The sequence below is a fragment of the Sciurus vulgaris genome (genome assembly GCF_902686455.1).
Source record: "Sciurus vulgaris genome assembly, chromosome: 12".
In the NCBI taxonomy this organism is placed as follows: Eukaryota; Metazoa; Chordata; class Mammalia; order Rodentia; family Sciuridae; genus Sciurus; species Sciurus vulgaris.
In genome coordinates, this window is record NC_136473.1 from 23,383,808 (window position 1) to 23,523,257 (window position 139,450).

A 139,450-nucleotide genomic window follows, 5' to 3' on the forward strand; every position below is an offset into this window, starting at 1 on the left:
AACAGAGTGCCTTAAATGGAGCCGAAGGTACATGGTTTTGATATGTCCCTACCTCGATTTAGACAGGCGTGAGGAATAATTGATGTGGTTGACTTTAGAGGCCCCCAAGCCCTGGACACTTTCCCTCTTCAGCCTGACAGGTTTGAGCAGAGAAGAGAAGGGGCAGAGGGCTCACAGTGTGCATCCGGGGCTTTACGAAGTTACTAATAGTGACTAGAAGTTGGCCTGGAAAGTTTCCAGCAGAGCTGGTGGGGGAGCCGGTGGGCACTGGCACCCCAGTCCTTCTTCCAGATGGACGAGAGTTCATCCTTCTCTAGACTCTTGGAGGGGAGATGGGGCCCTGTGTCTGGCTCCATGTGGCCTCTGGAAGGAAACATGAGCTGGTACATAGCGTGTCTCTTGCTTCTCCTATAATGGCCGTCCAAACAGCTTCAAACAGAGTACCTGTCGCCGGAGGACCTCGAGGGACTGTGTGATCAGGGTCCCTCTGCAAACTGTCACAGAACAAGCAGAGACTGGAGACAAACTGGTTGTGCGAAGCCACCAAGCTTTGGGGGTTGCTGCGGTGGCATCACCTGACCCGTCTGATGCACCTGTGCTGTGGCACCTGGGGTCACCGAGCAGCCACACGGTACGTTGTGCACTGGGTTAACAGCTTGAACTAATTCAGACATCAAATGGGGCCTGTGGCATGGGGTACACAGACCTCCTAGGATCCGAGGACAGAAATATATTAAGGCTTTGAGAAGGCGGCAGTACCACGGGCTGCAGAAGCTGAAAATTCTCTATATCCGTTCTCTTCTTCATTTAGTAACAGACGTTTAGAATTTTAGTCGGGCACAGGGTCACCACAAATAAAAACATTTCCTAACTCACCCTTGCATCTCTGTGTGGCTGTGAAACTAACTTCTAACTAGTGGGTTGTGGACAGAAGTAAGGTTCATCGTTGGTACTCTGTTTTTGAAAGAGAATACATGCCCTGTGTTGTCACTTTTCCTCTTTTCCCTTGTTGGAAGGCTGAGGCGACAGGAGTTGGAGCAGCCATTTTGAATCATGAGTTGATAAGCTATATGTTGAGGACAGATGAGTAATTACAGAGAAGGAACCTGAGATCTGACATCATTTAGACCCCATGCCAAGCCTCAAACACCTAGTCAGTTTTGTTTTGTCTATAATCCTATTATATATATAATATATATATATATTATAATATTATATATATATATATTACTTTTCTTATGCAGAAGTCAAACCTGTATCGTAGTTAACAAACCATGACCTGGAATTGTGTCTAGATATTCTCTTCATGTTTTCTGTTGCCTTGAACATCTTCATTCTTTTTATTTTCTATGGACAATTTTCTCTTCTTTCCAGTATTTGTATAGAAAATAGAAGTACTATGTTCTCTTGTGCAGCATACATTTATTGAGTGTCTATTTTATGCTGGGAACTATGATACTCACTAGTGGCATATCAATGAATGAAACAGATTATTTTTTTTCATGGAGCTTACAGACTAGTGAGAATACAGAGCAAAGAGAGAGATAAACTTGAAATGGAATTGTTGTGGCATTTGAAGAAATAAAGGAATTTATTGAGGATAAAGTAAAGAGAAGGAAAGATAGTGGACTGAGACAAACATCATTACCCTGTGTGCATGTATGATTGCATGAATGGTGTGAATCTACATTGTGTACAACCATAGAAATGGGAATGTTGTACCCCATTTGTGTAAAATGAATCAAAATGCAGTCTGCAAAAATAAAAATAAAAAAGGATAAAGTAAAGAGATGGGATGAGGATACAAGTGAATATCCTCCACTTAGAACAAGGAAAGCCCTATATGTTTTGTTATGGAGTTTGGCATTATATAGACAAGTCGTTTCCAGAGTGGATAAGCTCTACTGGGATATGGGAAGAAAATATTAGGACTATCATTTATATTTTTATCTCATTTTCTTAAATGTGTATTTTATGCATTCTTCATAATGCACACTATTGAGTAGTACAGTAGCACATGTTTGTAAGTTATAAATAATCAGGGAATGAAAAACCACAAAAGAATTTTAAATGGGGGAATAACATGGTAAATCTTACCATTTAGAAAGGATATTTAGGCTGCACTGTGGGGGATGGATGGGCACAGAGCAAGCCTGCAGTGAGGAAGACCAATCAGGAGGCTGCAGAGGGCTGAGAGGGTGATGGCCTGATTGGAGCCATCCTGATTGGAGGTGGCGGGCAGATTGGAGCAATACTGTGGAAGGAGAATTGTGACTACTGACTGTGGGGCTTGGAAAAATACAAGAAGCAAAGAATGAGACCTAGGATTCTGCTTTTGGCATGGAGACAAATGTTTGACCTGTTGCTGAAATTATAGGCAAGAAAAAGTTTGTAAATTGTCCTTAAATTGGGGGACATGGAAATGACTGGCAAGAATAACTAAAAACTTTCAGTGTATGAGCCTGAATGCAGAGTGTTGAGGACTGAATCAAGATGAGGAAATAGAGACAGCTATTTGAGGGAACTTACTCAAGACATGGTTGAGGATGTAGTAAGAGGCAAGTGGTGATTTCTCTTTATTTTTTACAAGGGAAAAGACTGTCATTCACCTTGTAAGGAATCTAGTCTCTTCCCTTTCTTCTCCTCTTAAACTATCTTTTTCAGACACACGATCATCTTTATTTTTTTTTTTTTCACCATCCCTGGCCTAACTTTTCTCTTTAAGATGACTCAATTTTACTCAGTCAAAAGCTAATGATTTTTTTTTTTAACAAATAAAAGTAATGATGGAGCTGGGCATGGAGGTGCACACCTGTAATCCCAGTGACTTGGGAGGCTGAGGGAGGAGGATTGCAGGTTCAAGCTCAGCCTCGGCAATTTAAAGGCCCTAAGCAACTCAGTAAGACCCTGTCTCAATCAATCAATAAGTAAAAATTTAAAAAGGAAGGAAGAAAGAAAATTAGTATGTAATGGGGCATGTGTGTAATCCCAAATACACAGGAGGCTGAGGCAGGAGGATCAATGATGAGTTGGAGGCCAAATGGGTAATTTAGTGAGACCCTGCCTCAAAATAAAAAACAATATAAAGGGCTGGGTACAGAGCTCAAGTGGTAGAGCACCACCCCTGGGTGCAATTCCCAATACTGGAAAAAAGAAACAGAGCAAAGAAAATTACCAGCTAAAATTAGTCCCAGTAAGGAAACATCTAGGACCTTTGGAAGTTCCTTTGGACACTCACAACTTCTGTTTGCTTCATCCTTTCTCAAGTTAGAACTGAAAATCATCGAACACTTCTTAAGTGCCTTAATATCATAGCGGTATTTTGTGTACTATTTTCCTTAATATTTGAACCAGGAAAGCCTTTGGGAACCGACTTGGAAAGCAGATTTCATTCACAATCTCTTTCCTAACAGGAAAAGCATTTATAGGTTTTGCATTAGAAGACAATTTGAGGGGCTTGAGTTTTTGGCTTGCCTGGATTTTCTGGGCACACAGAAGCACAGGAGTGACCCATTGAGGGCACAGCAGTTCCTGGAGATGGAAGGAACTCATACACCTTCCTTGGTTTCTTCTGGGCAGAGAGTGACTGGAATTGGAGAGAGAAGCACTGCTTTAAACAAGAGCAGCTGCTAAACAGGATCAGGTCCATCTTTGCACAGGAAGACAGACAAGGAGAGGGTGGGTCTACGTGAGAAGTTGAAGCCTCTCTTTATTCTCTTTATTCTCTATTCTCCCCTTTATTCTTTATTCTCTCAAACAATCCTTTTCAGACACACAGTTATTTTTATTTATTTATTCATTTCTTTTTTACCATCCCTGGTCCAACTTTTCTCTTTAAGAAAAGCACAGTTTCACTCAGTCAGAAGGTAATGACAGTGGCTGGGGCTGGGGCTCAGTGGTAGTGTGCCCACCTGGCACACGTGAGGCCCTGGGTTCCATCCTCAGCACCACATAAAAATAAAATAAAGGTATTGTGTCCACCTACAACTAAAAAAAAATATTTTTAAAAAAAGATAATGATTGATGGCGCAAATAAAAGTAATGATGGCCTTTGCGCCACCACTGATGACCTTGCACGGGAAGTCAGACAAGGAGAGGGTGGGTCTATGTGGGAAGTTTATGTCAAGTCCAGGCAGGCCTTTGGGGGACCAAACAACCCACCATGTGGGCAAAAATGCCCCTTCCCTGACAGCGCTGGTCTGGGATCTTTGCTTTAGAATTAGGTCTCGGCTGGGGAGAAGCCCCAAACCTCTCCAGACTGCCTTCTCCATCGAGCGAAGCCGGCAGATAAGGTCCAGGAGGCCCCCACATCTCGCTGCTTTCTCTATCAGCCCCTAGGACCTCCTTCTGCAGGCTAGGCTGGCTGCTATGGCCGCAAAGGAGCCAGAGGCCACCGCGGGAGTGGCGGTTTAGCCGGAGACCCCTCCCCGCCCGCTCCCTGCAGGCCCTCCCTCCCCCTCCCGGGGCGATTGTATAGCAGACACCTGCAGCACGGGCGGCCGCTGGGGCTTCCCGACACAAGGCGCTGGTACCTGAGCCCTTGACTGGTAATGCACCATAAACGTCTCCTTTCAGGCCCTTTCAGAGCTGGAGCGCGGAGGTCACCGTGTCTACAAACCCCTCTGTGTCCTCCAAGTCTCCCGGGCCCTGGCGCCCCGGCCTCCAGCCGCAGAGCACGCCGGTCCGTGGGAATCCCAACACTTGTGCTCGGGCGAAGCCGGCGGGGCGGGGGCGGGGGAGCGGGACCACCCGGCCCTCCCCCGGCCCAGCCTCCTGCCCGCCCAGCCGCCGGTTCATACAGCTCAGCCAGTGGAACGAATGGGGTGACGCGGTCCCAGACGCTCGCGGAAATCAAATCATAAGGCTGGACCCGACCCCTTCCTCCCCGGTCCCGCGGTCATCGCCCACTCCGTCCCAAAGATACAACGTGGGCTCCTGGCCTGCCATCATTGCGCCCCAGCTTCCTCTTCTTCTTGGGCGTGCACACCCCAAAGGTGGCTTTATTCCGTTTGGGCCCCAGCGCAGCTAAAATCAAGGCTCCCTGGGACTTGACCCTGGCCTTGGGGTGGGCCCTGCTTGGCGCACTTAGTCACCCGAGGGTTGTACCTATAGTGCAAGTGCCTTTGACCACGCCTAGTGCTGTCAGCAGATATGCGTGTTCTGGGCCCGCTCCGGCGCCAGAGTCGCTGTTGCAAAGAGAACGTCGCTGGCTGACGGCGGTGGCAAGCGGCCATTAGCCATCTCCCAGACCCAGCAGTAGAGTGCTGAGACGCAGAGGCGGGTTATGGGGAAGGTGTGCCAATATTTCCCCCAAATTGGGATTAGGGAGATGCCAAGTGTCTTAGAAAACGCCAAGTGTCCAACTCCCGGGCTGGCCTGGCTTTGGCGCAGCTTCCGAAAACTGGTTGCGCCGGGGAACCATGCGAAGGGCTGGCAGAGTCCACTCAAACCTGGCGGGCGAGCCGTGGGTCATCGATAGAATTGGCGGGAGGGCGGGGGCTTGGCTGCGGCGCGAGAGGAAGCTCGCGGCCCAATACCGGCGCTTTAGCTCCGCGCGCCCCCTGGGTACGGGGTTACCTGGGGAGCCGGGCTTTGTCCGCCACGCTGGCTCTCCGCGGCCCCAGAACTAATTAAACGCCTCTTTTGGCCGAGGGAAGCCTCGAGTCGGACGGGGGTGGGGCCGTGTGGGGGCGGCATGTGGGCACGGGAATAATCAGCCCCATTCTTGCGCTTCTACAAAACCCGCAGCGCAGCGAGAAGTGAACAGCGGCCGCCTGAATGGAGGTTTCAAAAGGCGACACCTGCAAGCGCGGCCGGTAGTGAATTGAATGGAGTCAAATGCGGCGCCCGCTCGTACCTGAGCCGCGAGCTATTAGCGTCCGGCGCGCCCGTCGCCCGGGCGGGGAAGCGCTCGTCCCTGCCGCCCGCGCTGAATGCAGCAAGCTGCGGCGCGGCGGCTCCATGGGAATGTCGCCACTTGTGCTGCTCGCGGTCGGGAGGGGGTGCGCTGCCCTTTCAGAGACAGACACAATTAGGCAAAATGCTCAATGAACATTATAAATGATGTGCGATCGCTCTGCAGATTGCCTGGCAAATCAAATTATATGGTCGCTCGCGGGCGATTTCCATGTGCTTTAAAAACTTAAACAGGTATTCGCCCATTAAAAAAAAAAAAAAAAGCCAACTCAGGGATTCCGGAAAATAACAACTGAAAGACTCGGTGTTGAATATTCACACGTCCCTTTTGTTAGCGATTGACTTCACAATGGGCTCGAGGAGGGGGTGAGTTTGGACGAGACACATTTTTTACTGTCTTACATACTGCAGAGGAAGGCACCAGAAGTTTGCATTTATTACAACTCACAATTACAGTGAGACTCCCTTTTTTTTTTTCTTTTAAGACTAAAATTCTTCTCATAATGAATGACTTGAAAGCTACTGTCATTCTAATCAGATGGAAGAAACATTCTAATCAGATGGAAGCGCGCCCGGGCACACTTGGGGAGGGGGTAGGGAGAGCCCCGCTCTTCTCCCTGGCACTGACTGTTAACCCGAGAGGGAGCTGGGGAAGCCGTGGCTCCGTGCAGTCAAGATTCTGGGACTCCGGAGCGGCCCTGCGGTTCCTTGGCTGCCCACGGGTCTCCCCGCAATCTGCAGAGGTCTGGGAGGAGCAGCAGCGCTCGCAGAGCGAGGGGAAGCAGCTCTTGGTGCAGTGTACCCAGGGAGGCTTTGGCACCGACACCAGGGCCACCCTTGCTAGGCTCCAACTTGGCTCTGCGCTCTGCGTCTGGCGACCCTCAGAGAAGAAGGGGCAGCTGGAAGCTCCTGAAATGTACGGATCCCCGCGGACGCAGGAGTTGCGCCGCGGGCTAGGGACTGTCACAGAGCAAGGGCACTGACAAGTCTGGCTTCTGAAAGAGAAAGCAAGGAATGGCAGCAATCCATGGCCTCACGTCCCTGCTGACTTCCATCTCACTTTCGATTTTCTACTCTTTCGGTTTTTAGATAATTGAGCTGGAGGGAGAGGTGCAGAATTGTGGACCCTGGAGACAGCCATTAAATATAGTCGTAGATAAACGAGGAACGAGCAGAAAAGAAGACTGGAAACTCGGCTTTTTTGGTATATCTGTTCAATGATTCATTGTGTTATTTGGGGTAAGTATGAACTTCTTGGGCTCAGTTTCCTCATCCACGAAATGGGAATCAGTGTCTGATCTGATTTCCTCACAGGAATTTTCATTACTTTAGTGGGGGAAGGCAATCTTTTTGGTAGATTGTTATTGTTTATTAGCTTTAAGTCGGGAGATTCACACAAAACCCAGGGATGAAAAGCTGTTTGGAAGACCCAATCTCAGAAAGCCAGAGTCCTGAGCTTTGTGCTCCTCCCTTCCAGTTTCTCCGTCCTTGCACAGAAACTTGTCCGGGAGAGGACAAGAAGCAAGAAATGCTCTTCCTAACCGCTTCCTGGTGCAAGAGTGGCTGAGCTCCTGAGGAGTGACAAGAGCAGAATTCAATCAACATACAGCCTATTTGGTGTTGTGTGTTTGTGTGTGTGCATGCGCGTGTGTAAGGGAGCATCTCCAATAAATTGAACATTTTCATCTCTCCTTCTGGAACACTGCCTGCTGATACCAATGGCCACTTTGTGAAGATCAATAAATGAAGTGCAATTTGTGAGGGAGAAAAGCGCGTTTCTAATTTGTGAGGGAGAAAAGCGCGTTTCTTTAAGAATATTTGTTACAATTCTGGGTCTGAGAGTTCCCGGATAGGGGAAGGTTGTGGGAGCCCAGGCGAGCCAGGTGCGCTGGCCTTGGTGCTGAAGGTAAGGCGGTGCCTGTGGAGGCAACCTCCTTCAAGCTGTTAGCCACTGGCTGAAAGAAATTGGGTCACACCTTCTTAACGCATCTTGCCCCGAGTGTGTGCTTATTACCTCCGTGTGTATGCGCGCGCGTGTGTAAAATGCTTACAAAAGCACACGGCATGGAATATGAATAAGTCCCCAATACAATTTAGTTAATTGAATGGATATTTAGATATTTTCCTTTCAGTCATCTTCATAACTTACTTATTAAATTCATTGTGGGAAAAATTTATCAAACAATAGTCTTAAGAATGTCTGAATTCTTTCTAGTTTTCTTTTCACCATTTTATTTAAACATTATTATAGAAAAGTTTGGACAACAATTTATCAAAGCCAAGAGCTGTTCCCTGAACACTACCCCCTGGTGGTGTTTCAGGTTTTTGCTGCCTTTGGGCCCAGAAATGAGGCCTTTCCATCTCAGTAAGAGAAGACTAGAACAGGGTAATCTTGGAAAGATGCAGTTGGATGGATTTTCATTCATTTTTAAAAATTAATTAATTAATTTATTTTTGGGCACTAAGGATTGAACTCAGGGGCACTCAACAACTCAGTCACATCCCCAACCCTATTTTGCATTTAATTTAGAGACAGGGTTTCAGTGTGTTGCTTAGTGCCTCCCTGTTGCTGAGGCTGGCTTTGAACTCTTCATCTTCCTGTCTCAGCTTCCTGAGCTGCTGGGGTTACAGGTGTGTGCCACTGCCAGGCTGATTTTTTAAAAATTTATTTTATTTTATTTTTTCTCCCAGTGCTGAGGAGTGAATGGAGGGGTGCTGTACCACTGAGCTACATACCCAGCCCTTTTAATTTTTTTTTTTTTTTACTTTGAGACAGGGTCTCACTAAGCCACAGAGGCAGGCCTTGAACTTGTGGTCCTCCTGCCTCAGTCCCCACCCAAGTACTTGAGATTACACAGGCATACTACTGGATCTAGCAACATGTGGTTTTAATTATTGAATTTATTCTAAAATCTCTGAGAAAACTCAGTACTGGGTTAAACCCAATGATGAAGCCTTTCATGTATGTCATTTGTGGGGTACATTTCCCTTGGGATAAAATTTAGTCAAAACTCTAAGGACCAATATTCTGTTTATTTTGTCATAATATAATATTTAATAATTAAAATCCATAAACTTTTCATTCCAAATAGATAGTAAGTGGCATGTGCAGTTATACTTCACCAGAATAAGAAAATAATTAAATGAGAATGTTTGGTTTAAATATAGGAAAAATGAGATGTAATAGGAATTGAGTTCTGTGTACTTGCCAGATATTGTCTACGTTTTTTGGCTCCAAACTTCCCAGCAGCCAACACATAGAAGAAACACAATAAATGTCCTGATTCATGGTGTCTAAAGTAAAAGTAAACTGGTTTCTCACACAACAATTGTTGGTGGAACTGACACTTGATAGAAATTCTTCCATTTGTCCCCAGAAAATAATGTCCCTCATAGTGACATCAACAGTGTCCCTAAAACAAATAGATTTGAGTTTATGGTCTAGCTCCTCTTTGTGTCACTCAGTATAGCCCTACAAAATCCTCTGTGTCTGAATAAGAATAAAATTGGTGAGAAAAAGAACTGGAAAATACCAGGTTTAGTCACACCCTCGTGGGATGTTGAGTGTCGGAGGCAACCTGGGAGTCCTTACTCTACAATTATTACAACTTCTGAAAGACTTGCAAAACTAATCTGAAAACCCACTCTGATATTTAAAGTAAGGTCAATGATAATGAAAATCCTTGGAAAAGAAGAAGTGTTAGTTATACTTAGTGCTGGAACCATAAAAGCCATCTCTGGCTTTTAGTATTCATGAAAATCATCTGGTTCAACTTTTTATTTCCAGGCCCCAAAGATTCTGATTAAGTCTAAGTAGCATCAGGGAAAAATATATACATATATATGATTTTGGAAGAGATTTATCATTTTCATATACATTTATATTATAATGAGGTCACTAAACTTTTTCCTTTTCCTCTTAAATAGAGCTAAACTAAGGTTTCCAGCCTCCCCTTCAGCTGTGTGGGACAGTAATTGAGTCTTGATGAATAAATACAGGCAAAAGTGATTTTACATTATTTCTAGCATTAGTCTTTAAAATGTTAATGTGGTCTTTTCTCCTCTTGTCATTTGCTGGTGGGTATAGAGGATCCCATAAAGGACTCTGAAATCTTGAGTGATGGAATAGACATTCCCTTCATGGATGAGGAAGGGAACTTGGATCCTTAAGATTGCATCATTCAGTCCACTCTTACAACCTGCCAATGCACATTCAACTGTGTAATCAGCAGTAAATAAATATTCTTTTATTTTTTAGTAACTAAATCTTTATATTACTAAGCTACTGAGATTTGGGGACTGTTTGTTATAGCATATAGCTTTACCTCACCTAATATATCAGATGATTCTAAAATGGTCCAATAAGGATCTTTGGGAAAATACTTGACAAAACTGTGGAGAGGCACATGATTCAGTCTTTTGGCAACAATGTTTTAACTTCTAAGAATGACTCAAATGGTAAGAATTCCAAGTAAGGTGGTAATCCAAGGGAAGGCAAAATTCAGAGTTATGTGCCTCTTTAATTATACCCACATATAAATACTGCCTTCTAGTAAAATATACTGGGAAGTTATGCTTTCTTTTTTCTTTCTCCTTCCTTCCTTCCTCCCTCCTTCTTTTCCTTTTTCTCTCTCCCCTCCCTCCCTCCCTCCTTCCTTCCTTCTTTTCTTCCTTCCTTCCTTCTTCCTTGATTGAACCTAGGGTCTTGCACATCAAGGCAAGCACTCTACCACTGAGATACCTCCTCAACTCTTTTTATTTTATTTTTGAGACAGGATCTTACTAAGTTGCCCGGGCTGACCTTGAACTTATGATCCTTCTGCCTCTGCCTTCCAAGTAACTGGGATTATAGGCATGTGCCACTGCACCTGGCTGGAAGTCATGATTTCTATTTGATTTTCTGAATATTCCCTTTTTCTTTCTCTCTCCTCTCTGATCCTCTTACCTCTGTGGGAGAAAGGCAGCTCTGAAGAGAAAAGGAAGGAAGTGCTTCCTTCCTGTACATAGTTTTCTTTGTGTACTGTTATCATATGACAGATCTAAACTGAAGGCTTTTCATATATTACTTCATGTAAGCTCAAATATATTTCTTCAAAACAGGCATTAACATTCCCATTTTACTATGAAGACTCTGAAACTTTGTTAGAATTGGTGTTCTAGGCATTTAGGCACTCACCGATGAACTGAAAGTTCTTCAATTCTTTAGAGAATCTCATGGGATGACCTAAATATACCTGAATTAGGGTTTTCCAGAAAAAAACAATAGAAGATAGATGATAGATAAGTGATAGATGGATAGATAGATGGATAGATAGATAGGTAGATAGGTAGATAGATAGATAGATAGATAGATAGATAGATAGATAGATAGATGGATAGATAGATAGATATAAGAGGATTTATTAGGGGAGTTGGATCACATGATTATAAAGGCTGAGAAGCCCCATGATAGGCTATTTGCAGGCTGGAGACCCTGGTGCGTCAGGAGCATGGCTCACTTAAAGTGTGAAGGTCTCAGAACAAGGAAAACTGATGGCATAACTGTCAGTCCAAGGATGAAGTCCCAAGAACCTAAAAGTCTCAGATGTGAACCCTGGAGTTTAAAAGCCAGGAAGCCTGGCATTCTGATGTTCAAGGGCAAGTGGAAGAAAAGTGTACCTAAGACCACCATGAGACAGACATATTTGCCTTTTCTCTGTTTTCTTGGCCCCTGACTAATTGGCTGGTGTCCACTCACCTAAGGACAGATCTTGCTCACTTAGTCCACTGACTGAGTATGCTAATATATACTAATTTCCTCTAGAATCACCCTCATGGAAATACCTCCCCCCAAATAATACCATATCAGGTTTCTGTGTATTCCTTAATTTGTCAAGTTGACACCTAAAGTTAACTATCACAACACCCAAGTTATGCATCTCAGTGGAAAGATACACAAGGGATGTAAGCTCATTTTTATTGGTATCAGTAGACCAAGCAACAGTTTTGGAAGAACTGTGCTCCATGCAACAGACCAACTGGCCCACCTCTCAACAGACCTAGGATTGACCTGTTTGAGGTCATTACACTCCTGAACTCTGGTCCTGAAGGAAGGACATGCCTTGTTTAGAGCCTATAAGTGCTATATTTTCTAAGGTAATACGTAGAAATATGAAAAATACTGTACACAAAAGCTTTGTCACAACACTATGAATAGAAAAAAGAGAAAATAACTATACAATACTAAATGTTATGTAATATTGCATTGTGTGAATAGACCGATATTTTCATTGTTCCATAGATGTTTCCAATATGGACTGTTGTGAACAATACTGCTATAAAATTCTTGTACATGTCTCTTAGTGCAAATGTAGAAATTTTGAGTATGAACATAGGAATGGAAGTTTTGGGTCATAGAATGCACATATCCTTAACTTCAGTAGATTTAATGCTGAACTCTTTTGCACAGTGGTTCTAGCACTTTGCACTCCCATGATCAGGAAGTATGTGCTTTAATTCTATTTGGCCCATAAAAGGAGATTCCAGAGGATTTGCTTTTAACCTTTTCTTTCCCAGGTACAGACTGGGGAAAGGCTCTGTATCAGATCATAGGATTCTCCAAGGCTTACAGTGGATGTTGATATTGCTGGGCATTTACCAGGCCAGAATCTAAGCTGATCTTGAAATGAATCTCCCAATACAATGGGCTGGAAGGCTCAGAAATAACCCTTGGATAAAGGTTATATATTGAGGGGATAACATTCTAGACACAAATGAATCACACAAATGAAATGTCTTTCCAAAGCTCACAAAATCTAGAGCCTTCAGGAATCCATAGACATTGTAGTGGGGCTCTACCAAGTACAGGTTGAGCATTCCTAATCTGAAAACTCAAAATCCATAAAGCTCCCAAGTCTGAAAAGTTCTGTGGACCCATTTTGAGAGTCCTGGCTATTTCATGCCAATCACAGGCTTTGGTTGATAGTCCTATATATTCTGATTAATAAAGCTGAGGAAATTAGTTAAAATTAATATATGAATACTCTCTTAGGCCTTGGTGTCTGTAGGGTTCCTGGCTATGAAGGACTGGAAGCATTAAAGGTTTATCAGGGAGAACATGAATGGTCTTGGCAACCCATGAACATGTCCACAATCACTTGCACCTGGTTCTCAGTCATTCTGTGTCTCCTAGGGTAGAATCCCATGTAGGATTTCACCCCTGTATTTGTCAGGCACAGGTGCCTTAGCAGCATTTGACCAGTCTGTTACACCAGAATTAAAAATAAATTATATAGGGCTGGGGATATAGCTCAGTTGGTAGAGTGCTCGCCTTGAAAGCACAAGGCCCCTGGGTTCAATCCCTAGAACCACCAAAACAAAAAAAAAAAAAAAAAAAAAAAAAAGAAAGAAAGAAAGAAAGAAAAAAATTATATAGAGATGGTAAGTGCCCCTTTCTAAGAAATATAGTTTGGGAGGCAGAATGGATATTGCCAGATGATCAGGGGAAGACACTAAAATTTCTGTGGTGCCATAGCAAGTTATCACAAACTGGTGACTTAATGCCACATATCTATTATCTTTCAATTCTGTAGATCTGATGTCTGACCTGGGTCTTGATGGAGTAAAGCTGATGTGTCAGCAGGGCTGCATTCCTCTCTGGAAGCAATAGGGGATAATCAACTTCCTTTCCTCTTCGGCTTGTGGTTCTTCTGTGGCCTGAATGTTGGTGTCTCTCCAAAATTCATATGTGAAACTTAATCCCCACCAAGATTGGGATGGTATTGGGATGTTCAGGGAAGTTGTTAAGTCATGAGGGCCCCTATAATAGAGATGGAAAGGAGTGCATTTGCCACTTTCATCACGTGAGGACAAAACATTGCCTTTTCCTTTTTATCATGTGAAAATGCAGCAAGAAGACACCATCTTGGGAAAAGAGAGTGAGCCTCACTAAGTCTGCTGGTGCCTTAAGCTTGGACTTTTCCATCCTCCAGAACTGTGAGAAATAAATTTATTTTACTTTTAAATTACTTAGTCTAAGATATTTTGTCATAGCAGCAGGAACAGATCAAGACACACTCTCTTCCTCCATCTGCAAAGTTTCTAACAGCATGTCTACCTGAGCTTTTTTTCTAATCCCATCTCCTTCTACCTCCCTCCTGCACTTTCAAGAACTCTAATTGCTTAGGGTCACTAGGATCATCCCAGAGAATCTCCCTATCTTACCATCCACTGATTAGCAGCCTTAATTCCACCTTCATCCTTATTTCCCTTTTGCCATGTAACCTAACACATTCACATGCTCCAGGGATTAGGGCATGGACCATTATTCTCCCTAACATAGGCCCTTAGTTACAAAATGGTTGATTCTTGAACCAGGTGGCTGCAGAAATAGGAAGAGGCCCTTGGTGCAAGTAGGGAAATATAGGAAGCTGAATTTCTGGGGTATAAGAGCAATTTTCTGCCCCCACCTCCACAACCTCCTATTGAGGCAGAATGTGAGTGATTTCAATTCTGGAAGCAATGCCCTTGGGTTTTCTGAGCTCCATGAACTTCCAAAGAGTTCAGAAAACAGCTTGACTTCTTGTTGAGACACTGGTTTGCTGAGGACTTCTTCATGGTGTTATATTTGAACCCTCCTCCCCTTGCATCTCAGGAAAGATATATCAGTCAACTTTGTGTCACTTTGACAAAATATCTGAGATAAATAACTTAAAAGGAAAAAAGGTTTATTCTGATTCATGATTTCAGAGGTTTGGGGCCATGGTCACTTGGGCCTGTGGCAGCATAGTACATCATGGCGGGAGCACATGGTGAAGGAGGCCTAGTCACATTTTGGTGGCTGGGAATCAAAAAGAGAGGAGATGGGACTGATGTATCTATAATATTTCCTTCAAGGGCATGTCCCCAATAACCTAACCTCCTCCCACTAGGCCCTATCTCTTAACAGTTTCACCATCTTGTGATAGCCCCACCTTGGGGACCAAACCTTTAATATGTGGACCTTTGGGGGACATTCAAGATCCAAACTATATCAGGAAATGTTGTCTAAGTGTTGCCCTAAAGGGTGGAGGGATTGAAATACCAGAACTCAACAGAATCATAGCAGTGCACATTGGTGCTTCCATATGGCAGCTATGGGGCTTCGTCACTTGACCTGCTTTGTCTCAACCTCTGCATAAGTAGATACTATCATTATGCCAGTGTAGAAGTGAGGAAAAGAGACACATGGCCTCTACGTTGATCACCACAATCCCGCAGTCACACCCCATGAGCAGGAAGAAGAGCTGGGCCTGCCCACGCTTTTCCTTAGCCCATGCATATCACCGGAGGTTGCTTTCAGTTGTGCTTCTTCAGCTTGTGCTGAGCAGTCCCAAGCACATGTGGCTGTCTGCACTTCCCCCTGCCAGCCTGGCCAATGGAAGCAAGCAGTTGTTACATTCCTAATTGAGCAGATTAAAAATGCCAGTTCCCAGGAACCGATGGCAGCATTGCCCTCAGTGCCACCTGGTCCCTTTGAGGCCCCAGCCATGCAGAGAGGGGTGGGGAGTCGGGAATGGCCAAGGGATTTAGCTCTCCTTTGTCCCCAACCTCTCTTGTTTGGGTGGGGCTGCATCTGTTGTGGGGGCTGGCTGTCCTGCAATGAGGCCAGTGTGGTGGTCGTTTCTGCCTCCTGGTCTTGTTGGCACAGGACCAGCCTTGCCTGGATGGGCATGAGCCTCGTGCCCCTCGGTGGAGCAGGCTGGTCAGAATTCTCAACACAGTGTCTCTAGACCATACTTGTGACCCTTCTTGATTTCCAACTGTGGTTCTCAGGATCTCTACTTCTAGAACTTCTATGCAACGAAGGTGCAGTGTCTGGTTGCTGCCCAGGTCAGTATTTGAGTTTGTTTTGTTTCAAGTTACATCATGTGTTACCTCCTAAGTTTCTGGAAAGTGAACATCATCCTCAAACTCTAACATCCCAGTAGAGATGCTCATCACCGCAGCCCAGTATTGAGCCCAAAAGGAACATAGTGAATTGCTGATTTATTATGCTTTGGGGGCTGAATTATCACCAAAATTAAGTAGTTTAAGTTGACTTCTAACATATACGGGGCTTTGGTAGAAATAACCAAAAGGTTAGAAACTTCTGAGCAACATGTATAAATATAAAACTAAAAGTTTTGCTTGGTTGAAAAAATGATTTCCCATTTCTCGATTTTTTGTCTTCTGAAACAAAAATTCACAGCAGCAGATTCTTTAGATATTTTGTCGGTAAATCTTTCATTCCTTGAGAATTTGATATGCTTTCTTCCTTCTGAAAATGAGAACTATTCAAATAGCTTCATTTAAATTAAATAAATAATCATTAAATCACGGCTTAAACAATTCTGATTTCTTTTTCTGACCAGAAGCATAAAGGAAAAGTCAAAATTGAGTTGTAGTAAGAATAGTTCTTCCTGTGGTTCACATTTTCCATTCTGTCCTCAGGTTACTTTTGGTAAGGGAGGGAATGCAAATGAGGAAAGGGAAAGTTGATGTTTTAGGGGCTAAAAGGCTTCAGAGGTTGGTTTATGATAAGGAAGCATAACTGGAAGGTTTTTAGAAATAGCATACCTGTCACTATTTTGACTTTCTTCTTTCAAACCCATTTGATTCCTGGCTCACCCAGCCCCATTGCCTCTGTGGTTGCTGCGCCCACAGGAAGCCTGGCAATATGGCTGTTAAGGCAGATTCCCCGCTTTCCAACCAGTGGCTCCCAACTGCAGGGACCTCCCTACTTGGCTCCAGTGAGAGGAGTCACAACAGGCCTGACCCCAGAGGCCTGCTCAGATGACCAGAGGCCAGTAGGCTCTCCTGATGGGTTTGTCTTGATAATAACAGCCCTTAAGAGGTCAATTTTTCATGTACATTTTTCCTACCAGTGTATTTCCCGTTTCCTGTCTGTTTTTAGAATTCCCAGTACCCAAAAGCTCCTACCAGCTACCAGAAGTAAAATTGGAAAAGGACAACCTTCCATCCAGCATCTGGACTCTCCTGGCAGCAATGTCCCATCACCATCAGTATCACGACGCTGAGTCCTCCTGTCAGCCCCCTGGACATTGGAGAGCCCTGACTCTCCCAGTCTGCCCTCATGAGAAGGGCTTGCAGGGCACTGGAGCTGGGGCCTATGTGGAGCTGTGAGCATTCATCATATTGGTTTGCTCCCATGGTCCCAACTGATTATCATTTTTAAATAGCTGTGTTGAAATACAATTATCATGCTATACTACTTACCCATCTGAAGTGTACAAGTCAATGACTTTGAGTGTATTTAATATCTTCACTAGATACTATGGCTATAATCCCAATTTTAGAACATTTTTATGACCCTCCCAAAGAAATCCCACAGTCCTTAGCTGCAGCCCCTTCCAGCTGCAGGCAACGACTAACCTGTTTCTATATATTTGTCTATTCTGGTCATTTCATATCATTGGAATCATAAAACAATACGTGGTCCCATATGACTGGCTTCTTTCACTTGACATGTCCAGCCATACGCAGATGTGTCAGTGTTATTTTTTTAATTTTCCAGATAGTATTCCATTATACAAATATGTCACTTCAGTTGATGGACATTTGGGTTGTTTCCACATTTTGGCAATTACAAATTATACTATTATGAGTATTTGTGTACAAGTTTTCATGTGAATGTGTTTTTATTTTGGAGGGGAGCTTATACCAAGGAGTAGAACACAGTAACTTTATTTAACCAATTGAAGAGCTGCCAGACTGTTCTCCAAAGCTCTGAACCACTTTGCATCCTCACAATTGGAACCAAGTATGTGGGTTCCAATTTCTCCACACCTTCGCTGATACTTGAAGTCATCCACATGAGTGTGCAGTGTGGAGATATAATGGTTTGGGTTTGCATTTTCCCGATGATCAATGATCATGCGCTCATTGGCCATTCATGTATCATCTTTAGAGGAATATCTATTCAGTTTGCTCATTTGAAAATTGGGTTATTTTCTAGATGCAGTGATACATACCTATGATCCCAGCAGCTTGGGAGGCTGAGGCAGGAGGATAGCAAACTCAAAGCCAGCCCTAGCAACTTAGTGAAGCCCTAAGCAATTAAGTGAGACCCTGTCTCTAAATAAAAAATAAAAAGGGCTGGGAATGTGACTCAGTGGTTAAGAACTGCTGGGTTCCATCCTCAATACCAAAAAAAAAAAAAAAAAAAAAAAAAAGGGTTCTTTTTCCAATGGAGTCACATGTTTCTTTATAAATTTTAGAAAGGATTTTCACCATTCTGTGGGTTGTCTTTTCACTTTCTTGACGCCTTTGAAACATAGAAGTTTGTAATTTGGCTGAAGTCTGGTTTACTTTTTCTTTTGTTGATGGTGCTTTTGGTGTTCCATCTAAGAAATCATTGCCCCAACTTGGGAACTTTTTATATGATCACCCAAGATGCTTCCCTCCTCTCCAGACTGTTGTCATCCTCTAATTTAAAGAGCAGATAACATCTATCCTCTGGGAGTGCTGAATAAAATGTTGGTTAGTGGGCTGGGGTTGTGGCTTAGTGGTAGAGCACTTGCCTAGCATGTGTGAGGCACTGGGTTCGATCCTCAGCACCACATAAAAAAATAAATAAAATTTATTTTAAAAAAAGTTGGCTAGCACAGGCTCAAGGTCCAAGTGTGGCAGAAACAGCAAACGTCCCACAAGATCCCTGTTCGTTCTCCCCTCCCGTAAAATGGACTCATGGCTGTGTGCTTGGCTGCCCAGCAAGACCTCATTTTCCCAGCAGTTAAATGTGGCTATGTCACCATGCTCTCCCCAGAGTTGGGGCATTTACAGTGACGAGTGCACCTCGCTGTGCTCTCTTCCCCCTTCCTGTCAGGTGCAACCTGGACCCAGTGTGATCAGACTCAGTCACACAAAGCACAAGGCCCTGGGGGTGGCAGGGCTCCTGGATGGAGGAGTTGGGGTCTTCAGATGACCACATGCAGGACAGCCACCTTGTGACCCAGAACACTCACCCTGCACATAAGTGAGCAGTAAATGTTTTTGATCTGTAAGCCACTGTATTTGGAGGAGGGAAAGTTTCTTATTTCAGAAGCTTAGTCTTCTGTCCTACTCCAGACGCTGATGTAAGTAACATGTCACTCCATTGAAGCTTTCATCAACTGTGAAATAACCACCCGGGTTGAATGTGCAGCTCTGCCATCAGCCTCTAGGTTCAAACCCAGTCTCAGCTCATACTGCTTGAGACTGTGGGTGCATTACTTAATCTTTCTTACCCATCTCCTTGGTGTTCTTGATTTTATGCAGCTAATAGGAGGACCTTTTACCTGACTCAAAGGGCATTTCTGTGGATTGAATGAGTCCACACATAGCTAGTACTCAGAGTGAAACTAACACATAGGAAATATGCATTAAATAGCTTTTACTTCTAATTATTACATACCTTGGTCCTGATAATATTAATTTCACAAACATTGTTTGGTTGTTCTATTTGCCCTGCCACCCTGTTGGATTCTGGGACTAAGACAAATTTCTTTCCTCAAGGAGTTGACAGTTTAATAAGGAAGTCAGAATTAAAATAATTGTATCAGGAATTGGAGCAGTACTTAGAGAAGGATCTATTGCCAGCAAGATGTGGATAGCAAGGCAAGGGTGGGTATCAGGAAAGAGGGAGAATATTTTGAAAAGTTGGCTGAAATTCAGATGTCATTTTTTTTTGGCAGAGTAAACACCAATGGACATGGACAGATTTCCTCATCTGTCTGAAGTGGGACAGAGTGGGGAAGATGGGTTTGCCTATACAGTTCCTAAGACAAAGCTAGCCAGCATCCAAATGTAGAAAGAAAAATCCACTGTCAACTTCTCTTTAAAGTAAAACAAATGCTTAAACCAAATGGTGTCATTCACCTATGATCCCAGAGACTCTGGAGACTGAAGCAGGAGGATAGCAAGTTCAAGGCCAGCTTGGGCAACCCTGTCTTAAAATAAAAAATAAAAAGTGCTGGGGATGTTGCTCTGTGGCTAAGCACCCCTGGGTTCAAGCCTCAGAACAAATAAAAAACCCAGATACTTAAAATGTTAGTCAGCTCAGTCTGGTCAGGTGGTTTATGATCATAAGTGATGCGCTTTGCATCACCCATCGCCTGGCTGGCCGGTGGACTGTGCTGGATTTACTCCTCACTGTGCATCCACGATTTCCCTTTTCCCCTTAGGTTCCATCTCTAATTGTTCTATTTCCTAATATTTTGACAATAGTCACACTTTATCACAACAGTATTGTTTGTTTAATGTCTGTAGTCTGTAAAGTAAGAAAACAAGGAATGCTCATTTCTAAAGCTATGGTTACTTCTGATTTTTTAAACGTCTTGGGCCACCAGAGGAGGGAGAAAAGAGCTCAACGGATTTTATTAAGCAGCGACCACAGGAGGAAAAAACCAAACCGACGGTGAAAGCGCTAAGGCAGTCATTTGGCTCCCTCTGGTGGGCTTTTGCAGAATTACTCATTCCCCCTGGACAGCCATGTCGCACGTAAACTCACTTGTTTGGAAAATAAAAGAAATGCAACTACACAGTCTGTCAGCCCAAAACCTTGATCTATGCCAAGGGTGGGGAATTGGCTAAAGACTTTAGGTCAATCTAGACGGATTCTAATTTAAAGGATAAAATGAATTTGCAAAAAGATAAGGCATTTCCATAATACTTGTATGCTAATTTTGGTAGCTACCTCCAATTCACTCTCCTCCCAGTAACGCCTTAGTATAAAACAAAAAGCCCATTCGACTCTGGCGTGACACTCTCCTATCCCTCAGCCCGCAGACGAAGCGCTCAAGACTTCTAAGGGTGAAGGACGCCCTCTATTGGATCGGATGGGTCCCACGTGTGAGGTTCTGTGTCCCTCCCCTCCCCACCTTGAAAATCAAAGGAAATGGAAACCCGAGTTAGAGCTATGGTTCTCAGTATTTTAGGATTCGAGGGCCCTCCCCCATTACATGTTATTAGTTGTACATTTATACCTGGTTAATGCAACGTGTTTATTACTATAAACGATATTGAGTTAATGCATAATTTTGCGTTGTTAACCGTATGTGTGTGTGCACGCGCGCGTGCGCACACAATTTCTAAACTACAGCAGGTCAGTGGGGTTCGGATCACTGAGGTTTTCCTGCCCTTGACGTGGAAGGAGAGACGTGGCTTTGTGGCGCAGCTCGGCTCTGCCCTTACACAGCAATGCCGTGATTCTGGGGCCCGGGGAGCCCGCCCCCTGGAGGACAAAAGCCGGTACAGCAGGATTCCGCACATCCTGGGGTTTCCTTTTCCCGGTGGAACAGCTCCACTTCTGCGTGCCCCCTTGACCAAAGGGCGTTTCTCTCCTGCCTTTTAATGACGCTGCATTAATCCGTGTGACCATCACGTGCCTCGAGCTCACTGCTCATCGTGATGACAGAGTCACGGGACGTTGTTTTTCGGATGCAGCTGGTTGCCCACAGACTTTGAGTTCAGTCTGTCCTGCACTGAGGGGCATCAGAGGCGACTTTCTCCTAATACTTTATCTCATCAGGTTCAAAGTGCCTTCTCTCACCTGACTGTGGATGGGTGGGTGGTTTTTAGCAACTCGTGGTCATTTCACCAGTGACGTCTTAACCCAACTCTCTGAGAGTCTCTCTGGCTTGATCCTGCTATTTAGTTTTTGTTTTATTTCCTTCTTTCTTTTACTACTACAAATTTTTGTTGTAATGGACAAAAAAGGCTGTTTGCGTATGTCTGGAGCCTTCCATCTCTTCCCCTGCACCAGGTACACGGCCGACGTGCTGTCACTGCTGCTCGCTAATGGGCCTCAATCTTCCCAGGGTGAAACCTGAGGCAATGGGCGGCCGGCCTCAGCTCGCTGCGCAGGCTCGCTTACGAGACCACGCCCTCCTTCCGCTCCTCCCTCCAGCCCCCCGCCCACCTCTGCCTTCTGCTGCTGGGTCCTCGCCAGACTTTCCCCTACAGCATGCCCGCTTTCCTCCATCTGTTTCCCCAACTCTACAGCTTCTCAGGTACAACTCTTAATTGGACTGTTTTAAAAATCTTTAGCCAATCCCAAAAAAACCAAAGGCCGAATGATAAGCGGGTGATGATACATAATGGGGGTGGGGTGGGGGGAGGCAAGAATGGAGGAAGGATGGATTGTTTAGGGAAAAAGAGGGGTGGAGAGGAGGTGGGGGGAAGGAAAAATAACAGAATGAGACAAACATCATTACCCTGTGTACCTGTATGATTACACAAATGGTGCGACTCTACGTGGTGTACAACCAGAGAAACAACAGTTGTACCCCATTGTGTACAATGAATCAAAAGAAATAAACTTTAAAAATTCTTAAAAACTGAAAGCAGACACATTAAGCATTTTGCCTTTTTAATATATTTTTAGGGATCCACTCTGAGTTGTGAATTGATCTCAAATCCAACAGAGAGGGAGAAAGGAAGGGGATGAAAAATATTTTAAAGTAAATACACTTTATTTATATGCATGCCTAGATATCCCACCATAAGGATATAGAATGGAGAAGACACTCCAGAAATCTCAATCATGTTGACCATATTCCTCTATTTGGATAATCTTTTGGGAACAAAAGTGATTTGCTCTCAAAACTGTATTCATTGGTTTTTGAGAAGTGACCCCGTTGTTCATCTCAGTGATAAAAATCCAGGACTTACTCCAAAATGGAAAAGAATGAATCATGGTGGTGCGAGGAGGTTCCCTCTGGACATGCAGACCTCCAGCTGGGGTGCTCACCACCAGGGCTGCAGGCAGTGCCCTGCTATGGGGACCCCATCTGGCTGGCTGTACCTGCTGTTGAACCTGGCCAAGGCCTGGAGCACGGAGTGCAGGTGTGTCCCCACTTGCTCTGGGTGAGAGCATAAATCATAGGAACAGCAATGAGTGTAAGAGCCAGAGCATCTAGAGGCCACCTGGCAACGTGCATATTTTAGCCATGCCCGCCCTCACCACCCCCTGAGGATTCTCTGACAATTAGAGTCATCAATTGATTAGTGGCCACAGTCATGCATCAGGTCCCTGTAAGGAAATGAAGACAGACTGTCCTGGTAGGCAGGCTCCTGTTTAATAGCAGAGAGCAGAATACACAGGCCTGCCCACCTAAAGGCCCTGGCATTCAAGTGTGGCGGCAGAGTCCTGCAAACTCAGGTTAGCACCTACCTTATTGTGCCCTGGAACAAATCTGCATTCAGCAGAGACTGGTAAGCCAGCAAATGCTACTACAGCAGCCACTTACAGTATGCAGGGAGCCTGGAACAGAGCGTGCTGAAGGGACAGGACTTGTGTGTATACATCTTGCATTTCATCTTCCATCCATCCCAGTAGGGCTCAAGCACAGAGAAGGCATCTGTTGGCTGTCCTCGTATTATTTCCATCCCTTCAACTGACAACGAACAGCTGTGGGACCTCAGGCCAGCCAATCCCTAATTTCTCTGGGCTTTATTTTCTCCATCTGAGAAAATGAAGTTAATTACAATGATCCTGTTCAGTACTGTATTTTATTTCAACATTTAGACATGAATAGTGTGCATATAATGAATCCTAGGTGTCATTAAATGCCAGGCACCGTGCTAAAGCCATCCATTATGTTGTGTGCTCTTTCCAACAACCCTCTGAGATAGTTCATCATGTTATCATCAATCCTGATTTTAATACAAGGAACCGGGGCACAGAGAAGTTATGGAACATTCCTAAGGTCACATAGCTAGTCAGTATCAGAATCATGACTCACACAGCAGCTGGTTCTGAAACCAGAGGCTGAACTTTCAACCACCATGAGATAGGAAGGAACAAAGGGAATCCCGTTTCTCTCTGAAAGACCAACCTAGGGCTGCAAAGCTGGAAAGAGGTAGGTCCCTGATTGAAAATCAGGGTTTGTCTGAATATCAAATCCCCCTCCCTCACTGCCCTGCAGTAATATTGCCCCTGTGCTGACTATAATAGCAAACTCTGGGAAGCATAAATGGAAATGTCCGATAATGGGGCATCTGTTAAATAAGCAGCCATATAGTCATACAAAATAATATGCCTTAAAGTGATATGGAAAGATGTTTATATGGGAAGGTGTTCAAGACGTGAGTATAAAAAGCAGTTACAAACAGTGTGCAGCACATATGTATGCGGATGAGGCCATCAGAGAGAAAAGTGAAATACAATTCTATTAGATCAGCGGAAATGTGAATGTTCTGACAATACCCGGGCTGATGGAGATATGTGGAAATGAGAACCTTTATCTCTGAGGGAGGGAGTGTATGTTGGCAAAATCACCTTGGAAATGAACTTGGCGATCTTAAAGAGTGTGTGCCTTCCAACCCAGTAATTTCACTTCCAAACACACATCTTTATTTAAGAGGTGTTCAAGACAGGGCTGAGGGCGCACCTCTGTGGTAGAGCATGCACAGTCCTGGGTTCAAACCCCGGCACCAAAAAGCCAAAAAAGATCCAGAGCTTATCACACTGCAACAGTGGTTATCACACTGGAAACAACTTAAATTTTGACAATTGACAATTAACTAAAATGTGATATATTAATACAACAAAATACCACTGTGATGGGCTGACAGATCTGGTTCCATGAGAATGTTATAGGCCAGACTATAAAGGAAATAACTAAGCAGACTCCATTTTGCTCTGAGACTCCATGTTATGTAGGAAATAAGCTTCTCCCATGGGAACACCCCGCCTATGTCCCCATCATCAGTTACTTAGTGTGATATGTTTAATGATATACAATGGCAACTCCTATGTAGTAAAGAATTGCTCTCTTTTGATCCCTATTGCTCCTAAACAATGTACCATGTGAACAGTGACTGGGTGGATGTTAGTAACCATTCTTTAGTTTGTACCTAGGTAAGGGTCATTTTGACCCACTTCCCCTCTGTCGATGATCTCATGATGTTAGTTTGTAATTTTGAATCACAGCAACACACACTTATGATTGATGTGATTTTTGTTATAAAAACCCCTGCAACCCGGTGGTCAGGGCTGTTCTCCGAATAGCCATTTTTGGGGCATTTTGTGAGACAGTCAGCCGGCCAGCTTAATAAAGACTCTTAAATTTGGACTTCTCAGTGGAGATCGGTCTGTTCTTAAGTTGAGCCCCATAAAATTTAGAGGCCCCAGCGAGATCCTCCCTGCCTGGTGGGCAACCATCGCTCACCACTGACCTGGGAACTCCTGAGGAGGGGAGAGGCCACAGCGTTGCTCCTAGGGGAAGACCTCTGAGAGACGTTCCTCAGCCCCAGGCTGCATGGTGTGTGGAGCCCGCCCCAGGACTGGACTAAATTCTCTGAGACAGTCACCTGTTTCTGCACCCCTGGGGGACCAGTAAGTCTGTTTCTGGCGGATCCGCATCTGGGGACTCTGAGGAAGGCTGGATGCAGCATTACTTCCCGAGTCCGGGACTGGCAAGACATTGCTCAGTCCCTCTGGTCTGGAATCTGGAGTGGCCACTTGTCCGTGTCTTTGGTGTTTTATCTGTTTTGTGTGTGTTTGTCCTTTTCTATTTTTTGTTGTCTTTAAGCGTAAGCATGGGTCAGTCTACCTCACGTCAGTCATGTGCTCCCCTCCAGAGCATGTTAACTAATTTCCAGGAATTCCAGAAGAGAGCCAGTGACTATAGAACCCCCTGCAATGTCTTTTCTCTCTAAATTCTGTGAGAATGACCAACTTTCAAGGTCAGATGGCCCCTCAGGGAACCAATAAATTGTCTTTGGGCAGCCTGAACATCCTGATCAAATGTTTTATAGTCAAATTTGAAAAAAAAAAAAAAAAAAAAAAAAAAAAAAGGTTAAAAAGGTTTTTAACCATGTTACTAAAGCTTTCATTAAAATATAAACTTCTGCCAGTTGGAACTTCCAACTATTGGAGTTGGTCCACCAAAATGCCAGGCTAAAATTTTGATGGCTGCTATCTAAGAGACCAGAAAAACTGGTTTAGAACAAGACCTCAACCTGAGGGGGCTCTCCCAAGAGACCAGTGGAAGCAGGTTCCCTTGCTGTCTCTTCGGGAAACCCCTTCAGGGAGGAATAGGGCATAACCTTTGTCTATATTCTCTTAAGTCCTTTTCTTTTCTGAGAGGGACCACATCTGGATGGAGGCCAAAAAGACTTTTAAAATTCCGAGTTCATGATTTTGATCTGGTGCACCTAGGTTAATTTTTGATCAGACCTATTTTATCCAACTATGAGGTTTTCTTAATGCTGTTTTATTCAGAGGCCAACTCACAGGGGTTAGCTCTCAATCTAATGGGTTTAAAAAAATAAGCTATAAGGCCTTTGTCCATCTATTTATTTTATGTATATGTACACTAATTTATTGTCATGTCTACATGTATTTGGTATCAAAATTGACATGAGAGCTCATAAATTAAAATTTTAAAAATGGTTCCAAATGCCTTTGCTTACATGATTTAAGAGCTTTTAATTTGGGTAAACAAAAAAATGGCTTTCAAGTTACTAATACAGTTTTGTTTCTAGGTGGTCCAAAATAATAAAATGTTAATTTTATAAAATGTCTAATATCCATTGTTTCTAGATTTTTCTTCAACAGGAAAGAAATGATTGATATGGCCCAATACACTTCTCTGATATCTTGGTTTTTAAAAAATAACTAAATTAGATTTAACATATATGGGATTGATCATGGTTGTGTTTGTTAGAGACATCTGATTGGTTTAAAAAGTTAAAATGCTAACTGTTAAATATAACATTCAAAACTCTAACTCCTTAAATTCCATAGGGTAACATACTTAAAACATTTTTGGTGTTTTCATAAATTGGTAAATAAAAAGAGGATTTAAACTTACTTGATTTTATCACCGAACACATGGTTACTAAAAGTCTTAACAGGTATTATTCTATATAAAGTGTCCAAAAGTTTCAACTGTATTTAAATAGAATTCTATAAGTAACAAACTATTTCATCAGATTAAAATGGAGTAATTTATCTAAATTCAGAAATTTATAAGGGTTGATTCAGAATATAAATTTTAAAAGGGATCAACAAATTAAATATTACAAGGTTTTAGATATAAAAATATATTCAGTAAAAAATGTTTCTAGGTAAAAATGTCTTTATGTGATAAAATAAAGCTGTAATACAGCTACATAAACAAGAGGGTCTAATTAAGAGATTTAAAAAAGTGTAAATTAAGGATAAATTTTAAGAGGTTTATATGTATGTATAAGTAACACAACAGTTAAAACTATTCAAGGTTTTTTCTTAAGGTCAAACATTAATGTACTAATATAAACAAAACTTCAATCTATATGCTAAAATGGCCAATAATTCTTAAAACATTAATTTACTCTTAACATTGTATGTGTTACATTTTATTCTCTAGAGCAACCAGTCTTAACAATTAGGGGTTTGTATAATTCTGGTTAAACAGCAACTGTTATTTTAGAGTATTGTTCTACATTACAAAGTCCAAATTTTCTTTAAAAGTTAAACATGGTTAATTAAAAAACACCAATGCAATTATGATTCTATTACTCTTCTTTATATATTAAATGTGTTCATATCTTCCAGGCATATAAGTCTTTAAAAGGTTTAAAAGAACATTTTATCAAGCTGGTGTTCTCCAACCTAAAGTTGTAATGGTAATTTTAAACTTAACAGAATAAGAAATTTTATTGGGTATTTATTTATATCATTTAGTGTTCTGTAACTGGACCGGAACCTTATGTTACTTCTACTCTGGGATAAAAATATAAATGTATTTCTAAAAGGTAATTAGAGTCTGATCTGTTTAAAGGTTAATATCGTGAAACAGGAAAACATTTTGCCACTTTACTACACAAAAGGAAAGTTAAAAACTCTCTCAACTTTCTTTGATTCATGTTTTAGGTTTAATATCATATTATGTCAACTAAAATTGATATAGACTAAAAAAACAATATATGTAAACTTTCTTAAATGATATTTAATAAAGATAAATATCAGCTTCAGAACTAGACCACTTTACCTAAGATTTATGAAGAGTCCTGCCTTACCTGAGATAAGGCTCTGCCTCCCACCTTGCTACATGTTACAGTGGCTCCAAAAGTAAGCCAGGCTTCAGCTCACTTATACTCGGAAGACTGAATTTTTTGTTGTAAAATTACTGTGATCTCAAACAGGGGACATAATATATAGCTCAGCCAAAATTTAAGACAGCTATTACACAACTAAATATGTTTTTACTGTTTTTAATAACATTTTGTATTTTTCTTGTAAAGTCTATAACTGTTGCCTAATTAATGTTTTGCAGAGGTACTACTTCAAGATCTAAATAAATTTGAGGTAATATGCCATCAAATAGGACAGATAATATAGACCCCTATTAAACAAGAGTAGGTAAATAACTATACGTTCACAGACATTAAACTTAAAACCCAGTTCTCTTACTGTATGACTGGTGAAACTGACTTGCAGGATGTTTAAGATCAAGACTTAAAGATTGAGATTAAAATAAAGGGGCCAAGAGAATCAATATTTGGCTCTTGCCCTCAGAGTCAGCCTGAACCCAGGGAACAAGAGAACTTCTCTAAGGAGTTTTACAACTCTGGGCCACACAACCTTCCAATCAGGGAGATTGATGAACCACTAGAGGATTAAAAAGTCAGTCAGTGAAACTGCTGCAGAGAAGGATCCTTGGTAAAGGGAGACATCCCTAATGCTTCCAAAGGAAGCTACCTCATTAAGGAACCCTACCAGGTGAATGGCACTAAAGGAACTAAGAAGCTGCTTTCAAGTTCCCCAAGAGTGACCTCTGTGGGAACTCAGCTGACTGTTAACGGCAGATAGGAACAAGGTCAATTTGACAAGTTTGCTCTTAAACACCTAGCAAAACAGTTAAAACTAAAACACAGTCATTCCTGGACATTTTAAAAACAAAACAATAGTTATTTTAATGTAACTTAAGATGTACACTTGTGTTAGCCCCCAAAATAAGTAAAACTGGAGGTAACAAAAAATATTCTTAGACAAAAATGCCTGATAACTATCAAGAGAAACACCAAAGTTATAAGTTTTAAGTCAGTTTAAGGCCTACAGATCTTTCTAACCTCTGATACAGGTAGACTTAATCAATGTTTGCTAGTATGATTCTCTAACCCTAAGTAACAACAATAAAGTGATCTCTACTAAACAAAGAGATCATATCAATAAAAAGATATTTTACAAAAATCAGATGACAGTAAGTAACTTAACTAAATGTTGTGTTTACATTCCTGATAACTCCGACAGTGTTAAGATTTACAATTAAGGCCTTATCCTCTCCAGCCTTGTTAGACTTTGTTAGGCCTTCTTATGTAAACAATGTCTCAGTTCTTCCACCTCCTGGTAAGAGATTATGAATTTCTATCAGCTTCATGATATTCATTGACATGTTCCAGATGCTATTTATTTTGTACTCATGGTTTTTTGTTTCTTTCATAAAACAAGACTTTTACCCCTAGAAAGATCCAATTTCTAAAAAAGGAACTTTTTACTGCTTGCCCCACCCCACATTGCCCCCTGTCAGCTCAAAGCAGCAAGAGTGATCATCGCCCTTTTTCCTTACAGCAGTAAAAAGTCCCTAAAATTAGAGGGGTAACAATAAAAATTTTAAAAGACAGTCAATACAGATAGGTAAATTGGGTTAAATCACAAAAATAAGAGCCAGTTTGGGTGCAGAAAGTTGGAGACAAATGACTTCTGAGGGTTTAAAATGTTAATGTTTCCAGAGCCCTTCCTCCACCCTTACCAAGAACCTGCTCCTGTTCTGACCTGTTGTTAAGTCTCTCCAACAGGTTCAACTTATGAGAAAACCAGCCCCAAGAGACCACTGATTTCCAACTCCCATTTCAGTCAGAAGACTATGTCTATGTCTAACAGTTCCAAAAAGGACTAACCCCCTGCTGAAATGGAAGGAATCTTACAACATGGACTCCTCACATCTGAGTCAAGACAACAGAAAAGTAGACAGCCCTCAGAGACTCCAACCACCATCTAAAGATAAGACTGAAAAAATGTTAATCATGTTTTTTCTCTTGTTTGTACTATTGTCAGGAATAACTCCATGCTTAGCCCTGCTACTTTTTGAGATTACCAAATGGGATGAGTTCTGTGTTCACATCTTTCCCCAGGTGTACAATTATGATGGGGAGGGGAAAAGGGAACATATGGAACTCATGCATTGATCTAAATGAGTGGCCCCTCTCTTAGTTCCCCTCCTAGTGGAAAAAATTGTAGCAGGCTCCACAGCTCTAAGACCACTACACTCATTACAGGAAACCAAATTTCAAAACCTTAAGTAGACAAATAGATCTGAACGAAAGTAAATTAAAAAAAAAAAAAAAAAAAAAAAAAAAAAAAAACCCTGTAAGCCACTTAAAAATTCCCTTGATTCACCTGCAGAGGTAGTTTCACAAAACAAAAGAGGGTTAAATTTGATGTTTTTAAAATAAAAAATTATGTATGGCCTTAGGGGAAATCTGTTGTTTCTATACTAACCACTCAGGTGTCATCAAAATTTATCTTTGATTTTAAAAAAAGGCTCAAAAAAGTGAAAAAAAAAAAAAGCTAAAAACCTGAGAAAAATTGGTATCAAAATCTGTTCTCCTGGTCACCCTGGTTAACTATTTTAATAACCACAATGATGAGACCTCTCATCCTAGTTATTTTGGGACTTTTAATAAGGCCATGCACTATAAACTGTTCAACTAAATATGTTAGAGACAGAATTCAGTTTGTTAAGCTAATGGTGTTGCACACTCACTACAATCACCTATGCACTACTAATAAATCAATGATTTGATTATGTACCAAAAAAACCAGTGGGGAATGTGATGGGCTGACAGATCTGACTCCATGAGAATGTTATGGGCCAGACTCTAAGACTCTGACTAAACAGACTCTACTTTGCTCTGAGGCTCCATGTTATGTAGGAAATTAGCTTCTCCCATGGGAACACCCTGCCTCTGTACTCCTCATCAGTTACTTAGTGGGACAAGTTTAGCAATACAGAATAATAATTCCTATGTAAATAAAAATTGCTCTCTTTTGATCTCTACTGCTCTTAACCAATGTACTATGTGAACAGTAATTGTGTAGATGTTAGTAACCATTCTTTAGTTTGTACCTAGGTAAGGATCATTTTGACCCTCTTCCCACTCTGTTCATGATCTCATGATGTTAGTTTGTAATTTCAATTTTTTTTTTTTTTTTTTTTTTTGTGGTGCTAGGGATTTGAACCCAGGGCCTTGTACTTGTGAGGCAAGCACTCTACCAACTGAACTATATCCCCAGCCCAGTTTATAATTCCCCAGCCCATTTCATAATTTCGAATCATAGCAAGAGACACTTACGATTGATGTGATTTTTAGTATAAGAACCCCTACAACCCGGTGGTCGGGGCTGTTCTCCCAATAGCCATTTTTGGGGGCATTGTGTGAGACAGTCAGCTGGCCGACTTAATAAAGACTCTCAAATTTGGACTTCTCAGTGCTGATGGGTCTGTTCTTAAGTTGCGACCCATAACACTGCAATGTGTGATCTTGGATTTTTAAGTTTCTTTTTTCTCTTACTTATGGATTCATGTGCATGGATATTATACCTGGTTCTGCCGAACTGTACTTAATTCCCTCTCACCTTGGTTTTCTTTATCAGTCCATACCTCAAAACTTATGGAAATGCTTTGACTTTTTTTTTTTCCAAGATTCATTTTTTAAAACACTTTAAAAATTAAAACATTGTATATATAGCTAAAATCTCCCTGAAAGCAAAACAAAGACTAGGTCACTCCCCATATCAGTGAACCACAGTGGAATACAAATCTTAATTTTATGAAAATGGGCACAAAATAAACAAGATATAAGGGAAAATGGGGATAGGGTGAGCTTAAATTGTGGTTTCCAATTCCTAAAAATTTTCTGAGAACTGAAAATTTTTCATTTTTGAAATCTGTTAAATGACATGTTCAGTCATGTTTTCTTATTTATTCTTAATTATGCTCTAGTTATTCTTTATATAATGGAAAAACTCATTTTATTAGTATCACCAATGCTAAAAAGACTTTAAAACAATTAAAATATTTCATAAAGCATAAAGATATTTTCACATTTGCGACAATCATAGTAAATATATTTCTTGGCATAAAGGCACAGTGTTTGGAGTTTAAACTATCCCCAGCTGCAAGATTATGTATATAAAACTCCCATTGTTAAGTCATAGTGGATTAATCAAATTAAAAGTTATACTACAAAATGGAAATAATTTACTCCTAAGATTCATATTTAAATCATCTTTATTTATATAATGTTATCCTAAGAATTTTAATTTAATTAAGCTTCAGTTGGAGCAAAAATACAATAACTAAAAGCAGTTAAACTAAAAATAAGAGATGTCATATTTTGAAGAGATCAAATATATTGTCAGGATTCATGTTGTGGTTCTGGATGTTCAACAGCAGGCTCATTTGAAGGTGGAATCAACCCTGAAGGGAACTCGCTTCTCCTCTCAGAATGTGGGGGTAGGGGGGAAAAATCCAGCTCTTGGTGGAGGATAATGAGCAAAACGCCTCAGTGAACAGACATTTTTGTGTTGGACTGGAGGTGGTTCTCCTGGTTCCGATGGTCTTCCATAATAAGAATCATATCCATGTTGCTGTTGTAGAAGAGAAGGTGGATCAGAACATGGTCGGCCTGGTGGAGGGATCATCATCTTACGTTCCAGTTCCCATGGCGATGACAGGGGCCCAGTGCCAACAGGTGCTCTGTGAGGATCGCTTACTATACCAGAGCTTGATTCTCTTCTTTTATTGTTAATCTGAAGGTCCAGAGGATCCTCTGGGCCTCCTGAGCCTCTTCCTCCTTCCCCTGGATGTAAACGTGACAATCTGAGTGGACCCTTCTTCTCCGAAGGAAAAACTCTCATTTCAGATGAAGGTCTACTCAGTGGTGAGGGACCATATGGGGACTGCCCTCTAGCAAATGCTGTATTCAATAGATCAGGTGCATATGGACCTTCTAAAAGTTTAAATTGAAGCTCCATTTCCGTTAACTTTTGTCTCTTGTGAGCGTTTACTGTCTTGAAATACTTCAGGTTTTTTTCAGCTCTCCAAGCTGCCAACGTATTATCACGTGCTTTTTTCTCATAGGCTATACTCCGCCTCTCATAATAATGAATGATGGTATCCAACTCTTCCTCAAGATCTTTGGCTCCATTTCTGTAGGTCTCCAGCTCTTTAGCTGCACGGTTGATCTTTCTCTCAACTTCGGAAATCCTCTCCTCTTCCTCTAACTGGCGCTTTTCCCCTACTATTAATTTCCTGTGGAGTTTCACTGTATTCTCTTGATGTTGTTCCATCGTTACTTTAAATTTCTCCTGAAGCTTCTGATTCTCGTTTTCAAGCTGCATGTTTTCTGACTGTAAAGATTCTTTTTCCATCTGAAGATTTTTAACACATTCTATCAGATCTTCTTTTGTTTTATCTACTTCCAATAATAAAGTGTAAATTTGATGTCTTTCTCCTTCTAAGGTTTCTAAGGAGGCATTTAACTCAGCTGCATAAACCAGCTCCTTCAAGGCTTCTTTAGACTGATTATCAATTTGGTGAGCACAAATTTCTGATTCACTCTTCCTCTCCAGCTCCAAGTTACCATCACCTGTTAGGTCTTCTCCAGGCACAGGGGACTGATCTTTGATCTTCAGCAAGCATTCAGTCAGACTTAATGTGATTTTCTTTATCACTTAGAACCTGTTCTGCCTGTCCTTTAGAGTCTTCGATTGTTATTTTCTGTTTTTTAAGGTCACTCACTTTTTCCTTCCATACTTCAGCTTCTTGTAAAAGGTGTTTCTGGCTTTCCTGCAGTTGGTGATTTTCATTCAGAGCCTCTTTTATTGCTACCTTAAGGTCTTCTTCATTCACTTGGAATAGTCTTAAGGTTGTTTTAGCTTCAGCTACTTGTGATATGAGGGATTTTGATTCCTCTTCTAGGGACTTTATCCTTTTTGATACATCTCCCATCAATTCATCCTGCTCAGAACGTTTAGATTTCTCTTCTTTTAGCTTTTTTTCTAGAAAGAGTGTTTTATCCTCAAGTTTAGATTTGGACCTATTCAGCATTTCATGTATCATCTCCAAATGTTGCACTTCTCTTGATGCCTTCTCGGGATTGGCATCCTTGAAAGACAACTGTAAGCCTTCATGCTCTTTTTGAAGAAGGCTAACTTTATCAAGTAATTTACATTTTTCCTCAATTAGTTCAGAAAGTTTTAGAGCAAGCTTTTTTTCTCTCCTCACATAAAGCCTGCTTCTAACAGACTGAACACTTCTCCACAAAAACAAGAGAACAGTAAAAAATCCAATAGCTGCACATATTACCAGCTCCAGACGAAAGGCATCAGGATTAGGGCCTGGTCTTCCATCTTCAGGCAATGCTGGCGCAACCCTGAATATTTTTTCCAGACCCAGGTCCCAGTAAGACTGAGGGGCGGCCTTTGGCCCCTCCATCGCGCCAAAACTACCTTAGCAACTACATCCTGCCCAACCACGAAAATAGGCTGCGGACACTAGACTTTGGGTGGGAGCCCAAACCTGCACCTGCGACCAAGCCGATCACTAGGAACAGAATGCCTGAGGCAGGTGGGGAGCCAGGCAAACCGGCCCCAATGGGCTTTGTGACCTCACTGCCCTGTGACCTCACTGCCCTGCCCTCCCCCTCCTCTTCCACTATGCCCCGCCCACACCCCAAGCAGCACAAGGTTCAAGCAGGTCCCACTGGAGCCCCCTTGCCGCCCACCCCTCTGGTTTTGGCCAGGCCACCATGGCCCTTATTAAGCGCTACTTATTCTGTGCAGTCAAAATATCATCCAGTTGATATAACTAAAATTCTAAAGCTTAGTAAACTTTTTTGTAAGAGCTTAATGCCATATATTTATAGTCGTACCACATGCCCTTTTGTCTTAATGACTCATTCCTTTCTGTCCCCTCCCCTTTCCTTCCTTTTTTCTTTCCCTTCCCTCCCTTTCGCTTCCATCCCTGTCCTTTTCTTGCAGTGTTGGGGGTTAAACTCCAAGGCCATGTGCATGCTAGGCAAGCTCTCTACCACTGAGCCTCATCCCCAGCCCTGTTGACACTTTCTATGGGAGTAATTTGGATTACTTCTGTAGAAAAACTCTCCTGTGAGACTATTTGAAAAGTAACTTTAGAAGAGTTTCTAACATGGGCACAAATTAGTTATGACAAGTTATTTTTTTTTAAAGTACAACATATCTAATGTTTTTAAAAAGGAGCTTAAAATGAGTTTTCATGTCAGTTTTTTCTAGACTACTATTTAAGAGTCTTCAAAATCTTTTTTCAGATGTTCTTTTCTTTTGACTTCTCATAGGACTTAGAAACATCTAAATGACTTGCTGATTATGAATATATAGCAAAGAGAAGTTAAGGTATGACACTTTAATGGTTTTAGCTCCTGAGGGTGAATTATGTTGTTCAGGTAAGTAGTTCATTGCTTCATGTAAATAAAAGATATCCAAATAATATTTTTTATTCCTAGTTATGCTGGTACTGTTGATGAGCCACATCTAATATTTGAAGGAAAACATTCACTAGTAGTTATTGGTTTTCTAAATATCTCTAAATACATGACAACTTCAAAGGCATTATGCCACCAGGTATGATGACACCAATTATTATTTATACTACTATGGCCAAAGTTCAATCAGTGTAAACTAAAACACTTATCTTGTATACCTTATGACATGAAAGTTTAGGAACTTTTTAACAAATGTAATTACATTTGTGAGGTAATGGATATGTTAATTAGTTTGATTGTGGTGGATATTTCACAATGTATATACATGTATCAGAATCAAATTATCAGCTGGGCATAGTATCACACATCTGTTATCCAAGCCACTGAGGAGTCTGAGGCAGGAGGTTCACAAGTTCAAAGTCAACCTCAACAAAATTAGTGAGGCCCTAAGGAACTTAGTGAGACCCTGTCTCAAAATAAAAAATAAAAAAAGGGGCTGGGAATGTGGCCTAATGGTTAAGTGTCCCTGGGTTCAATCTGTGCTACGAAAAAAAAAAAATATATATATATATACATATATATGTACATAAGTTATGTATGTAAATTAACCTTGTCCAATGCATGTACCTTCCATATAGAGATAAAATACAACTTTGGGTATTATAATTCAGTATCCATTACATCCTAAACACAAAGAGGCTTAGAGATGTTATTTTTACGGCTTACAAAAGTATTTTCACATACATTATCTCGTTCATTCTTACAACAATTCTGTGGGCTAGGGATGCACAAGAGAAGAGAGTTAATATTGTGAAAACAAAAGAAGAAAAAGAATAAGATGTCCAACAGTTACTTTTCTACTCTCTACAAATGTGACAGGCTGACAGATCTGGCTCCATTAGAATGTTCTAGGCCAGACTATGAGGGAAATGACTAAACAGACTCCATTTTGCTCTGAGACTCCATGTTATGTATGAAATAAGCTTCTCCCATGGGAACACCCTGCCTCTGTACCCCTCATCAGTTACTTAGTGTGACATGTTTAACAATACAGAATAATAATTCCTATGTAAAGAAAAATTGCTCTCTTTTGATTCCTATTGCTCCTAAACAATGTACCATGTGAACAGTGATTGTGTGTATGTTAGTGACCATTCTTTAGTTTGTACCTAGGTAAGAGTCATTTTGACCCACTTCCCCCTCTGTTGATTACCTCATGATGTTAGTTTGTAATTTTGAATCATAGCAACAGACACGATTGATGTGATTTTTGGTATAAGAACCCCTACAACCCGGTGGTCGGGGCTGTTCTCCCAATAGCCATTTTTGGGGGCATTGTGTGAGACAGTCAGCTGGCCGACTTAATAAAGACTCTCAAATTTGGACTTCTCAGTGCTGATGGGTCTGTTCTTTTTTTTTTTTTTTTTCTCTTTTTTTTTTTTTTATTGTAAACAAATGGGATACATGTTGCCTCTCTGTTTGTACATGGCACAAAGGCATACCATTTGTGTAATCATAAATCCACATACAGTAATGTTGTTTGATTCATTCTGTTATTTTTTTCCCTTCCCCCCACCCCTCCCACCCCTCTTTACCCTCTATACAGTCCTTCCTTCCTCCATACTTGCCCCCCTTCCTAACCCTAACTCTAACCCTAACATTAACCCTTCCCTCCCCCCCTTTATGTGTCATCCTCCACTTATTAGGGATATCATTCGTCCCTTGGCTTTTTGAGATTGGCTTATCTCACTTAGCATGATATTCTCCAATTTCATCCATTTGCCTGCAAATGCCATAATTTTGTCATTCTTTATGGCTGAGTAATATTCCATTGTATATATATATACCACAGTTTCTTTATCCACTCATCAATTGAAGGGCATCTAGTTTGGTTCCATAGTCTGGCTATTGTGAATTGAGCAGCTATGAACATTGATGTGGCTGTATATCTGTAGTATGCTGATTTTAAGTCCTTTGGGTATAGGCCAAGGAGTGGGATAGCTGGGTCAAATGGAGGGTCCATTCCAAGTTTTCTAAGGAATCTCCACACTGCTTTCCAGAGTGGCTGCACTAATTTGCAGCCCCACCAGCAATGTATGAGTGTACCTTTCTCCCCACATCCTCGCCAACACCTGTTGCTTGTATTTTTGATAATCGCCATTCTAATTGGGGTGAGATGGAATCTTAGGGTGGTTTTGATTTGCATTTCTCTTATTACTAGAGATGTTGAACATTTTTTCATATGTTTATTGATTGCTTGTACATCTTCTTCTGTGAAGTGTCTGTTCATTTCCTTAGCCCATTTGTCGATTGGATTATTTGTATTGTTGGTGTAGAGTTTTTTGAGTTCTTTATAGATTCTGGAGATTAGTGCTCTATCTGAAGTATGATTGGCAAAGATATTCTCCCACTCTGTAGGCTCTTTCTTCACATTACTGATAGTTTCCTTTGCTGAGAGAAAGCTTTTTAGTTTGAATCTATCCCAGTTATTGATTCTTGCTTTTATTTCTTGTGCTATGGGAGTCCTGTTGAGGAAGTCTGGTCCTAGGCCGACATGTTGAAGATCGGGACCTACTTTTTCTTCTATAATCTGCAGAGTCTCTGGTCTGATTCCAAGGTCCTTAATCCATTTTGAGTTGAGTTTTGTGCAGGGGAGAGATATGGGTTTAGTTTCATTCTGTTGCATATGGATTTCCAATTCTCCCAGCACCATTTGTTGAAGAGGCTATCTTTTCTCCATTGCATATTTTTGGCGCCTTTGTCTAGTATTAGAAAGTTGTATTTATTTGGGTTTGTGTCTGTGTCCTCTATTCTGTACCATTGATCTACCTGTCTATTTTGGTACCAGTACCATGCCGTCTTTGTTACTATTGCTTTGTAATAAAGTTGAAGTTCGGGTATTGCGATACCCCCTGCTTCATTTTTCCTGCGAAGGATTGCTTTAGCTATTCTGGGTTTCTTATTCTTCCAGATGAATTTCATGATTGCTTGCTCTATTTCTGTAAGGTATGTCATTGGGATTTTAATTGGGATTGCATTGAATCTGTATAGCACTTTTGGTAGTATGGCCATTTTGACAATATTAATTCGGCCTATCCAAGAACATGGGAGATCTTTCCATCTTCTAAGGTTTTCTTCGATTTCTTTCTTTAGTGTTCTGTAGTTCTCATTGTAGAGGTCTTTTACCTCTTTTGTGAGATTGATTCCCAAGTATTTTATTTTTTTCGATGCTATGGTGAATGGGGTAGTTTTCATAATTTCTCTTTCTGAGGATTCCTCACTTATGTATAAAAATGCATTGGATTTATGAGCATTGATCTTGTAACCTGCCACTTTACTGAATACACTTATGAGTTCTAACAGTTTTCTGGTGGAATTTCCTGGTTCCTCTAAGTATATAATCATATCATCCGCAAATAGGGATAGTTTGAGTTCTTCTTTTCCTATTCGTATTCCTTTAATTTCCTTGGTCTGTCTAATTGCTCTGGCTAGAGTCTCAAGAACGATATTGAATAGGAGTGGTGAAAGAGGGCATCCCTGTCTTGTTCCAGTTTTTAGGGGGAATGCTTTCAATTTTTCACCGTTTAGAATGATATTAGCCATGGGCTTAGCATAGATGGCCTTCACAATGTTAAGGAATGTTCCCACTATCCCTATTTTTTCTAGTGTTTTGAGCATGAAGGGGTGTTGTATTTTATCAAATGCTTTTTCTGCATCTATTGAAATAATCATGTGGTTCTTGACTTTAAGTCTATTGATATGGTGAATTACATTTATTGATTTCCGGATGTTGAACCAACCTTGCATCCCTGGGATAAAACCCACTTGATCGTGGTGCACTATCTTTTTAATATATTTTTGTATGCGATTTGCTAAAATTTTATTGAGAATTTTTGCGTCAATGTTCATTAATGATATCGGTCTGAAATTTTCTTTCCTCGATTTATCTCTGTCTGGCTTGGGTATCAGGGTAATATTGGTTTCATAGAATGAGTTTGGGAGGGTACCCTCCTCTTCTATTTCATGGAATACTTTGAGAAGTATTGGAATGAGCTCTTCTTTAAAGATTTTGTAGAACTCGGCTGAGAACCCGTCTGGTCCTGGACTTTTCTTTGTTGGTAGGCTTTTGATGACCTCTTCTACTTCATTACTTGAAATTGTTCTATTTAAATTGTGTATGTCCTCCTCGTTCAATTTAGGCAATTCATATGTCTCTAGAAACCTGTTGATGTCTTCGAAATTTTCTATTTGGTTAGAATATAGATTTTCAAAATAGCTTCTAATTATGTTTTGTATTTCAATCATGTCTGTTGTGATATTTCCTTGTTCATTCCGAAATTTGGTGATTTGGGTTTTCTCTCGTCTTCTCTTTGTTAGAGTGGCTAAGGGTTTATCAATTTTGTTTATTTTTTCAAAGAACCAACTATTTATTTTGTCAATTTTTTGTATTGTTTCTTTTGTTTCAATTTTGTTGATTTCAGCTCTGAGTTTCACTATTTCCTGTCTTCTACTACTTTTGGTGTTGGTCTGTTCTTCTTTTTCTAGGGCTTTGAGCTGAAGTGTTAGGTTGTTTATTTGTTGATTTTTACTTCTTTTATTGAATGCGCTCCATGAAATAAATTTCCCTCTAAGTACTGCTTTCATAGTGTCCCAAAGATTTTGATATGATGTTTCTTTGTTCTCATTTACCTCTAAGAATTTTTTAATTTCCTTCCTAATATCTTCTGTTATCCATTCATCATGTAATAGCATATTGTTTAATCTCCAGGTGTTGGAGTAGCTTCTGTTTTTTACTCTTTCATTTATTTCTAACTTCAATCCATTATGATCTGATAGAATACAAGGTAGTGTCTCTATCTTCTTGTATTTGCTTACATTAGCTTTGTGGCATAATATATGGTCTATTTTAGAGAAGGATCCATGTGCTGCTGAGAAGAAAGTGTATTCGCTCTTGGTTGGATGGTATATTCTATAAATGTCCGTTAAGTCTAAATTATTGATTGTATTATTGAGATCTATGGTTTCTTTGTTCAATTTTTGTCTGGAAGATCTGTCCAGTGGTGAGAGAGGCGTGTTAAAATCACCTAGTATTACTGTGTTATGGTCTATTTGGTTTCTGAAATTGAGAAGGATTTGTTTGACATACATGGATGAGCCACTGTTTGGGGCATAGATGTTTATGATTGTTATGTCTTGCTGATTTATGGTTCCCTTAAGCAGTATGTAATGTCCTTCCTTATCCCTTCTGACTAGTTTTGACTTGAAGTCCACATTATCTGAAATGAGGATGGATACCCCAGCTTTTTTGCTGAGTCCATGTGCATGATATGTTTTCCCCCATCCTTTCACCTTTAGTCTATGTGTATCTCTTTCTACGAGGTGAGTCTCTTGCAGGCAACATATTGTTGGATCTTTCTTTTTGATCCAATCTGCCAGTCTATGTCTTTTGATTGATGAGTTCAGGCCATTAATATTCAGGGTTATTATTGAGATATGATTAGTTTTCCCGGTCATTTGGTTCATTTTATTTATTTATTTATTTATTTATTTATTTATTTATTTATTTATTTATTTATTTTGAGACGACTTGGTTCTTCCTTTATTTGACAATTCCTTTAGGATAGTTCCTCCCATTGCTGAGTTGTTTCTTTGTTTTTCATCTCTTCCTCGTGGAATATTTTGCTGAGAATGTTCTGTAATGCTGGCTTTCTTTTTGTAAATTCTTTTTAGCTTTTGTTTATCATGGAAGGATTTTATTTCATCATCAAATTTGAAGGTAAGTTTTGCTGGGTATAAGATTCTTGGTTGGCATCCATTTTCTTTCAGGGCTTGAAAAATGTTGTTCCAGGCCCTTCTAGCTTTTAGGGTCTGGATTGAAAAATCTGCTGATATCTGTATTGGTTTCCCCCTGAATGTAATTTGATTCCTCTCTCTTGCGGCCTTTAAAATTCTGTCTTTATTTTGTATGTTGGGCATTTTCATTATAATGTGCCTTGGTGTGGGTCTGTTGTAATTTTGTATATTTGGAGTCCTATAAGCCTCTTGTACTTGATCTTCCATTTCATTCTTCAGATTTGGGAAATTTTCTGATAGTATTTCATTGAATAGATTGTTCATTCCTTTGGTCTGTTTCTCTAAGCCTTCCTCAATTCCAATAATTCTCAAATTTGGCCTCTTCATGATATCCCATAGTTCTTGGAGATTCTGTTCATGATTTCTTACCATCTTCTCTGTTTGTTCAACTTTGTTTTCAAGGTTAAATATTTTATCTTCAATGTCTGATGTTCTGTCTTCCAGGTGTTCTATTCTATTGGTTATGCTTTCTATGGAGTTCTTAATTTGGTTTATTGTTTCCTTCATTTCAAGGATTTCTGTTTGTTTTTTTTTCAATATCTCTAACTCTTTATTGAAGTGATCTTTTGCTTCCTGTATTTGCTCTTTTAACTGTCGATTGGTGCGATCATTCAGTGCCTGCATTTGCTCTTGCATCTCGTCATTTGCTTCCCTGAGCATTTTAATTATGTACATTCTGAACTCCCTTTCTGTCATTTCTTCTGCCATGCTGTCGTTGGGTTTCATTGATGTAACATCTAGATTTTGCAGCATTTGCAGCATTTTCTTTCCTTGTTTTCTCATATTGTTCAGGTATCAGTTGACCGCTGTGATATTGCAGATTTCCTCTATTGTCTTATAATATCCCTGAAGATTTCTATTATATCCCCTCTTAGTCTTCAGTAGCCTGAAATCTTGGAGGAAGTTGATAATGCAGTGCTCCACAAGGGAGCTGACTCCCTAGGGGTGGTGGCCTTCCGGTGGGGTATATTCCCTGCTAGTGGGCAGAGGTACCTTCACTTGCTGATGAATGGTCATCCAGCAGGTAAGTAGGATGTGGGCTGATGCAAGACCAGTTTGGGCCTGTGTCTCTGATTTTACAGTCCTTTTGGGAGAACCTCACCCAACAGGGAGGAGTCACCCGGTGGGGAGGTCTCGCTGGTCGGTTTTCCTCCCAGAGGTTCCGTTCAATTCACAACTACCGCCTGGGCTGGGCAGCCTTCTTCTGCAATGTTCCCAGGGACCCGGACCTACCTCCTGGACCTGGAAGCCTCACCCTTCGCAAACGAATCTCCTTCGGCTGCCTCTCCTCAGAGAAGCTGCCTGCAGTCCTGGAGCCTTCGCTCTGCCCCTCAGTTTGTCTGTGGGGCCCTTCCACCAAGAAGCCGTCTAGGACCCTGCTCTGCACTTTTCGCCTGGCTATGCGGCCCCTCCTCTGAGTAGCCACCTGGAGCCCCTTACAATCGCTCCGAGTCCCAGTGACCGGCCACATGCCTTTTCCTCCGGCAGCCACCTATTGTTCCGTGCGGTCGCTCTAAGACCAAGTGACCCACCACGCACCTCTTTCTCCACCAGGCAGTCACCCAGAGATCTGGTGCGTCACAAGTCCCAAGAACTCACTGTGCACCTTCTTGTCCTGACTGCCTCCCGTAGCCCTGGTGCAGTCACTTCGAGCCCAAGCACCCCGCCGCGCTCCTCCTCCTTCTCCAGACAACCCCCCTATGTTCAGGAGCGGATGCTCTGGGACCAAACCACTCACCACGCTGTTCCACCGGATAGCCGCCCGGAGCCCTGGCGCAGCTGCTCCAATTCCAAGTGACGTGCCGAGCCCGTATTTCTCCTTCTCCTCTGGGCAGCCCCCTGTGTTCAGGGGTGGTCGCTTTCAGTCCAAACAGCTCACCAAGCACCTTCTCCTTTGGGCAGCCTCCCAGAGCCCGGGTGGGTTGCGCCGAGTCCAAGCACTGTGGTGAACAGCCACCTCTCCAATGCTCCCAGCTGTCTGCGATCACTGCTCCGGCGGGGGGAGGGGCGTCTCGCTGGCAGTTCTACTTTGCAAAGATCCCTGCTTTCGGGGCTACCGCCCCGTCCGGGATGCCTGCCCCGTCCGGGACGCCTGCCCAGTGGGAGACTCTCGCCCGGCTGCTTTGAGTTGGTCCCAAGGCTCTCTATATCTCCTCTTCTTGAGTCCTGAGTCCTGGAGCAACACGAAACGCAGCCACCCTCTAGTCCGCCATCTTGAATCCCCGGGTCTGTTCTTAAGTTGCGACCCATAACACTGCAATGTGTGATCTTGGATTTTTAAGTTTCTTTTTTCTCTTACTTATGGATTCATGTGCATGGATATTATACCTGGTTCTGCCGAACTGTACTTCATTCCCTCTCACCTCGGTTTTCTTTATCAGTTCATACCTCAAAACTTATGGAAACGCTTTGACTTTTTTTTTTCAAGTAGCATTTTAAAAACGCTTTAAAAATTAAAACATTGTATATATAGCCCCATAACACCACATAGCTATTTAAAAAGTCAGTCAATGTCACATGTAATTACATGGAGAGATCTGAAAAATGTAGAGTGGAAGTAACAGATTACAGATCAATATGCACAATAATTACCTTCTGTGTAAATAATGCAAACATGCACACCAGATACACACACACACACACAACAGCGATACACACACACGATTGCATTCCCATTTATTCCTTCTGCTGGTAAGTTAAATACCCTGCACTTTCTATTTTAAACTTTTCAACACCTCCCCCCAAGTATGCTTTCATTTTTACAATATCAAAAGTATGTATTTTTGTGGGGAAAATGATCTCCCAATATTCATAGCCGCTAACTTTTGGGGATGGGATTACAGAAATTTAGATTTACTTCTCTTTGAATTTCTAAAATTTTCAAATTGAACATCTATTACTTTGATAAGTAAAACAAGGGGATTTACATGCAAATTTTGTTGAATGCAGCATCAATGTGAGAAAGGAGTTTAGAGTCCCCAGGTGAGGTATCTTCACCATTTTCCCTCTGGATGGTCGATGTTTCTGTTCAAGAACTCAGTGTTAGCTGTTGGATGCTTGATCCCCAATGCAGCAATGTTCAGACGTGGAACTCAAGAAATGATTGATCTTGAGGGCTTTAACTCTATCAAGGGATTAATCCATTTGATGGGTTAATAATTACTTCTTTCAGGGTTGGGGAGATAGCTCAGTTGGTAGAGTGCTTGCCTCCCAAGCACCAGGCCCTGGGTTCAATACCCAGCACTGCAAAAAAAACAATTATCATTATTATTATTTTTTTCTTTTTTCTAGTACTGGGTATTGACACCAGGGGTGCTTTACTACTGAGCCACATCCCCAGCCCTTTTTATTTTGAGTCAGGGCCTCACTAAGTTGCTGAATCTGGCCTCGAACTTGTGATCCTCCTGCCTCAGCCTCCTGAGTTGTTGGCTTTATAGGGCTTGTTCCACCATGCCCAGCTGGATTAATAATTTGAATGGCCTATTGGGAGGTGATAGACACTGTAGGAGGAGGGAGGTAGTTGGAAGAAGTAGGTCATTGGAGGCATGCCCTGGAAGGGTGTTTCCTATGCTCAGCCCTTCTCCTGATCTCTTTCTTTCCCTTTCTCTCCCCAGTCCCCTTCCTCTCTGTGCTTCCTGGCTGCCATGAGCTGAGATGCTCTCTACCATGATGTTCTGTCTCACCTCAGGCCCAAAGCAATGGAGCCAGTAGGTCATGGACTGAAACATTTGAAACCATGAGCCATAATAAATCTTTCCTCCTGCTGTAGTCAGCTCTTTCACTGCTGTGACTGAAGGACCCAACCAGCACAACTGCAGTGGAGGAAAAGTGTATTTGAGGGCTCACAACTTCAGAGGTCTTAGTCCATAAACAGCTGACTCCATTCCTTGGGGCTTGAAGTGAGGCAGAACATTATGGCAGAAGAGTGTGGCAGAGGGAAGCAGCTCACATGGTGATCAGAAAGCAGAGAATGAGAGAGACTCCACTCCCCAGATACAAATATATACCCCAAAGCCATGCCCCAATTCCCGCCTCCTCCAGCCATACCCTGCCACTTCAGTTACCATCAAGTTAATCCCTATCAGGGGATTAATTAATTGATTGAGTTAAGACTCTTACACCCCACTCATTTCTCTCTGCCTTCTTGCGTTGTCTCACATGTGAGTTTTGGGGAACAACTCACACCCAAATCATAAAACCTCCTTTTTTTTTTTTTTTTTTTTTTTTTTTTTTTTAGGTATTTGTGAGTGATGAAAAGCAGCATCTAAATAAATTGTCATCTGTGAACTAGAATATTCTTGAGTGAGAAAGGACAGTTGCTGAAGACCAGGACCATCCCAGACATGGGACACGAGGTCATCCTATGACTATTGGAAGCATTTTACGCAGTACACAACCCAGGTTGCCATCTCTCCAATGTTCAGCCATCCAGTGAGTATTTAGGAGCACCTACTGTGAACCAGGCACTGTGCCTGTCCTGGAAAAAAGCAGTGACCACAACATATTTGGGTGGCCCCATTGAGTCCATCACCTCCACCAAAATGATCAGTGCTGTTTGTGGAGACTTCACAACTGCTCAGAGAAAAGCCACATCAAACTCTGGCTCTTCAAGTCACCAGTGAGACAAGCTACTCTTGCTGGCCTTTGACTCTGCCATGGGTGGTAAGGGAAGGGGAGGACTTTGCTAAGGAGGAGCTGGAAAACCATACTGGGTTGCTCACAGCCCATCAAGAGGGAAGACTGCTGATAAATAAGTGGTTACATTTTATGAATGGCAAGCGTAGCGAACGATTGGAGGGAGAGTCCGGGGCATATAACAGGAGGATCTGACCTGGTTCGGAAGCTCATAGGTTCTCCCAAGGAAATGAGTTGAACTGAGACCTGAGGAAAAAGAGGATTTAGCCTGAAGAGGTTCCAGGCAGAGGCCCCGCATGAGCAAAAGGCAGCAGCATAGCACATCCATGGATGTGAAAGAGCCCAATGTGGGTAGAGAATGAGACATGCAGTGCTTGGCTTATTTCTTATTTCTTTTTCATATCCTGTTCTTGAAGACCACACTATGAGCCTTCTATATAGCACCAAAGGCTTTCTGAAGGTTTGGGGCAAGGCAACCTACAAGCACACTTTGATTCCTTGGAATTGCACAGGAAGTGGTGTCCTGGCCAGGCAGCAGTCTGAACAGAAGCCCTTCTTGGTGCTGGTGACGGAGGAGAGAACCAGCCCTGTGAGACCCAGCTCTGCGTGAACCATGCTGTTGCTGGGTTCAGCTGCCTCAGTCCTGGGCTGGCAGCTGGATTCTGTCAGGGCCCTCTACACATTTTTATGAGCTTCCTGGTTTTGATATCTCAAACTCCCTTTTGCTGTTTCCTGGATTAGGGTTTTGTATGTCAAGTGGCCTGAAAATCCCGTGTCTGGGTGCAGCAGGGCAAGAGGTCTCAGTCCACAGGGGCAGCCAGAGAGGGGGGCAGCTAGTGCTGATAGAAACAGGCTTCTCACCTCTGCATGACTGGCCTTGCCATTTTCCCTGGGGGGTGGGTAGTTCCCTCTGGGTTTGGCCTTGACTGTGTGTGCCCTAACTCAGGAGGTTTGATCTGCAATGTTTGATTCATGACACTTACTGGATGGGGACTGAGGCCCATCGGAGTGGTGAGCGGAGCTCTGAGGAGCATCCCAGGGTCCACATACTGACCCCTACACTCTGGGTGCCATTGGTGGGCAGCTCTACCACCATCGTTCCCACCTAGCACGAGGACAGGTCACAGGGGTGGGCTCTGGAGAAGTGCTTGTTAATGTGTGTTGCTTATTTATGATTTCCCCCCTCTTTTTACTAAATTATAAGAGCCCATTACATATAATATACTGTCCCCATTTTGTCTTTTTCCTTTTCATGTTGTTGGATACGAACCTGTTGCCCAATCCAATAGGCATTTCCAGTCTACATCTTGACCTCCAGGGAGAATTTCACAGATGGACCACATAGGGCCTCTCTGGCTACTCCTTTGCCCTGGGCTTTCATGACCTCACACTCTTCTGCTTTTTCTTCTCCTTCTTTTGCTAGTTCTATGTGCTATCTTGTGGGATGCCTCCTTCTGCCCTTCACTTAACTGTTCATGACCCCCAGTTTTTGGCCATGATTTTTCTCTGTTGCACTCCCCACAGGGGATCCCCCCATCCCATTACCCAGTTACCATTTTGTGCTGATGACTCCATGTCTATGGTGTCACCTTAGATCTTCCTCCTGAGCTTCAGACCCATATGTCCAAGTGTCCACTGAACACCTTTCCCTGGGTGTCTTCCAGGAACTCCAGACTTGATGGGAATCACCATCTTTCCTCCTTGTAACAATTCTCCTTCTCCTCCCTTCCTTATAGTTTTAAATGGACCCACCAATCATCCAGTGGCCCAGTTTGTAAGCGTGACTCCTCCCGTGACACCTTCCACACGTTGAGACGATCAGCGAGAACGGAACATCCAGTCTCCTAAACCTCTCCAGGTCCATGTTCTCCATCCCATGCCTGCAAACCCAGCCCAGATCATGCTCATCTTCCTCTGGATCATACCAACAATCTCCTAAAACATCTTCCCATGCTCCCTTCCAGTTCATCCTCCCTGTTACCAACAGTTATTTTCCAAAATAGGCAAATCTGATCAAGCAAGTCCCCTGTTAAAATCCTTTAGTGGCTTTGGATTACACTCAGGACAAAATCCAGATGCCTAACACAGTCTGCCTGATCTGCTCACCTGCTCACCTTTTCAGTCCTTTCCCTTCTTGCTTCTTACTTGGTGCTTTCCTCTTAAATCTGACAGGACCACCGTATTTCATTAAACCTGAAACATCATCAACTATAAGACGCAAAATTATTTTATGTGACATTAAGGAAAAAATTGTATTGTAAGGCATACCAAATTTTAGAGATAACTGAAATGAGAAAAATATGGGTTTGGTATTGATGAAACACTTCTTCCAATAGCCCCATAAAACCAGCTTCAATCCTACCTGGACCCTTCCATGTGCAATTTCCTCCTCCTTCTCCCCCAGGCTCATGTCTCCTCTCCTCACACGAACACTCTTTCCTGTCTTCAGGAAATTGGTTTACTGCACCCATCTTTTTATGGGGGGGGTGGGTACTGGGGATTGAACCCAGGGGCACTCAACCACTGAGCCACAGCCCCACCCCTTTTTCGATTTTATTTAGAGATGGTTTCGCTGATTTGCTTAGCATCTTGCTAAGTTGCTGGGAGTGGCTTTGAACTTGTGATCCTCCTGCCTCAGCCTCCTAAGCTGCTGGGATTATAGGCATGTGCCACTGCACCTGGCCCCATCTTTCTGTTGTCTTCTTTTTTACTAAAATCCCAGGTCCTTACCCTTCCCAGCAGAAGTTTGCAAGGGATCTTGTTGGAGGTTTGATTTGGGGTTTTGACAGGGAGCATCCTTATTCCTAAGGCAAGATCTTTCTGGAATCTCAGCTGGATGCCACAGGTATTAGCAAGAGGTCAGGAAATCTCTTTCTCCTCTCTGCTAGGTCTGGATCCAGCATCTCCCAGCTCCCTTCACCGTCTGTTTCGCCCTCAGTGCTACAGAGCAGCTCTCTGGTTACAAAGCCAGTACCGTCCATGAAGGGGTAGCAGTACTTTGTGCACATACCACCTGGTCCCCAACACACTTTCAGTGGCACTTTCTGCACGTATCCCTTCCTTCTGTTGCTCTTCTCTGCAGATTCCAAACATTTCAGACCACCCAAATTTTGATTTATGATCTCTGCCTCCTCAGCTCAGCAAAATCACCATGCTGTGCTTGGGCTCTGGCTCTCTGCTTCAAGTGTAGATACTTCCTACACCTGATAAATAATGTGTAGATTTACCTAGAAGGCAATCAGATTGATGCTGGGGTTTTTTGATGAGACTCCTTCAGATGTCTGCTTGTTTTTTTGTCCTTACCTAAAGCCTGTATTTCATTAGGGATTACAAAACAGTAATAGAGAACACTGTATCATTCCACTTATCTAGATTAATTCAATAAAAAGAAACATCCAAACTCAATGGTTCAACTATCCTCAAATTCATCTCCATAGGAAAGGGAGGAATGATGCTTGAGGGTTTTTTTCTTAATTTACCAACTTTCAAAATAATGATTTGGTTACCTAATATCCTCAACAAGGAAGCAATGAACATTTTATTTCCATCATTAGTAATTCATGGACTTAAACATATTTGAATTGTTTCATGCTATGTTAGATACTATTCATATTAATTCTCAAACTGTCCCCTCTCTAGTCAACGTGAGCCCTTTCCTCTCAGATTCTTTAGATGGGATTCTAGTGAAGTACTTGATAGCTCCCTCACTTCCTGGTAATGATACTTTGCCCCAGGTTCGTTTTGTGTATTTCCTGTCCCAAATCTGGAATCACCCATCACTCCACTTAAGGAGTCCTGGGTCCTTTCAGTGGGAAATATTTAGAGACCACTAACTGCTCCCAATGAATTGCTCCTTGTTTTCAGTATTTTTTAGGGAGCATGTTGGGGAAAATTTTTTTTTAAAGAAAAGCATATATCAAGTTCTATATCAGCTATTTCCAACTCACATTTAAAAAACAAAAACTATAGGGTTTTTATTTACCTTTATCAATCTTCCATCAGGCTTTTCTTCCTTTTATTTTGATCATTCCAGTTCCCAAAGACACCAAAATATCACTTTTATGCCAAAAGTACAATACTGAAAACAGTCTTACTTTTTCCTTTGGTAGTTCTTCTGTCCTATGTAAATAACCCCTTCTGGATATACAGTCAAATAACCATGTTTTAAATGACTCCTTCCTGTGTGGTTATGCCACTGTATAATATAGAATTAGGTCCACTAATTCTGTCACTTTGTCCTTGATTGCTTGGGGATTGCTTTTTAAAATTTAATTTAGTTGTATAATGATATAAAATATTTCCATAACTTCAAAAGGCAAATCTACAAAAGAAGGTTTATTTGAAGAAATTTTCCTCCTTATTAGACATACATGTTACACACACTTATCTCCATTTTGCTTTTTCCCCCACTTAACAATATATCTCAGAGTTCTCTCCACACAGGTATCATTCATTTCTTCTTTTCATTAGGTAGTGCTCCATTGTGGGGCCAACCCTACTGATAAACACTTGAATAGTTCCTTGTCTTTTTCACTTACAAGCAGTATTGCAGTGAATATCCCCTTGCACATTCTTTTAAAAATATTTTTCCAATATCTCTTCAGCAGCTATTCCAAGAAGTGGAATTGCCCTCTATAGGGGTTGTGCCATTTTGTATTCTGACTGGTGATTCATGAAGGTTATCTGTTTTTCTATGGTGTTACCAACTAAGTATGTTAGCAGACTTTCAGACTTGTGCCAACCTCACAGGTGACAAATAATAGTTCAGTGAAGTTTCAATTTGCTAAATGTAATTTGTACCATTGAAATTAGAATAAAGGTAAGAAATGTTTTGTGTGGTTTATTTTCTCCTGAGCGAAGCATTATACCCTTCATAGATATACAGGCTACACCCAGGTTTCTCTAGCCTGTGGTTACAACACCAAAGTCCATTTACTCTTCCTGGATATGTGTGTGTGTGTGTGTGTGTTGGGGGTGGGGGGTCAGGGATTGAAGCCAGAGCACACACATACTAGGCAAGTGCCGTTCCATTGAGCTACTTTGCCAGCCCCCCACTGTTAATGCCCAAGTTACAACAAACATACCTTGGAAGGAACACAATCATCGAATGACTCCCAGGCATTTGTTGGGGTCTCCAATGGGGCTGTAAAGGCAGCCACCTCCAGCCCATAGCTGCTGTCACTACTTGGCTGCCCATTTTTTCTTCCCTGCGATATAGCGCCCCCTGGCCTCTGTCTCTGACAATGCATCAGTGGGGCTTGCTTCTGCCTCCGCATAGAGGCTTCTGTGAGACCATGGATGCTGATCAACCTAGCCAGCATCCTTGGAGACAATGGGACACTGCAAGGCTGCCTGCAGGGACTGGGAGAATGGTTGCCCCCCGATGCTCTGCTGTCCTCCAGTCCATTCCCCTAATTCTCCAGTCCATTGCCTCCCCGTGAGGTCGGACTGTCTGCTTCTGGTGTCTGATCCTTATCCAGTATTCCACAGAGATTTTCATGAGAAATCTTCCCTCTGTAGATGGCTCAGATCCCATTCAAGGGGCCAGAGGAGAACTGAGACCATCCTGAACTCCATTTAGCACAAGTCCTAACGGGCGGAGCGTCCATGGAGCAACAGACCCGGGCCACAGTGCGTCCTGAGAGAGGGTCTTGACTGCACCAGCAGCTTCAGGTTAGCCAGGGTCTTGTCGCTTGGGCTTTCCTGCTCCTCTCACTAGCACATGGGCCTGAATGTACAACGAGTAGATGGCAAGTGGTGGTGGTGGAGCCGGAAGTAATAGAAACTGAACTTCAGCCAGTTTAAAAGGAAAAACAGCGAGCGTAGATAAAATTACCCGAAACTACATTTAAATGCAAAACCATCTTTGAGTGCAGATGTTCACAATACAAATACTAGGATTTGAAAGGTGAGTTTTTGATGAAGATTCTTTCAGAAATGTACTTAGAAACAAAAGGAAAATGAAGAATTCATGAAAAACATTGCTCAGCAAGGAGAGTCACATAGTGATTTAAACAAATTTGAAAAAACAAATATGCCCTCATCTGGAAAAAAAAAGTTTTAAAGAAATCTGCAAAATTTAGAAATAAGCCCTAGGATGCAAATATTGCCATCCCTCCATATTTAAGAAAAAAAATCTATGGTAAGGTTTTAAAATGTTCAGACACACAAAGGCTGCTAGAAACTTTCTTTTTTACTATTGACTCCGTCACTTGGTTATTCTGTGTCACAACCTATCAACCTATTTGTTTTTTAATGAGTCAGAGCCACTTTTGGTAAGTGCTAACTCCTTATGGAGGATTCCTGGCCTCCTGGCAGCTTATTGTCCATGGCAAAATCATGTGACATGTACCTCAGGCATTCTGTGTGGTTAAGCTTAGTTTCAGTCTGAATTTAATCAGCCTATTGAAGACATGTTTGGGGGGGGTGTTGTTTGTTAACCAGATGCCCAACGTGACCTGGTAGTAAGTGACCCTCAGAGTGTTCTCTGTCCCACTCTGTTTATGGATTGCCCAAGGTACCCTGCCTGACCCGGGGGCGGGGGGAAGATGTCAGGGAGAGACTCTGTCCACTGTCCTCATCCCGGGATAATCATTTAGTACAGGATCCAGGGTAAACGTCTTTAGGTACAGGTGGAAATTGTCACTGCAGACCTTCTAGAAGGTGATCCTCCCTCATATTCATAACACAAACCCAGGGTCCAGCAGCAGTGGGCTGAGAGTCTGCAGGGATGTTTTTTGTCCTTTGAACTATAACTTGGTGACTCTCCTCGGTACCATCCCCTGCCTTGCCCCTCGATGTTTTAATTCTCCCATTCCTATGCCCTTTGGGTACACGTGCAGGGACAATGGTGAGGCAAGAGGTGTGTAGGATACCAGATTTAAGACACTCTCAGGGTCTGAGAGTGAGGTGTCTCTCCTGCCCTGTCCTAGACATGGTTCTGCTGCAGGGTCCCAGCCCTGACGCACAATGTCCCAGCTCCTGGAAGGCAGGTGGGGAATGAGGTGGTGCAGGACAGTGGCTCACCCACAGGGAACATCACCTCGTTTTCTGAAGCTGTCAGAGAATCTTGGCAGTGAGAAGTCATCAAGACCATTCTTCTGCCCCAAATCAGGGTCATACCTGAGCCATTCTGCAGATATAAACATCGTGCTTTTCCAAAAGAGAAGTTACCTAACTCAATTTCTACCCATAAAATGCCAGCATGAGGTCTCAGGAACCTGGGGTGTGTGACAGTCACCGGCCAGTGAAAGTTCTCTGGGATTTAGCTCCTGTCTGCAAACTCCACAGAAGTTGGGCTCAGTGACTTTCCATTCTTTTCTATCTGTGTGGCTTCGTGGCTCTGAGTCTTGGCTCCAGGAACAGCCCTGATGGGACCCTACCTTCAGGCAGCGTGAGTCCTGGGCTGTGGCTGGGGATCAGAGGGAAAGCAGCCACACCAGATCTTTTGCTGGCATTGCCCTGGCCAGCTTCTTTCTTACGAAGAAACCAATCCTGAGTCATGGAGATGAGAGGGCCGTACTGGGGAGCCTCGGTAGCGCTCTCTCTGGGGAAGCACGGAGTCCCAATCCGAAGTTAACGATGCACTAACGAGTGCTGAGAGCTGCCTTGCCTGACACTTCAGATGCCTCCGAAGTCTCAGGGCTGCAAACTAGCGAGTATGCAGAGCAAAGCAGCGCCCGGGACTGTGAAATGAATCAAGCAGCCGTGTTTATACAGCAAAACGTAGAAAATAGATTATTTTAATTGCTAATTGTTCTTGAGACCCCTACCAAGATTTTTTTTTTTTTAACATGGCCTACATGTTCTCCTCGGCAGGCACAGTGAAGGAATTACCGTTTATTCAGAGGCTGACACGCTGCTGATTGAAGTACAAAGAGGAGTAATCAAGGTGGTTGTTTTTTTTCATATGGCTTTTAACAGTGACAAAGAAAATGATTTCAAGGGGTACCCGCTAGAGAGAAACAAGTCTGTAAACAGTTTCCAATCAGCAAATACTCCGATCACAAGGAATATTCCCTCCACCCCGTCCCTTACCAGCCCCCATGCCCTGTAATCAGCATCTAAACGCGACGTGAATTATTCTTTTGTTCATAACTCCAGGGAAGGGGACGAAGGGTCAGACTTAAGGGCATTCTGTGCTCTGAGACGCCAGGACCTCATCTTGGATAACTTCACGAGGCAAGTCACCAAACACGGCCTTTTGCTGTAGTCCTGAAACCCCAGTGGTGTCTCATAGGGCACCTTGCCACGTGGCTCTGGGATAGAAGTAAGAACCTCGGTCACTGCTGTGTAATGGGTTAAAATCACTCTTGCCTCATGGGGAATGGACGACGTTGCTGAGGTTCTGTTCCGAGGCAGAGTGGAGACGTGAGGACCTCTGAGGCCCACCCTTAGGACATTTTTAAAGTTAGCTGCCTTAAAAATCCCTCAGAGGGAGGGTTCCAAAATGCCTGAACCTACAAACCTACGGGACAAACACCTTCGGGGGCCACTGACCAGCCTGCAGACTGAGGTCTCCACCTTCTTAAGGTTACAAGTGCCTGTTGGACCTGTTTGGACAAGAGAAGCAGTTGTGCATCCTGAGCGCCACGATTTTATCTTTAAAATTCAAATTCACTGTTTCCTAATTAACTCGCACCTGCCATTCCCCTGGGATGCTGCACTCCTTCTGGGTTAACTCTCTTGGCCCAGGAGAAACCAGATTTGGGGACTTCCTGGTAAACCTTCTTGTCACAATGGTCCTTACTCCACAAGTCAGGGAAATCATGTAAGGTCTCACCAGTGGGGAAGAATGTCCACCCTGATTATGGTCTCGGGGACTAGCAAGATGACCCCAGGATGGGTCCATGGACTCGATGGCTCTCCTGCGAGATGGATTTGGGCCAGGCCCATTTGCCTCTGTGCACTACATCCCCGCTGGAACAGTGGAACCACAATGCCTTACAGATTCCTTGGAATCAGCGACAATATGATCCAACAGAACTTAAAACTTCTAGACTTTTCTCCTCTCCTCAGTGTAGTTACTCTAGTATTTGGATGATGCTCCCTTTGGAAAAGTGATTGAAGGAATTACTACCACCCTCAAACACTTAAAGGATATGGGGGTGTGTCCCCAACTATCTCTTCAGCTCACCATATTGAAAGAGCGGGTAGGTCACTATATATTCTGTCCTAATATTATTCCTTCCCTCAGAGGTTCCTCTTCAGCCATGCTGCTCCCCTCATTGTTCCTAAAGCATTGCATGCACACTTCACCCACAAGACTCTGTGTGTGGCTCCCTCTACTGCTATGTCCTTCCCTTGTCTATTTGCACGGCTAGCTCCAGCATCTCCAAGCCTTTCCATGGTAACTCCTCAGGGAGATGTCCCCTGATAACCTTATCTAAAATGGAAATCCAATCAACATGCCCTTCCCTTCTGTGCTTAATTTTTCTCCATAGTATTTAAAAGTATCTCGAATTTTATTATATTTACTAACTTATTGATTCCCTGTCTCCCCTACTAGAAAGTAAGTTTCCTGTAACAGCAGAATCTCAAAAGAGATTTTCATGTGTTTTTCAATACTACATTTCCATCACCTAGGAAAGTCCCCAGTATATGGCAGGTGCTCCATCAATATTTGTTGAATAAGTGATGCTGTCTTCATCTCTCTAGCATCTCAGAATGCTTCATATTACCACTGTCAGCCCCAATCTACCTGGAAGATCTCACTTATTTCCTGTAGGTCCAGCAATGCAATTAGAAAAGACAATTTGCTTTAGACAGGTTCTATTTTTGTTCTATTTCAAACTGGAGTGTCCTTCAGAGAATCTAATTCATTGTACTGATCAAAGTGAAAGCTAAGCTAGATGCAGTGACTCATAACTGTAATCCTGGTGACTTGGAGGCTGAGGCAGGAGGCTCACAAGTTCAACAAGTGGAGGCTAGCCTCAGTAACTTAGTAAGACCATGAGTCAAAAAAAAAAAAACAAAAAAAAACCCTAATTAATCAATTAATTAAAACAAAAAGGACTGAGGATGTAGCTCAGTGGTAGAGCACCCCTGGTTCAATCCCCAGTAACACACACACACACACACACACAGAAAGCCAAATTATTCTTTTAACATAGTGCTAATTTTGTGCTAACATTTTGCTAATAATTTGCTTAATGTTTTCACATCTAATGTCTTAGGCATAACTGGTTTATAAATCCCCTTCTTTTATGTTATCTTCTACCATTGACAGGGTTTGATGTCATTTGTTAAGCTATTTTCCCAAATACTAAAATTGCTTTCTTCCTTCTGCACTCCCCATCCTAGGAACTATGAATATGGTTCAGGAATTATTGGAGGATTAAAAGAACAAAACCATAAAACTCTCCAGGCCCACAGTCAGTTTGGGGAGGCAACAATGAATAATTTCTAAAGTTTTCTCCATGCTTATTAGTCTATTCAGATATTATTATTACTATTATTGTTTTAGTAATTTTGAGCTGTCTTTGTGTTTAATTTTTTTGGTGCTAGGGATTGAACACATGCTAAGAAAATGCTCTACTACTGAGGTACATCCTCAGCCTTTCTTATAGCAATTTTGATAAATTAATATTTTCTGCAAAAATCATATATTTTATCCTATTTTTTCCATTGAGCTCTAGCTACAGAGTATGTTAAATTTTTCCATATCTATTTTTATACCCCATATTTTATTTCTAATTTTAATTCATATATTCATTTTTCTTGATTAAAATTATTAGAAGTTTGCTTTATTGCTGCTTTTCAGAGATTCAGTTATTTGATATTTTATTCTATTTCTCTAATTCATTTATGTCTTTATCTTATTTTCCTTAAGATTACATTATTCTTTAAAAATTTATTTAATTGAATCTTTTACTTCATCTATTTTCTTTTATAAATAAAAACATTTAAGGTTATGGAAATAGAACTACCAACACCCTATTTTTTGTGTGTGTGTGTGTGTGTGTGTGTGTGTGTGTGTGTGTGTGTGTGATAATGGGGATCGAACCCAGGGGTGTTCCACCACTAAGTTACATCCCGGCCCTCTTTACTTTTTGACCCAGGATCTGGCTAAGTTGCCCAGGCTGACTTCAAACTTGCAAACTTTCTGCCTCAGTCTTTTAAATAGCTGGGATTATAGGTGTATGCCCTGACACCTGGCTTTTTCTGTCTTTATTTTCAGTGCTGGGGATGAAACCCAGGTCCTTTAGTAGGCTGGGTAAGTGCTCTGCCACTGAACTACATTCATAGCCCTTTATATTTTTTACTATGAGACAGGTCTTACTAAGTTGCCCAGGCTGACCTCAAACTTGAGATTGTCCTGCCTCAGCCTCCCCATACTGGGATCAGAGGTGTGTACCCCAGTGATAGCCTATAATTTTTTTTTTTTTTTAATCACAAGGAGAAACAACCAATACCCTACCCACATGATGTTCGGTAGGTCCAGGGTATTAAATGCATCAACTAATGATGTTTTCAATACATGATGGGCTTACTGGAACGCAACCCCACTGTAAGCCAAGGAGCATGTGTACTGGCGAACAGAGTCCTACCTTTCCACTTGTGGATATAATGACCGAGACCCCTGCAGACTACCGTCTGCAGGACTGGGGAACAAACAGAAGCAGATGGTCTCCAGTGAAGAACTTGAGCTATCCAGAGGGCAAAGGGTGGTGGGGAGCTCATCTGTCAGTTCTCATCTGTCCGGATCTTAGCCTGAGGCTGAGTTGGGTCTGTGTGGTGCACACGTGGCATTGGGAGGCAAGCAGGAGAAAATCCTGCAGTGTTTGTTGGGTCTGGAAAACCAGAAATGTGGAGTCAGGAAACTGTAAACACTGGAACAAGAAGAGGAATCTGACAAGGGGAAAAGACAGTGCCAGACCCCAAAATTTAGTCTGCCCACAGCTCTGAACCGTGAACTATGAATCATGAAGTAGACTCAAAGTATCTCAGCTAACGAGATTGTCTGTGACAACCACAGACAATCTGAACGGGGACTGATGCCTCTATTCAAGAAAAACAGTTTGAAGTTCAAGTCCAGCTAAGAATAGTTCCTGCTAAAACAAATGGGGGAAATCCCCATGTTTTAGAGAAAATAAAAAATCCAGCATCTCCAAAAGTTAACCTTCATCCTACCCAGGACACTATCCAAAATTGAATGACACAGAAGAAAAAACAAATTAACACCCTCAACAGAAAAGAAAATAAATCAAGTCCAAACCCAAGACATGAAATACCACAAAACATGCTTTCAATGAATCAAAATATCAGCAGAAAAACAGGAAGTCTCGACAAAGAAATAGAAACAGCAAAGAAAAAACCAGAAGCTTAGAACTAAAACATAATTTCTGAAATATTTTTATCTGAAATAAAAAAAATTCACTTAGATAAAAACTGAATGGCTGCAACAGAAAAAAGAACAAGAGAACATGAAGACAGATCAACAAAAACTAAGCAAGGCGAAGAATAGAGGACAAAAGGGATGGAAAAAAGAGAAAAAAGATGAACACAGCCTCAGTGAGTCACTTGGTGAGATCAATGGTAAAACACGTGTACCTGGACACCAGGGGGACGTGAGGGGGAGAAAGAGAAAACACCTACGTGGAGAATAACTGCAAGTTTCCCAAATTGAATGGCAGATGAAAATTCACAGATACAGGGTGCATTAAATAGAAAAGAAAGGCACCCACATCAAGGCCCACCCATTGGGTCCTCCAAAATTTACATGTCGAAATTTCCTTGTGGGTGTGAAGGTGAAGCCCTCCAGGAGGGCTTGCAGAGAAGCTTGAGGGAGTAGGTTCATCCCTTAAATCCCTTCCGCTACGAGATAAGACAGTGTTCACCACTTTAGTCCTTCCACCAGGTATGGACAGCAACAAGGGAGCAGCCCGGGACAGGGCACAGACCCTCTCCAGACATGAAAATTGCTAACACCTTGGTCTCAGACTTCAAGTTTTAAGAACTGTGGGAAAATCATTTCTGTTCTTTGTACATTACCCAGTCTGTGGGATTTGTCACAGCAGCACAAGCAGACTAAGACAAAATCCAAAGACCATGAGCATGACTTGAAAGCAGCAGGAAAATGACATATTATATACAGAGGAGCAACCATCCTACTATCAGCTGATTTTTCTTTCAAAATGAAAGAAGTCAGAAGAGAGTGGGCCACATTTTTAAAGCCCTGACAAAACAAAAACAAAATAAGAAAAAATCTGTCAACACAAGACTCTCCAGTCAGTGAAAATATAACTTAAGAATAAATACTAGGGCTGAGGTATATAGCTCAGTGATAAGAGTGCTTAGCATGTGTGAGGCCCTGGATTTAATCCCCAGCACTAAAAAATAAATAAATACATGTAAAGGGAAGACATTTTCATTTTTTAAAAAATTTAGAGAATCAGTCACCAGCAAACTGGCACTATAAGACTTTCTAAAGAAATTTCTCCCATCTGAAGAGAAATGATACCAGACAGAAACTCTTATTCTCGAAAAAATAGTAAAAAGCATTAGCAATGGTAAGTATCTCAGTAAATGCAAAATAAGTTTTTTTCTTTCTGTCCTTTATCTTTTAATTCCTTCCATAAACTGTGCTTAAAAAATATAAAACATATATAAAATAAATTATAAAGTATATATTATAAAATAAACATAAATTATAAAATTTAAATATATAAAATAAATATATATTATAACATGGTCTTGTGGATTTAAAATATATGTAGATGCCAGGTATGGTGGCTTATGCCTGTAATCCCAGAAACTCAGTAAGTTTAGGCCAGAGGGTCTCAAGTTGGAGGTCAGCTTGGGCAACTTAGTAAGACCCTATCTAAAAAAATATATGTAGATGATTATATATAAAATCTATAAATAAATAGGGGTATAAACTAAGAGGGCTGTAAGTGAACTTCTATATTTTATGTGGATTACTGCATTACTCATTATAAGTGCTCAATAAAAAGTTAAGATTTTCTAGCTATCTATCCATCTAGTATCTATTATCTATCTTCAGCAGTCACTAAACAGTGGTCCCAAATGCAACCATATCAATGTTTGTAGTAAATGTTGGTAAACTAAACAATTTAGTTAGAAGGCAGCATTTTAGTAAGCTTTTGAATTGCTGTGAGCCAAATAGCCAACAAGAACAACTTAGAGGAGGAAAAGTTTATTTTGGCTCGTGGAATCGGGGTCTCAGTCCACAGATGGCTGACTAATGTCCTGGGCCCAAGGTGAGAGAGTGCATCATGGGGAAGGGACCAATAGAGAAGAGCTGTCGGCTCCTGGCGGGTCAGGAAGTGAGGATATTGGGGGTAAGGAGGAGCCACAGGGAAGATGCGGCTTTCCAGGGCACACTTCCAGCCTCCTTTAGCCATGCTCCACCTGCCTATATTCAAACTTGGATGGACCAAGGTCATAGCTCTCATAGTCTAATAATTTTCCCTCTGAATATTCCAGCATTAACAGCACTGTAAGTAAGTGCAGCCACTTCATATTCAAACTCTGATAGGCAGATTGTCAAATGGATTAAAAGTTAAAAATTAAAGCCAACTATATAATGCCTACAAGAGATAAAGTGTAAATATAAAGATATGGATAGTATGAAATCACTGTGTGGTGGTGCCTACCTATAAGACCCAACTATTGGGGAGGTTGGGGCAGGAGGATCGATTGAGCCCAGGAATGCAAGGCCAGTCTGGACAGTATTCTAAGAACCCAGCTCAAATACAAATAGCAACAACAGATAGTTTGAAAGAAAATGGAGCAAAAAAAAAGTCAGACTGTGCACACAGTCGATGTAAGAAGGCTGGATTGGCTATATTGATATGTTAAAATAGATTGAAAACAAAATATGTTCTAACTGTATATATTTTTACATGGTGAACTTTATGTTTTGTGAATTATATCTTAATAAAAATGTATTACTAGATAATTTCATTTCTTCATAATGGTAAAAGGCTCAATGTTAAGGAAGATACAACAATCAAAATCTGTATGTGCCCAATACATGGAGCCAAAAACTGACAGAATGAGAGGGAAAAAGAAAAAAATCTACAAATATCCCTGGAAATTTTTAACATCTCTATTCTGTGCTAGAACAATTAAGACAAAAAAAAAAAAAAATCAGTGAAGACACAGAAGCCCTGAACATTATCAAATTGTCTTGATATTTTAGAACTCTACACCAAGAATAGCAGAATAGACATTATTTTCAAGTGCACCTGGTGCACTCATCAGGATAGACCACGTTACCGGCCATCAAACCATCTCAATAAATCTAAAAATTTTTATATCATGCAGGCTATGTTCTCTGACCACAATGGGATTAAATTAGAAATAATTACAATAAGAAACTCTGGAAAATCCCAAATATTTGGAATTTAACATATTTCTTAATAATTACTAGGAAAGAGGAGTCATAGAAAATATTAGAAAATGTTAATAGATCATATAAACATGATGATAAAGATATACATATCAAAATTTGTGCAATGTAAGTAAGGCAGAGTGCACTGGAATTTGTAACTTTAAATGCTCATATAGGAAAAGAATAAAAGTGTAAAACTCAATGTTCTAAGTTTCTACCTTAAAAAATTACAAAAGGAAGCATATGTTATTTTGTTTTGTTTTGTTTTGGTTTGCTTTTTTATTCTTTTACTCTCTTCTCTTCTCACAAAGAAACTGATCATTGGTGACTTTAGTTCAAAATAGTGTGCAATTAAAAAAAATGTCCTAGGCCAGGGTCAGCAGCCTTCTGAAAAGGATCAGACGGTAAGCATTTTAGGCTTTGTAAGGCTGTCTTGTCTTTTTTGCAACTGCTCAACTCTGCCAGTTTAGTGCAAACACAGCAGCTGTGTGACACAGGCTTGTCATCTTCCTCTGTATCTTATGTTCCTCATTTCCAAGGAAGGGTCAATGTGGTTCCAGAGGTCTCAGTCCACAGATGGCTGACTCCATAGCTCTGGACCCAAAGTGAGGCACCATGGTGGAATGGCCTGCAGGAGAACAGCTCAGGATATGGCAACGAGGAAGCAGAGAGCAAGATGCGTAAGTTATATCCAAAGCAAACAAGAAGGAACAAAAGAATAAAGAGCAGAAATCAACACAACATAAAACTGAAAAACAATAAAATAAAAAGCCTTTTTTTCAAAATAATAAAAAGATCCAATAAAACTGATAAACTTTTAGCTAGATGAATCAAGAAAACAGAAAACACGAATTCCCAATATTAGGAATGAATGAAGTGGTATCACTATACCTAAGAAGGGAATAAGTCTAATAATCTAAATGGAATATATTCCTTAAAAGACAAAATTTAACAAAACTGACTCAAGAAAACTTGACAGCTCTATATAAATTAGATTTAATTCATAATTTAAAACTTTCCACATAGAAAATTAGAGATCCAGATGGCTTCCCTGATGAATTCCACCAAATAATGAAGGAGGAAATAATACATCTTATGCAAACATTTTTCAGAAAATAAGAGGAGAAAGCATTTCCAAACTCCTCATTAATTTGACTACAAAATCAAAGAGATCACAAGGAAAAAGAATTCAGAGCAATATCACTCATGAACACTGATACAAATGTTCTTTAAAATACTAGCAAATACGAATCAATATTATGAAAAAGGATACTATATGCCATACCCAAGTGAAATTTATCTCAGAGTATAAGGCTAGTTTTAAGGGCTGGGGAGATAGCTCAGTCGGTAGAGTGCTTGCCTTGCAAGCACAAGGCCCTGGCTTCGATCCCTAGCACCACAAAGAAAGAAAGAAAAAAAAAAAAAAAAAGACTAGTTTAACATCAGAAAATCAATCAATGTAATTTACCAAGATAGAATACAGATGTAAAATCATATCATTATTTGAACATATGCAGAAAAAAATTTCAAAGAAATCAATATTCCTTCATGATAAAATCTCTCAACATCTAGAAATAGAAGTCCTCTTCATCTGTTCATCTATGAAAAAATCTGCTAACATTATACTTAACAGTGAGAGGTTTGATCTTTTCTACCTAAAATCACAAAGCAAAGTAAAGATATCCACTCTATGGTGGTTTACCTTTGTATTATAAGGCCAGGTAGTAACTAAGGGAGGGGAAATAAAAAGACATATTAAAAAGGTAAAAGTGCACTATTTGCAGATAAAGTGTACGCAGAAAACTCTAAGGCACCGTGGTCAGGGGAGCAGGGACTAGGACTAATAGAAATCACTTTAGCAAAGTTGTAGGATACAAGTTCAAAACACAAAAAGTAGCTGTATTTCTATATAATGGCAACCAACAATTAGAAAATGAAATTTAGGTAAATCAATTTAAAACAGCCTTAAGAAAATTAAAATACTTTGAGATAAATTGAACAAAATGTATGTGAGACCCACATGCTGAAAACTACAAAATGTTTTTCTCTTAAGTAGAAAAACTGAAGGAGAAATGGAGAACTATATAAGTCTCATGGATTGGAGGTACGAGATTATTAAGATGTCAATTCTCCCAAAATTGATGAAGATTTTCAATGCAATCCCAATCAAAATCCCAGCCAATGTCTGGGTGCTGTGGCACACACCTGTAATCCCAGCAGCTCGGGAGGTTAAAGCAGGAGGACCTCAAGTTTGAAGCCAGCCTCAGCAAAAGCAAGGCACTAAGCAACTCAGCGAGACCCTGTCCCTAAATAAAATACGAAATAAGGTTGGGGATGTGGTTCAGTGGTTGAGTGCCCTGGTGTTCAATATCTGGTACAAAAAAAATCCCAGCTGAATGTTTTGCAGACATTTACAAACTAATTTAAAAACTTACATGAAAATGCAAAGGAACTAGCCTAGCCCAAACAATTGTAAGAAAGAACAAAGATGGAAAACTCTTACTCCCTAATTTCAAGATTGGCTATAAAGCTAAGTCAGTCCACACAGTGTGGTGAGTGCGGTCAGACAGATGTATTGATGAAACAGAAGAGTCCAGAAGTAGAGCCCCATTTATATGGAAACTGGTTTTTTGATAAAAATGCCAAAGAAATTAAAGAAAGACTTCAACAAATGGTGCTGGGCAACTGATTATCTACAGGGATTTTTTTTTTAATTTTCCAAATTAGCATTTTATGCACAGGAAAAATATTCTTAAAAAGTTAAAGGAGAGTAGAGACATTTTCCCACCAACAAAAACTAGAGAAATCCATCACCAGGAAACATGAACTAAAGGAAAAATAAAAGTAGTTTTTCAGGTAGAAGAAAAAATAATCCCATAGGAAAACATGGAATTCAGGAAGAAATAAAGAACAACAAAAACAAAATGGGCAAATAGGTAAATAGGTAAGTATCAACTCTATACTTTAGTAATAATTACTACTAGTAATTTAGTTTAAAATGTGTGTAAAATTAACTACATGAAACTAGTAACAAAATACGGAGCAGTGTTCATGGAATTCATGTTAGCATTCTTGAAGAAGCCAAGAAAAGTCATGATTTGCATATAAAAGTAACAGGTAAGGGTGCATGTTGTCATTTCCAGAGCAGCCACTAAAGAAAATGTCAAATGATGTATAATAAGGTAATGAGAAGAAAAAATGGAATAATTAAGTTTCCTTTCTGTCCATAAAAAAAAAAAGAATGACTTAAATACTTTTACTAACAAATTTTACTAACTTTTACTAATAAATTATTGTGAAACAGTTGAGCGCTGTTCCTCTGGATATAACCAAATGCCTGCTAACATGTGTTCTGGTTCTTATTTGTCATATTGACTGAGTGTCATGTCTATGATTCACAGACTTAGACAAAAAGCAAACACAGTATCAGTAAATATTTTATTTGAACATTTTAAAATTGAACTTTGTAGCCAGAAGGTATAAAGGTGAACATTTATTCATAATCACTGAAATCTAAGAAACTCATGTTGGAACTGATTTATGGGTAGTGAGATTGGAAGCAGAAGTTTGAGATATTCAAAATCCTGAAAGAAAATTATACAGCTCATCCATCAAAATGTGCCTCCAAAACACGCTCCTAGCCAACCCAGCTCTTTCTGTAGTGCTGGCCTTCCCATTCCGCTGATCCTGTATTTTCCTTCCTCTTTTCACCCGATCCCTCTCCTACACATGTCCCTGAAGGACTTAACTGCAATGGAAAGTTCAGGGTCATCATGAAAGATCTTGATGTCCAAGTCCATAAACCTCCTGACGTCCCCCAAGAGTCCTGCTCTGAGGTCCCACCCAAAGCCTATGGAAGCCAGTTGGTGGGAATGGCTGCCCCTCTATCATTGTGTGAAATTCCCGAGTCTAAGGATGAGTCAGGGTTGAGTTGATTCCAGGTGAAGGAGAGAAGCTGTGACTCCCTTCAGGTAACCAGCAAACTTAGCCTAGTTTTATAGTAAATAAAACAAGTCATCCACCTGAATCATGAAAATCAAGGATACATGAGGAAGAGTGGCGAAGCAGGGGACTCGTAAGATGTACAGATGTCACTGTTCACTTGGCTTGAACTTCAGGGCCACACTGTTGATGCAGAACCTCTGTCCTGTGGGTGCAGGTCCGTCAGGAAACACATGGCCAAGATGAGCTTCACACTGCAGTGAGAGAAGCCTGCATCACTTCCAGTGGAACCAGAGGCTTTCACATAGAGCCAGACAGATGGACCCTGTGTGGCTACCCAACTCCAGAATTTGACATCTTTTTGGGTTGGGGGTGGGGAGAGTCTGTCACATCAGAATTGGATTAAGATATGGAAGAACTTAGTGTACAATAGTGGTAAATAGCCCTACCTTACAAGTAAGAACATGTGCCAATTACCAAATTTACTCATCTGTAAAGTGGGGATGATAATTATACCTACTTAATAGAGCTGTTGTGTTGATTGAGACCATGTACAGAAAGCAGCAGCAAAATTCCTGCTGAGTACTGAATAATGTTGTTGTGGACAGGGTATTATTATTTTTATATTAAAGGCAAAACTATGCTGTCTGCATCCACTTGCCTCTGACATTTTACGAAACACAGGCCTCAGAGGACGAGAGCACCCAAGGGACGGCAAAGGGATTTTTCCATCTGTATTTAAGCCACTGCTTCCAATCAGGCACCCAGAAGGAGCAAAGTGCTGTTGTCACCTGCAGTATCCCTCTGCCTTCTGGTAACACACTTCTGAGTGGGGAAAGAGACAGAGAGAAGCCAACCACATGGGTTTTCCTGCTGCCTGTCACAGCTCAAAAGCATGTGACCTGCCACTCTTTTAGACCCTACCCCTGCTCCGATCTCTGTGGGAGGTGAGAACCAGGAAAACCTACTTGAGAAAATGGCCCAAGAAGCCTTTCAACCTGCAGGGCCCAGAATGATGGAAGAGAGGGGTCGATATGGGCATGAGTTTCTACTAGTATATTCTTCTACTTCATTTAGTTATTTATTTAGTTCTTTAGTTTTTGTGATGCTGGGCCAAGCTTGGGGCCTACCACTGAGCTTCATCCCCAGTTCTTTTTATTTTTTATTTTGAGACAGGGTCTCACTAAGTTGCTAAGGCTGGCCTCCGACTTTCGACCCTCCTGCCTTGGCCTCCCAAGTAGCTAGGCATGTGCCACAGTGTCGTTTCCCAATGCCTTTTGATGACAAAGTGCCTCCATGGAACAAGAGCAGAGGCCAAGCACAGGAGAGTTCTCTGTAGCACTTGCAGCAGTATCAGCAAAAACATGAAGCAGAATACACCACCTTCTTGCAGACCACCTCTGTGCGAGTTTTTCCTGAGGAGGTGTCCAGACGTCTCAGGATCCCACTGTTACTTTCATCAGAGTCCAAGGTGCCATGAGCCTCAGTAAATGAAGGCCATCCGGTGCCAGAGCAGAACTTCTTCTCAGAACTGTGGAAGGCAGTACCAACACCATGACTATTAAAGATGCTGTTATTAACATACCCAGGAGCACTTTCCCCCTAATTCATTTTTCCAATAAGCTAGGCCTAATTCCCACTTTGCTCTGTCAGATCGCAAGCTTGGCCAGGTCCACCATCAGTTCCACAGAACCATTCCCACTGCACCCCTTCACTATTAAGGACATTGCCTGGCCAGAGTGAAAGGATGTCTTGTGCCTTTGATGCTAATGGCTTCTTTCTCTATGTCTGATCTAAAGGCCTGAAAAACACTCGGAGCTTTGTGAACTCTGCTGCATATTAGGAACCACAAATCAAATCCATGTGTTCTGAATTCAGAAAAGGGAGAAATCAAACAGAAGTTAACAGTGGTCAAAGGGGGTCAGCGTGATCTCAGCACATCAGAGAAGCAGCAGATCTCATGAAGCAACCATTTTTAGCACAGGGAACTTCCAATTATCTAAACATAGGAGGCTGCCTGCCTGGGGGACTCAGTAGCAGGAAACTGGACAAGCTACTCGACCTCCCAAGGCCTGGTTTTATCATCCAGGAAATGGGACAATTGTACCTAACCCAAAGGGGAGGCTCTGCAGAGCGTGGTAAAAGGGGGGCATGGTGCTGGGTGTGTATATTCACTATGATTATTTTTATTAATAAATAGGCCCAGGTACCCCATGCCAATCACTCCAGTGAAGCCCAACCTTCCAGGGGAGTCTCCAAAGAACTAACAATGCTGAAGGCTAGAGTGGGTCAGAAGAGCTGGCAAGAGGAGGAGAGGAGCAACTCGAAAATCAGCTCACCAGAGACCCCATTCTCAAGGGTAGGGGTGCAGCTCAGAGGTGGAATACCTGCTAGCATGCACCAGGCCCTGGGTTCCACCCCAGCACCACATTAAAAAAAAAAAAAAAAAAAAAATGAACAAAGAGCCCATTCTCTAAGAGGTTGGACAGATAAGCTCCTGCAAATGGCTTCAGGAAAATAGATTTTTAAAAAATTTTAGATGGTAGGAAGATGACTTGCTCTCTACCTAAGAAAGAAATAATTGAAAGTTAAACCCTGACAAAAATTGAACAAAAAAGAGTGGTAAATAATGGAATCCTGGACTCTGAACACAGAGGAAGTGGGCAGAGAGCACAAAGTCCACCACCAAGAGGACATCGTGATACGGCGAGTTTAGACATTTTGGTCTAAACTTAGACACCCCCAGATTCCTGAGGATTCCCCAGAGTTTCGGTTTACATGAGTTACAGATGTTGATACATAACAAATTAGAAATGATAACTGAAAATTTTAAAATATGTCTGCATTATATTACTTTTTAAAATAAATTATTACATATTAACATTTTATGACAATACTGTTTTCCAAAATGAAACAGACACTGAACAAGAAGGATGGCGTTGTTTTACAATTCTGCACATCTCTTTACTGTCTGGCTTGAAAAAAGACAACCGAAACTTCATATGTGCCTCTGCATTTACTCTGTTGCAAGACTGTTTTGATACAGGAAGGGGACAGGACAGCTCAGTGGCAGAGCATGCGTGAGACCCTAGGTTCAATCCCCTGTACAAAACCAAAAGGACTTCGCCTCATGTGGATCATCCTGGGAAAGGGATCACCTGGTAGATTCCCGAGACGGGTCCCAGGGACCCTCAGGAATCCTCTCGGAGAACCACAGGCATGCCCCCTTAGTGGTAAGGGCTTGACTTCCAAAAGATGTGGTATGAATCCACAGTTAAATCCGTGTGCTCTTGGCAAGTTATTCAATAATTATTTAATCTTCTGAAGACTTGGTGTCCTAAACTACAGAATAGCAGCAGCATTATTAAATCACATGCTTGCTGACAGAATTCACTGAGATATTTCTACATATGGTGTGTTTAGAGTAGTGCTTGACACATAGTAAGTTTGTAGCTATTCTTTCTCATATCATTATTACTAATAAGAGACATTAATGAAATTTGAGCAGCCATGAGTCCAACTAGAAGTGTCTAAACACTCAGGCAGGGTTCAAAAATATTCACATGGAGCTGAGGGTGTAGCTCAGTGGTTGAGCACTTGCCCAGCATGCATGCTTAAGGGCCTGGGTTCAATCCCTAGCACTGCAATAGAGAAACAAAAACATCTGCCTTGCCACTGTGTCACAGGGAAGAACATTATAAGAATCTTTTAACTAACATCTATCCATCTTCAACATTAAATAAACTACTGATCATGAAAGGAATTTTGATAGGGAATTATGAATATAATAAATTTTTTAAATGAATGAATTTTAGACTAATAAAAAGTCATTAAACATTTTATGGGAAACAATAAACCTTTATTGATGCAATTAGCAGAATCTGGAGATTTTACCAAGTAATATGAGAGGGGCAACATGTATCACTTAAGACTGAGGACCTAAATATTAAAGCTAATTAGAAATTATAATATACATATTTAAATGATCAGCAGGTGATAAGACTCACCCCTGGAAAACTAAAACCATTCTGTATCATGTACTTTAGAAGGTATTCTCTTGTTTATCTGGTTTGTTCTTCCTTTTTCTGGATATTCCATAGCCCCCAAAGTAAGAGCAGAAGCACCAGAGATAACTGACAACTCTAAGCCTAATTTCCTAGAAGAACCTGCATTCAATTGAAGGAAGGGTGCACACCAGAGGTTTTCAATGTTACCTACTCAGGACATTAGAATGTCACATAAAAAGTGAATTAGCCCTCAGTTTTCTCCTGTTTTAAGATTTATGACCAGAAAAATATGTGATCTCACAAAACACTTTCATAAACCCTACCAGAAGCAGCCAGCAAGAGGGAGCAGTCGGGGGGCAACGTCACTTAATTCCAAGGTTATCCACAGTCCAGAGTCCCTCAGGAGTAATGACATCCTGGAAGGCACTCCTGACCCTAAAACCCTCAACCCACGGCCACTCATCAGGAGAGGCAGTGCTCTCCACGAACGTGCTGTGATCATTTCCAAGATGATGGAATTGGCGGGGGACCACGTTAAGTGTGACAGATGCATCTGGGAAAGAGGCTCTGGACAGGGAGCCTGTGGGTTACACTGGCTGGGCATGCCCATTGGAGGCCAGTCATGTCTTCCCAGGGACCTACAGCTGTAATTTGGATGGCTGGCACCAGAAAGTGATAGAGTCTGCTTCTAGAGCCCTGTCCAAGTGACCTATGGAAACCCAGACGACAGCGTGGGCTTCAGAGCCCTAGTGCTATGGGCTGGTGTTTGTGTGGCCGTGGCACCACTCTGGACAAGTTAACCTTCCTAAGACTGTTTTCTGCTGTGAAACGAAGAGAGCGACACCACAGAGCGCTGCTGGGACGTCTGATGTAATGCTGTGTGTGAACAGCACAGCACCCTCCATGTGGCCTTGTTCACTGCTGGACCCTCTGTCTCTGAGGAAGGGCATGCTCAGGGTCTCCTGTGAAGCATGAATCCAGTGCTATCACTTACTAGATGTGTGACTGCAGTGGTCTGAGTGTTGTTTGCCCCTCTGAAACTCAAGTTGAAATGTGACTGCCCTTGTGGCAGTGCTGGGAGTTGTGGCCTTTAAGAGGTAACTAGCTCATGAAGAGGGAGCTCTCATGGGACTGGACTAGTTACAGGAGCCAGCTGCTGCAGAACAAGGCCACCCTTTGCATTTTGCTCCTGTCTGACCTTTGGCTTTCCCACCATGTTATGATGCAGCAGAAGACCTTCACCACAAGCCAAACATATGCCAGCCCCATGCTCTTGGAATTCCCAGCCTCCTGAACCATGAACCAAAATAAACTTATATTTGTTATAAATCACTCAGTCTCAGGGACTCTGTTATAGCAACAGAAAAAGGAATGAAAACATGAGCAAGTTACTTAAAGAGATGAAGCATCAGTTTTCACATCTGTTAAATGGGGTATATGAAAAGCACTGAGCCCAGTGCTTTAAGTGGTCAAGCAGTGCCAGGTGTGGTGGACCACACCTGTAATCCCAACAACTCAGGAGGTTGAAGCAGAATTGTAAATCTGAGGCCAGCCTCAGAAACTTAGTGAGTGCTACAATAAAAAGTAAAAGAGTTACGGATATGGATGCGGCTCAGTGGTTAAGTGCCTCTGGGTTCAATCCCCAGTGCCAAAAGAACCAAAAACCAAAATCGAACAAACAAAAGAAACAAGAAGTTGCAACTTCTTTTCTTACATCTCCATGGTGCTTTCCATCATCACTGCAACATCTTTAGGTAGTCTGGATATTGCTACTGCTGCTAAGCAGTAAGGCAGATGTCACTTGGTGAGCACCTCCATGTTAGTTTCCTAGCATGACTACAGAACGTTACCATGAAGTACTTGGGACATACGCTGGGTTCTGGAGGCTAGTCCAAAATCAAGATGCCAGCAGGGCCATGGTCCATTGAATGTCCTAGGGAATCCCCCTGTGCTTTTCCTAGCTTCTGAAAGTGGCTGGCAATCCTTGGCTTACAGCTGATAAACTAACCACTGCCTCCACATCTGCATGGTATTCTCCTCTTTTTGTCTGTGACTTTTTTCTCTTCTTATAAGGACATCAGTCATATTGAATTAAGGGCCTACCCTACATCAATATGACCAATGACCCTGTTTCCATTTACAGGGACGAGGATTTCAATACATCCTTTGCGAGACACAGTTCCGCCCATAACAACCTCCATGCGTATGTACAAGAAGTATAATGGCTAAGGAACTTGAGAAGCTTGTCAGTTTTAACTCCTCAACTAAAGAAAATTTTAGAGTCAGCAGAATACTTAAGTCCTAGATTGTGTGCTACTGACAAAGTAACGGAATTTAGAGCAGAAAAACAAATCCAAAACAACATGTGCTCTCAGAGAAGGCCTCAACAAGGAATCTAGCCTCCAAGAATAAATGAAACCTAAATTACCTACAGAAGGGGCAAACAAAGCCCAGAAGGCTGGCCCAGTCTGAGATTCTGCAGGTGGGAGGCTGCCTGGCTGGTGCAAAAAGAGGTGATGACCCTGCATTTACATGTAATTTTTTAAAATATGTTTTTACTATCTATCTATCTATCTATCTATCTATCTATCTATCTATCTATCTATCTATCTATCTATCTATTTATTTATTGTTATGTGGTGCTGGGGATCAAACCCAGTGCCTCACATGTGCAAGGCAAGCGCTCTACCACTGAGCTACAACCTCAGCCCTAATTTACTTGTAATTTTAACTAGAATTTAATTCTGGCTGACCAACTTTTCACTTCATTTTGACTCTATCTGAATTCTTAAAGGAATTATTTTTTCTGTTCCCCTACTTCCTATAATAGAAGCTTGAGAACAGAAACAAGAGAAAGAAAATGGTCCCAGGTTGGTGATACAGCTCAGTGGTAGGGCACTTGCCTCACAAGTGTAAGGCCCCAGGTTCAATTCCCAGTACTGTCAAAAAATAAATAAGTAAATAAACGCTTGGGTCCCAGCTTGGTGCTATTGTGAGTTAGTAGAACCTTTAAGAGATGGGGATTACTGGAAGGTCTTTAGGCTACTGGGGGTTTGCCCTTGAAGGGAATGGTGGTATCCTAGCCCCTTCATCTCTTTTGCTTCCTAGCCAAGAGTGGGGGGTTGCTCTACCACACACTACAATGTGCCACTGCAAGCCAAAAGCAATGTGACCAAGTAATCACAGACTGAAACCTCTAAAACTCTTAAGACAAAATAAACTTTTTCTCTTTATAAGTTGATTATCTCAGATATTTGTTACAGTAATGGAAAACTGACCAACACATGGATATACTCTTATTTCCTTCAGTTTTAGCTACAGCTACAGGAGCTGCAGAAAAATAGAACAGAAATTCAAAAGTTATTGAAAAGAAAATGGAAACTTTTTAACTAAAATTAAATATTTACAAAGAAACAATCATGAATTGGCAGTTCAGTAAACAGGCTGCATGGTTAATAGGCTTTTGGGGATTTGGCTGATTTTCCTATTAGTTTTGGTTGTTTCATCCCTCAACCTGGAGTTGGTTACTTGACCTTCTAAATTTGAACTACCATTGTGCTAATACTCACTGGTCATATGTAAAATTCAGTCACATTTCAAATGCTCAATTGTCACACGTGACTAGTGGCTACCATCATGGGCAGAGCAGGTACAAAACATCTGCCCCATTCTAGTGAGTCGTCTTGGACAGAGCCTTCTGCTCTGGTCTCTCCTAGCTCAACATTCTGTGACTCTGTGACAGCTTATATGGTGAGGGGACAGGACATGGTGAGATGGCCTCCTCTTTACAGATGAGGAACATCAATGAAATCAAAGAAGGAAGGCTAACATTGAGGAGAGTTCTCTTACAAGGATGACTTCTCATTTTTTTGTGGTCACAGTGGTGACAGTCCAAATATAGAAAACAGAACATCTCTGGTGACTGGGTAGTAACAAAGTATACTTTTACGACATGGTCCTCTGGCTCAAGGCAAGTCAACCAACTTAACACTCTACTTCTCTTTCACAGAACCGAAGGTCAAGGAATAACTAATATCGCCAAAATATGAGTCTCATGTTGATACTGTGAAATACATATTTGGCCTTCCTCCCATTTCCTGGCATATACAACTTCTAAAATTTTTGGACTCTTAAAAATTATAGTGATTTTTCATATGTTAATAAGTTGGCCCATGGCAGACAGCCCATACGGAGCTTTAGGGTGGGGACTGGTCACCAGAAAGAGCAAGGCATGGTCAGAGGGTTAAGACTTTCAGCTCCACCCCCAACTTCTGGGGAAGGAGAAGGGCTGAAGGTCAAGTTGATCACCAATGATCACAGACTTAGTCAATCATGCCTATGTCAATGAAGCTTCCATAAAACCCCAATGGATAGGGCTGGAGAGCTTCCAGATAACTAAACACGGGGAGGTTCCTGAAGGATGCTCCACTCCTCACAAACCTCATTCTGTGTATCTCTTCATCAGTATAAGTGTTTTCCTGAGTTCTGTGAGTTGTTGAACCCAGGGAAGGGGTTACAGGAAACCCAATTTGTAACTGGCTGATCAGAAGTGCAGGTCACAATCTGGGATTTACAACTGGCATCTGAAGCGGAGGAAGGTCCTTGGGGACCAACCCCTCAATCTGTGAGGTCTGATGTCATCTCCAGGTAGGTCATGTCAGAAAAAAACTGGATTAGATGGCGCTCAGTTGGCATCCACCATGGAACTGGCTGCTTGCTTCAAAGGAGAAAACCTCACAACTTTTGAGGTCACAAAAATCTCCAGTGTTCCTTGCTATGGTATGGGGGTGGGTGGGACGGTTTGTTTTTCCAACACCACTGTGTAAAAATTAAATTCCTTCTGGCTCTCCCCTGTGCCATCCTGGACTGACTGCTTTCCCAAATACCTCATCAGCCACCAACAATGTGAAGGCTCTGGGCCAGGGCTGGTCCCCTTCCCTGAGCATGAAGGGAAATCGATCCTAATGCCCCTTGTCCTTGCAGGCGGGGTCTGGCTTCCCTAATGCTGCCCGCATTAGCAGCCAATCAGCCAGGAAACCCCGTCTGCTCAAAGCCCAGAGGACAGAAGGAAGCACTGGCTAATGGAAGATTTGCAGAGCTGGCTTGATTTATATTTTATTCTAAACCAATTTAGGGTTGATGCAAAAGAAAGGAAAACATCTTTGAAGTTCTGAAAAACAGGACTTCAAAGATGTTTCCTTTCTTCTTCATTGAATCTACTTTTTTTTTAGACTGTTTCCTGCATATCTAAACAAAAAAGCCTTTGTTGAGAGATTTTAGATCCTGATTGACTTAAAAGAGGCTTTGAAATCAAGGGACAATTAAATTTACTTTTAGCTACATAGGAGAGGGCATGGTATTTACTACTGTCAAGCACTGTGGGGAATCTATTCTCATAAAATTCTACATTTCCTAAATTAAATTATAAACCCATTTTCCCGGGGAGAGGTATAGTTTTAATCACATGGCCAAGCAAATACTATTAGGGTTTAGATTTCTTTAAAATACTTTCTCTCTAAAAAATTCTAATAGCTTTATCGTAAGGTATACATCAAGAAATAGCTTAATTGCTATTTCTCAGGGATACATAAAGGAAAAATATAAGCCAAGAAGTCTTGTTAACTGTTTTGCATGTGAGAAAAAAATCAAAACAGACAGGTCTCTTCTATGAACAGCTCTCTTTATGCAACAATGCCAAAAGAGAAGGAAGACAACATGGCCAGAAGGTACATGCCTGGAACTCCAACTACTCAGAAGGCTGCGTGCAGCAGGAGGACCGCCAAGTTCAAGGGCAGCCTGGGCAACACAGGGAAAACCCCATCTCAAAACAAAATAACAACGAAAACTCCCTACAAAAAACAGGCAAAAACAAGGCGAGGGACTGAGGGTGTACTCAGTGACACAGCACACACTTGGCATGTGTGAGACTCTGGATTTGATTCCCAGTAAATAAAAACCAATAAATGAATAAGTAAATATATAAAAGCATTTATTTATCCAAAACCTCAGATGAGAAGGAGTGTGGAATAGGGAGGTTTGCTCTCCCTCCATGGCTCTGTCCTCACCTTACCTGAAGAGTGGACTGTCACAGCACACACAGTGATACATTCCTGACTCCTTATTGTCCAGGTAGATCCCGCTGAAAGGCTGAAAGTAAATGAGATACATCATGTGCTGGAAGTGACACAGCAGATTTAAAAATAAGGCGGGGGTTGGGGGCATAGCTCAGTGTCAGAGAGTTTGCCTAAAGAAAAAAGAAGAAAAGAAAGAAAATAAATACCTAAGAAGCACAGCTGGGTGAGATCAGGAGTTTGTGCCTTTTACACACTTCACATGGTGTTGAGGACACTGTATTTATCAGGTTCTCCAGTGCCAGGGCTGCTGCTTAGATGGAATTACTCCATTCATTATGGCTTGAAGAGCTTTCAGGTTTGTAAAGTGATTCCAAGAGGAACACAGCAAGATGCAAGGAAATGCATGGGCTGAGTCAGTTTATTTTTTTAATGTTATTTTGCAAACTGAACGCCACTGTTGAAAAACAAAAGACCATTTTGCCCAATTCCTTTTATCATCTTCTCTGTCAAAAGAAACTTTAAAAGGGGGAAACTGAAGATCACACCACAGCTCCCAGTGGCAAGCATTACCCAATTCCACAGGATGGAGAAGGTCAAGCTCAGAACAGCTCATCAAGTAAAAGGGTTGACTCAAGAAATAGGCTGGACTTTTTCTGCCTACTCCAGCTTCCCTAACTGGGAAAACTCCAGGTCAAACCTTTAAATTCCCTGGGGTGGCACTAATGGTCCATTTTCAATGAGATGCCCAGTAGACACTTTCAAATTAACCTACCAAGCCTCCTACATGGGTATGCTTGGACGTTCTCCCTCTTTATAAACCCTCCATTTAGCTGCAGAAATCCCAACGGTAGTGAGCTGGTCTTTTATGGCCCAGTCCCGTGAATGCAGGAGAGGCCAGATCACACAGGGCTGTGAGGAGACAGTGCACACACTCTGTCCTGCTAAACACAGGGAGTCTCTGGAAACTTGTACAGTGGGTGTGCACATGACCAGAGTCAGCTTTTAGAAAAATCACTTGACATCCAGGTCAAGAATGGACTGAAAGGACTAGAGACACAGCCCAGCAGCAAATGCTTGTTCAGCATATGCAAGTACTGGGCTTAATTCCTGACATTGCAAAAAAAAAAGAATGAACTGGAAACAAAAAAGAGGAGAGTCAAGAATGATTTAGAAAAGGGAACTGAAGTGACTGATTGCACAGGGAGGGGGACAAGATCAGAGACAGAATGAAGTTCAAGCTACCCTGGGATTTCAATGTCAGTCTGGACCAATGACATTTCTTCCTTCTTTGGTTTTGTCAACAGAACATACTGGAAAGAGGACACACTTAAAAGGGATGACTGCAGATAATTTCACATGGGACTATTTGCAGGGGTGGGGACAGGGCCAATGGAAACCAACGCAGGGGGATGAAACACCCCTGGGCTAGTGATTGTGAGAAGACACAACCCACTAAGCCTGTGGAACAAAGGAAGGGGGCGGCTGCTAGAACCTGTGTGTGGGGAGGCTGCCTGCAGAAGCGGCCACCTGCAGTGGAGGAACACAGCCACTGCAGACCTGCGGCTTCAGAGAGGACCCTGGATCCAGACGGGTTTTTCTGTCCTCTGATCTCTCTAGCATTCCCTGCTGCCTAAACTAAATCAGTGGCCAGAGGGAAAGAAAGCTAGTCCCTCCTCCCAGAGCAGGGAGAAGCCCATGGAGACTGGATCAGGAAGGCAGACAGAGAAGGCCCTGCAGGAAACCTCCCTCTGTTGATGCCAAATTCTTAGTTATTGCTCAATTAGGCTGAAAATTCTTTTGTTGGTTGCTAGCAGAGCACTAGCATCTTACTGCAGCCCAATAAAAAACATACACAACTGAATTTTCATGTGGAGTCACAGAATAGGATTCGATGTCTTCTCTCTCTTCCCTTAACCTAATGGTGCTAAGGCTTCCAGTTCTGCAATATTCTAAAAAGTTCCATGTGGAAACAGAGCAATTGAACAGGATTTATAACATTAGTTAAAATAATGGATGATGCTCATTTTGTAAAATGGCCAAATGCACAGCATATATTGCACCATCTGTTTCAGAAGCCCACGGATTTATTCTCCTAAACATCTGGCAGCACATCTCCAGGCTCTATGTACACAATGAACCCTGCCTGGCTCTGTACCTGAGAAATCAGGGCTTGTTTACAGCATTCTGAGCATTCACACGACTGCTCACAGAGTATCAAGTGTACCTCCATTGTGGTATATACAAAAGTGACAAAGGTGGTCTCTTTCCCAAAGAAGGTGCTATTAAAATTTCACCCACAGGAAATTGTGAAAAATACTAGCATTTCACAAGAATCCATTGGGGTCTGCCAGCCTGTCTGATGACTTTAGCATCAGAGAAACTGAGGTACGACCATGATTGTGAGGCCACGTACACTTCTTTGGTTGACTGAATGAAGCAGGTACTGACGAAGTAAAAACAAAAGTACTCTAGAAGGTTGCGAAGCCACAGTGCTGGAGTCGAGATTCAATGGATTTGTGAATCTGCTTCACAAATGAAAATATCTAATAACAAGTTTCAATAGGTAACTGACAACAGCTGTATTTGGTTCTGAACGAGATTACTCGTTAAGAACCACAGCAAATGGTGCTATGATGAGGAATCGCTGGGGGCTGGTTGTCTTGGGAAATAGATGAAAGTTGGGATTGCTGAATGCAGCCTAGGTGATGTTTCCACCTCTAAGCCCTCAGTCACTCAACATTCACAAAAATTGAATTTTTGAATGCCTACAACAGGCAGGCACCACGTAAGGTGCTAGAGGATAGAACAATGATGGCAAACACTATGGAAAAAAAGCAAACTTTGTGAGAGCCCGAGAAAGTGAGATGTGGGCTAAAGTTAAAAGGCAGATCTGAATTAATGAGCAGGAGGGGTGATGGGCAAGAGAAAGGAAGCCGGATGCAAGGTCCTTAAAAGGGAAGGAAGCCTAGGATGTGTGAGATCTAGAGAAAGCCTCAGAGGAAAAATGGCTGGATTTAAGGATGGGATAGGATGCAGGGGACTTCAGTACCCAACCAGCCATTCAATACTTTCCTTTTTGTTGAAGGCAGTGGGAGCCACTGCAGGATGCTGAACTGGGAAGCAGTGTGGCCAGCTCTGTGTTTTCAAAAGGTTTCTTTGGCTGAAGTGTGGGGGTGGCCCAGCAAGGAGCAAGAATGGCTGCACTCCCAACAGCTGGAGGCTGCACAGTCACCAGAGGTAACCTGGTCCAGCCAGGAGCCAAGGACAGCAGAGCGCACTCAAGTGACTGGAAGATTTTTTAGGACACAAAAGGATCCTCCAGACAATGGAGGGCACTGTGTCTAAGGAAAGAGGTGGTTCCTACTACGAGACGGCCACTGATGTCCTGAGCAGGGGAACCAGGGAGGAGGCCAGGATCTGCACAGCAACTAGTGACGAATCAGGGTCAGACAATGGACCTATTCCAACTCCACCAACACATCTGACCAGAACATCATAAATCAGACCCCATCTGCTTACCGGTTCAGTTCCTTTTTCTCTTGTGACATGGAACTGCTCTGGAGTCAGCTTCTCTTGCCACTCAGCCTTGGTGAGAGATGGCCCACATGGCTCACATTTTGTAAAAGACTCTGTATTATCAAGTAGAGGCTTTTTTTATTAAAATGAAAAGGTAAAATTAATTTTTTCCCCTTGACTTTCCTCCCAAAGCACACCAGCACCCAGAGGAATAATCCTGTCCCTTATTCTCTCTGTCACTTCATTCTTAACAAGGACCAGAAACTCAGGTACAAAATGCCTTGACTATTTAATTTAATAAGAAATTAGTCATAAATAGAGAACTGGTTTTCAGTCCTCCTGAGGCATGGAAGCCAAAGAGGTAGCAGAAAAAGGAAATAATGTGGAATAAATTCTCCCCAGGTACCTAGGGGTGGAAATCGATCCTCTGACTTTCATCGAAGCAGTTCCTGTCAAGACACAGCTGGGAGCAGTGGAGAGATTGGACAGGACAGAACCTTGAGATAGCGGGTTATTAAATTCCTTTTCCTTCCTGGTTTATGAAGATACTTCTGATTTTGTTTGTCAAGGGAGGTCTTTACCAAAAACTCTTGCATGGAGAAGAGATTCCTATTCTACATACCTGCAAGGGAAACTGAGACCTACCACAGTCTATGATAATGCTTCATGGTCTTCATCCATGTTTTTCTCTTATTCCTTTCAGCTTTTGTCTTAGTACTTTTATTTGGGTGATCATAAAGAAAATAACTATGACAATACTCTTTCACTAAACCAGGTAGAAAGCTCAACTCTCATAAAAATATTTTAATCACCCAATATTAAGAATGTGCAAGGAATTTTATAATCTGTCCAACTCTTCAACTCACAAATGAGGAAACAGAGGCCCTAAGGCTTAGTAACTACTTGTGACTTTGAAGGTGAGAAGCGATGGATCAGTGGTGGAGTGTGAGCTTAGCACGCTTGAGGACCTGGGCTTGATCCCCAGCACAAACAAGAAACGTCACCTGTGACATCTGTGCCCATAAATCAAACAAGCCATAAAATTATTTTTGAAATTCATTTTTTTTGTTCATTTTTTATTCTTTTTTTATTTTTATTTTTGTTTCTTATTTTTTGTTCTACTTAGTTATACATTATAACAGAATATATTTTGATTCATTGTTGTATTTTGATTCACTGTACACAAATGGAGTACAACTTTTCATTTCTCTGATTGTACAAAATGTTGAGTCACACCATTCATGTATTATTTTTTAATTTATTTTTTTATTGTAAACAAATGGGGTACAACTTGAATCTCTGTACACAAAGTAGAGGCATACCATTTGTGAAATCATACATTTACCTAGGGTAATAGTTTTTGACTCATTTTGTTATTTTTTTTCCTTCCCCCCTACCCCTCCAACCCCTCTCTTCCCTCTGTACAGTCCCTCCTTCCTCCATTCTTGACTCCCTCCAACCCCTGAAATTCATTTTTGGTCACAAAAAATAGTACTAAATAATCCTTTAGCAAGAAAAGACTTATTTTTATCACCAGTTTATAAAACTACACAATAGTGTATTTTCAGTATTGTTTACTATGGACTGTTGATGACTGTTTACATTTTTAAAAGGTTTTTTTTAAACTGTTAAGTATCAAAAGTTATCTTTTCTTAAACATTCTTTTTATAAGATTACAGAGATTTCTTTCTTAGCATGGAAACAGACTTCTGAAATTTTCCTATGAAAATATACCTCAGTTAACACAAATTTTCAGGAACTCATCTCTTTGGGAGCAAAGCAAAATGTATTTGTGTGACAACTACTATCACCCAAGCTCTTCAGAGTTATCATGCAGAAAGCCAAGTAATGGAGAAGGAATGACAGAAATTTAAAAATCATTGCTTTTACAACCACCAAAATGTTAACTGATTTGAGAAGGAATCACCAGGGGATTCTAAAACCCCTGGGTGAAAGACAGTTTCTCTAAATTTCCTTAGTAAGCTCCCTGGAATCTCAAAGACCCATTCTTGTATTTCCTTACCAGCTCACTTTCCTTTTCTCTACAATTGGTATTTAAATAAAGCCTTTTCTATTGTCCTTCAAGCATGGTCTTCACTACCTCCCACCTTACTCTCAACAGATGGCTTCACAGGAATCAAAAACCACAAAGGACACAAGGCCCTGGGTTTGATCCCCAGCACCGCAAAAAAAAAAAAAAAAACCACAAAGGAAAGTCCTCCAATGTGCTACCCGGCTGGCTGCCACATTTACTTACCACACCTGTCCCCATCCATCCTTCTGTCTTGTTTCAATGAAACAAGTGACCTCCTCCTTCTGTTCAAATGCTGCTGCTGTTTTTCTGGAGTGCATCTCCTTCTGCCTAAGGACCAAGGTCCACTGTCTCCCTTTCATAACCATCAACTTGCACTCCACTGGATCACTGCCCTCTGTACCTAGACATGCTGAGGCTCTTGGGAGAAGAAATTCACACAAACCTCGTTTTCCTTACATGGTCCCTCCTACCAGCTCCTGACAGAGCTCTTCTTACTTCCTCAACCTCTTTCAGTCACACCTCAAAACATTAGCTTCCACCCCTAGCCCTGCACCGATTCTGTTCTCAGAGAGCCAAGGACTTTCCTGGTAAAACCACCAACACTTCATCCTGACTTCGCGACTTCATGACTATCTGACACTACTGACACTCACTTCCACGACACCAAATCTCTTACCTCTCCAGTTACTTCCTTCCTTTCAGTGTCCTTTTCCAACTCTCCCTCCTCTGCCCATCCTTGATGCTCTTCAAAGGATCTTTTGTCCTAGACTTTCTTCTGCCCTTCCTCCATGCCTGCCCCATGGGTGATTTTATCCACTCAGTAGCTTAAAGCACAAGCACATGAGGACTCCCAAATCTACTTTTCCCTACATCCTAGATCTCTCTGCTATTCCGGTCCTATATATAATTGCCACTGGGATGTCTCACCTCAAACACACACAAAAGGACCTCCTGCATCTCCCCACTCCAACCTGAATCTGCTTTTCACATTTGCTCGAGCTCATCAACTACATTTCAAGCCGGAAGCCCGGGCCATTATCCACAACTGCTGTTTCCTGCAGCGAGGCCTGTTGGCTCAACTTTCTAAATAATTCTAGGATTTGCTCCTTGTCACTTCTCTGCCATTACCTTGGCCCACGCCACCATGATCTCCAGCAAGTTTCCTAGTCCTCCTTCTATCCTAAGCATTTCTGATTGGTTTTTTTCTCACTGCCCAAACAGTTCAATGTGACATGATTCCCTCAAGGTCAATCCCAAACTCTTTAATGTGACAACCAAGGCCTCTGTGCCTCCACCATGGTTCTCCTCTCCCATGAGCTCCTGTGCTACACTAGTCATTCTGGACCACAGCCTTCCCAGGACCCACCGCACGCGCACACACACATGCACACACATAAACACACATACATCGTTTCTGTCCCATATTTCCAAGTTTTGTTCGTTCTACTTCAACACCTCTTTCCTGCTCTTTTCCTACCTCCAAACCCTCTTTCTGAAGAAGCAGTCTATAGATGGCAACAGCTGATCCGTGGTGCCATTGAGTTCAACTATGCCATTACTGATTTTCTGCCTGTTGAACCTGTCCATTCCTGATAGAGGGCGTTGAAGTCTTCAACTATGACAGTGAGTACTACACTTCTCTTTGCAGTTCTATCAGTTTTTGGCTTCACATAATTTGATGCTCTGTTGTTAGGTGTATACACATTAAAGACTCATATCTTTCTGGAGAATTGATCCCTTTATCATTATATAATGCCCCTTTGTCACTGATGACTTTCTTTGCTCGGAAGTCATTTCTGTCTGACATTAACATGATAACTCCTCCTTTCCTTTCATCAGCTATTGTGTATCTTTCTCTATCCCTTTAAGTCTATATTTGAACTTATATGTAAAGTAGGTTAGGTCATATTCACAGTTACTGAGGAGGCTGAGGCAAGAGAATCTCAAGTTCAAGGCCAGCCTCAGCAACTTAGGGAGACCCTGTCTTTAAATAAAAAATAAAAAGGATTAGGGGATATAGCTCAGTGGTGGAGTACTCCTGGGCTCAATCCCTAGTGCCGCAAATAAATAAAGTAGGTTAGGTCATGAGAGTGGGGTCACCATGATGGGAACTAAGTCTGTTCTCTCCATGCACATATGTTATGGGAAGGCCGTATGTGCACAAAGCAAGATGGACCCAGGGAATCCACTGCCACCTTGATCTTTGACTTCTAAGCCCCCAGAACTGTGAGAAATAAATGTCTGTTGTTTAAGCCACCCGACCAATGGCATTTTTTCATGGCAATGCAAGTGCAGTCACAGAGCCAGCAAGTGACAGGGAGCCAAGACACAAATATGGGCCCATCAACAACCAAGTCTTTAACCACAGAATGATTACCTGCTTATCATTTTTAATGGATGTCTAATGGTTTGTTGAATTGAACTTTTATGATTTACTTAAGTATTCCTTAACTGATTTGGGTTGAAGCCAGTTTCCGGTCCCTAAGAGTAGCACTGTTAAAACTGTCTTTGCACATATAGCTTTGTTCTTTTTTTGAATTATTTCCTTAGTACAAATTCCCAGGAGGAATTCTACACAGCTCCTGTTATGCATTGGTGTCTGGCCAAATTTTAATGTGGCTGAAGAACTTCCAATCCCAGGGCAATTCATTAGGCTGCTTCCACCATGTCAAGTATAAGCATAAAGAAGTTTCCGCAGAAACCACTACCCTTTCAAGGGGACAAGGAGAATTCTGAACCCACAATTGTTTCCATTACCTGTGGTTCTCAGCAAAGGAATGCTTGCAATAGAGTAGGTTTGCAGCAAATATCCTCAGTCTGGTTGACTGAGACATTGAGGGGTCAGAAAATTAATAACGGAAAGTTCTGTTGGATCAGCTACCACTCTACATTGTCAGTGCTTTTATTTATTTATTTGACACTACAGTTTAAAAAATTTCACGGAATTAAAAAGAGTTCCAAATAAGTTGGTACATTTTCAGCAGTTAGGTATCCCTTAATGTATTCGATGGACCCATAAAATTGGACTCAGGGCTGAGGATACAAGGTGCTTAGGGATCCAAGGTCCTGAGTGCGATTCGCAGTAAGACAAGCAAAAAAAAAAAAAAAAAAAAAAAAAAAGGAAGCAGAGTTGGACCTCTTGTGAAACTTCCCAGGAGGAACCCCCACGAGCGATAAACTGCCCTGAAATATATGTGATATTTCAGTTCTCCACAGTGACTGGGTCCTAATTGGTGAAATGTCAATGTCCTTTCTGACAAAGGGCTAAAAGAATTTAGCAAGTAAGCACACACGCGCGCGCGCACACACACACACACACACACCCGGTCTCTTAGTCTCAAAGTCATTAATAATGACTGTCAGGCCGGTGGCAGTGGTGCACACTTCCAGAGACTTGGGAGGCTGAGGCAGGAGGATCAAAAGTTGAAGGCCAGCCTCAGCAACTTATTAAGACTCGTCTCAAAAACAGGGCTGGGAATGTGACTCAGTGGTAAAACATTCCTGGGTTCTATGCCTAGTATAGAGGAAAAAAAAAAAAAAAAAAGGCTGCCAGACCGAAGAGGGAAAAATGATGATTTGCCTGCAGGTCTCCCTGGGTCTTAGATACACACAAACAAGTACAGAATCCAAAGTCTGCACTGCTTGCTTCGCACACGCGAAAAGACCAGAACTCTGAGTGGAACAGACCAACCGCCAGCGCAGGAGAGGGCACGCAAGGCCCAGCTGACCAACCACCGCGTTCTTTACCCAGAGTCCAAAGGTCCGCGGTTCTCGGGGCTCGCATGGTATGCAAATAAATGAACTTTAAGAAATAAAAGAATTGTGTGTACATTTGGGGAGAGAATCTGACCTTTCCTTGGGTTCTGACAGAGCCGGGTGCCCCCCGCTACCCCAAGTTTACGAACCACTGTCCTAGACCGCAAGGATAGTGCGGGGACCGGCGGGGACCGACAGCGGCGCACGGAGAAGGTCAGGAGAAATGGGGCGGCGCGAGCCGCAGCCCGCGAGTGGAAACCACAGGCCTTAGGCAGCGGGGCCCGCGTCCTACCTGCGTCCCCGCGTCCGGCCCCTGGGCCGCCCGCTTGGCCCCGCACCGCCTGCCCAGGTGCCTCTCGGGAGGACCAACCCCAGAGCGCTCGGAAGAAACGCGCCATGACGCCGCTGGGCTCGACGCCGAGGCCCCGCCCTCCGCCCATTGCCCGCGCTCCGCCCCGCCCACTGCCCGCTCTCCGCCCCGCCCACTGCCCGCGCTCCGCCCCTCCCACTGCCCGCTCTCCGCCCCGCCCATTGCCCGCGCTCCGCCCCGCCCACTGCCCGCGCTCCGCCCTTAGCCAGCTTGCCCTTGACCCCTTCCTGGCCCCCTCCCCAACTTGGCTTTCTAACCCGCTTTCAGCCTCCTTCCCTCCAGCTCCTCTACCTCCAGCTGTTCCCGCGCTGGGCCCCACTCCACCCCCACTCCCCTCGTCCCTAGGGCAAACAGGGATCAAGTTTAGTTTGCATTTTCCGGAGTTGTATATAAATGGGATCATTACATTTTGTACTTGATTTTTGTCTGGCTTCTTTCAGTTGGCATAATTATTTTGACATGCTTGCGAGTTTTTGCATGCAACAAATTGTTCATTCCACCTTGGCTCTGAGTAGTATTCCATTTATGGATATGCCAAACCGTATTTATCTGGACACCAGTTGATTCAGGCTGCTTCCAGTTTTTCCTTATTAAAACCAAAGCTGCCAGGAACATTCCTGTACGAATCTTTGTGTGGATATGTGAGTTCTTTTCTTTTGGGTAAATACCTGGTAATGGAATAACTAGGTCGAAGGTAAATAATTGTTTCCTCCCACGTCCACTGGCAGTATGTGAGCGCTCCAGTTCTCTGTCTTGGCAATCTTCTTGAGTGTTGAGACTCTCTGCTGCAGCCCTTCTAATTGATAGGCAGTGGCCTCTGTTGTGGTTCTGTTTCACGGTCTCTAATGGCTAATGTTAAAACATTTTTTCTGCAGTAGATATATTTTCTTTGGTGAAGGCCCAAGTTTTTTGCCCTTTTATTCTTAAGTTATTAATGAGTCTTGAATATTCTTTATGTATTCTGGATACAAATCCCTTCTCAAATGTATGCTTTACAAAGCCCTGTCCCACTTGTCTTTTGGATCTCTTAATAGTATCTTAGAGCAGTTTTTAATTTTATGAAGCTCAACATCCATTTTTTTTTTTACAGATTGTGCCCTTTGGTATCATATTTAGGAAATCTTAGTCTAATCCAAGATCAAAGATTTTCTGTGTTTTATTCTGAAAGTTTTATGACTTTAGGTTTTATATCTAGGTCTTCTACCCATTTTGAGTTAATTCTTGTGTTTGGCAATATTTTTGTTTGTTTCCTTTTTCTTTTCTGTTATTAGCATACCAGTGCCTAATTTTTTCTGCACCATATGTTGAAAAGACTGCCTTCTCCACTGAACTGCCTTTGAATCTTTGTCAAAAATCAGTTTTTTAATCAATGTGAGGTTTTATTTCTGGTCTTCCTGGTTTGTCCCATTAATCCATTTATATGAATGAACACAGTGTGCTGATTGTTAGTTTTAGTAATAGTTTAATGGATTTTATGAGATTTCCTACCTAAACAATCATGTCATCTGTAAAGTGTTTACTTCCATTTCTTTTTTTTTTCTTTGTTTCATTGCACCAGCTGCACCTGTACAATGTTGAATTAAAGTAGTGAGCATGAGCATTCTCGTCTTGCACCTGGAACTTAGAGGAAAAGCATGCAGGATTTCACAAGAAGTATGATAATAGTAGAGGTGTTCATAGATACTCTATCAGATTGAGGAAATTCCCATCTACCTGTAATCTGCTGAGTTTATCAGGAAGCGATATTGGATTTTTGCTTTACTGTAACTACTGGTATAATCCTATTTTTTCAGTTTTCTTTTTTAGTTTGTTGGTTGATTTTTAAATGCTAAACTTAGTAATCCTGCAGTAAAGCAGGTAATGTTATTTATTTATATATTGTTAAATATTACTTGTTCTCTGTATCGCTGGATTTCATGAAATAAAATTTTTAGAATTTTTGCATCTTTTTTCATGATGGGCATTGGCCTATAGTGTATTTTTTTCTTGTCATATTTGTCTGGTTTTATGTCTGAGTAAAAGATATAGATGCAAGCAAAGCGCTAAGCACTCAGTGAGACCCTGTCTCTGAATAAAATATAAAATAGGACGAGGGATGTGGCTCAGTGGGCGAGTGCCTCCGAGCTCAATACCCGGTACCCCCCAACTCCCGGAAAAATAAAATAGAAAGACGGTGCACTAATACCATGTTCTTGGCCACATTTTCTTAGCCTGAACAAAACACTACTTTATATTCTACATTTCACTTCCTTTACTCAGCAGCGCAAACTACCAGTTGCCTGGATAATCACCATTCTTCTCTCCCTGTTTATAAATAGAGCTTTTATTTTATTGAGAGCAATGATGTGCCTAACTGAAAGTTTACATCCATCAACTCCTTTGTAGTCAGTGATGGTCTTAAGATTTAGTTCTGGGCAACGATGGACTCCAGAACACCACTGAACTGCTGCTAGAAAAGTAGTTAAAAAAGAACGCCAGCATTTTGCCCTTCCTTTTCTTTCTACCTGGAAATTAGTCATGATGGCTGGGGCACTAGCAATCGTATGACATACGTGAAGATACAAATGATAGCCTGGTATTAACATAATAGAAGACATGAAGAAGACTGGTTTTTGTTTTGATTTTGATTTTTGGATTTTTTTTTTTTTTTAGTTGTAGATGGACACAATACCTTTATTTTATTTATTTATTTTTTTATGTGGTGCTGAGGATGGAACCCAGTGCCTCACACATGCTAGGCCAGCACTCTACTGCTGAGCCACAACCCCAGCCAGACCCTGGGTTTTTGACGATGCTGTGGAGTTAATATACTCACCTGAATTGCCCAACCTTCAGATTTCACAGTACATGAGAGAAAAACACGTCCTTATTTTGTTTAAACCACTGCTACGGGTGTTTTCCGTTTTGTGAAGCTAACACAGTGCGTATCTGAGGTCCTACTTTTGATTGTGAGAATCTTCAGGAAAGGCAAAGTTCTATGACTTCGGCTCTTTGTATACCTAAGGTACTTCTCTGAAAACTAAACACAAGAAAAAATTATCAACAGTAAAATCCCTAAAGAGGTAAGATGTAGTAACCTCCAAAATGAGAGCTCAGCTCAAAAGCCAGTTTGTTTCTCTCCATTGAAAACCATTTGGGAGAGTATGGGATGGGTCAGCTTGGCACAGTTACTTCTCACTGAAGAACTGTAATCTGCCTTTGTCTACCCAGAGTTCAACCTCAGTGCTCATTCTTCTACCATAATCTAGACAATTCCTAGGAACTGACCAACAGGATATATCTAATTAATACTGTAAAAGACACCTTAAGCTTTAAAGACAGCACTCTGAAGACTTGAATAAATGGTTTAATAGAAAAAGTATAGCTTATCTGGGCTTCGTGGTGCATGCCTGTAATCCCAGCAGCTCTGGAGGCTGAGGCAGGAGGATGGCAAGTTCAAAGTCAGCCTCAGCAACTTAGCAAGGCCCTAAAGCAGCTTAGAGAGAGACCCTGTTTCTAAATAAATATAAAAAAGTGCTGGGGATGTGACTCAGTGGTTAAGCATCCCTGAGTTCAATCCCTGGTACCAATAAACAAACAAACAGGGCCAGGGTTGTGTCTCTGGGTTCAAGCTAAGGACCAAAATAAGAAGAAGGACAAGAAAAAAGAAGAGGAGGAGGAGGAGAAGGAGGAGGAGGAGAAAGAAAAAGCAGGGGATAGGCTCTGGATTCTATTTTCACCTTTTCCCCTACAGGATACAGGTGTTTGGACAAATCAGTCTTTGACCGTGGATTCCTCACCTGGAAAATGGTATGGGTGTTGGGAGGGTGGCCTAGAACTGAAACTCAAAATATCTAAACTCTTAAGTCTGTTATTATACAACTTTCAATGAAAAATAGAAATATGTACCCTTCTGGGAACCAGAGTGAAAATGGTGAAGATTAAAATAATGTTCACTGGTAGTAAAAGAGGAGATGACTCAGCACCAAATTTTTGCCCTTCCTTTTCTTTCTCCCTGGAAGTTAGTCATGATGGCCGGAGCTCCAGCAATCCTCTGGTGTTCTTAAAGATAAGACTCACAGCCTGATGTTAAAGAAGTACAGGAGCGGTGTTCCTGGAGGTTTTATGACATTATAGAGCCAACACACTGGTGCTGTGTTGCCAAAAAATTTAAAATAACTGAAGATAAGAAGTATATTTTGGGGCTGGAGGTATAACTCAGTAATAAGAGTGCTAGATTAGCACTGGGTTCAATCCCTAGCCCCCCCCCCACACACAAATAAATAAGTAAATCAATCAAAATCTATACATATATATTTATATTTAAATAAATAAAATACCAAAAAGGATAATGACTACCAATATAGGGAAACTATAAAACCTTAGTGTTTAAGGCTTAGACTGGTAAGTCACTTTGACCAAAAGAAATTTTGATTTAGTGTACACACACATACACACAGAGACACACAATAAAACAACACTACACATACCCATTTTAGAATAAAAATGATTTTCTGACAATAGAAGCAACAGGAAGAGTTACTAATTGTGATGGTTAATAAGCCAATCTCCCAAATCCCCTTTTATAATCATATATATACATATCCTGTTGGTTCTGTTTCCACAGAGAATCCTGAAAAACACACTAATAAACAAATGATAAGATTGACAAACAAGTTCAAGTGAATGAAAATTTAAATACGAACACACATACACAGCATGAAATAAGGAACAAAAGTGATTAGTGTCAAATTGGAAAAATCAAAAGGATCACAAGGAAGCACTGTAATAAACATAACAGAGAAACACTTAATGTTCTGCATACAAAGAAAATTAATGTTATCTGCATGGTCAATAGTCAGGTCTGACTGGACAGATGGTTTAAGGGTACGAGCAGATGGCTTGCACAGGGAAAATACAAATAGTGAATAAACACTTGGGAAAATGTTCAGCTTCCATAATAATTAAAGAATTGCAAATTAAAATAGCTCAGTAGCTGAACATGGTGGCGCACACCTGTAATTCCAGCAACAATCTCAGGAGGCTGAGACAGGAGGATCGAAAGTTCAAAGCCAGCCTCAGTAATTTAAAGAGACCATTAGCAACTTAGTGAGACTGTCTCAGAATTTAAAAACGAAAATGGCTGGGGATGTAGCTTAGTGATAAAGCACCCCTGGATTCAATCCCCAGTATCAAAAGTAAATAAGATAGAACAGCTTAATACATCACCTCTCACATTTTGATTATTAATAATGGATTTTTAAGGAACCAGAGCTAACAGAACTCTGATGATTGAGCTTTTGCCTGTAGAAATTGTAGCATAGTTTTTCCAGAAGAAATTCGACAATATGGACATAGACCATAGAACTCATTCTCTATCAATTTGGCAAATCTGTTTTGGAGAGGAAATCCCAAGGAAAGAAGCATTGAAAGAAACACTATTTTTTCAAGGATGTTTACAGTTGTACTTCTCATAATGGTAGATGAATTCAAAATCATTAACTGCCAGTAAATGGCTAGGTAAAGCTTCACATGGTAATGCAAGGAAATACAGTCACCCAAATGTCAAATATAAAGACTATCTGGATTTATGGAATGGTCTACATGAAATAATGTCAAGAAAAAACAAAGAAGACATAAAATAGTTAATAGCAAGACTTGGACGACCTGGTATTGTTTGTTGAAAAGATATTTATTTCTACTATTCATGATTTTTATCGATTGATTTGTTTTTGGTACCAGGGATTGAACCCAGAGGTACTTGACCACTAAGCCACGTCCCCAGCCCATTTTTATTTTAAATTTTGAAACATGGTCTTGCTAAGTTGCTTAAGTCCTTGTTAAATCGCTGAGGCTGGCTTTGGATTTACAATCCTCCTTCCTCAGTCCCCCAAACCACTGGGATTATGGGTGTGCTCCATAGTGCCCAGCTTCAAATGATTTTTTTTTTTTTTTCTTTGCGGTGCTGGGGATTGAACCCAGGGCCTTGTGCTTGCGAGGCAAGCACTCTACCAACTGAGCTATATCCCCAGCCCCCAAATGATTTTTTAAAAATTAATTTTATCTACTTGCAGCATTGGGGATTACACCCAGGGGCACTCTACCCCTGAACTGCATTCCCAACCCTTTTTATTTTTTTTATTATGAGATGGGGTATCACTAAATTGCCAAGTCTGGCCTCAAACTTAAGATCCTCCTCCTCAGCCTCTCCAGTCACTGGGATTATAGGCATGTACTGCCGCACCCTGCTCAAATTATTTTTTTCAAAATTTCATTTGTTTTAGATACACTGGAAAAGAGGAGTATGCAAAAAAATTCTTGAACACTATCTCAGAAATCATTACTGATTTTTTAGTGTATTTTTTTCAATCTTTGTCACATATACTCTGACCAATGTTTTAATTATTTCTTCTCCTTGAACTGTACTATTTTATTTTGTTTTACAAATTATGCTGTTGTCCTTTGCCTCTATTTTTTTGTCATTCCATTTGGATAGGATGAATCTGTAGTAGGGTTTTTCGGCCTCGGGACTGAGAACATTTGGGGCCAAATAATTCACTGGTATGAGGTGTGAATGGGTAGGGGCAGCAGGGTTCAGTCTATAGTTATTCTGTGCATGGTAGAATGTTCAACAGCATTCCTGGCCTCTACCCTCTGGTTGACAGTAGCCTCCTATTTCAGAATTATGATCAAAAATGTCTCCATAAAATGACAAGTGTCCTATGGGAAGTGAAAGACCCTAGGTTGAGAACCACTGATCTAGACGCAGACTTGAAGGATGGAAGCCACTGTAATGGTTAATCTGAACTGTCAACTTGATTGGATTAAGAGATGCCGATGATTAAGAGGCTCTGGGTGTGTCAGTGAGGACGTACCTAGGAATGATTGGCATGTGGGATAGTGAACTGAAGTGCAGCCCCTCCCTAAGGGTGGGCAGCACTGCCCAATAGGATTATGGCTTGAATGGAATAAAAGTTGCAAGAATAAGGAAGCAGGTGCAGATACAGATGTGAGCTCAGCTCTTCTTGAATGGGTTCTCTTGATTGCTGCTTGGATCATCTGAGAATATGGGATTCTCCCTTTTTCATTCTTCCAAGGTGGACTCTACCAGTGATTCTCCAGATAGTTTCCAGAAGCCTGGGTCTCAAACTAGGGTAGCACTGTTGATCCTTCTTGTTCTTGGGTTCTTGGACTCTTGGACTGCACAGCTACTGGTTCTTCCAGCTCTCCAGCTGCAGATGGCCATTGTGGACTATCCAGCTTCTGGTCGTGAAGCCAATCTAATAAATCCCCTTTTATAATCATACTTCCTGTTGATTCTGTTCCTCTAGAGAACCCTAATATAGCCACTCAGCTGCCTCCATTCGTCAGCCCCAGGATCTGATCAGAGATGAGCTCACAGCCTGACAGAAACACTGAGGAAAAAGGAATGGTTGGCCAAGCCCCCAGGAAATGCGAGCTTTGTCTTTCTTATCTCGATGGTACAGCATGAGAGGGAGAATCGAGATCTGGAAGCCCCAGGATGGAGGGTGTCGTTTTGGAGACTGAGTTGGAGGCATGAGTAGAATTCAGGATGAAGCCCATAACTTGGAAAACAGAATCGGAGTGGAGAATCTGAGCTGGAATATCGTGTGAGCTGACGGAACCCATCTAAAGGTTACATCTTGATTTTTACTTGCTTTTATAAATTTCCTAACCCCCTTTTAAAAAATTATTTATTTTTTATTTTTTTTACAGACTGCATTTTGATTCATTGTGCACAAATGGGGTGCATCATTTCGTTTCTATGGTCGTACACAATGTAGATTCACACCATTCATGTAATCGTACACGTACACAGGGTAATGATGTCTGTTTCATTCCACCACTTTTTATACCCCCCTCATTTCCTTCTACATAAAGTTTCACCACTCTTCTCTCACTCCCCACCCTCACCACCCCCATTATACCCACCTTTTGCCCCAGTTATCCCACTCCTCGGTTTATACCCAAAGGACTTAAAATTAGCAAACTACAGTAACACAACCACATCAATGTTTATAGCAGTTCAGTTCACAATAGCTAGATTGTGGAACCAACCTAGATGCCCTTCAACAGATGAATTGATAAAGAAACTGTGGTATATATACACAGCGGAATATTATTCAGTCATAAAGAAGAATAATATTATAGCATTTGCAAATAAATGGATGGCATTGGAGAGTATCATGCTAAGTGAAATAAACCAATCCCCCAAAACCAATGGTCGAATGTTTTCCCCAACCCCTTTTTAAAAACTACTTTGAAATGAATCTTTTATCTTTAAAACCTGTAAGTCTGAACAAAATGTTACATGCATATTTTTCACCTAATGCATCAGGAGTATCTTTATAAAATTATTATGTAATTATGAGATATTTAAAATATCTAGAAAACAAGGCCTACAATGTAACAGACATCGGTGTAGCCAGAATAGTATGTTTACATTGCAAATGTTTAAAAATTTTATATTTGCTTTCAGGTTTCTGTCTCCCTTCATCACCATCACCACCCCCTACTCCATACCCCGCCACCGTCCCCAAGAAGAAACTAAATATGAGATCAAGTAAATTTCCACTTTCCATTCTTCGTTCTCTCTCCCCATTTCCATATGTGTTCTTGTATTTTTACAGCAAATAACTATACTCTAAAACAATTTACATTGCTGTTTAGTGTATTTTTAAACCTCACAGATGAGGTATCATACTGTTAGTATACTTTCACAACTTGATCTTATCATAAATCAGGATCATGGTTATTAAAGTTGCATGAGAGACAGAAAACAAATTTAGTTCACTAATATTTTTAGGGGTGGGCTGTGGGGAGGGAACCCAAATCTTTGGCTTGTTAGGCAATTGCTCCACCACTGAGCTGTACCCCCGGTCCCGAGTTCATTCATGTTAATTGCTGAATAGAATCTACTGTATCAATAAACCAGAGACTATCTTATCCTGATGGAACCCATCTAAAGGTTACATCTTGATTTTTACTTACCTTTATGATTTCCCCAACCTCTTCTAAAAAGCTACTTTGAAATGAATCTTTTATCTTATCCTACTTAGAGCCAGAGGGTGTTTTTGTTCTTTAGCCATAATAAATCATGCTGCAATGCTACAGTGAAGAATTTTGTACAAATTGTTTTGTTTTTGTATCGAGAATTAAACTCAGGGACTCTTCAACTACTTAACCACATCCCCAGCCCTGTATTTTGTATTTTATTTAGAAACAGGGTCTCACTGAGTTGCTTAGAGCCTTGCTAAGTTGCTGAGACTGACTTTGAACTCGAGATCCTCCTGCCTCAGTCTCCCGAGTTGCTGGGATTATAGGCACGCACCACTGCGCCCTGCTCAAATCTTCTTATGTATGCAAGATTTCTCTAGAAACACATAGAGGAGGAACTAGTTGATCAAAGAATAATGCTCTTCAGCTTTCCTAGGGTCCCCCCAATGCTCTTCCCACTGGTGATATTACCAGCTCCCCATTTTTACCAGTGTTTGATGTTATGCAATTTATTACTACTTTGGGCCAATATGATAGGTACTAAATAGCACCTCATTGATTTTCAATTTTCATTTCTCCAAATGGTAATGTAATTGAGGATCTTTTCATTTACTAGCCACTAAAGTTCTTCTCTCTGTGAATTATGGGCATCATATCTCTTTCTTTTAGATTATTTTTCTTTTATTGTGGTCTTGTTGGGATTCTTTATTACCATGTCTACCAATTATTTGTTGGTTATATGGGTTTTAATTATTCTTACCCATTACATCCATTGGATTTTTATCTTGCTATCCTTTGTACACATGTTTTATATATTTTTTTCATGCTGAGGATTGAACTCAGGGACTGGAGAATGGTAGGCAAACTCTTTACCATTGAGCCACAGCTTTAAATTTTTAATTTTTAAGGTTCAGATTTATCAATCATTACCTTTATTTGTTTATGTCCGTTTGTTGTGTTTATCCCCAGATTTGTGTATAATTTTCCACAAACAGTACACACTGTTACCACCATTCTGTCTGTATCCATTTCCTACTTGCTTTTCTAATATAATATTTTGTTTTAAATTTTTATGTCCATTGATTTTTAGATCTATTTTATTAATTTTAATGGAGCTTAATGTAACAAAGATTTTCTCTTATGTTGTCTTCTGAAGTTTTACAGTTTTGCTTTTTCACATTTTAAATTTTTACCTCCCTCGAAACTGGTTTTTGTGTGCAGTGCAAGTTAGGGATCTACTTTTGCCTTTCTTTACCTTGAGATCCAGTTTTCAGAACCACTTATTATATGTCCAGTTATTAAACCATTTTTGAAAGTGTGTATTCTATTCCATTGCCTTGATTTGCATCTGCCCCAATACTACAGTGTTTCAATATTGTAGTTTCATATTAAGCCTTGGTACTTGATATGTATCTCTTTTCTTCAAAAATTTACTAAATATTCTTTGCTCTTCATTCATCAAATTAAGTGTAGAATCATTTTTCAATGATATTGAGTAGCATAAAAGTATTGGAACATTGAACTTGCACTGCATTTATGTATTAACAGGCAGATGGTTAATACATAATAATAGTTTTATTATCAAAATAGTAAGTTAGTAAGCAATACTGCAATTTTCCATTTATATGTGCTTTCTTTTATGGTTTTCTATAATTTTATGCTCTTATTCATAAAGGACTTGCACATCTATTGTTAGATCTTTTGTTAGATGTATTGGTAGAAACCTTGTAGGTTTTGTTGCTTTTATGTGTGTGTGTGTTTATACAATGTTTTAGATATCTTTTTTGCCTTTGAGACCAAAAGACCCACCGAGACCAATGTAGAGAAGGAAAAGTTAATTTGGGGCTCAAGATTTCAGGGATCTCAGCCACAGGCAGCTGACTCCATTGCTCTGGGTCAAGGTGAAGCAGAACATCATGGCAGAGGGTGTGGGTGGAGGCAAGTAGCTCAGGACAGGACAATCAGGAAGCAGACAGAAACTAAGCTTGTCTCACCAGGGACAAAATATATATTCTAAAGGCTCACCTCCAGTGACCCACCTCCTTCAGCCACACCCTACCCACCTGTAGTTACCACCCAGCTAATCCCTATCGGCAGATTAGTGCACTGATTAGATTAAGGCACTCATAACCCCATCGTTTCACCTCTAAATGTTCTTATATTGTCTCACACATGAACTTTTGGGAGAGACCTCATATCTAAACCATAATACACAATTTGATTTCTAATCATGTGTCACTTGTATATTTGAATGCAATATATTTTCATCTAATAAGCTTACCAAAACTCTCCTCTAATATTCAATAGTTTGTCTTGAAGAGTTTCTTGACCTTTCTATAGAAACAATCTTATCATCACATTAACTTTCTTCTTTTTCTGTTGTATACCTTTAATTTCTTATTGTGCTAACTTGGACGATCTAATAAACGTTGAACCGAAGTAGTGATGCCAGTGTTGTTTCTGATACTAAAGGGAATGCTTTAAACAGTTCCCTGATACATATGTTTGTTATAGATTTCTGGGAGTTAATTTTATCAGACTGTTAAAGCTCCCTTCTATTCCTAGTTTACCAACAGTAGGTTTTTTTTTTTCATTTTTGTTTGTTTGTTTGTTTTTCTCTTTGCAGTGCTGGGGATTGAACCCAGGGCCTTGTGCATGCAAGGCAAGCACTTTACCAACTGACCTATATCTCCAACCCCTACCAAGAGTTTTTGAATATTGGATTTTATTTCTTGCCTTTTCTGCACCCAGTGCAATGATTGTATGATTTTTTCTTTTACTAAATGAATGTATATTTTATTAATAGATTTCCTACTAACATTAAACCACCATTGAATCTCAAAATCCACCCTGGATGGTCATGGCGTAGGGGTTATTTTTACTAATTTTTAGGTTGGGGTTGTCAATATCTTAGTTAGGATTTTTGTATTTAAGTTCAAAACTGAGTTTACTTTGCAACTCTCCTTTCTCATAGGGTCATTACCTGGTTTAAATATCAAGCTTATACTAACTTTATCAAAGTCAAGCTTATACTAACTTCACCTAGAAGCCTTGCTTGGATGTATCACAATTTATTTGCAAATAAAAAAGAAAGTTGGTGTATAGTTTGTTGGTAATTTTAACTGTAAAGATTGTAGATATTTAAAGTAACCAGTTTTTAAAAATGTGTTTTTTGGTTGTAGGTGGACACAGTACCTTTATTTTTATGTGGTGCTGAGGACTGAACTAGGGCTTCATGCATGCTAGGTGAGCGCGCTACCACTGAGCCACAACCCCAGCCCTAATGTGACCAATTTTTAAATAATAATTTTTCCGATTTGTTTCTGCCCCTCACAGAGGTTCCTGTCCAAACTGTTTTATGACTGGCACAGGCTTTTTAGCAGAGGTCACTTCCCCTGTAGACTGGCATCTCTATTACTCTAAAGACTGGCTTCATTTCAGAATGACATAAAACTCTGGTTTCCACTTGACTTTGTTCATCAGCTAGGCTCATGTCTGGGCCTTCTCATGTTTATCTCCAGATTCTGCCAATTGGTTTTCTTCCCTTAAAATGTGAGTCTTTCTCTGTTTCTAGTCCTTGTCTGGGTCCTCTACTTTCTGAGGTTAATTTAGTTCTTTATTCCTCAAGAGAGTGAGCCTTATTTGGCCCTCTAGACTGTGTCTAGAGAGCCAGAGTCTGATTCAGTCATGTCCCTGGTAGTCCCCACTCCAGTCCTATTTGCCTTTTTCTGAATCTTTCTGCTCACTTATGTACAACAGTTTCAGGACCCTTTCCACTGGCCATTTGTTATGTCTTTGCAAATACTCAAACTCCTCCTTGAAACCCAAACACTACCCTCTCTTAGCAGGATTATTTCAGCACAGAAGGAGGTCTCGATTTTCTCCGAGTTGCATTTTAATTTTACCAGGTCAACCGAACAGGCTTTTGGGGGAAACATCATTTGTGGCTTCGAGCACCAACTTCCTGCAACTTCTTCAAAATCATGGTGGCAAATTTCTGAACATATTTATGGGGGATGGTGAATCTTTCTCTCCAGATGGCTTTCCACAACAAGTTAATCCCACTTCATGTTGCTGGTAATTGAATTCTCCCCTGAGAAGGAAATTGTATGAGATCCATGAACATTTGATGTATGGATGTTTCTAAACAGCCTGACTTGGAAAAGATTAAAACAGCCTTGTATTCCCAATCCCTCAGACCTCCTTACCGACAGGACCCAGATTTTAATCTGCTCCAGGTGGCTATACTCAGGAAGGCTTACATCTCTCAGCATCTTCAATGAATGCCAAGTGCAATCATAGTTGGCAGAGTTCAGGGTGTTCTGGCACATTAAAGGGACGGGCATGGAATCTCCCTGCCAAGTCTTCAGAGTACTATCTTTTGGACTGCACTTTCCACAATCAAAAGCTACTGTGATTAATGAGCTATGGGCAATGAGCAATCCCTTATACTTAAAAATTAGAATTATGGGTGGGGGGAGTAAGAGTATATTTTTGTACATAGCCTTGGGTTGCTTGACCTCAAAAGCTTTGTGCAGTCTTTCTTTCAGGACCTTTGCCATGCGAACAGCTGAAATCTGATTGAGTTGTTGCGTTTCTTTGTGCTAGGGTTGCTGCAGCTCTGCATCACTGTGTGAATTTGTTTTCATGTTACTCATGAGCTCAGAAGTGTTTGGAATTGGCCAGATTTAAAAGTAGACCAAAGCATCAAAACATTCGGTTTAGGAAACAATCACATCACTGGACTTGCCTTTGCCTCTTTGACCGATTTCTGGTTCCAGCAGTAATGAAGCAAATATTTTTAAAGGAACAACATAGGTAATATCTTGGCTTTTATGACTTTCAAGAGGTCATTTGAGGACAAGAAAATAGTGTTCATTTAGTTTGATTAAAATGAAATAATTTAGTAAATCCTTTGTGTTTTCTTTCCAATTTTACAAATTACTAAAGTTTGTATTTAAACTCGATTTCATTAGTCTTTGTAAAATGGCACATTGACTTCATCACACATTGTTTTAAAGGCTGGAGAAATGGAGTCGATTCTTTTATCACACGCATCATAAAAGTCTTGGTAATTGCTTTGTTTTATGAGACTCCCCATCAGCTGGGTATATTGTAAATATCCTATTCCACAGTTTATAGATGGAGAAAATGAACCACGTGGAGGTTAAGATGCTCGTGTGCATGTTACAGCAACAGCGAAGGAATTAAATTGGAGACATTATTTTTAAGGGAAGAATCTGCCTCCCCTCTTGAAACCCAAAGCCTTCCGAGTGTGTTTTGCAGACAGGAGCTCTAGAAAGGACACGTCCCAAACTGGAGAGGGTGAGGGAGTCCACAGGTGCCTCCTAACCCTGTCCCATGGGTGTTGCCTTTTCCTTTAGAGCGACTGGTGGCCAGTGTCCTACTGTGTTGTCAATGACAACCACAGAATTTACTGTTCAGGAAGACTGACCATTCCTAAAATACACGAGTAAACACAAAAGGAAAATGGGAAAAGAAAGGAACAGAGAATCAGGCCTTCTCCACGCACCTGTTCTGTTTTATAAGGTGACTTCTTTGTACCCCAGATTCACCCTGCCTCCCAGTGTGTCCTCTGGAACTCCTGTTGTACCACAAATGAACTGCAGCTTTGAGGGTCAGGTCACCTATGTGTACAGGACCCACAACCCACTTCTCAGTCCCACCATCCATGAATACTCAGGTTGCTCCCACATTCTGTGGTGGGTTGACATATCTGACTCCATGGAACTGTTATAGGCCAGGCTATATGGGCGATGACTAAACAGACTCCATTTTACCCTGAGACTCCCTGTTATGTAGGAAATTCTTCTCCCACAGGAGCCCCACCTCTGTACCCATCAACAGTTGCTTAGCATGACTTGTTTGACAATACAAAATGACAAAATGGCAATTCTTGCATAATGAAAAATTGTTCTCTTTTTGATTCCTAGATTCCTAAACGATGTACCATGTTAACGGTGATGTCAACAGTGATTGTTCAGATATTAGTAAACATTCTTTAGTTTGTACCTAAGTAAGGTCATTTTTACCCACTTTCCCCTCTGCTAATGATTTCAGATGTTAGTTTGTAATTTTGAATCATAGCAACAGACACTTAATGATTGATGTACCAGTTTATGGTATAAAAACCCCTACAACCCTGTGGTCGGGGGTGTTCTCCCAATAGCCATTTTTGGGGGCATTGTGTGAGACAGTCAGCCGGCCGGCTTAATAAAGACTCTCAAATTTGGACTTCTCAGTGGTGATCCGTCTGTTCTTAAGTTGTGCCCCATAACAATTCATTGAGGACATTTGTACCTGGCTCATTGTCTCTCTCTCCAAGACCTCACGGTTCTTGCAGGGGACTGTTGAACACTAACTGCAAGTCTTTTGGGCTCCAAAGTCTAAGCTCCTCCACTGTCTCCTTCAGGGCCAAGGGTATCAGATCGTCAGATTCCCTGGCGAGGTGACATGCATAAAAGGTGACACCCAAAACTTTTTGTATCAAGCAGCCACAGTATCCTAGTCTTTTGTATCAAGTATCCTAGTCAGACAGTTGGAAACACCTCAATCACTGGGGAAATAATTCTTAGTCTCAAAATGGATTTTAACTGTGACAATGCAGAATTTCCAAGCCTCTTGTTGAAACTGCTGAGTGTGGAATTTCTAAAAATTTCTCTTGAGTAGAAGAGAGTAAACAGAAGTTATTAATAACTCAGACTAACTTAGTAGGTATGAATTATCATATATATTACTCCTGAGTTTGTGCAGTACATTGATTGTGATATTTAGTGAATATAACAGTGCTTGTAAGGGATTTTCCCACATGAACTGAATTCCCTCAGGAATCATTACATTTGGCTCAGGAGTTTATTTGCTGTTTGTGTTCCATTTGTCCCACCTTTTTTTTGTTTTTGTTTTTTAGTTTTATCTCCTTCTTTGAGGTTTTTTTTTTTTTTTTGGATGAAATTCTTTGGTTTTGGGGATTCCATTTCCTTCTCTATAAGCTTTTTGAGTTATTCCTGTTCGTTTTCATGTTTAAGGGATGCTCTGGAGATTACCATTCCATCCTTAACTTGTCAGCCTATTATATGACTTCCTGGTAAAATCTTAGACCCTCTACTCCATTTACCACCCTCCCATCTGTGTGCTTCTGTGTTATACATCTTCTGTTAACATCAACTGATGTTAATATTTGGTTTTCAGCATTTTTATTATGACTTGCCTGATTTACTATAAACCCTACAATACATTGCTTTAACAGTCAACTTACCTGTGAAAAAATTTTAGAAACAGCAACAAAAATGTCTTTTAAGGACTAGGTGTAGCTCAGTGGTAGAGGGCATGCTAGCATGCATGAGGCCCTGGGTTCAATCTCTAGCATCAGAAAAAAAAAAATCTGTTCTATTAACCCATATATTTCATATTTACTATTTCTGGTGTCCATTCCATTGTGTAGATTTGGATTTTCAACTGGTGTTCTTTCCTTTCAGCCAGAACATTCTTTAACATTTATTGTAGCACAGGACTTCTAGCAACAGAGTCAGTCTCCCTCCTCTCTCTCTCTCTCTCTCTCTCTCTCTCTCTCTCTCTCTCTCTCTCTCTCTCTCTCTCTCTCTGCTTTTGTTTTTGCTTTTTTAAAAAATTGTCTCTCTCAACTTTCATTTTTGATTGATGTTTCTAGTTGTTATAGAATTCCAGGTTGACAGGTCCCCTACTCCACCCCTCACCCCTCCCAGCACTTTTAAGTTGTCATTCCATTGACTTCTGGCTGGCATTGTGACTTCTGAGAAGTCAACAATTATCTTTTTCAACTACATGTCATAATGAAATCCTCCCCCAGTCCCATCAGCTGATGTTAATGTTTGTTTTTTTTAGCATTTATACTATGACGTGCCTGATGTGGTTATCCCTAAGCTTATTCTACTTGAGGTTTACTGAGATTCCTGGATCTGTGGGTTGAAATTTTTCCATAAGATTGGAAATTTTCAGTCATTGTTTCTTTAAGTATTTTTTTCTGCTTCTCTTTCTCACTCTTTCTCTTCTGTGACTCATTAGATTACTTGATGCTGCTCCAGAGGGCACTGAGGCTCTGTCTATATTTTGAAGTTTTTTTCTCTGTGCTCCAGTTCTGATAGCTTCTATTATCCTGTTTTCAAGTTCACTGGCCTTTACTTGTGTAGTGACTAATCTGCTGCTAAACCAATACAGTGAAATTTTTTTAATATTATACATTCAATTTTAAAGACCTATAATTTCCATTTGGTTTCATATTTTATGTTTCATTTCTTGATTGAGATGTTAATTCCTTATGTTCATTTTTTCTTTCATATCCTTGAATAAATTTATAATGACTACCTTAGAGTTCTACCTAGTTATTCTAGCATGTGTCATTGCTGACTCTGTTTCTGTAAACTTGCTTTCCTCCTGGTTGTGGTCAGTGTTTTTCTGCTTTGTGTCACATCTAACAATTTTTTGTTCTATGCCGGTCTTCGAGAATGCTACTTAGCGTTAAATTTTGATATTTTTCATTTAAAAACATTGCATTTACTCTGGTGTCTGGTAGATTTGCTGATTGATCAATTTGGTTTTCCTGATTATTTTAGGCTTTGTTAGGGTAGGATTTGAATGATCTTTGTTCTAGGTATGCCCTTTCTTGGTTCTTAACTGAATGCCTGAGTTGTTTAGCAAGTTCTATCCACTCTGGCAGGGTGGAACTCCAACATCTTCCAGCCTGCCCGACATCTGAAAAAAACTCCGTTCTGCTCAGAGGCCTCCGAGAGTTATCATCTCCCTGGAGGGTCTCGCCTTGAATATGCACAGCTTAACCTTTAGCCAAAGATTCAAGGATCTAAGGCACCCTGTGAATCCACGATTTTGGCAGCCCTTCTCTGAGAAGCTCCCTTGTTTACAGTGTTTAACCCCAAATCTAGTTGCCTTAATAGTCTTTAATCAATCTGTTGCCTCAGCTCGGTGAGACCACTGCTATCTGTTTGGGCTTCATTTTCCTGTGCCACAGTTTGGAAAGTGCTGTCAGTGAATGTCCTGTTCTCTTTCCTTCAAAGGCCACATCTGTCTGTTGTCTACTGCCTGAAAAGAGCTGCTTCAGGTATTTTATCCTGTTTTGTTGTTTTCATGTTTTGGAGAGTGAGTCTGATACTTGTTACTTCATCATGACCTCAACTAAAAATTTAGTCGGGTGTTTTTAGAAATATAAGCCTTTACGTTTTGAGGAAAGAATAGTTTATTTTCATTTGTTTGTTCAATTTTTTTTTTTCCCTAAGAGGACACTGAAAAATTTTTACTGCTCTTTAAAATTTTTCCACTTTCCTCTTCTCTAGATCCAGATCTTTCTTTTTCCAATTTTCCTTAATAGAAGTGTTGCTTATATACGCACTGGAATTCTGGCAATTACAGAACTGTTTCAAACAGCAGTAAGTCTGCCTATAGTAAAATTTTGCATATAAGGAAGCAAAGGGACTTGTGTATATGGAGCATATAAACAGCTAGGTTTAGAAAACTCAGGTAAATAGAGCTTCATACAACTTGCTTCCCTTAATTCCCTCCCAGGTCCATGCTTATGTCCTGAGGAGTACAGTCTTCTTTCTCACTAATCAAGGGAGGTCTCAGAATCCTGTCTCTCAGACAAGGTCGACAAACTTCCATTCAAACTACCTAACTTCTTCAAAGCTTCTGTTCTTTTTCTAGTCTTGCAAAAAGCCTGTTACCAAATGAATAGCAGAACTTTTATGATCTATAGTGTGACTTTAGTCATGATTAAAGTGAAACCCTGCCTTGAACCCTACCCACACCAGGCTAGAGATCAGTCAACCCATTACAGATACATGAAATGAGAGTGTTTTAAGGATCCAATAATCTTAATGTTCATAACTTAGAACCGAAAACATAGTATAGTAGGAGTTGACCCTCCCCAGGCTATGCAAGTATTGTACTGAATGTTTGAGAAGGAAGAAGGGACTTTATTGGACATCAAATTCAACCCCTTCATTTGCATTTTAGTAAAATGAGATTCATAAAGGCTGTGCTTTCCCCAAATTCCCCTACAGGATCAGAAGTAGTAGATTTATGCCTCTGTTTTCTGACCGTGAGTACAGAGTTTCTTGGGGTGCTGAGGATCTAAGACCTTGTACGTGATAGGTGAGTGCTCTTCCACTGAGTTATACCCCTGCCTCCTTGTGAAGATTCTTTATGCTTCTCTATGCAGAAGAAGGATTCACTCCTTCTAGTTTTCTTGTTTCATTAAAGGCAGGTCTGTTGATTATCAGTAGGTTCTATGAACCACAGAACTCTGTAGGAGGGCTACAGTGAACTAGAAATGACTAAAAGGATCATATTCATTTTGTCTTAATTATATCAATGCATCCTATTTCTTAATGCTCAGTTTATTGCTCTGAAAACCCATGTTTTAATTAAAAATATTCATTTTATGTTATAATGAATGCATACTTTTTATTTAAAACTATCCATTTTACTGCATGTCTTCACAGCTGAATAAGCAGGCTATGGTAGCCTATTTTGATTACATTTTACCTTGCTTCTCTTTACTTACCTAGATACTCCTGGGCTTTTGGATGATTGACTTACAAACTGAAAAGCAGAACATTACACACCATTTCTCTGAAAGTCAAGTTCACATGGATCTAGCAATTATCTCCATAGGGCATCATCTATTTTCATGCCTTTGCAAATAAATAACCTTCACCTGAGTGAAAATCATTTGCTTCTGGATTCCTTATTATTTATAATTTTATTGAACTTTATACTTCTGAATTATGAATTAAAGAGGCCTCCTCTGTAAACTCTTCAGACTATATAACTGCTACCTCATTTAAGGACTAAAGACCACAAATATTTATTAAGTGCTTGTGAAATGTCATTTAAAAAAAAAAGCCTGTTATTGTTTGTCCTCATGATATGTCCAGGTTTGGCAGTCAAGATGGAGATTCACATAATGGAAACACAAATGTGGATAAGTTTCATAGAAGAAGTGAGTTTAAGGGAAGAACAGGAAAAGCTAGAGAATTTGTGAGATTGGAAAGAAAATATTCAAGGCAATAGACGCAAACAAGCAGACAGAAAAGAATGAGCAGGTTATTTGTAGGAGGTACACCAGGTGATAAATAAGAACCACAATCAACATTGCTCAACTTTTAGGAACTCTATTGATTTCTGCACATCCTGGATTTTATTTAACCTTCCAACAGTGATTCAGAGATTGTTGTCCAGCTTCAATAGAAAATAAGCATTATCACTCTCTGCAATGGTTTGGATCTGGAGTGTGCCCAAGGCTTGTGTGTGTTAGGCTTGGTCTCAGCTTGGTACTGTTGGGAGGTAGTGAAAACTTTAAGATGTAGGGCCTAGTGAGAGGACTTCCTGTCACTGGGCAGATGCCCTTGAAAGGGATTGTGAGATCCTGGTCTCTTCCTCTTTCACTCTTTTGCAACCTGACCATGAGGTCAATGGTTTTGCTATGCCAGACATTTTCACCTCGATGAGCTGCCTCACTACAGGCCAAAAACAATGAGGCCAATGGAGGATGGACTAGAACTATTGAAACAATGAACTAAGATAAACCTTTTCTCTTTATAAGTTGATTATCTCAGATGTTTGTTATAGTGACAGAAAGCTGACTAACATACTATCCTGGTTTCGGTGATAGAGAAGTTGAAATTCGGAGAGACACGTGACATGCCTTATGGTCCACAACCAATATTTGAGGGTTAAAGATTTGATGGTCCAATAGCATCCACTTCATGTTTTCTTCATTATTGTGCTCTAAATCTGCTTCTATTAGGGAGGTCAAATATGGTAGGAACCAAATGTGTGGAAGTTTGGGACTGCCTCTGATTCAGGATTTTCCAGGTAGGACCAGTCTTCTATACCCTTGCCTGCCCTGTAAACTGAAAGGTTAAAGACTTGCTCCCACTTAATAATACATCCTAGTTCTCACTCAGAGTGGAGTTCCTTAAATCCAGCTCACTGCAGGTCCTAACCTCAGCCTCCTATTATTTAGTTTAATATTTAGTTATGACTAAATTTCTTGCCATAACTATGATTATGATAGCTTCTAGTACTGAATTTTTAATTTCTGTTAGAAATGGGAGGTGACACTTGAAACAGGTGTTGAAAACATCAAGTTGAAGATGTAGAAGACATAAGAGGGAAACCTCACCAAGTCCCAGGGTCATGAAAAATAATTTTGCTGAGTTAACATTCCATTGTTAAATGTTTCAAGTTCATTGTACAGGTTTGTATCTGAGTGAAAATGTGTAATTTTTTTTTTCCTGTTGATTAGGTGGTTAGAACTTCTTGCAAGCGAAGTTCAACTTTGCTTCTGCAGAACTCTGGTGTTCTGTTTTATTCTGTACTGATAAAGAATAAAATCAGGGCTGGGGGTGTAGCTCAGTGGTAGAGTAGTTGCATAGCACATTTGAGGCCCTGGGTTCTATCACCAACAAACAAACAAACAAACAAACGAAAAACCAACCTGAGATGTGGTTATACCTGATTTTCTATCTGTCTTTTGCAGATGTGTCCCTTTATATATTAACAAAAACCATTGAACCTTCAGATGGGATATCTGAGGGTGAAATTTCCAACCAAAATATATATATATAAATATATTGTAGTAATCAGCTTCTAAATACTTTCTAAAAAGCAATAGATTGGTTAACACTTTAATCCTTCAATTTCTTCAGCACTTATTATATTCAAGAGCAAAAAGTCCTTATCTGTAAGAACATATCAATGTGAGTTAATAATAAGTTAGCTGTCTCTGGTCTCTGAGCGGGGCTGAGTTCTCTGTTAAGTGGATGATGATACATAACGGGGGTGGGGGAGGGGATCAGGGAAGAATGGAGGAAGGATGGATTGTGTAGAGGGAAATGAGGGGTGGGGAGGGGGTGGAGGGAAGGAAAAATAACAGAATAAGACAAACATCATTACCCTATGTACATGTATGATTATGCAAATGGTGTGACTCTACTCCGTGTACAACCAGAGAAACAAGTTGTACCCCACTTGCACACAATGAATCCAAATAAATTTTAAAAATGCATATAATAATAAGTTAGTGACATCTATTGAGTGCTACAGGGCGCTGAGACAGGTGTTTATAATTGGTATGTTTATATTTGCTAGTTGATACAAAATATATTATGCCTGTATTGACTCTAGTTTGTTAGGCCATGTCTTTAAGAGAAAGTTCTGTTATTTGTTTTCTAATAAGACTGTATCATGGGCCAAAGGAAATAAGTAAAAAAAAAAAAAAAAAAAATTTAATGCACACACCACCCTATCCCCAGGCCACCACTGAAATGCTTTATTCATGCACATTCACAAACTCCCCCCACCCCCCAAGGAATGCTCCATCAATCCTATATAGAAATGCTTGACAAGCACAGAGAGCTGAAGGTTCTCTTTGGTCCAGGAGGTGATATCTTCCTGTGTGGTAAGACACAATGCATAAGGAGCTTTCTCTTGAAAGGCTGAGAGGTGGCAGAGTTCCTGGACATCAATGAACAGAAGTCACAGCGCTCCTCTCATAATGGTGAACAGTGGGGATGTGGAAGGTTATGTGTACGGGGGGGGGGGGGGGGGGGGGTGGTCCTTTTCTTCTTTATGTAAACTTTTTAGGAACTAAGCTTTCTGAGAGCTCCACTAAGGGAATTAGAATCTATTCCTAGTTTAAATCAATATTCTAAGAATTTTGAGGCAGGAAACATCTTTGAGAGCAGTGAAACCGTCCTCTCGTTCATGCCCTGAGGGTTTTTATTTGATTCCACTACCTGATTGGGTAAGATGTGTTCAGGAACAAAATTTAAGCAAACCCTGCTTTCCTTATCTCAAGTTGAACTTCATCTTCTCCTTTTCTTCAAGACAATCATTTATGGAAACTGGAAATGGTGGTTTCTGATTCCCTGGCTGAAGGATTAACAAGTCAAACTAAAGTACAGTGAAAGAAGTCTACAGAAATTGACGTGACATGAATTCTCTGAGCTGGGGAACACAAGCACATGGGAACTATGGTCCAGAGTGTTCTGAGGGAGGAAGATCCAGTGGAGTCCTCTGCATCAGCAAGTCTTAGACCATGGCAGTGGCTACAACTCTGCCCCAACCAACTTCTCTCTGTTCCCACCCTAGTCATCCCGCGATTCCACATGAAAAAGTGCTGAACTTAGAGAAAGTTGAGAGCTGACAGGTGTCCCCAAAGCCACCAAAACCAATGATATGGTGTGCCATTGTGAGAAATAGTTGGCAGTGTGGGCTGCTGGTGAGGCTAAAGGGAGATCAGACTGTTGGTCTCTGAGGTCTTCAGGGATGGAGGGGGCTGAGATGAAACTAAACGCCATCCAAGGAAGGAGGATAAACTCTGTATGTCAAGTCAACTACATTAGATTAGATCACCAAGTTTGGAGGCCAGAGAGCTGTCACTCGGTATGCTATAAAACAACATGTGAAATTCATCTGCTCACTTGCAGTTGGATTAATATCCAGTTTTATATAGTTGTAATAGTTCATTTTCCATAGTTGTAACAAAATACCTGACCTTAGGTACATTACAGAGAAAAGAGATTTATTCATCTCACAAAGCTAAAAGTTGAAAGTCCAGGGAGTTTGGTACTGACTCTGGTGAGGGCTTCCTGGCTATCACATCATGGCGGATGATATTATGGCGGATGGTATTATGGTGGGAGCACATGGGAGGAGAGATTATAGTAGTGAGACAGGAAGCCAGAGAGTGGAGAGGGGCCAGTCTTGCTTTTCTGTTACAACCCTTTGAAGGGACCTATTCAGGATTCCATGAGAACTACCTTAACTCCTTCCAAGGGTGGTGCTCTTAATGATGGAATGATCTCCCTGACTTGGCCCCATTTCTTTAAGGTGCCACCAACTCTTAACATCACATGCTGGACCACATGGACCCTTGGGGGATAAACCACATCCAAACCATAGCAACAGTGTTATTGCAAACTGTCTGTTACTGTACCCACTGCTACCCACCGCATGCCATGAGCATGCTGCTATGGTTCTGGTACCTGCCTATGCTTCCTCTGCCTCCTCCCTGTAGAGCAGCTGGACCCAGGTGTAGGGCACCATCCCTTCTACCTGCCAGCCAAATGCAACTCACTGGAGTGAGAAGAAGAATGAAAAGACAAACCTGACCCCATACCACACTCCAAGGCCGTTATCCCCCAAACCTCACCTATATCAAGAATTGAAGGATCTTTGAATTTAGCAGATTATCTTTCAGTAGCTGAAAATAATCAGAAATTATGGATTCTGACTAAGAGATCATTAGGGGAGTGAAAAAGTCTTATTTGGAACTATAGCACTGAAAGCCACGGATAAGGGAAGAATAATATCTTTATAAATTCTTTGATAAATCAGTCACATGTATAATTCATTTTAGAAAGACTGTCATTCCAAGGTGTCTGATTTTTTTTTTCTAAGTTTGGGATTTTAAGAAGGAAAATTAGGACTGGGGATGTCACTCAGTAGCAGAGCACTTACCTAGCATGCCTGAGGCCTTGGGTTTGAACCCAAGCACTGAGAAAAGAAAGCAAAACTAATTTATGAGTTATCACAATTTTTCAGATACATCAAGTATTAGTATATTTTGATTTCATCCCTTGTTCTCAAAACAGATGGAAAATTCTTAGAATCTGAAATGGAAATATTCATAAATAGAAAAAGTACTTAAGTAGGAGGCATCTTCTGTCTTTAAGTATGAAAAGGGCACCACGCTTACTCATCTCGGTCACTGCCTGTGACAGCAGTTTTCCAAATGGTGGCCTCATGCTTGAAATGCACTCACATATCTTACAAACTCCAGCCATTCAGTCCCTCTCACTTGAAGGATCTGTCCCCAGGTGTCCTAAGAGGAGGAAGCAGAGCTGATGAAAAATAGCAGACCCCAAAATAGATAACCCTTCCTCTTTGTCCTGCCTGAGCCCCTTTGTTTTAGTGAGATGGTTTTCTCACCTTGCACAGTTCAGTCACCCATCACCAAGATCAAAGTACATCGCAACAAATTCCAATGAGGTCAGCAAATTATTTACAAGTCTGTGTCCCTCTTTTTGTAGTTCCTTTGGTAAAATTTTCACCTCAACTTGGAAGGCTTTTTTTTTTTTTGTAATTTGTATTTTATCTTCAGTATTTGGGGACTGGGGATCAAAAACAATCTTTCATCACACGGAACCTTTTAAAATAGGCAATTAAATAATGCAGCTTTAGGAACAAAACGTGACTTTTTAAAAAACTGAGTGTACACAATAAAAGTTTGCAAGATCCTTCGTTGCTAGCATTTTGCTGTAGACCTTACTGCCTGTGCGGAGCATTCCCAAATGTTGTGTTAGGCTCGGTTCTGAAGAAAGGATGGCCAGGAAGGACGAACGGAGTGGGCGGGGCCTAAAGCAGAAATCGTGACAAACGAACTCAGGAGTGGATTTTTCAGATTAAGCTCTGACTTGCTGATCAGGGGTTGAATTTGGGAAGAACTGGGATAAATCAGGGATTATTCAGTCACTGAGAGCCAAATACAAGGACCCCACAGGAAGTCAGCTTTCCAGGATGTAGCCTGACTTTTGGATCCATTTATTTAGATTGTGCCAATGGACCACAGAGAATCAAGAGCATGTGGGAAGGTCTGTCCCTTACATCTAGGACAAGCAAAAACAGTCAAAAGGAAGCACAATTTTAAGAAAACCTTACCTCTGAATAGCATGTTGCAATCTTTATGGAAATTCCTCATGCCAGGGTGGAATGTTTTCCTACCTTATATTAAGTGACAGACCCGATATCACCTGAGGAGCCAACATTCAAACCCCAGGTCTTCTGATAACAACTCATGTTCTTTTCCTAACAGGTTCAATCAGAAGGATGGGGCTAACCCAGAGTGGTCAGGACATCTCCCATAGGAATATACATGCATGCAACTGATGTTGGGAAAAACTTTTACTCTGATGAAATGGTATATTTTCTTTTCATAGACAATATGGTTTTGGCATCTCTCCTGTTTTGCTTTGGTACAACTCTTTGGCCCTAGTTAATGGTCTCAGTTATTACTTGACCATTGAAAATTAGATAATGGCACTAATAAATTGGGTGGTTGGTAGCCAGTTGAGTGGAGCCCACAGCTAATTACCTGACCATGACAAAAGAGTATATTAAAGACCAGCAACCAGACACTGTAGCCCACATTACCTCTTCAACTACAAGCTTGATACTCCATACAAAATATTTTAATGCTTAAGACAGAAAACCTCAGCCTTTTCTCTAGGCTTCCATGTGCTTTAGTCAATCTCTAGGGCGCTTGTTTTCTGTGCAGTTGGTGTCTGCATTTTACAATGACTCCTATAAAATTGTGACAAGAATCTTACAGCAGGATATGCAATTAAAAGGTAAGTGCTAGGTCGGGGGCTATAGCTCAGCAGCAGAGCACTGGCCTAGCATGTGTGAGGCACTGGGTTTGATCCTTAGCACTGCATAAAAATAAACAAATAAAATAAAAGCATGCTGTCCATCTACAACTACAAAAAAAGAAAAAAAAAATGTTTAAAGGTAAGTGCTGGCATCAGCACTCATGGTGATAGATCTTGCTGGGCCTTAACTTCTAGGAATAGCTTAGAAGAGTGTGTTTACCTAGCCCACTCAGAAAAGAGCCTTTTTCCTTACCAGTGTGTGTGTGTATATCTGTGTGCCCTGTTGTCACTGTGAAATCCAAGGGCCACGAATCAAATCAATTGAACAAGGTAGGAATTAGCATGGATCAAGTAAGAACAAGGAGTAATTACTGCTTGCATGGACCTATTAAAAAACAATCAACTGGTTGCATATTTACATCCTGCCATTTGTCAGAAACGTTTAAGCCTCTATTACCATTACCTTAAAAATGTCTAAGTGGAAATATTATCTCCAACCTACCCTGAACTTGAGCCTGCTACTGAGGAGCAGTCTGCCCTGCTTCTTAGAACAAGCAGACAGTTACTAATGGAAACAGTCTACCAGCTCATGTATGTACTAACATCTGTCAAAATTGTACTTGTATGTGACTGCATGAATTATTGATACAAGAACATATCGCTTTAGCCAAGCTCAAGCTTTTATGATTTCATGATGATGCTTCCCAGAGTTCTAACAACCTGACTGTCCAAGTTCCAAGTTAAAGCAATGGGCTTGCATCCTGAGCTGACGGTACAGAAGAGATATTCTGGTGAAGCAATCTTCCACTTAAAGAGAATAAGGTCTCCAGCCATAGAGGGAGTCAGAATCTGTGGTTAGGACTCGTTCTCAGTCTTGGGTCTCCTGAAGAAGCTGCACAGCTTGGCCCAGATGGCTCTTCAGAGAAGGGAATATTATTCTGGGAATGGAGAATTTGCTCATGAGCATTCTTAAGTGCATCTCAGTGTAAATCAGCAAGTGCAAAGGGCCAGCACTGGGTCGAGGTTAACTATGGGCCGATCAATATCTCTCCTACCCTCTGCCTTTCCCACTCACACCTCTGCATCATCATTTTCTGCAGAGTCCGTTGCATCCTGCTTTTGTGTTTCAGAATTTTACAGAAAGCTCTGGACAGGTTAAACATCACTGTAAAATGCAGTGGCTCTGTGTTTAACAACTTTCTTTTTACTCTGTTTACCTTCTCATAAAAATGTTTTCAAGAGTGAAGGACCAGAGAAACCTTCATTGGTGCATTATTAGAACAGGGCCATTATTGTTTATGCTTTCATTTGTGTATTTTAGCTATACATAATAGTGGATTTCATTTTGACATAATCACACAAGTGGAATATAATTTTTTTCCATTTATGGTCCCTGCTGCCTCCTCCTCCCCTTTCCCAAGCCCTCTCCCCTGTTCCCCTTCCTCTACTCAACTGGCCTTCCTCCCATCCATTTGTTGTTCTCATAAACTGGTACTTTGTAGGTATACATAAAGGAGGAATTCACGCCAAAATCCTAAGGAAAATCATCCTTCCCCGCTGGAAAAACAACAGGTCTTCCAGTCTGTAAGAGTTGGTATAACTGAAGTGACCACTAGGGGGCGCACGGCACCTCGGAATGGTTAATCTTTGCTAAAAGGCGAGCTGAACTCCTGCCCCAGTGTTGGTGGGCTCTAACTCCTTCAGGCTCTGGAACGTACCTGGAAGGACATTTAAGGTTGAACAGAGAAGACCCCAGAGGAGAGGTGGAGAAGGGGTGTTTGGAAGAAAGGAAAGGAGAGAGGGGGAAGGGGCAAGAGAAAAAGGGTGAAGGAGAGGGCAAAGGAAGGAAGGGAGGAGAAAGGGACTGGAGAAGGGAGACGGGAGGGAAAGGGAATGTTGCTTTTAGTAGGACTGAGGAGCTGCAGAGACATTGCAGGATGGCGTTTCCATGGACCACATGGTGTGGCTGGGGACAGGGAAGAAGCCAGGGTTGGGCTTCACCAGGGGATGCTGGATGTGTCCTGATCTGGAGAGTCTTGGGCATCCGGTGGGCCTGGCTGTCTGGACTTCCCAGACCACAGCAATCTTAGAATCTTTTTGGTGCAACTTGCCTTAATATTTTGTCCTCCTGGAAAACAAGGATCCATTCTGATGTCAGCATTTTCCTAGTGGAAGCAGGAGGTGAAGATATAGAAGGTGGGTTTTAGAACAGCTTCCAGCCCCTTTAGACTCACATCTTGCTGTAACACAGGGTCTTGTGGGTACTGGAGGGCTCTGTGTCATGCACCAGAAGGAAGTATCCAGATGATGGAGGGGGAAAGTTCAGTAGCAGATTTATTAGAAGCAAGCAAGGAGAGTTCCCAGAGCATGGGAGGGGCCCCAAGAGGGTTCCGTCAGTGGCTTTCTGTCTATACTGTTTTGATAAAGAACTAACCTTTCATTGGAGAGTCTCCCTTGATTGTTTCTCTCTGACTCAGTTTTAATGGGACAATCTAATGTGTTTGTTAACCTGAGTTTGTCCTGTCCATGTTCCTCTAAACAAAAGAACTGCCTAGGTTCCAAACAACTCTCTGAGGTTGACTAATGGCAGGGTGGTAAAAGAAACATCAATACCATTGTGGCTTGCCTTCCTGGGGCAGTGAAGAATGTGTGGGTACCCAAGCACAAGTGGGACTTTACAGTCAGACAGTTTTCTGCCAAAAACAAATAAGAAAGCAAGCTTTAGCCCCAAGTTTTAATCAGGAGTACTGGGATCCCATTCTCCAAGGTCCCCATTTCTATCTACCTATAGGACATCTATCTCTTGCCTCATTTTTACTGACAATTTTGAACCATGAGATGATGAACAAGAAAGGGTTGTTTTCATATTTGAAAGCATTTTCATATTTATCAGAATTTACTGAACTCTTACTGTGTTTGGGGTATAATTGTAAGCTCTTCAAAAATCTAATGCCATTGAAGACTCACTGCAGCCTGATAAAGCACGTCCTAGAGTCCCTATTGACAGGTCAAATGACTTACTCAATATCACGCTGTAACAAGGACTTAGACTCTTCACTTTTTCCTGCAAATGTCTGATGGGTGGCTAAAAGCAGCGTTCAAGACTTGACATCTCTGCCTCCATTTTGCATCCATCTTCTTTTCTGCCCCATCTGACCAATCCTGAGATAATGATGGACAGGCCATCAAGATCACCTGTTTTGGCAGCTGTGCAAATCCCCTAACCCTTGCCCTCATTCTCCTTTCTATAAACCTCAAAGTCATTGTCAGCCCCTGGAAGACAGAACTAAGGTCATGGGTCCCCTGTCTTGGTGGTGTAGCTACATTGATTAAAGTTTCTTTCATGGTTTTCACTATTACTTTTTCTTTTTGGCTTCTGGGGCTAGTGACCAGACCTGGTTAGTTTGATCCCCAGAGGCAGGCCTCTGGCCTAGGACCCAGGTAAAATCACCAGGAAGCAATGGGACCAAAATTATGAACTAGGACAGTCCAACTTTAGAACCTGAACTGAAGTAATTTCACTAAAATTAATATCAGTTAAGTGATAGAATAGGAACCTGAATTTAGATTCTTCATCTCAAGTCTTACTGTAACCTCTCTTCTCTCAGATTTTTTTGGCATTGAGACTCCTTCATACTCCAATTATTGAAGACTCCAAGGAATACTGTTTCTGCAAGGAAAACTTATAAAATATTTTTCCTGCCAAAAATACTGTTTTTGCAGGAAAACTTATTTATGAATGTATTTGAAAATGACAGAAATAAATCCATTCCACAAAAACATAAATGACATCTTTATGAAAAATAACTTTTTCCAAGAGAATAACAAAATTACTGAGGAAAAAAATTGCAATTTTCCACTAAATGTAAATGTTGTAGTATTTTACATTTAAAAAACTTAATACAGAAAAGCACAAAGAAAAGATAAAAACATGCTGGAAGCAGAGATGCATACCTGTCATCCCAGCGACTCAGGAGGCTGAGGCAGGAGGACTGCCAAGTTCAAAGCCAGCCTCTATAACCTAGCAAGGGCCTTAGGAACTTAGGGAGACCCTGTCCCAAAATAAAAAATAAAAAGAGGCTGGAATGTGGCTCAGTGGTTAAGTGCCCCTGAGTCCAATCAAAAGAAAGAAAGAAAGAAAGAAAGAAAGAAAGAAAGAAAGAAAGAAAGAAAGAAAGAAAGAAAGAAAACAAAACTCACCAAAAAGCCCACCACTTAAGGAGAAAACCACTATGAATATATATATATATATATATATATATATATATATATATATATATATTATATATATTGTTCCAGTCACTTGGAAAGACGATTGAGTAGGTAGGATAGTCAGATAGTAAGGGAAAGGCCATGGGTTAGGGCAGCAAGCCCCAGGTGAATTGCTCTGTAGGAACATTCCAAACACCAAACCCTTTGACCCAGAGAGGTGGAAAAAGGGAAAGCTGGATAAACCAGAGTGGGAACTACAGAGAATTTCAAACTCAACAGCTAAAAGGGCACAACCAACCAAGTGGAATATCATGGACTCTACCAACGAACAAGTCACCTTCCTGACACCTCATTATCACAGAAGTTAGGCAATGCCCTGAGTCATGGAGATAAAAACTTCGAGGCCCAAATCCCTCCTCATCAACCCTCTCTCAGGACCCCTCTCACTTGCTGACTGTTTCTTTTTCTCTAGATTGAATAAATCCTACTCTTTCACCTCACTTTCCACTGTCTATGGATTTCATTCTTGGAGTTTGTGAGACAAGAACCTGGAAAGGAATCGCTGGTGGTCTGCTGCTGAGCAGTAACACCAGCAGGCGTTGCCTCCTGCAGAGAAAAGAGCTAGAACAAATAGACCCTGCCCACTGCCACCGAAACAGAAGATCCATTTTTACTCAGTTCCAGATATTGTGCCTTCCAGGCACAAAAATAGTAACCTTAAATTGTAGCAATTTAAAAGTGCCTATAAAACGAGAATAGGACATCTCAAGGTTGCACCATGACTTGGAGGGGAAAGGGGGTGATCTTGACCACATATTTCCAGACATTATTGGACAGCACAGAACTTGGAGCGTATTCTACCTTGCTATTAGTATAAAGCTCACACCAAAATGAAATGATCTATCCCCCATAAATGTTTCTTTTGCCAGGAGTCAAAGGCGCCCCTTTGTTGTTTTAGGCTAAATATATACTAAATTGCTGGGAGAGCAGAGAAGGTTCCTTGTGTTTTTCTCACCCAGACAGTCCAGGCCTGCCTGTTTCACAAGGGAGGGTGTGGCTGGTTACTCTTGAACTTTGGATTAAAGATAAATGGGCGTGAGTGGGTGGGAACCCAGGAAGGTGAGGAAAACTTTTACCAACCAGCTGCCTTGTTGAAATTCCTTGATCTGTGTCCCTGCAACAGGACAGCTGAGACTCCCAGGACACCACGTGATGAGTGTATTTTACTCAGCACCACATTATGGTTTGGATGTGAGGTGTCCCCCAAAAGACAATGCCAGAGGGTTCAGGGGGAAATGATGGGTTGTGATTATTGATTGGGTAATCAGCGAATTAATCACCTGATGGGATTAATTGAATGGTAATTGAAGGCAGGTGGGGCATTGGGAGCTTGGCTTTGGGGTACATATTTGTACCTGGCAAGCGGAGGTCTCTCTTTCTGCTTTCTGATCATCATGTGAGCTACTTTCCTCTGCCATACTCTGCCATGATGTCCTGCCTCACCTTGAGCCCGGAGGAATGGAGCCAGCTGTCTATGTATTGAGACCTCTGAAACTGTGAGCTCCAAATAAACTTTTCCTCCTCTACAGTTGTTCTGGTCAGGTCCTTTAGTCACAGTGGCAAAATAACTGAATAAAACACCATGCAAGCATGCCAGAGAGCTATCCTGTAGCTTTGGTTAGGGCGGGGGTCTGACTCAGGGTTCCTGGCTCTCTGAAACCTTCCTAAAGTTATATAGGGATTCTAGAACTCATTACATGTCCTGTTGGGGGCTGTGCCATGTTGACCGCGCCAGGGCGGCACCTGAACACATCGGCAGCGAGGAGGTTAATTGACATAAGCACACTTAGGTGATTCATCGTCGACGTACACAAGGTATGCGCATGTGTTCTCAAGCACTCCTAATTGTGCCTGCTCGGACATCTAGCGTCTTGCTAATCTTTGCGTAAGTGGCGTGGCCCTGCTCTCTGCCTCCTGGAGGTGATATAAGCGTAAGCAGAACGAGACAGCGCAGAAGCAGCAAGACACACGCAGCAGCAGCCAGAAGAAAGGAAAAACACACAGCAGCAGCTAAGACACACAGAGCAGCGGCTAATAGAAAGAAGAACACAACAGCAGCTAGCAGAAAGCGGCGGAAGGCAGATCGCAGAGCGGGGAACTGAGACGCATCACTAAACCACCTTAGGTAGACACACCCTTAGTTCACAGGATGCAGGACGCACCAGTAAGAAGCAGCAGACCTTAAGTGAGGTGTAGCAAGTCTCTCTTCCTCTAAGCTCTAAGCAAAGCCTGTCCTTCTCTCAAGGTCTCTCTACAGCAAAGTCTCTCTCTCTCTCCTCTCAACGCAAGTAAACCTCATTTCCTCTATCCTCTATAAATGAACAAGCAAGAAAGCAGTGCACTAAAGAGAAAGATAGAAGTAGCTCAGTTTCCAGTCCACCACCCATAAGACCCGTGCAAGTTGTTGCTGCAAGCGGTGACAAATATCCACGGATTTTGTACCACAAAGAGCCAGTGACATGTCCCAGCAAGACGGTTGATGGGGTTAGTACAGAGACAGCAGATAACACACAGAATCCGAAGCAGCTGGCTGAGGCCATGGTGCCAGGATAGTAATCCCCTCTCCTTAATAAAGGCCAGGACTCAGCTGAGTCCTCATAGGACCCTGTGGCTCTGTATACCAGTGTTCACCCACATGCCATCTTGAGGAGAAATTGGGGGGGCAATGTGGGGAATAAGTCTGTGGCATTGAGCATTTACCTGAAAGAGATTGGGTCATCCAAGGAGAAATACTGAATGACGGATCACAAACGTAAGCATTTGGAGGTGTAGCTTGGTGGTAGAATGCATGCCTAGCACGTACAAAGCCCTGGGTTCAATTCCCAGCATCACCCAAAATAAACTAATTTTCCCTGGCTGCTGTGGACATCATGGTGAGTGCACTTAAAGAGTTCAAGCCAGTTCCAGAGAACGGTTTATTCTTTCTTAGAAACTCATTCCTTCTAATATTGTTTTCTCTGAATGCTAGCAAATGTAAGGTTTCAGTTTACAGAGGGAACCAAGTGTGGTAACCCGCCTGAGACTTCCGCCTACAAACACCTGCTCTCTGCTGCCAGGGCAAACATCTTCCTTCAGCTGTCGGCTGTCAGCAAGTCTGTGCAGGCAGGTTTCAATTGGGTAGGAATGGCTGTTAGGGAAGGCCATGGCATCAAATTGTATTTTCATGCAGGGAGAACAGACGCAGGGTTCCAAGTGGATCTCAGACCAGTTCCTGATTTTCACGCTCAGGTCTTAGACCTGGTTTCCCCGTTCTCATTTTACATTTCAGCAAAAGTCAGCGCCTTGCTATCCCCGAGTTTATTTGGCCAATGTCATCTAAGAATGCAACAGGGTGATTTGTGGTGGGAGAGATGTGTTAACTGGGTCCAAACTGCTATCCAATATCCAAAAACGTAAAACTCTTCCTGCGGGGTTGAAAAAGGAGCCAAGCCTATTGGAAAGTTTACATTTCATTTCCAGAGGCCTTCCAATTTCTTGGTGGCAGCTGGAGGTGCTCTCAGAGAGAATGAGATGCCCTGGGAAAGCAAAGGGGGGCAGGGAGAGCTGGTCTGTTCCTGGGATAGCACCACCACCTGCCTGGATCCAGTGCTGGGTCAGGGCACAGCCAAAGATGGTAGATCCCTAGGCTGCTAGGAGTCTCCAGAAATGGCCTTGTCCTACAAAATGACTATGTAGTCCCTAAATATTATTATTATTCTCCCAAGCAGCCTTTCATAAATATTTATTAAGCACCTACCAAGTGACAGACACCGTGTTTAGTGCCAGGGATACTTTTGCCAATTGTTTCCTTGAAATTCATTTTCCACTTAAAAGGAGATGTGGAAGGTGAGCTGCAAGGTTCACCTCTCTCTAAAGTACTTCTTGACTTACGCTCAGCTCTTACTCAGCTGTTGGAAAGCGTTCACTTTTGAGACTTTAAAACCAACGTCCAGAGTTTATTTATGATAGACAGAATTTGATTTGTTCAAAAGAGAGAAGAGAGCCAAGGGAATTTGTGAGAAATGTAACTTCTACTTTTGATGTTCTTTCTCCATAACGGGGAAGGAATTCTGATTGGTAAGTAGAGTCTCCCAGAATGTGAAAGGAGTTGGACTGGAGGGAGGGGCCGAGGTGTCTTGCTGGTGCTGTGGCTTCTTGGTGGCATCTGTACAAATCACAAGAGAGGAACAAGAGCAGCCGCTGCCCACCCATTGCCCCCGTGACTGCTGCAGATTTATCTCCTTCAACCATGGCCTTCCCCATCTGTTCTAGCCTCTAATTACAAATGCAAAAATTAGCTAATTTGCAATGGCATCATATAAAAGGGAAGGAGACTGCTCAAGACTGCTCATGTTTTAGCCACTCCAGTCAGAGAGCAGTCATTCTCTTCGTGTACAGAAAGAATTCCCTTCCATCAGCCACTCTGACTTGGCCTGTCCCCAGAAGAATGCCTACCATGTTGCACAGGAGGAGGAGCTGGCTCTGACGATGGGACACTCCCACCTTGCTCTCTGAGGAAGAGGCAGGCCACTTGGGGGTTGGATCGAAGTCAATTGCCTGTCAGAGTTTCTTGAGTTTTTGAGCTCCTTAGGAAAAAATGTAATGCACACACAGCGTGAGCATCTGCCTATGACCACAATACAAATTATTTTCATTTTGAAAACATTTCAAAATTAATTTTATTTTTTAACCCACACCAAAAAAAGTCTACCTATTTGTGGAGTATCATGGGATGTTTCAATACATGCATTCATTATGTAATGTTTAAATCAGGTTAAAATATCAATCTCCTTAAACATCAATGATTTCTGTGTGTGTGTAACCAGGGATTGAACACCGGGCCTTGTGCATGCGAGGCCCACACTTTACCAACTGAGCTCTATCCCCAGCCCCATTTATGATTTCTTTATGGCAAAAAATTTCAAAATCCTTTCTTCTAGCTTCCTGAAAACAACAGTCCACTGTCATTTTCTATCTTTAGTCACCATACTGTGCAACAGCACACCAGGGCTTCTTGCTCCTATGGAACTTTCACTTAGTACCCATCAACCAACCTTTCTCCCGCCCTTCCTCCTCCCATTTCTTTATAGTGGTGCCAAGGATGAAATGATGAGGATGGTGGGCACAGGCTTGCTGCCCCCACATGCGGGAACCTTGGCCTAGTCTTTTAAGCTGAAGGAATCTGAGAAAATGGCAGAAGCAGGACTGACTCTGAATTTCTCTTGTTGTTCTCTCCTAAAACAGGTCATAAAACCTAGGAAGGGATTTCCGTCCATCCACTGAAGCTGGTCCTCATACCCCATGTGTAACTGGAGGAAAGGAACATCCTCATCTCTGAAGATACGGGGACCTGAGAAGAATCTGAACAAACAGCCTTGCTAAGCACCCCCCGCCCCCCGCCATTCATTGCCATTAGTGCAGACCCTTTGTCCACTCCTACTTCTTCGCAATTATCCACTTCCTAATCAAACCCAGCCTAGGAGTACACAGGGTGTCTTAGCCATGTCTTGGCTTCATGTCGTTTTCTCATGGAGTATCTCCTGTCATATGAAACTGATCTATTAAAATTGTTTCCTTTTCTCTTGTCAATCTACCTGTTATCATAAGGCCCTTAGCCATGAACCTGGGATGGGTAGGTTCTTCTCCTCAAAGGGTTGATCATGAATTTTCTTAGAAAGGAGATGTACCAAGATACATGTACCCACAGAGTCATAGTTTTGAACCTCCTTTTCTGCCTCTCCTCCCCCTCTTCCATCCCCCCAACCCTGGCCATCTCTACCTCTAACCATATGGAACTTTAGAAATCACCACCAACAACGTGGGCTAGAGCAAGGAGCAGAGGAGCTGGAGTCAGGCTGCTTCCAGGGTCCTGCTGCCCTTTGCTGCTCAGCAATTGTGTAAAAGCCATCCAGACAAGACCCTCCCTGAGCTCTGCTTCTCTTAGGTGGGAGTGGGATTGAGTGGCTCCTGCTTTGTCTCCCTGGTTCAGATAACCATCATGTGGGTCCTGACGTGACAGTGCTTGATAAACCTGGAAGCACTTCGGGACTGTTGTTTTCAGCTCCCACTTTTTATTTTGCACCTCAGAAAAAAAGATCCAGGCTGCTGCAGTGCCAGGACAAGAACCTGGCCTTTCAGTTGCCCACCGTCACCTCCACATCCAGGGGGTAATGAATATGCTCTTGGCATCCAGCACTGTGCTGGTTCTGGGGGAAGGAAGGGACAGCTCAGGGGGAGGCCACAAGAAAGGAAAACACTGTCTTTGCTCTTGAAGAGCTGGTCAGTCCTGCTTTGCCCCTCCCCAAGGGGTGGCAAGAGAGCTTCCCTGAGAGTGCCAGGGCAAAGTTCTGAATCTGTATGCCCCAAACATAGCAAATGCCTTGGGCAAATCATTTTGTTTCTCTGGGCCTCAGGTTTCCCCGGGACAATAAGAAGGTTGAACAATATGATCTCTATGTATTCTTGTAGCTCGAAAACTCTCGTTTTAGATCTGGCTCAGCGATACAGCACTTGCCTAGCACATGCAAGGCCCTGGGATCAATTTCCAGCACTGTGAAATATAAAAAATAAATGAAACTCTATTGTTATAATATTATTGAGTCGAATGGGGCAATAGTCTTTGTTTTATTAACTTTAGATTTGAAACATGCCCAAGGGATCTATATGACGGTATATGAGAAATATGGAAGATACTGTATAAAAGTTCTTTCTGAAAAAGTAAAAAAAAAAATCAATGGACAGTTCATATAGATGAGCTTGAAATAAGCCCTAAGTAGATTATTTGCAGGAGGGAGCATAATCTATTTTCTAGAACAATATAATCCCCTAGGTGAACTTTTAGTGCAATTATCAGATGATGAGTTATTCATAGCGGCTTTGCAAGTAAATTAAAGGGTGGAGGAGGGGGTGTAGTGGGAAGACTTCCCAAGCCCCCGTTTGGTTAATGATGCACAAATCCTCGATTCCCAGCTTGATAAGCCCTTGACATCTGCAGGGACTCAGCAGAAATCCTGGATTACATGATATGGGGTGAAACCACATCTGAGTCAATCACCTCGACTAGGCTGAGCTACGTGAAGAATGGGTGGCCCTTCATCCTGCCTAACAAGTGAAGATAAGCACAAGAATGTCTCTTCCATTGCTTGCAGTTCCATTTTTTTGTACAAGGAAAGTTAAAAACCTGTGTACTATTCAGTTGTGTTCAATACACTCTGTTAATCTCACATATCACACCATCCATACCACAAGCCTGCACAGCCTGCTTCTCCCTTACTGCTCCAACTCCATACACACTGAAGATCTTCAGTTCTGAAGTTCAATGAGACTGTTTATTGAGCAATTCAAACACATATATTTATGAATTACATGTATAAAAGACTTTGTTCCCAGCCTGTGGCACTATTGGGAGGTGAGAAACCTTTAAGAGGCGGGGCCTAGTGAGAGAAAGTTAGGTCATTGGGGAGCATCCCATTGAAGGGGATATTGGACACCATCCCCACCTCTCTCTTTGCTTTCTAGCAGCTTTGCTCCACCATGTGCTCCCTACCGCGTACGTGCCTCAAAAACAGGCCCAAAGGCAATGGGGCCATGCAACCACAGACTGAAACCTCTGAAACAGTAAGCCAATATATACCTTTGCTCTTTATAAGTTGATAATCCCAGGTACTCATTATAGTAACAGAATGCTGACAAACCCAGCCTCGCTCCTTGAAGTTTCTATCATAGGAAGGATGACCAAGGAATGTCACCACACCTGGACAGACTTTGTCAAAGCTATTGTCTGTCTCCAGGTCCATTCATTCTCTTAAAGAGAATTATTTGCAAACTAGTGTCTCCCCTCTTCATTCATTTTTCTGATAACAATCTGCTACCTTTCAAAAAGGCATATATCTCCCGATTCCCTTCTCTATATGCATCTAAAACTTGCTGGGTTAGTGGGTTCTCACCTTTCTGTGATGCTCTTGTGCATGTTAAATAGATGTGCATGTCTTTCCTCTTATTAGTCTGTTGCCAGTTCTTTGCAGTGCCTCTGGCCCCTAAGGCTTAAGTGGGCAGCTTTGGACATACTGCTTTAAGGTGCACAGAATCACTGGGGCCTTCAGTGTGTTAGGAAATGTTCAAAATAGAAGAAAGTTTGGCACAAATGGAAAAAGAAATCAAAGCCTAAAACACTACCAGTCAATTTAAGAAATAGAAAGGAAAAATTTCACTTCCATTTAGCATTCTTAGCATTTCAAAACCTTTCAGAGACAAAATAGGAAAAAAAAAAATGGCAAAACAAAAGAAAGAGCATCTTCCTCAAAAGAGAAAAGGGGAAAAATATATATATTGGCCATTCACCCTCACAATATAAACAGTAGAGAAAATTAAGAAAATCAAAGGGCTTTTTACTTCTCATTTATATGTATGAGTAAAAGTAGGTCCCTCATTTTTACCTTGTTGTTTTCAATAAAAGAAAGCAGTTTTCAAATTGTATTCACAGATTGACTTTGCTGAATAGATGTAACTTCATTTGATTGCAGCAGGAAAGAATTCTCTTCTATTAGAACTCTATTTGAAAACAATACATTTTTAGCTATCGAACAGAGCTTTCGGAGCTGTGATCAACTGGTTCTTTGGAGCAATTCCTGAATTGAGGTGTTTGTGTTAATGGGGTGCAGGACAAGCTACCTCAAATTATGGAATCTTGGCATTTGAGAAAATAGCAAAAATAGGAAGGTCACTCCTTCCCCTTCCCTTTCTCTCCTAAAGTGGGACATAAGACCTTTGTGGGAGGGGTGTCCCTGCTACACCCCTATATGTGTCCTTACCTCTGAAGACACATGGACCCAGAGAAGAATGCGAACACGGTCTTGCTAAGTTCCCCATTTCTTCCCTTCCATCATCCCCCCCCCCAATCATATTTCTCCATAACTGTAAGGGGCACACAGACACGAGCAGTGGCCACATGAAGTTAAGGGGACAATTCTATAAACAGGACCTACAGTTGGATTTCCACGTTTAGTCTTAAAAAGCAATTTAACCAGAAAACAACTTACCTAAGGCCAACTCTGGGCCTGCTCTGGCTTAAGTCAATAGGATGTTACATTTCTTGACAAACAACCTGTTATCCTTAGGGCTATTCTCTCAGGGTGGAGGAATTTAAGACTCCTCCTTGCTGATAAGATCACAAATTACTCTGAGAGGGGAATTTGTTGACCTTTATACAGACCCAAAACTCTAAGACCTGTTTTCCTTAGAAAACAGGACAATTAAAAGCAAAGCCCACACCATAAATTTGTAAAAAATAAGTTCCAATTAGAACGGGTCGCGTGGACTAAGGTGAGCAAGAGTTACCTTTTTATCTTTAGCATGTGATATTAATCTCATTATAATAGTAAAATCTTGCCCTCACCCCTATGGGTTCCACTTGGGCAGCTGTGGGTGAAAGCACATGGGAGGGAATAAAAAAGAAAATGAAAAATGGAGGCAGACTTCATGGACCAGTGATGTTTTATTTAGCACCAGAGGGGCACATATTTAGGGACAAAATGACCTGGGCCACCTCGAGGGTCTGGGTTTTATATGCAGCCTTAGCAAACCCAGGTCATGGGAAGTGTGTTACTTTTGGTGGGCGCTTTTGGCAAGCAGGGGGCAGGGCCACTTCATGGAAGGAGTTTTGGTGGTGGGATCATTTAGGGTGGGGCAGGAGGACAGGTAGGACAGGTGACCATGTCCTTCAGTGGGTAAGGCCCATGCACAGTAGGGACTTAAAAATCTGAAGCAATTGTCTGTCAGTCAAGAGTTAAGAGGTGGTACCTGGGCCATACTCTAGAAACTTCCCTTAGACCCCCAATAAAACTGGGGAACGAAGGGGCATGTAGTCGCTCTCTCCTCTCAGAGATGATTCATTCTCTCCATCCCTCTTGAGAGTACTTTCTTTCCTAATAAACTTTGCTATACTTTGTCTACATTTTGTGTCCTGCTGAAAAGTTTTTCCAGTAAGAAAACAAGAGCCAAGAAATACAACGCAGCCCCCACATTCCCAGGACCACCACCAATAACATAACTGCTTCCCCCCCGCAATCAAACTTAGCAGAAAGACACACTGGCTTCTCTCTTTGGCTCTTAATTTCACATAAAGCACTCACATCATGGAAAATTTCTATTTAATACATTTGTGTGCTTTTCTTTTGCTAATCTATCCTTTGCCGATGGAGTCTTAGTTGTAAACCTAGCTATGGATAAAAAAAAATATTTTCATGTCCCTTACAGTTTTTTTCTTGTTTTCAGGCACATAGACTTCAGGGCCTGAGTGGAAGCTTCCCTAAGCTGTAAATGACACAGAAAAAAAATAAATAAACGGTTTGCTTTTTATACAGAAATCCACCATCAGAGCAACCCAAGATCACATTCTCTGGTTAATCTGACATGACTAATTCAGCTAAAATGGATTTTTTAAAAAATGACTTTAAAAATAGACTATATTTCAATTGCTTCTGTAAAAACCATCTGCATTTCCCATTCCTCTACTCAGGCAGGCAAAAGCCCTTGGAATTCTGACCTGGCATTTCCATAACACCTCAGTGAACCAAGGAGCTTTCTGGGAAATTAGCATGCAAATGCACATCTCAATGCATGATCATAGACAAGCTTTCAACTCTCCTGCTGAGAAATTGATTTTGTTAGAAGGCCTGGGAAGGTGTGTTTTTCATTTAGACATGCTTGTGTGACTATGAACACAAAGAGTAAATTCTATCTAGGCAACAATTGATAAGGAACCATACGTGAAATGAGATATGTCACCATAGCAAGTAAAAGTATCTGGGCCTCAGGTTGGCCAATAGAGACTGGCAGGAAAGTGAGGGCATCTCAAGGAATATTAATTTTCAGCAGTTCTACTTCTCAGGTACTTAAAATGCTATAAAGGAACTTTTTAAGAAAGCGTCAGTAGTCACCTGCAAAATAGTTGCAGTAGAGTGTATTAAATCATACAAACTTCATTTTTTAGTACTAAGTGGAACAGAACTCTCTTAAGAATGAGTGAATGGGGTCTTTTTCCTTCCCCTTTTAGTAAAAGGAGGTCAGTAATGGTTTATTCTGGCAACATTTAGAAGGATGGTACACCAGTCTCTTCCTGAACCATCCTGTTTCAGAGGGCTTTTGTTTTGTTGCTTTTTTCAGTGGTGTTTCAGCTTTTTCACTGCTGTGATTGAAAGATCTGACAAAAACAATTAGAAGAGGAAAAGTTTATTTGTGCTCAGTTTCAGAGGTCCCAGTCCATAAATGGGCGGCTCCACTCCCGGCCGGAGCTGGAGAAAGGTGTGGTGGAGGAAAGCAGTCAGGACAAGGCACCAGGAAGGAGGAGGGAGGGGAAGGGGAGGGGGAGGAGGGGGGAGGAGGGGGGAGGAGAGGGCTCTCCCCACCAGGACAAAATAGAAACCCCAAAGGCACACTGCCAATGACCCACCTCCTCCAGCCACACCTGCCTACGGTTACCACTCAGTTGCTCCCTATTGGTGGATTAATACATGGATTGGGTTAAGGTTCTCACAACCCAATCATTTCACTTTTAAACTTCCCTACATTGTCTCACATATGAGCCTTTGGGGGACACCTCATATCTAAACCATAAGAAGTGGTAAAATGTGTTTCATTTTGGGTGGATATTTTGTGACCAGGAAGGCACATCTCTTGCTGTCTGTTGTCTGAGCAGGGAGGACTTTGCATCTCACAGGCATCAGGGAAATTGGAAGCTTTGGGCAAGAAAACAGGTGCCTGAAATTTGAACTCTCTGCTTTTCTGGGAAGGGAGAGCTGAACCTGCCCAGGAGACACACAGGTGGAGAGCAGAGCTTTGTCCTTGAGTGGATGGAGACCTCAGGTGAAAGTATCTCTTTTCTAAGCAGCCAGCCTATAAAGGGACCAAATGTTAACAGTGGTTAATTGTCCCTGGCCATGGGGCTATGGATGATTAGAAGCTGTTTCTTTATATATATTCATCTTCAGTTTAAAAATTCTCTACAGGGCTTAGCTGTAGAGTACTCATCTAGAAGGTACCAGATGCTGGGTTCAATCACCAATATGATAAAACAAAAACAAAAGCAAGTTTTCTACAAGAGGACTGTGCTACTTTGAGAATTCTAAAGCTTCCATTAGTTTTGAAGCTTCTCATTCTGGAGGAGGTCAGTGTAAGCAAAAGTAACCAACACTGTTTCGGCACCATTATGAAAACACAAATAAGCAGGGCGGAAGCTGACCTCAAACGATCAGCAAGCTCTCCTTTATTTTGCAGCAGAATCAGTCAGGCACTGGGCAGGGGCTCATTTTTGGTGCAGAAAAATGGCCACCGGTTGCAGAAGGCGACTGAGCTTTATGGTTTACATTGAGGATGAATTAATCATTGGACACTGAGGCAGAATGTTGGTTTGGGAAGTCAGGAAAAAGTTGTAAGAAGTCTGAAACTTACTGTTCCTGGGAAGGGATGAAAGCTCAGAACTTAGTGGAGTTCACTGTTTCTCCTTCCAGGATTCAGCAATGGGAAAGGGTAAAAGTCCAGGGCCCAGGATTTTAAGATAGCGCCTCCCTTCAGGACCGATTGTGGTTGGGAAGGAACAAATGTTTGCTTTTGGTGGAGATTCTGGGGATGGACCCAGGAAAGGGTAAAAGTTTGCTTTTTTTTTTTTTCCCCTGAAGACCCATTGTTACCAGGAAAGGATTTGTTGGGAGAGGTTAATGATTGCCTTCCTCCCTCCTCTTCCTCCAGGTCAAATCATTTTGCGAGGGTTGTCATTTTTCATACCCTTCAGTCAGGAGGTACTGTTACAGAAATCCTTGGGCAAAGGGCCCAGCCCCAGTTGTCCCGTGAGACCAGGCTCAGCATCTGTCCCAATATGCCAGTGAAAGACCAGCAGTGATAAAGGGCAGGAAAGGAGTTTAGTCAGCATGGCCATGCTGGGAAGAATAGATACTGGGGTATGGTGACCAAAGATCTTGTCCTAGGAGAAGAGATGTCTTTAGATAAGGAGCTGAGGGGTTCATGGACAGAAGGGGGAACCTGACTCAAGACCAGAGGGGCTCTTGCAATATGTGATGGAAAAGAATTTCAGCATGTGCCAGTCAAAACCCAGATAGAAGTTTATTTAGGAAGATAGTTACATATTCAAGGGAGAAAAGGGTGATCTCAAAACGACTGTGCTAAAGTAAGGAGTATCCATTCAAGGAAGAATGTGGGCTATCTCCAGAGGAAGAGACAGCCACTGTTGTGTGGGGGTGTTAATATTTCTAAAGGGATTTCTAACGGGATGGTTCGTGGGGGTTGGACTAGAGGTGAAGCCAGGGCAATCGCACAATTTCCCACCAATTTTTCCTGCCCTTGCACATTGTCCTTGTGATACATTTACAGGCAAGGAAGTGGGCTGTCACTCAAGAGTTGCAACTGTCCATGGGTCTTTCTTTCATTTCAATGGTTCATGGGCACTTCCTTTGAGATTTAGTATCCCTCTGTTTATTCCCAAATTTTTATCTCAATCTGTTCTCAAGGGGCTGACAGAGACTTTGAGGTCTTAGAGAAAAGGAGAACAAAGGCAAGGGTTGGGAGCTTGCTTGGCTGGGGTTTGCGCATCTGGCAGAGCGGACATCTTGACTGATCGTTGTCTCAGGACTGGTTCTGTGAAGCTCTGGGAGGGCCATCGCTGCTAGGAGGTTTCCCACTGTTAGACAATAGTGCCTGTTTAGGGGGTCAATCTCATCATGGGGAGATCTGTCCTGTGAGGCTCACCCATTGCTTAGGGGTAGTTTTGATCCTCTGTTTCAAAGATGTTTATCAATCAGGCCTGTTGCTCCCGTAATCAACAGTAGTAGCATAAGAAAGTGGCTCAGGAGGAAATAAAGTTAAAAAGGCAAATGGAGTCAGAGAGGGCCACAGTGGAATTGGTTAGGTCAGTGACCAGCCCTCCTTTGGTGCCATGGGGCTGGTCAACAGGTAGTTTGGACATGACCCCCACCAAGTGCTACCCGCCCCAGTGCTACCTGCCTTCTGTGGGGTGCCCTGGCTTCCATGGTGGTGCACTGGCCACAGCAAGACGGGAGCCAGAGAGTCTGCACTACAGAAGAGTCCTTCCTCTCAGGTGCTCAGGAGGGCCACCCCTGCTCCCCATCTTCCCCTTGCAGGTCTCTAGGGCTGCATCCCTTAGAGCTGTCCTGGACTGTGCTGCCAGCTTCTGGCAGGTTGATATATGGAGCTATTTTGTGTCAGATAATTGCCCATCAATATCCTATTTATCACCTGGTTTGTCAAGGGTTGAGGTTGCTATTACAGAAAGCCAAGGTCTTTGAGAAAGGACCAGTGACACTAAGCCCAGGAGAAGGACCATCCGAGATGTAATATGTCTAAGAGCTTTTCTCCTTGGTTTGCTTTTTACCACTCAGCTTCCCTTTGAAGGAGGGGAATGACCCAAACATTTGGGGCTGCAGGAATAGCTCAGTGGTATAACACTTACCTAACACACCTGTGGGTTCAATCTCCAGCACTACAAAACAAAAAAAAGAAACAACAACAAAACCCACAAATACTCTGGTTATCAGAAAAATTCTTCTTTCTTTATAGATCGTTCATATTTCTTTAAGGAGCATGTATCTCTTCAAAACAAAGCAATCCATTTTATACATGTTCATCAAAACGATTCCACAATTAAAGAGTCAATCACTGGGCAAGGTTTTCATGCTTTCAAAATGCGTATTCTCTAAGGAGGAAGTGTCTTTTACAATCAGGCTGGGGAGTTCATACTTCTATAAGGATGGTGTTGGGATTCATGGGCCTGGAAGAACAGGTTCTGAGGTGCCTATGGAGTGTTGGGGGCAGAACTGAGAGAAGAGGGTGGAAGTTGAGTTATAAAGCCAGCTTTGTCCGTCACAGAGTTTGCCAAGTAGAAACTCAAAGGGCTCCCCTCCCCCACACTTCCTCCCTGACCAGTAGTGGAAAGCTCAGCTACAGTCTGAAACCCTGGAGATCAAGAAACACTGGATCTTCCCAACCCTCCTGTGCCCATGAACGTCAAGTTTCTGGCCTTGAGCTCCACCCTACCGGGCCTTGCTCTGGCTCTCAAAGGAGAAGAGGAGGGTCGAGTCTCCAGTTGATTCACAACAGAAAGCCTTGGCTCCTGAGCTGAGCAATTAAAAGTGATTTTTCTTTTAAGAAAAAGAATCCTTCTATCCTTCTTTTAGGGCTGACAGAAACTGTTTAGGCAGATTTCCCTATTCTTGTTCTTAAATGCTAATGTGGGAAGTTATTAGAAGGGAAAAAAAATCTTTTCCTTCTAACTACCGGTCTTAGGTTCATTGGTAGGTGCCCTGCACATTAGACCATTAAAGAGAGATTAATAAGAGGAAAAATACTGATTTATTTAACGTTTTACATGATACAGAAGCCTTCATATGAAAATGAAGACTGAGTGAACATTGAACTTGAGTGGTTTTTTTAAACTTGTTTGATGAAGAATAAAAGTCCTTGACTGGCATGTGACAGGACAGGTGGGCAGGTAAGGCAGAGACCGGAGGGAAGCCCCGAGGCCTGGTCAATCTGGTCCTGCTGAAGCATTTCTACCCAGATTCCTTTATATTTCTGTCTCAAAATCCAGCTTCTGGGGCACAGCTGAATGGGCTGAGGAGAGGTAGCATTTGATGCGGCTCTTCCTGGTCCTGCCTTCATTCATTTATTTAATTTGCAGGAGAACCTACCAGAAGGGAGCTTTTGACATTGGCATTATTCAGGCAAAGAATTGTAACAGGGGTTCACTTGATGCTTTGACTAAATCCCAGGTCACTTTGAAACTTATGGTTTTTTCTTTTTCTCAACCTTCTTTTCCCTGACCTTCTCCTTCCTGATCTTCTCCCTGACCTCTCCTCCTTAATCTCATTTTCTCCGAATCACCTCTTTAAAAGCCCCCTATTCCTGCTGATGGGCAGAATCACAGGCTCTGGGACAGGAGGCCCCTGTGTTTTTCCCTTACTAGCAAAACAATAAAACATTTTCCTTTTTCTTAAGACCTTGTCTTCGTTATTGTATTGACTTTGAGGATGAGGACCAAGCTTTCAGTTACAGAAACACAGGGGCAAGAAATAGCCTGCCCAAGGCCACTTATTCAAGCAGATCCAGGAAACTGATGAAACTGGTCTTGAAAATCAGGATCAGGTCCCATTCCCCTGGTGTTGAAGATTGAACACCCAGCTGAGGCAAGAGCAAAATGTTTTAGAGGATAGGAGAGAGACAGACAGACACACAGACAATCCTCTGGAGAGGAGGGGGTGCAGAACTGGTACCCCTAGGAGTGGAGGTGTCCTGCCCCTTTATAGATTTCAGGTTTCCTTTCTTCTCACGCCCCCTCCTCCTTTTATCTTGCTTATGCGGGCAAAGGCAGGAAAGGAGACTTCCAGAGGTACTTCTCCCTCTTCTCCATGTCTGCCTGGAAAGGCAGGAAGGGAGCTGCCCAGGAGGCATTCATTAACAGCTCCTTGCAGGGAGGAACAACTCCTTGGAGGCAGGTGACCTTGGCAACAGTTTGGAGGAGGGGGAAGTGCTCTGGAGGTATTAGCATTTTATTTCCTTTGGAATCAGCCCCCGCCTTCCTGGCCATCCTTCTGCCCTGGTCCCACTGGGACACTCAGGCTGTGAGCTGAGAATCAGGGCACATCTCACCTGCACTCTGGTGCTCATGAAGGGTCATTTCAGCTTTTGCTCACTCTGGAAGTTTTCTTAAGTCATTATAAGGAAATCCCCTTACAGGTGTTGTGATCATTGTAATGACTAACGACACGTTTGTAATTTTGAGACGGAAAGAGTAACTGAAGATTGAAAGAGAGGGGACACATATTTCTTCCTATGAAAACCACATACCTGTGTCCCAAGAAGAAAGCAGCAAACTAGCAGGCACTGGTGCCCAAAGAAAGCCCACATCTAAATATATTCAAGCCCCCGGATTTCTGTGATTTAACATTCCAATGACATAGGCACACAGAGACAAGGAGGTGGGGCCAGCCCCCTGGAGTCTGTCCCCTCCTCAGCAAACAAGGAAACTGGAATGACAAAACCTTAAACTGATGGCATCTTGTAGTCAAGTCATTCAGTATAACACAGGTCTTAAATTTTCTACAAAATGTGTTATTGTCTTTTAAAACATAAATAAATATGGTCTTTTTTGAAAGCTTGAGTCCAAAATTTTAAACTCTTAAAGAACAATTCCAACCTTAATATCCAAGGTTCAGTATAGATGAAGATGTTAATCCAAGCAGAGATTTACATGTAATCTTGACCTGAGGGAATAATTTAGAGCGGACAGGGTCCAGAGTACACTACTGTGGCATAGAAATTATTTTGGGCAGAGGACATTCGAGTTCCTGAAATTTCTTATCTAGTTAAATGCTGACCTCCCAAAAGAACTCAAAGGAACTCAGTTGTCCTAAATCTTCTCTCTAGGAGCAACACGGGAGGACCGATTCATCACCTCAGACCTGAGGTCAGCACCACCTCACCGCACGACGTAAGCAGACATTGTCACAAAACTATCACATCTCCCGTCTCTTCCCCTAAGGGGCTGTTTATCTTTACAAAATATTTTTTTCCCCTAAGTATCCCTCTGTATCATGGAGCATGGAGTCTGGTGGGTTCTTTGTCTCCCAAATTCAAAGAATGAGATTCATGGACAGCAGCAGTTGAAAGCCAAGTATAAGGATTTATTGAAGCAAAGCTTCCATGGCTGAGAGGGGACCTGAGAGTGTTGCCAGTAAATGGCTATGACGTAGGGGTTTACATGGACCTATAGGTTTAAGGAAGTCAGCCCCTGACCCACTTCTAGGTGAGGTTCCTCAGTGTCTACAAGGTATTCGTACAGACTTTAATCCAATCATAACTGATCAGATGGTTTTTCCTTCTTTGGAGAGGCCATGTACTCCAGGTGACATGTATCCTGAATTCCTATGGACTCTAGGTCACGTATGTCCTGATTTTAAAATAACCTTTTTGCAAGTTTCTCAGCAAAAATCTGCAGCTGCTGTTTGTGCTCTGCTGCCGAGGAAGTTGCTCAGGGACCCATTTCCCTACCTGCCTAGCCTTTTCCTCTTGACCTCACTTCTCCCTATTAAGGTGGTATATAAACCCCAAATTCTAAGCACCTCTTTGGGCCACTTTTTCTGTTTTTCCTTACCTGTGCGATTGAATTTGTCTTTTGTCTTGTTCACCTTAGTCATTTTCTTTTGCAGAACCCTGACTATTGCACCCAACAGGGTAGAGCAGAGAGCGCTTGCCAATATCCATTCTGACCATCTCTGTGGGAGTTACTAGTTCATATTCAAGCTCTGTCTATGGGCTTTTGTTACCCTTCTGCATAATTTTTAACAAAGGTGCCAGACAAATATGAAAAAGGATACAATTTGTCCTTTGGAGAGCTGCTCTCCACACTTCCCCAGCCCTCTGACTGTGAAGCTCATCCGTGACATAGTCTGAGAGCAAGTGTTTTAGTCAGTCAGCTTTTTCACCACTGTGGCTAAAAGACCTGACCAGAACAACAGCAGAGGAGGAAAAGTTTATTCAAGGGTTCACAGTTTCAGAGGTCTCAGTCCACATACAGCTAGCTCCATTCTTCTGGGGCTCCAGGTAAGGCTGAACATCATGGCAGAAGAGTATGGCAGAGGGAAGCAGCTCACATGATGATCAGAAGGCAGAAAGGGATCTCCCTTTGCCAGACACAAATAGATACCCAATGCCCCACTCCTCCAGTCACACCCCACCTGCCTTCAGGTACCATTCATTTAATCCCATCTGGTGATTAATTCACTGATTGGTGAAGGCTTTAACCCAATCATTCCTTCTCTGAACCTTCTTGCATTGTCTCACACGTGAGCTTTTAGGGGACACCTCACATCCAAACCATAACAGCAAATTTTGGCTTTTCCCCTGCCAAGGCTTAATTTAAGGCTCTGAACTGGGGTTCCCAGTGGAATGTCATTCTCTCCAACCCCTTTCAAGACTTTGAAGAGAGTGGAAACTTCAGCATTTTACAACTATGCCAACACCTTGATGGTGAGACTAAAACTAGCCCTAAAAGGAATCAGAAGGCCTCAGATGGTCAGTATTAAGAGATTTGCCAAGCTTTCCCTCAGTTCTTAATTTCCTTTCTGTAGGATTTTGTATGAGTGAGTATATTCTTCAAATGTGATGGTGTAGCGGCTTTGGACAAAGCAAACTTGAGTTCAGGGCACTCTTTTTGTGGAGCACATGTGTGAGAAGGGAGCATTTTCGTTTCCTGTGAATGTTTTCAATTCTCTCATAGTGTTTATACAGCTAGTGATCATGTCTCCAGGGTCTCTCGAGGGCTGACTGTGGCCAGGGGCAGCCAGGTATCACACTGCTCCTTAGAGCCATCTAGAAGGGTTTCAAATTATAACTTCTGAGAAGCACCCTGAGGTCTATTTCTAGCAATTTTTAGCTACTCTAACTTTTTGTTTTTTCTCTTTTTCAGTGCCGGGTGCAAGTGCTTTAACCACTGAGCTACATCTCCTTTCCTTTTAGATCCTTTTTTAAAAAAAAAATCTTTATTATGTCTTATTTACTAGGAAAAATAATAACTACATAAGGAAATCTCATTCAGTAGTTAACTTTTTCCTCTCCTCCTAATTCTTAAGGTAGTAAATAATTTCATATGAGAAATACAAGCTAAGCTTTCTATTCTATAAGAATCTAAGGAGCCAACCTAGTTAACTCTCTGTCTCTCTCTTATTTGTATTAATAAAATGGGACTTAAAAATTTTTCCTGGAAAACTAAATGAATGAAATCATACGACTAGAAAATTGTGTATGCAGATAATGACTATTAATGAGTTAGCAGATAAATAATTTGATAATACAGATGAAATGCATTCACCTGGGTTCTTCAGAGTTTTCTTAAAAGACTATGGAATCAAAAGGAAAGATAGACATTAACTCTGTTTTTTTTTTTTTTTTTCAAAGAAAGGAGCCTATATATAAACTAATTGAACTATCAGTTGATTTGTATGTCAGATATGTAAGTACTGAGAACACTGTGTGTTTCAGCTGTTCTCATCAGTATGATTAATGAGTACTTAAAGAGCTCGATTCCATTTGTATGCCAGCTGTTCTAGTGTAAAACAAACTGGGACTTTCTCAAGATAATCAGAACCCGGCTGTCTTCTGGGATGGGGGGTTGCTACCTATGAGCTGAGCTATGTTATAGTTTGGGTTGCTTTTTTTTTTTTTTTTGTAACAGGAATTGAACCCAGTGGCACTTAAGCACTGAGCTGTGTCCCTAGTCATTTTTTTTTTTTTTTTAATTTTGAGACAGGATCTTGATAAGTTGCTTAGTCCTCCCTGTAGTTTGGTTCTTGAGCATTTCCCCAAGTCCCATGTGTTAAAGGCTTGGTCAGCAGCCTGTGGTACTATTGGGAGGTGGTGGCCCCTTTAGGAGAAGAAGAAGGACCTGGAAGAAGGCCAGGTCGTTGATTGTGCCCTTGAAAGGAATATAGGGGCCCCAGCCTCTCCTCTTCCACTCTCTCCTTCCCTGCTGTAATGAGCTGAGCAGTTTTGCCCATCCCATGCCCCGCCATGGTGTTCTGCCTCCTAAAGGAACATGCCAGCAAACCACAGGCAGAAACCTTGAGACAAAGTAACCTTTTTCTTCTTGAAAGTTGATTATCTCAGGTATTTTGTCACAGTGACAGAAGGCTAACAGAAACCAGAAAAACAATCAATGACTCTTAGCTCGTGGCTCTGAGGTCAGACCCAGACACTCATGACTGAGGTATCCCTGAGAAGATGCTGTTTCCTAGGGATGTGGAAAACGACCCCTGCTCCTTTGTAGGTTCTGGTTGGCAGAAAGGTATTAGTCAATGTAGAACCTTAAGTTATATCATATGCATGTATGAACATGTAATAAATCCTACTACTATATATAATTATAATGCATCAAAAATAAATTTATTTTTAAAATTGAAAAAAAATACAAAGTCATGCATTTTTGGCAAGTTAACAAGGACCTAGGACACCTTAACTTCACAAATAGTAATTTAAAGGGTAAATATACAAGGAGAGTCATTCAAATCCATCTGAGCAGTAATACTAAATCATAAAATCTAGCATGTTGAACCCAGGGCCTTGTGTATGCTAAGCATGCACTTTACCACTGAACTACACCCCCAGTCTTCAGTATCCTTTTTAATAAAACAGTCGCACATAGCTTCTGCAGATTATCTGGGGTAGGTAAGGTGTTGGAGGAATGAACATATGTACAATGAGGAATAATTTCAGACATAAGCTCCCAAGGCAGTAGGAATTTCTGTATTTTCACATCCTATCATAGAAGTTCAAAAATAGCCATGCAATCATCATACCCTCTACACTGATTGGCAAAATGAAGTTGGTACCTAATTAGAGATAGAAGTGATTTTCTTTACCACTCAACCACTTCCGAAAGTATCCAATGAAAATGAAACTAATTAAAATCCCATTTTAGACATTCTTCATAGAACTAGAAAAAAAAAAAAAAAAACAGTCCTAAAATTCATTTGGAAGACTGAAGATCCAGAATAGCCAAAGTAATTTTAAGTAGAAAAAAAAAACAAAACAAAACAAAAAAACAATGCTAGAAGCATCACAATATACTACAGATTTATAGTAACAAAAACTGAATGGTACTGGTATATAAACAGATACATAGATGAATGGTACAGAATAGAAGAGACAGAGACAAATCCTCACAGACACAGTAATCTGATCATAGACAAAGGTGCCAAAAAACAACAAACAAACAAAAAAAACAACCCAGCCTTTTAACAAATGGTGCTGGGAAAACTTCTTATCCATATATAGAAGAATGAGACTGGACCCTTATCTGTCCCACTGCATCAACTCAGAATGGACCAAAGATCTAGAATTAGACCAGAAAATATGCAACTCCTACAAGAAAATGTAGGGTCAACACTCCAACATATAGGCACAATGACTTTCCCTAAAGCTCAGGGAGTAATGCCAAGAGTTAACAAATGAGATGACTTTAAAAATCTTAGATACAAAAAAGGAAACAAGAATATGAGGAAAGAACCTACAGAATGGGAGAAAATCTTTGCTAGCTACTCTTTTGAAAGGATTACTATCCAGAATATATAAAGAACTCAAAAAACTTAACACCAATAATACAAAGAACCCTAATTAATAAGTGGGCAAATGAACTAAACAAATACTTCTCAAAATAAGAAATACAAATGGTCAAAAAATTCAATATCTTTAGCAATTAGAGAAATGCAAATCAAAACTACACTGAGAGGTCATCTCACCCCAGTCAGAATGACAGGCATCAAGAATATAAGCAATAATAAATGCTAGAGAGAATGTGGAAAGAGGAACACTTTTACCCTGTTGGTGGGATTGTAAATTAGTACAACCACTATGGAAATAAGCATGGAGTTTCCTCAAAATACTAAGCATGTAACCACCATATGACCCTGCTATACCACTCCTTCATATTTATCCTGAAGATTAAAGTCATTATACTACAGCAATAAATGCAGGTTCAAATTTATAGCAGCATAATTCCAAATATCCAAACTATGGAACCAGCCTAGGTGTCCATCAATGGATGAATGGATAAAGAAAATGGTAAATGTACAGAATGGAGTTTTAGTCAGTCATAAAAATGACATTGTCATTTTTGTGAAAATGGATGGAACTTGAGAACATTATGTTAAGCAAAATGAGCCAAATTCAAAAGGTCAGGAGTCGTATGTTTTCTCTCATTTGTAGGATCTAGAGAGGAAAAAGAAGAAAGGTGGGGGATAGGTCCCATGGAAATCGAAGGGAGGTCAGTAGGGTAGAGGAAAGAGACCAGGGGAGGCAGGAGGGAAAAGAAAGACAAATACTAGGAAAAGATATTAACCAAATTATATTTTTATATTTTATATTTAAGATCAGTTAGTTTAGGGCATAAAGACAGTCAACAAATAGTGTTCAAGTATCCCTATACTAATAATTGACAGTAAGGTACATGAGGACCAGAACTGGCTTCCCATCTCATTGGGGAGATTAAAGCATAATAATAGTCAATAGTTATCAAATGTTTGTTATTGTTATTAAAAAATAATAAAAACAAAGTCCCCAGTTTAAGTTACACAAAGCCCAGCTGCCCAAACATAGCCAGGTAATAAAAACATGTCATCCTGATTTTCTCCAAACACTAACCCTAAACCTAAACAAACACAAACATAAAAGTTTTGGACTGGGGATGTAGCTCAGTGGGAGAGTGCCTGCTTAGCATGCACAAAGCCCCAGACTCAATGCTCAGCACCACATAAAAAAGCTAATAATCATCATCATCATGATAAATAAATGAAATAAATGTATTGTTCTTATCATTATTGTTAAAGAAAGTTTATTTAATGACACTTGTTACAACACAGCAATGAAGACTTTATCAGAACCATGGAGATAGATGTAGGGGTGACTGCAACAGGGTCTTGCAATGGGGGAGAGAGATTGGTCCCACTCTGACCACAGCATGGGTAAGTGGGCTTCACTCACAAGCCCCAGGTGAGGGCCAGTGGATGAAAAGTAACCAAGGAGAAATATCAGGGGCCAGGGGCCTTCTGGCTACAATGAACTAACAGAAGTTGTGCTGAAGTGAAGACAGATGGGGGCTGTGGATGAGGAACCTGATCAGGACCATAAGGTATTAAGGATGGGAGTTCTTGTCAAAGTGACATAGAAGAGTTCTTTGCTGAAACTGGATTTTATAAGGAAGTCC

General features: G+C 41.6%; 2 protein-coding genes and 1 long non-coding RNA gene across 3 annotated transcripts; 1 reads left to right on the forward strand and 2 right to left on the reverse strand.

The window, feature by feature from the left end:
• Positions 1 to 32,166: 32,166 nt before the first annotated feature.
• LOC306641024 (melanoma inhibitory activity protein 2-like) lies at positions 32,167 to 35,340 on the reverse strand. Its single transcript, XM_079105788.1, is given in 2 exon segments — positions 32,167 to 33,617; positions 33,619 to 35,340. Coding segments are annotated over 2 exon segments (1,995 nt in total). The 5' UTR covers positions 34,404 to 35,340; the 3' UTR covers positions 32,167 to 32,407.
• A 29,352-nt stretch (positions 35,341 to 64,692) lies between these two features.
• On the reverse strand, positions 64,693 to 85,045 carry MSRB2 (methionine sulfoxide reductase B2). Its single transcript, XM_079106346.1, has 5 exons — positions 84,896 to 85,045; positions 78,816 to 78,925; positions 75,293 to 75,369; positions 66,599 to 66,746; positions 64,693 to 65,469 (listed from the first exon to the last, which is right to left on the reverse strand). Exons 1-5 carry the CDS (start codon positions 85,041 to 85,043, stop codon positions 65,365 to 65,367), a joined length of 588 nt encoding a protein of 195 aa, XP_078962472.1. The 5' UTR covers positions 85,044 to 85,045; the 3' UTR covers positions 64,693 to 65,364.
• Positions 84,683 to 121,517, forward strand: LOC306641288. Its single transcript, XR_013758108.1, has 3 exons — positions 84,683 to 84,816; positions 110,862 to 110,966; positions 120,913 to 121,517. It is a non-coding gene; the product is annotated as an uncharacterized lncRNA (long non-coding RNA).
• The last annotated feature ends 17,933 nt before the right edge of the window (positions 121,518 to 139,450 follow it).

Bases quoted from the DNA above. Each gene is read 5' to 3' on its own strand.
- MSRB2 (XM_079106346.1), bottom strand. From the start codon at position 85,043: ATGGGCGGAGGGCGGGGCCTCGGCGTCGAGCCCAGCGGCGTCATGGCG. The intron at 75,370-78,815 runs GTAAGCAGATGG...ATTTACTTTCAG, and splicing joins GAGAAAAAGGAACTGAACCG to CCTTTCAGCGGGATCTACCT. The intron at 65,470-66,598 runs GTGGTGTATTCT...CTCTCACTGCAG, and splicing joins CAGAGGTGGTCTGCAAGAAG to TGTGAAGCTCATCTTGGCCA.